Raw genomic sequence first — 118,544 nt, 5'->3', positions numbered from 1 at the left:
ATAGCCTATGGGTAATATTATAGAGTAAGTAAACTTAGTAAACAGTTCAATTGTTATAATATTGATCTGTGATCTTTTAGATGTTTAAAGTTTTATCATCAAAACATATTATTCAAATCTGTTCCGTAAGACTGTCATGGGGAAGAGTAATAGACTGTTGAATTAATTTCGCTACATGCCTTATTATAATAGCTATTTGCAGTCTTACAGAGACGATTAATGGTAACGACTAACGAGTATAATTTATTCAAATGGATATTTTTTTTTCGTTCGCACGTATATGAGTGCAGTGCATACATGAAATAGCGCAAAGCTATAATAATGCTAATGTGTACTATTATCATTATTACACTTTAAAATAGCCGCGTTCATGTGTTTTCCCTCCCACCATATGACTTTTATTATAATATAGTTCGCGATATGGGTACAGCCGAGTTCAAATAAACGGCGTTCGATCGTAACTACAATAATAATAAATAAGATTTTGAACGTGGCCCATAAAAATGGTTAACAGAATAATAATAATAATAATAACTATTTCGTACAGTAATAAGGTGCCTATATATAATATATGTATACAATTTTAATATAGTTAAAATATCTCTATCCTCTATTTACAAATCATCTTTATTATAACCAGTTTACACGATTCAATGACTTATAATATTATAATATGTATTGTATTATGTGCGGTCGATTCGACATATTTTTTCTTGACCAAATCGCTTAATCGCTCTCAATTTCCACGTAATTTTACCACACTTGCTGTGAGCGCCGTGCAAATCGAATATTAATAATAGGCCTACATAGGTACGACAGTATTATTGTATAATATAAATTATATTAATATTATACAGTATAATTTATCAAGTACGGTCACTCCCGTTGTTTTTTTTTTTTTAGTGATAATAAACTTTCATTGGTTCAATAATCATAGCAGTAAACCAAGTCATAATAAAATATAGCAATATATAGATGTTTATGTTTAATTATATAATATACAAATATCGAAATTATTATCAACACTATAATAATTAATAATAATATAATGTGAATATAATAAAAATACGATATTTGTATTCAAGAATATTCTATCTTATTAAATTGCAGTCCACATTCTATGATAATGATACGATCATGATAATTATTAAGAGTATTATGATAATATAATTTATTATTATAAGTAGGTATAACGTAATTTTATTATTTGCTTAGTTGTATTATCTTTTATACAGTAAAATTCAACAAAACAATAATAAGACAATATTATTATTTTTTAATATGCGGTTAGACTCCTGCTTTAGTTGAGTACTGTGGGCGCAAGAGCATATCTTTGCACCTGCTGCATAATGCCAGGGGATGCAAGCGATATACCGTAGTGCGCGTACAGAATGAAGCAGTCACCGTGGATACTCGTTTTCAAATAGTTCGGTCGTGATGGTCACCGATGAATGATACGAAACGCAAATCGGTGCAAGTTATTTATTTTTCGTTCGCATAAGCTTACTATACAATAACACGATTCGACCGGCTCTATATAGGTACCGTATACGTATATAAATAAATTATATGTGTAACATTGTAACCGATTTATAACACTGTACGGGACATCTTTTGAAATCCGAATTAAACGTCGGTTTATGCGCGCGATGTATATATGTATTATGTATATATAATATACTTGCCAACGTAGGAGTGTGCCATTGTACGAGCCTTAAAAAGTATGTCCATTGTTAAGTCAATACTGCCAGTGGGTCGTCGCGGCTACGGCGGCTATATTATGTGCGTTCGCGATTCCGCCGCGAAACGTTCACCTCAATGAACTCGTTTGGCGTCCAATATTACAAACGTATTATATTATTATATTATTCTATTATTATTATCATTATTATTAGTATTAGTATTACCATCATCGTCATATACGACCGCGTGTGTACTGTGTATGTATCATATTAATATTATACGAGCGTGCACGTCGAATAAATGCGTGGGTAGAACAATTATTATACTTTTAGACTTGACCTTTTATCTATTTTTGATGTTTTTTAACATGACCCTGTATATTAAATATATAAAATATGTATAAGCACACCGGCACATCGGAGGGTGAGCACTGAATGTGGCTTAGCCCCATAGGCGGAGCTTGATAAATCTAGTTGGGAGGCTCAAGTCCCAGATTACTTAATGAAAAAAAATATTAATAACTTCCTATTTAGTAAGAAATAATCTTGTATATACGTATTGTAAAAACAATAATATAAAAATCAGCCAGTGTTTATTGTGTGACAACTAATTATATTTTAATACAAATGTGAATAACAAATAAACTAAAATGTATTAATGTATTGCATAGTATTGCAATATTACTACAGAATACAAATACAAAAATAAACATTAAAATAAATCCTATGTAGAAGAAATAACTATAACTTGTAGGTTAAAATAAAAATTACTGTTGTTATGCCCTTTAAATAGTATATTTGTGAATAAGATACAAAATTGTAGGTACATAACTAGGGTATATATTTGAGGGCTAATCAGAAATTTAAGGGGGCTTAGCCCAAAAGTCCTCTCCTAGCACCGCCTATGCTTAGCATTTGCCACTCGATACGCGAATTAAACATCTTAAAATCAGTTTTCGGTTAAATGATTTATTTTTTGTTAGCCATTAATAAACTTTGGTCATAACATCAAATTTTAACCAGCTTAAGATTGAAAAAGACCTTCAAAAGTTGAAATTAATATTACAATATAAAATATTCAAAAAGCCTTTTAACATGGTCTGTATATAATCTATTAGGAATTATGATATTTAAAAACTATAATAAATGAGACTTAAGCCCTTTCAAAAATAAATTAAAATGTATATTGGAATCACAGTATATATAATATATATAAATATTATAATAATATAGCCGAATGTAAAATACAATGTTACAAAAATATAAAATAGATGTAATATTGAATTTAATATGCTTGGACCGTTTTTACAAATTATATAAATGTTGATAAATTTACATCAATTAATAAAATTTCCAAATTATCATATCCTCCTTATCTTCCTAACACATTATTATAGACTTATTATTCTCAGTACAAAAATTATATTTAAAAAAATTCTTTAACATTTCTAGAAAAATCATCTGCTAAAAAATGTATAGTATAAAGTGTGGTTCTTTTTAAAAAAAACTAAAGTTTGTTATCGCCACGTACTACCTATATAGTCATAATATGATATTTTAGTAATTAGTATACCTAAAAATTCCAAAAATCACAATTTGAACGAATGCATTATTATTTAAAAAAAAAAGAAGGGATGAACATGCTTAGTTAACTACAAATCACTGTGTGAAACTAATCCGATCCATAGGCGATTGTCATTCATTGTCGTATAAATTTTATAATTTGATGATGTAATTTTCAATATACTGATATTTTTTTGTATTTTTATCGTATCATGTATATCTAAATTATATATAAATAATTTTATTACAATTTATAGTCAGTAATAACCAGAGTATGGATTTTGAAGCAATAAAAAACACTTAAAGAAAAGAATAGCACTTAAAATAAAGTAATAAAGCAATAAAAATCTTCCAAAAAAGCTTAAAAAAAGTATTAAATTTAAATCATTAGCTTATAAAATTATTAAAAATATGTGTTTTAATAAAATAGATATTTATTCTCTAGCTTACTATACCTTCTTCCATAGATAATCTGTAAATTAAATTTATTATGCTTATGACAATTAAAAAAAAAAAATAAATTACAATTTTTTTTTAGTTTCAAACAAAAATTAATAATAACCTTTTAAATACGTTTATTCAAAACATAGTTCAAAAATAAATTACTTTAATAAAAAAAGTACCAGAAAAAACCCAAAAATAAAAATAAAACAAAATAAAATTTTATGTATTTGATTTTAATTAGTCTATTAAATTAAATCGAATTTATAGCTCACATAGCTTCGTTTCAGAGCAATAGAATAAAAAGCAAATGCCGTCAAAATCAGTACTCTAATAACGATTAATAATTTACCTAATATGAATATTAGTTTTTTGTTATTTTTTTCTATTGAATATATTGAATACTGAATTATTTTGGAGTTCGTCTTCAAATAACTATAACAAAACAAAACAAAAAAAAAATCCAAAAACCATTAAGCATTAAGCATTAAAATGTTATTAAAACGTCTAGACATACCATAAAATACTTAACTAATATCTTTATAATATCACTAGTCGTTCATCGATTCTAAAAGTGGAATTTTTGGGAATATTATATTATTACCGTGTTAATGTGATTATCAGAATATGTGATTAAGACATATGAAGTTGTATTTTTTGTTTGTTATTCTTTATTGTCGAATGTTACATTATGTTGGAATTTGTCTTCAAAAAAGAATTTAAAAACAAAAAAAAATCCTAAAACAATTAAGCATTAAAATGTTATTAAAACATCTAGAATTCTAGACATTCCAAAAAAATACTTAACTAATATCTTTATATCAGTCGTCGTCCATCTATTCTAAAAGTGGAATTTTGGGTATAATTTATTATTATTGTAATAATGTGGTTATCAGAATACTGAATATGGTATGGGGACATGCAGAGTTGTTTTTTGTAGTTAGTATTTTTTGTTATTTCTATAGTATTATTTAGAAATTTGTCTTCAGATAAGAGATAACTATATTTTACAAAAAATAAAAAAATATTCAATCATTATTTTATGCTATTTTTTGAGCGTATACTATTAACGTGTAATAAACCAAAAATCATAATCATATATGAATTCTGCATTCCCATAAATTGTTATAAATATAAACAACGATCGGAGTATTTTAAAATATTCATAATTTTGCTCCAAAAATTGAAATATTATTGAAAGCGTACGCAGAGATCTCAGATAATATAATTAATAATTTTTATAACCAGTCATGTTACTCTAATATTAAAAACAATAGAGTAGTAGAATTTTTCCCAGAAGACTCAAGGGACAATGGCAAGAGATCTTATAAATTAAATACACAAATACCTAAATAATTTGTAAATTTACGCCGAAGTGCCTTCATTGATTGGTTCTTTCGGTCTTTCCTCAAGTAAGAGTGACCACCAACCACATTATAATATAATTTAAGAAAAAACATCCATTATGTTTATTGTACTTTTTTTAGATATAGATTATAAGTTCTAAATAAAAAATATATACGAAAAAAATTTATTGGACCCCCAGTAAGCAAAATTTACATTATTGTGTGTCCACAAGAATTTATAATCTGTAAAAGACATCTGCAATACACGAAATTTGCGATCGGTAAGATTTTTGGATTTAATTTTTCCAAACTTTATTGTATTGGCAGTTAATGTTATTAAATATGGTTGGACGCCTGCAAGTTGGCAAACGTTTAAATATATTATTTTGATAGTTTGCAAAATCTTAACCTTTGAAATTGGCTGGGTGGCTTCTTTTGCAAAGAGCACATCTGGCTGAATAATACAAAACAGTAATATGTAATTTATGTATTTTAAAATAAAACTAATATTAGACTTTTGAGTTTATTGATAATTTAAACATTTATTCAATCTGATAGAAAAATATTTTAAAACAAATATGATTTTATCTGGGTTTTTTCTCATTAGATAGTTGAATATTTTCAATGTCATTTGTTTACTTTTATTGTTATCAGACAAATTGTTTAGAATTTTTCGTTTAATTTTAATAAGTGCAAAACAACATAATATGAAGGTAGCTGATTTTTAATCGTAAGTCACTACAAGTTTTATTATTTTGGCGAATGTCAAAAATGTTTTTATTTATATTATTATGGCCAAAAAATATAAATACTTAGTATGTTGATTTATTTATTAACATATTGTGTTAACTGTACACTGTGTGACATATATAATGTTTTTAGAGACAATTTTGAATATAGAGAGGTTTGTTAACTATACCGCTTGGTGAATGGTTGTCACTCAATCAAAAACATGTATATATTTAAAATTTAAAATTCTAATTTTTAAGTGTTTAACTTTGGTTGGAATTAATAAAATAATATTTCATTATTCAGTTCAGCGCACTGAGATTTATAGTTGTAGGTTATATAACCTGTCATTACAGATTTAAGCTTGCTCATGAACATAATATAAAGTATAGGACCCATGGACCCGTGCATAATGGGTCACTTAATATATAAAATATTCATTTATTTATCAATATTCTATTATTATGTCATTCAAAAGATAAAATTCTTATGCACTAAAAAATATTTCTTGAGAAACTTAATTTATAAAAATACAATAATAAAACATTCTTTTTAAAGTTTGAATATTTTTGTCTCGTTTGTTAACATTGGGATATATGTAAAATAAATAAAGATAAAAATCATTACGTAATTGTTTTCGAATATCAACAATTTTTTTTATATTCCAGCTTATACTTATAAATTTGTAAATACTTAAACAATGTTATGAATAACATTTTTTGTTTTCATCATATTTAATATGTTGTTAAACATAATATTTCATAATAATATTATTAAAAATAAAAAAATTACAATGCTTTATACTATAAAGTTTATAGAAAGTTTTAGTACAGAGCGCGTTTTTTGTTATCGAGTATAGATATACTTATAAAATACTTCAAATCTCTAAAAAGAAAAATGTTGCATGTATGTATTTATAGTGTTTTTAAACACGTAATAACAACTTATGATGAATCTTATTTTACATTTTTAAGTCTTAGATATTAATATTGGAAATTGTTAACTTTTTTAACTGTAAAATAATTTGTATATTTCAGTGATTTTTACGAATATTGTCAAAATTTAAATTTTAAACGCTTATAAAAAATGTGTGCTTAATGTATTTTTATATTATTATAGTAACAACCAGGGACGGACTTAAAATTATTCCGCCCCAAGGCATTATAAAATTATTATATTATATAAATAAAAGTAAAAATATAGTATATACTGAAAAGTTGTGGCGTCCTCGAAAGATGTTGCGCCCAAGACACGTGCCTAGGTTGCTTATGCGTAAATCTGCCCCCGGTAATAACTTATCAGAACCTTAAATTAAACTTAAGAACTATTAACTCGAAAGATACATTTTTATCATGATTCATAGAAAAAAAACGAAATAAGGATAAAATGTAAAATGTCTATAATATATTACTCTACAACTATATAAGCTGACGTCAGATACACTGAATTGCTGAATAACTATTCACTTGTAGACTTGTATAAATAAAATTTAAAAAACATGGTTTTTTTTTATACTATCAATATTGTTAGTGTAAAATTTTTATAAGAATACATTTTAAAATTAATTTCATTTACCATAATGAAATATTCTAAAGAATATAAATTCATGGTCATATTACCAACTCTGGAGGAAATCGCTTGTTCCATCTTACGATAGGCGTACCCAAGCACGTTCCCCTATCATTATGATTTATAATAAATTCTATTCAATAAAATGTGTTGTTTGATCTCCACATCACCATTTGGTGTTTACATTCATATCTATACAATATACATATATATATATATATACAGTTTTATCCAATTTTAACACCCAAAAGTACATAAGTATATGGACGAACAATTACTTTCTCGTTGTCATCAAATTTAAAGGGTTCAAAATCAAAACAGGGTTAATTATTATGATCATAAAATAAAACAACGATTTTTACAGCCGTATAGATAATAATGATATGATTTTTTAATTTAATATTTGAGGTCAAAATGTAGAAGTATCAATAATAATTATTTTAAATTGGTTTAACGATTAATTACACTATATACCGAGGGAGATTGGTAATTTATATTTCTCCCTATGGCCATAGAATAGAAGTAAGGTCCCGGAGGTAGTTTCAGATTAATTTTGTATACCCACAGAAGTGAGTTTATACGGGTGCTTCTGCTTGGAGCGCACTGGCAATATATATCATATATATTAAGCTTTATACACACTTGTATATATTGTTTTGAATGGTACAAAAAAGTTTGATGGCGGTAAAACAATTTGTCTCTTCTCGTTTCACTACTAACCTCACATTGTATATTCCTTTTTAGGCTTTTCGTAGTATTAATAGGACCTATATATATATGTAAACACTATATAACAGGAAACTTGTGCGCAAATGGTCGTTCCGGCCGTAGTTTGATTTTCACGGTAGATCGAATGATGCCTCACAGATAAGTGTACCATTTTGTACTTGCATACCCTTATTAATATTTACTTGGGGTGTATTGTGTCTAAATATATATAGGCGTATTGACCTCGGAGATTACTATTGCATCGTTAATTGAGATGTAGTTTATACCTATATAGTATGTAACTAGATGCATTCACGTGTGATTTCACTATGTCAGTGGTGTTTGATACACTCATAGATATATACAGTCGATCAGTCGTGCGCAGACTAAAAAAACTGTAGGTAATGCTTAAAAATTAAACCGAACTACCATTGCAGTCAGCAGACTCAACAACTATCAATAACGAATTTAAATCATTTTGGTAATTTAGATAACATAAATTCTATGAGCCAAAATCGTTATTTATTGTTCGAAAATAAAAATTAAAATACCTAGGTCGAAAATGCTTGAGATTTGATATTCTGATTCTCTTGTGATTATTACGCTACTATTATATACAATAAATCTCACACCCATATAGTGAAATCGCTTAATGAAATGTATTAATTTAGTGGAAATAATATGTATACACTAAAATACGAGTATATGGATATTTGTTTGCACCTTTTTGTGAAGGGGATAAAATTAATTACATTAATGAATAATGTATATTGCAATTTTGTGTAATACGCTTATCATATCATTTAATTTAAATATTATTTTTATCATAAAATGTATTGTAATATTTTATAAATTAACTATTTAAACATGTTAATTAATATTATTATTTATTACTATACAATATTATTATCATTATATGTTAATATTTAATAATAACTTTGTAAATAAGGTATTTATTTAATTATTCCAGTAATTTTATAGTATAAATACTATTTTTTTTTTTTTTTTTTTTTTTTTTATTAAAATCATCATAACTTACAATAATGTAATTTTTAAACAAAAAAAAAAAAAAATGTTTACATGATTATCTATCTCTTTTAAGTTAAAAGCTTGTGTTAGAGATAGAGAGTAACAGAACTTAATTAAAATTAATGTGCATATAAAACAAATTAACAACAAAAAATGAGAAACAAGAATATACAAATAACAAACAAATAAAACACAGCAATAGAAACTAAAATTAAAATATTTTTAACTTATTAAAGAGAACAACCAATTATAAACTAATTTTTTAGCATTATTTTGTGGAAGCTGAATATTTTTTTTATACAGACATGGCATAGCGTTGAAAAACACAGGACCTAATTAATTTACAAAAGATTTGCACGGGTAATCAATAGGTATATCAAACCGTCTATTTTCCCTTTTGTCTACAATAACTTGACCGTCAAGTCCTTAACTGAAGTTTTTAAATGTAAACAGAATGGCAAATTTTTTATATAGAAGTTTAACAGGTAAGACACCCAATTCTCTGTAATTATGCGAGGTAGAACCAGATAAAGAATATTTATTTAGGCAAATTCTAACTATATTATTCTGGTTTTTTTGTAGTTGATTTAAAAAACAATCAGCCGATCCTCTCCAAACTAGTAACCCATATTGAAGTATTGATTGGTATAAAGCAAAATAAGCCACACGTTTTGTGTGTTTTGGTACTAAATCCCTTAATATGTAGAATTTAACCGACGTAATTTTCCCACTAAGTTATGTATGTGTAAATTCCAACGTAAATTTTTATCAAAAATGATTTATCTAAATAACGCGTACTAGAAACTTCTTTAATCGTTAAACAACTATTTAAATCAGTACATTTCATACCGTCAATACACCTATGTATTTTAATATTATTAAGTGTTAGGAAACTTTTATAAATTGAAAAAGACATGAACGTTGTTTTATTTTCATTAAGCGTCAGATTTCTGTCACATAGGATTTAGTATATATTTTTTGATCCAATAGTCGCTTTGTGATGAACTCCGTTCCAAGTTTTATCGGAAAAAAGCAAGCAGGTATCGTCAGCGTAAAAGACTATCAACCCATCAATAATTAAATCACTTACTGCGTTAATATATAGTAAAAATAAAATTGGACTTAGAACGCTTCCTTGAGGTACTCCATATTCAACTAAATCAACCTGACCTGTAATGTCATTGATCCTGACCATTTTGTTTCCTGTTCGACAAGTAGCTTTTAAACCAATTAAAGCTATGAATGGTAATACCAAAGTTCGGAAAAATTTGAAATAAAATGTTGTGGTTAACAGTATCAAATGCCTTTGTTAGGTCCAGGAACACGGAAGTTACTTTATTACTGTTATCTAATTGTCTATAAATAAACTGAGTTGTATGATATAAAGCATCTTCGGTACCTATACCTGGTCTGAAACCATATTGATTTTTCGATAAGAGTTTATTTGATTCTAAAAACGAAATTAATCTTTTTTTAATAATTTTTTCAAATATTTTCGCAAAATTATTAAGTAAGGATATAAGCCTATAATTATTGACATTTTTTTTATCTCCAGCTTTGTGAACAGGTCTAATAACTATAAATAACCCTTATTATTTTTATTTTTCAGGAAAATATTGTTTTATATGTGTAATAATGTACCAATTTCTTTGATAAATTATAGTAGGTATATTAATTTTATTCGCTCCATTATTAAATTAAGGTCATTATATCTTATATTAATGGTTTTGTTTTAGTTTTGTATCGTATTTTCTTAACTAATTAGCTTTATATTTTAAAAATCATCGCATATGTTTTAATATTGTTAGATTCATATTTCTGAAATATTTTTTACGACTGTAACGGCAATGTCTAATGATTATTAGTAAATTGCTCAAATTCTTAATGTCCGTTGCCGGCTGGGAGTCTAGAAGTTATTATCATGTCGCGTACTCGCGTGATTAGGTTTCATACATATTGTTCGCATAAGATACAAATAATGTATGAAAAAATCTCTGTCCTAAACTCTCATACACTATGTTATTAAGTAGGAGATACACTAGCTGCATAAGTCATCGCTTAACCTCATTGTCGCTCAATCTTGTTCTGTTTCGTATTACACGCGTTAATATAATATCATAACAAGCCTCATAAATCCACTGAATTGTTTCTTATTATCTTCGAGCTGTAATTACGTTCTGGTACGTATTTTTATATGTATAAATAACTATTTTGCTGCGGAATTACAGCTTGTCCGCGACTATGCGTTTTTTAAGATTTAATTTTTTTTACGTCCAATTATAGTATTCGAAACGACCTAGTAAAACAGAAATATAATAATAATTACAACCCAACACAGGTTTTATACCAGCCTTTATGTACTTGCAATTCTTCTTAGCAAATGGTTTTTTTCCCCATTTATTTTTAATCTGCAGAGACCTTTGTAGACTTTTATATACGTGTATAGTGAATAAATACTCACAACTTCACGGGCGCGAGTGTGCTTAGTTTTGACAGCCAAATATAAAATAAAAAATAATTACATTCAAGAGTTCGGACAAAAAACCAAATTAGTTCGTGATTTAGAATTTTTTAGTTTAATTCAGAACAGCTGAATATAGTATTATAATGAGTTTCATTTATATATGTATACAAAGTATATTATTGTATCTATGTATTATAATATGTATTTGAACTTTGAACGATTTCTTATATTTTCGCGCGTGGTCCTAATCAGTTAAGTTATAACCAATCATAGACTTAACTATAGATTTAAAACCTACTTAATTTAATTTGACGATGGAAATAACTAGGAATCATAATAATTATAATCATTATTATTACGTATTATTGAAACATAGATACACTTCGTCATTTCTCATTTTTAATCAAGATATAAACTGTAATCATATATTCATATCGTGTAACTATATATAGTCAATTTTACATACATTTTTAATATGTTTTTTACTTAGAACAATAATATTATATTTATTGAGATTTGGAAAGAAATATAGTCTTTTCTTAATAACTTTAAAGTTTCACTAATTATAAAAGTTATGATATTTCAAAATGTTGCGTAAAATAATTAAATATGCATTTGTTTTTGTACTCTTTGTCAGTTGAATAAAAAACATTTGAATTTGATAAAAGCTCATTTCAATTCTATAATTTCTACATCATATAAATAAAATAAATATTCATATTTCAATGAGTTAGTTTTTTTAGTTATAATATAAGAAATAAGTTAAAAATGCCCCATGCATCATGCATGTTTGTAGTTACAACATGAAATACTTATAACACATTTGTAGCTTGGAAAGCATCAAATAAGATATTCCATAAAAAAAGATACTGCAAATGCATTGAAATTCAAGCCTTATAGTAATTAAACATTTTTCAAAAATGAACAAAGTATGTCAAAAATGTATAATACAAGAAGTATTAGGTATAACAGTACATAATAATAATTTATAGTTGATACGCTTTTGTCAGAACTATTATGATATTTATACACGCGACTAAAAATAATTGACTATGCATATTATATATACATATTATGTACGTACATTTATTACGCCTAGGTCTCAGGAATATAATAGAAAAGATACCTACCCACTATATTTTTCCCGGGTCTTCAATCGTTTAGTAATGAGTGTGTGTGCCACGTGGACACTGCAGGCTAGTAACGGGAAATATGATCATTTTTTGATCATTTGAAACACTAAGTAGATACTAGCAAAAATTTTTTTCTTTTATCAAGACAATTATATACCTATAATCTGTGAACAACAAAATACGATAAGAATAATATTGATTATAAATATAATTATAAATATAATAGTATTTATAATCAATGGTAATAACTAATAAGTATAAAAAAATCAAAACTTAACGAATAAAAATAGGCGACATTTAATAATAAAGGATGGTTATTATAGAAAAAAATAATTAATCAAACATTAATTATTTATTAATGTAGAAAGAAAAACTTAGTAAATTTTTAACTTTCGTGTATCGTGTTATTACTTGCTTATTGTTTTTTTTTTTTAAAGTACGACATAATATTATTCAAAGCTTTTGATAATATTATATATTTTAAATAGTGGAAACATTCACACTCTTGCCCGATTTGGAATTGAAACCTAACTTGAATGATCGGATTGTATGTGTATAGTGTAAATAGATATATACAAATAAATTCTCTGTACCACGATATAGCGTATGGTTCATAAACTTAAAACTGAAATAATTAACGTCAATATGTGACTTTTGGTAATAATAAAAACAGCGTGCGCGTGCATAACTTTATAATTTTAAAACTGTTCAGCTTAATTGGTTAATTGAATAATTGTCTGAATCGAAATGTTATTCGATTAACTCAATTAGATATAAACGTTTTGTATAATTATGCATACATAACATATTCATATGTATATAATGATATAATATAACACGAATAGCCAATAGGTATATTATAATATACACAGAGTGAGTATATCGTGTATGTGCAGATATCACGATTTAAAATTGTAAACGATTATCAATTTTATCAATATAATAATTATTATAATATTAATCATTGGAAATCGGCGTCCATTATACGCTTTGATATTTACTCACGAATACCGTAAAAAAGCAGGCTATCTATAAGTGATAACGTTCTTCGCAATTCTCATTTGGCTTTCTGTAGATTTGACACGCGATCCCCCCAAAGACCACAGACCGTGTACACCCAAACAATCTGACGCTGACCAAACGTAAAGCTAAGTGCTGGTAATCGGCAGTAAAAGTGACGACCGTATAAACATGTACTATGCACACACGCGTGCACCGCACAGTCTTTGTGTCGTACCTGCCTTATGTATATCTACCAATGTTCTATACACAAATACAATATATACTATTATTATTAAATTGGACCGTCAGCTGGTCGTTGTGTTGACCTAGAAATCAAAAACGGTATACCGTCCGCTCCTCCACTCGCCACTCTCTGGTCACCGTCGAACGGGTTTGAATGCCTGCGCGGCGCGGTCGTGCCGCGGCCTAGTAATGACGGTTCCCGGAATCGATTTTTGGAAATCATTTTTCTCGCTTGGAATAAAAAACATAAAAAAAAAAAAAAAATGGAAAATATGCGTCGGCCGGAAAACAAAACGGAAAGGCCGCGGCCAAAATATTATACTATACGTCATGTCGACGGATATTCATTAAATCGATGCTAAATCGCGTCGTTGTGTCCGCGTGACTATACCTCCGACGATACACGATGAGTGAGACATGAAAAAAAATTGGAAAAAATCGAAACAAAATATAAGACGTCCGAGAGTAGCACAATGGTTCGTGACGCGATCGCGTGTGAGGTTGTTCACCTTTCACCCTGGACGGGCACACGATGTTGACCCAGTCAGACGTCCCCACTCTCTCCTTTGTACGTACGCCACACAGTCAACTTCTCGTATTCCTTTATGCCGCGTGTATAGTAGTAATAGATAATAGTAATGGTAGTAGTAGTAGTAGTAGTATTAGTAGTAGTAATATTGCAAGGTGATATTTATGCTGGTATATGGGTACGTAATAATAATAATAGATATTAAATCAATCGAATGCAATTCAGAAACAAAGAATAGCGTAGGTATGCAATGGTTTACAAGGGGCACGGGGTGATTTATTAAATTAACGCATCCAAATCATTTAAAAACACTTAATATTATCCAGAATCCATTGAATGTGTTTAAAATGTATTCTATTATTATTTTAATGTTTAAAAATTTACCTATTGTTTCATAGTATTATATGCTACTTAAAAATTGTCTCTTCCAATACGGAACTGCTCCGTGTTTAATCGACGAAACGAACGTGACTATGACGGCCGCTGAGACGAACAAACCATAGTATAATCTCTTATGATGAAGGTTTTGGTTTCAATGGTAAACGGAACTACAACGGAACAGTTGCGTGTTTGTCCGATGATGCGGGCGCAAAGATCGATTGACAACGAAGTAATGAATGAAGTTATGATTAGTAATATGTCTTTTTAATTTCACATATAAAAACCGTCGCTACAACCTCGAGTAAAGTTTATTGAAATACAATATGTGTTAGATGTATTCGTCTTATAGTTATGCTTTAAAAGTCAAAAGCCAAAGTGGTTGGAAAATGTACGAAAATTAACCTTAGAGTCGTGGAAATATATCGCGTTAAATAAACGATGTTAAAAGTTATAATAGTTCACTTCATATTGAATAATAGTAAAATACACATGTGGCTTTCAACTCATACATTTTATTTTTCGCAAAAAATAAACCAATTTGACATTTATTTATTTAATCAGGTAACCATTTAAAAAAAAATTATTTTAATTAAATTAATTATACATAATATCTAAATAACGTTTTATACTAATAATTATTGTGTAATTGAGAAACTAAGTATATTACACCGCAAAATGGGAAAAGGACGCGCTAGATCAAAGTAATATAGTAATATCAAGCGATTGCGCTTATATAGGTAGATATTAGGTAATAGTCGTATATAATATATAATTTAATAGTCAGTCGTGATGTTCACGGTATACCACCGATGCCACTCGTGTTAGCTATACCTATATATTATATAGATAGGTATGTTTACGCACAACGCGCTCATCAGTGCCCGGATCTACGACGATAATATACCGTGTAAAAAAAATAATATTGCGTAAATCGACGCTGTGCGGGGTCGAGTAAAAGTGTATGCCCCGCATAATCATAATATTCCAACTAATACTTGTAACTTATAAGTTATAACATGAGGATATGCAATATATAAGAGGACGATTCACTCGCACAGCAAATTCGTTATGACAAATTTTAGAAGCTGGACATTTCTTTTATTTCCATTCTCACCACTATATAGATCAGCGTGAGTGGACTATTCAATATAATAATTCCCACTATTGCAGTTGAAAGAAGGGACAATTTTAGCGGTGTTAGTTGTATGTAATATATATTTGTACTTCTATTATTTAGTTTATCGAAAATGTTGAGTGGGTGGGGAAGTGTATTAGTCACGAGTCAACGCTTTTGGTTAAAGGTCTGCTTTATATTAAACATATCTAAAGTCTAGAGTTACTGGCAAAGTTGAAAAAATCTACATTGTTCGAGATTATTCATAACAATCATAACTTAACTTAACCAAATAAATATGGCAAACTATAATAAAACGAGCAATGAATTAAACCAAGTAAAATAAAGTTTGATTACCTGTTTGAAACCTATCATACAAAATATTATTATTGTTTTACCTTTAATTGTATTTTTATATGAACCACAATTATATATTAAAATATTGATTTATTATTTATTCATACATGAGCCATTTTATTGTTACAACACAATTTTTTTTTTTTTTCTAAATAGTAATATACGAGTAGAATGTAGATATTATATTTTTCGTTAAACGTATTTTCCGTATTATGATTTAACTATTTGTGCCAAATGGCCGATTTTAAAATTTATCCGTAACATATTGTAATATTTAACACTGCAGGTTAGGGTGTATTTTAATTTGAAAATTTATAAATAATAATACATTTGTAACTTATAAATATACAACAATAAAGTTTTCTTTTCGATCTCCAATCAAATGTATCGATATTATTCCTCTAAACTTTCTAATACACAATTGTCTATATCATTTTATACAAATTCTGTAACTTCTTTATGACTTGTCAGGTTTTATTCTTTACAATTTATATACAACATATGAATGTTATGATGCTTTTTTTATCACGTGTTAATATAATGAGGAGAGTTATCATTGTTAAGGCTTTTGGAAATTGTAAGTATGTTGACATCCGTTGCAATGATATGTGTTAAAATTGCTAAGACTACTTAAGTTGAATACGGCAAATATTAAATAATATTAAATATTTTAATAAATATTTAAAAATAATTTTTTCTTTGTAATATCTAAAAATATGGTATTCTCAATGATTAGAATCATTAGAATATAGACGAGTACTTATAATTTAACGAATATAATTTTCTGTCACGAACTTCCGTTTTTTTATTATACTGCAGTCATTAAGACTTCTATAGTTATTTATACTTGTTAATAACTAACGAAATATGTTCAAAATAAAATTTATTACTGGCCCAATTGACAATATTAATAATAAATATTTTTTTGATAATAATTTTATATTTTCACCTAATTTTTTTTCTTACGGAATTAGCGTCCGAAATGAGTACGATTGAAAACTTAAGCCTTAAGGACAAGCCGGCAGTGGCCTACGACATGACTTGAATATATATTATGTACATAATATATCATTTTTCTACGTGTATTCGCGTGGGAATCGCGTTTCGGTTTTTCGTTTTACGATGATTTGGTCTAATTTTTCGTCCGTATGATTGTATGTATATATTATTATTATTATATGCTATCGAGGAGACGCCGCCGAGTTCGCTGGCGTTACTAATTTCCGGTTCTCGTAAAATCACCGTAGGTACTACGTGTATATATATATACATAATGTTATAGTGTTGCGATGTGTTTTTTCCTCTCCATATTATTACAAGCAGCGACGATCGTTTCAATATATTTTTTTGTTACTCGAATTTATTCTCAAAAAAAAAAAAAATCACAAGCACATACATATAATAGGTTCTACAGATGGGTATTTTATAAATCTGTTATAATATGTATTTAAACTTATGAACATCATATTATGTATTATTAATTATTTTCAGTGCGCGCTTTGGCGATAATTATTGGTACCCATATAATAATAATACGTTATACCATATCATAGAAGACTTGAAAACGTGACACTTATGTATTGCTAAACCAGTTGAGTGCCGAAAAAATGGAAAACGTATTCGCCTAAAATAACGATTGGTATATTATTCGTTACGTTAACAGACATGTACATTTATTAAGTACTCACATCAGTATTTTGTGTAATGTAAGGAAATCATTCTCTTGTTTATTATTGCTAGGTGTTTTTTATTCAACATATAACCATGAGAATTTGATATCGCGGTTTTACAAATGAATTATATACACCACGTAATGAGTCTACGCAGTGTCTAACGAGTAACGATTAACTTATTATTAATTATAATATATATTATATTTAATATACATTACACAATTACACGTAATATTATAATGTAATGCTATCGGTTATTCAGAAGTTATTTAGTGGCACAATAATTTCTACGATTTATTACAAAATAATTGAATTCCACAATATATTATACACAATAAAAATCATTTTTACACACGACCACTGAGTTAAATTTTAATAATTTGTTTGGATTTTGAATGTTTAATTTATCTAGAATAAATCTGTGTAGGACGTAGGTATCAAATCAAGTTTTTCAAAGAAATAAAATATATTATCGATTGGTTTATTTCTAAAATATCACGTTAGACTATACATTAGACATACTATTACATACACTGCAAAAAATAATAAAAATATAATTATTAGAAAAAAATATGTATATAATATTTTATGATATTTAATGGAAGAGATTTACTATATAAAATATGGTTGTGAATAATGACTTTATATGTATTAAGTGTCTATAACTAATATATATTAATTTGCATTTGCCCTACTTATAAATTCGTTAAATACATATGAGACATATTCATTCTTCGTTCCCGTTTCCCATTGGCGATTGGCCAATAATTGCATAGTTGTAACTCGAACATTATAACTCTATGCTTATGTGTTTCATATACAATAATATAACCATCGTATAAATAATATATTTGAATTTAAAAACTCTTTAAGGACGTTCGAAATGTTTGAATGAATTGTTTTTTCTTTGTTTAACAAATCTTGTGAACTTACCCATTAGATTTTTAGTAAGCCAAACGTATACCCCACACCTAATTATTGTCTATTTGAAAAACTATCAGCTGTTTAGGACATACCTACCTATTATACACGACAGTTAACTGTTTGCATTATATCGAGTACTAAAATAATATAATACATATTACATATATTATGTGTCCAGCAGAACAAATATAATATTGTTTTATACTCGTGTGTATATGAACAGTGACAACTGACGATAATTCGTATCTTGTGTAGTCGCATGCAACAAACCGTAACATGATACATGTTTTAATCGCAACTATATCACTGCTATTTCACCTCGATTATACGACTTATAAGACTTGTAAGTGTGCAAGAAAAAACGGCGACGGCAGCGATGCGAATGTGCTCGCGTACAGACGTATAGTGTACGACTGTAGGCTAATACAACGGGAACCCTATTGTATATACATATATATACCTGAAACTATAAATTAAAAATGTATGATATCATTCAAAATACTTAAAAATGATAGTGATAAGAAAATGTAGTTTTGTAATGAATTAAAATTATACAAAAAAAAATATTTCAAAAACATCATTAGAGTTGTTTGAAATAATGTTTTACGTTAAATGGATCTCCCGTATACAGTGTAATTGTTGATTCCTATTAAAGATGATACATAACGCGAAATATGTTTGTCCAATAACCAACTTTGAATTAAAATAGAGTTAAAAATACTCATTTTTTGGCGAATTTCAAATTGTTAACTCTTTTATTGTGCACATTCGCAATACATTACGGATTTTTAACACCAATTAATTTGAATAGATTTATTTTTTTTTTATCTCTTACGACCATGGAACCATTGCTCTAAAATCAATATTGATTAAATTACAACGAAGAAAGTTTTAATTTAAACGATTTAATTTTTGAAATTTTAAATAATAGTGCTACAATTTTCAGCGTTTCTGTGAGTTTCAAATGTTCCAATCCTGCAATGTCACCGGACAAAAATATTTCGCGTTACCTTTAACAGGAAACACACTGTATAATTTATTATGTATATGATGTACAGTTTATTGTGTGTTGTGGGTTTCTTCGACGGCAATGGCAGCGGCTGCCGTGGGTGTGGGTTCGATGTCCCGTTATGCTTTTATCCCGCCGTGACTGTGCACCATCGTCAGTGGCGGCGAAATTGTCTGCCGGCGGGCCACGCGCATCGTCAACGTCGTGTTATTTTGCGTATTTTTTTCTTCGTATATACACCTGTGGTCCCGCGAGCTGATTATATTAGTTATTATTATTTCATTGTGATATGATCGAAGCACCGCCAATTCTGACGATCCTGCAGCAGCAGCATCGATTCAATGTACTTATAATCTGCATGCACAGGTGTACGGTACTATACGACGTACCGTGCAGGTATTTATATTATATTATTATGTGACCGAACGGATTTCGCTCTTGGCACCCTCTTGTTGTCAGTAAATTATACGCGCCACTTAAACGTGTCATCGTAATAATCACTATAATATATTGCGATTTGCAGCGGTCCAATGTTACAGACGAGCGTATATTTTGTCGCGAGGCTTGGAAATAGTATATATTTATTATATTAAATGTTAACAGTTTTGTCTCATCGCACATAGAATTATTGGTTAGCTATCAGCTATTATTCAACTCTACTACCCTTCTCATACACACAGTGCCTCTCACCTAACACACTATTTGGTTTTAACTCATATTGTTGTACCCATACCTATTTATGTATAATATAATATGGACACATAATATATTATACATTATAGTCTCGTTGGTCTATATATAATATATAGGTACATTTAGAATGAGGCCCCAAAGTTCCAGCGCGTTATATTATTATAATAGATACACCTATGTCCGCCTGTACACTTCTGCGATGCTTAGCGAGGCGGTTATATGGGGTGGGGGGATTATGATGCGGTACGAGTATGGTCCGACGGAGTAAGTTGGTGATTCCACATTTTCACGTCCCGGACCCTATAGTCACAATAAACACGCAATTATCTGACTTGTCATCCCGCACCAAGTTTAATTGTAAAACTTTACACTTTACCGGCTCGACATACTATACGCATTGACTGTGATGTGTTTCATATTAATACTGAATCTCTTTCTATATGTATGCAAAATGCAATACATACTCTCCGATCTTCATATTTATACATAAATAAAATTGCAATGAGAAAATAAAAAAACAACTGCGGTAAAAATTGATTTTTGTAAATATCCAGTGTTATAAATATATTAAATATGTACTACAATCTATATTATAAATATTTTTTTTTTTTTTTAATAATAAAAATCGTTTAAGAAAATTAGTATAACTTATTGTTAAATGGATCACTTTGTATTACATTTTTATACAAAGATATATTTATACCTAACGTATAGTTGTAGTATCTATGATGAGAAACAAGCGAGAAAAAAATACGCCCAATGTGTTAATACAATTTTATAGTGGAAACACTCGTGAACAATGAGAAAAAACAAATTCGCATTATTATATTTTATCATAATATTATATCTATTATGCAGCAAAGTAATTTTTTTCTCAATGTTTTTGAAAGACTTCCTTGTCATGGTTTGAAAGTTATTTGCGGTTTTGTTGTTTTTATCAAATTCCAATCACTTTTCTTCAGAATATTATTATTATTACACAGATTACAGGAAGGTACCTATTATATATTATTATATTATGTAAACATTTTATTTGGCGATAATTTTACCGTATATTATTGTACACACTTCAATACTAAATTTAATTACGAATGACGAAATAAATATGTACTACACTCAAACCTCGGATTAGCGGATAGTCTCGATCACCGAAATTTTATCTGCTATCAAAGGTATCAATTATACAGAGGGGGTACAATTTTGAAATTTATAAAGTGTAAATGTGTACAAGGAAAATATATGTGTTAGGTTAAATTAAATTATAATATTATTATTCATATTTTAATAATATTATATTTAATATTTAACAATATATATAAATAAATACGAATATAAAAAAGAAATGCATATACCATTTATGTATAAAAACAATTTAATTTGGTGTAAAAAACAATTGTTTTTGAATGAGTTCGTTATCATTATACTAGTGTTAGTGTGTTTATCTGTCATCAGTTTCGTCATTATTTTTATATTAAGATTACAATATGTGTCCGCTATTTGGAGGTTTTCCTATTCAAACATAGTAAAAATATCCTTGTTTCCAAAAAAACCACGTCCGTTATTGGAAGATATATGTTTGGCAGATTTGACTGTATACATTATGTAGGTAAGTTTTCCAAAAGAATGCCTCGCAAGTTTCTATTAAATAAGTATTGCTTGTAAATTAAATGTCATAGACACTAGACAGACCTCTTTTTCAAGAGATATTCACTGATATTTTTATAGCGTTTTTTTATGTTACAAATATAGAAATATTAAACTTTAAACAAATAAAAAATTACTTAACACCCAGTGAAAGTATAATAAGTATTTATTATTATTTTTTTTTAAATATAAAAGTGTCAATACTTTACAATACTGCACAATTAATGTCTGTGCATTTTAATTACTGAGAAATTACTTGTTTTAATTTTGAATTAAGTCTATCAATATTTTAAAAATAATTATTCACCAAAATAATTGAAGATAAAAAAGGGTGGTTCTCATTTGATAAATAAAAATGTGTACCACCACAGGGCACTACTTAATTTGAATTGGAAAAAATTGGGGTGGGAATAAGTAGTAAACACTCTATATAATATAGTTTATTATGCACATTGCATATATATTATATACACACATTGTATAGGTACACGCATTATTATAGTAAAATAAATGTATGTACTATTTAGTATAGTATGTATTTTCACTTCGTTGGGGAATTATGAACTAGTGAACTATGAACTATCAAGCGTAATATAGCCGTCGTTCTTAAATACTGAATAGAAGTTTTATGTGGCAAATTAAACGAGGAGAATGTATTATCTGAAAAGTTTTAAGTTTGGTCAAGACTGCCCTGCAGTGTAAGTACAGACGATAGCAACTACAGCGTTATACACTTATACTTTAGAATGCGATAATTGTCGTCACGTCAGTAACTTTGAATGCGAATCATTAACTATAGTGGGAAACTATATTTAACTATAACGTTCCTGACTGCCGTGGTTTATTATGTGGATCTAGAAACTCTACAATCATCGTAATAAACGCTTAGTGAGATCGAATTCCTCGGAGTAATTCCTTTTAAATTTTCAACACAACAATTATATTCTATAGCGTTTAACATTTATCGCCTAATAGTTTTTATAAACAATTTTAAATCATTTTTTTTAAACTGTAGGTAAAAATAATGTATAAATAGTGCAGTTGATGAAAAATGAATGTATCAGTCAACGTTCCGGAGTCAAATTTGAGAGGGGAGGGGGTGAGGCGCCTTGTCAAAAACTTACAAAAACAAATCAACTAATTTTAAATGATATACCTAATCTTAACATCTATCTTTGATTTTAGCTTAGCAAAAATATCTAAAATATTAATTTCATAATTATCGTCTATAAAATTATATTTATAAACTTATTTTTATTATAGGTACACCCTTAGTCCTGGTGGTAAGGATGTGGGGCCCGATTCCCTCTAAAGTAATAACTAATAACTGTCATTGTAATCGCGCAGTAAATATTATTAATGCTTTAGACTTCATTTTGTACAATATGCATTATGTATATATACTATATATTATATTTTATAACTTTAATAACTTTGTAATAAGTCTTTGTATTGGCTTATAGTTTTTTTAGTACTTTTAAACCATAAATGGTAAATGTGTAGTGTCTAAGTATCTTAATGACATATGTGCGATATACATAAAAGTAGTCACATTAAAAATACATTATTTTTAATTACGAAAGGAATAATATAATTGTTTGCTTTTTTTTAATATACAATTTCATAATACTTCATACAAAATAAAGATTTTTGGATAGTTAATTTCGTATTGTTAAAGGTTCTAAATATAATAATTAAAATATTTTGCAAATACTAAATAAATAAACAATGATGTTTATTTTTTTTCTATAAACTGTACGTTATACGTACTTGATAAAAATATACCCCAATTCTTTTGCATCGTTTGCTAACAATATTTATTACTTATTTATACCTACATATATTATCAGTTTATCGGTTATTATTTTGTGTAAAAACAAATGCATGGGAATGGAAAACTAAAAACTAACTGTACTTATATAATATAACATAGTTAAGATATTTATTTATTTTAGTTTTATTCTCATAAGTATGTTTTTACATCTATATTTAAGTTTCAAAAAAAAAAAATATATATATATAAATATTATAATAAAAAAAAAGATTTATGGTTGAAATTGTTAATTTTTTATCAATATTTTTTTCACATTTTTTGCCAGAATAGATTATACACATTACACTATATAGATATTAAATATTGAACAATTTAATTTTAAACACAACAAAGGACTATTATTTAATAATATATGAACAATGAACATGGATAATTTATAACATATTCATCACAACTCACTAGTACCTACCATATTATCTATATAATATTAATTAATTTTATGTCTGATTATTATGTTCTTTTTTCTTCCTGTTGACCAGTTCTATTATTAAGAGATGACGGCTAGGGAACACCTCTGTGATTTAATCTGTTTTACTAATTTATTTTTTGCAGCATAATGAAAATATTAATTCTCAGAATACACGTTTCACCGTGTGCAATTTTAGCTATTGCCTATTACATCGCATTATTATAATTTGGTATGCATAGTTCATATTTTATACCCACCGGCCACCGACTTGCTGCTGCATATCTCGGTATTTGTCATTTGGCTAACCGCAATCAGTGGAATGACCAATTCCAACGTCTGTTTGTAACAGCTAGTTGTTGACTTGTGCTGTAGGTTAAATTTGAGTGTCATTAGTTATTACTTATTAGTTATTACCTACTAGTTTATTAGAATACATTGATCGGCAGCAGGTGAACATTTTTATATGGTCTTAACTGACTCAAGTCACGTCCACGTCGGTTTATAATACAATATTATAAAATATTTAAATAGTATTATAGGTATGTTACCGATTATACAGGTCTACGGTATACCTAAGTTAACTAAACTCTATTGACCAGCGATTCTCAATAATCTTTTTATATAATTATATCTTTATATCCGAAACCCCCTTGCTGCATGTCTAAGAATTTTGAAAATTTCCCTTACCATTCAAAAATCTTATATACTCTCATTTTTTGTTTTGCTTATCATAAAATGTATCTATACTTATGTTATTATAATATTATGTAGATATTAACTATTTCTAGTTGAAAAGCTTTAGTTAGGAGTTAATAAATAATTATGAAAACATCAGCAATCATTACACAAAATGTGAAATATAATATTTTATTTTTTTATATTAGTTATTTTATTATTTTGATGATGGTTATGATTTAAATTCATCAACGATAATTCTTATGTTATTTAAAATTAACAATAGGACGTTAATATTGCGGGATCTGTAACGGTAACCTTCAGTCTAAAATCATTCAAGTGATTATCATAGGTACATGCATTTTAATAATAATTTAAATTTTTTCTTAAACCGTGATTTTCTTTGTCTATCAGCTACTTGTGCGTTACGGCTTTCAGCGTTGAGAACCACTGCTACAGACTATTTACTATAATAATACGATAAACAAAAATATTGTGAAAGTAATGTTTCTATGCTATCAATGGCTATACAAATAAACTACATATTATCTACATACCAAATAACAACTGGAATATTACTCAAAATACCTGGAAAATGATTTTAAAAAAAAATACGAAACTGTTTTTAATTTCAATCTAGATAGACAACGGTTTTATAAAACTATCATATTTTGAACTTTATTTTTAAACAATTATTGTAATATTAATTCGTTAGTACTCAAAGTCCAATTAATACGCAAAAATTTATTTTTGTTTATTTCTTACATCAATAAAATTACAATTGTTATTTGTTAGTCATTAAAAGAAAAAGAAAAATTATAAAGTTATAATAGCTGTTTGTAAAATTGAAATATTTTGAGATAAAGTATAGTAGTAGACAGTAGTGCTCTTGTTACTTAATGGAGGATTTAAAATTACTTTTCATGATGGATGAAAATATTATTATATTTAACAATATACTTTGAAAGGGTTATCCGATTTAATAAAAACGAGTAAATTTTCTGTTCTATGAAAGTATACAAAGAATAAAGTATAGTAAATTATTTTACATAATTCTTCAAGATAATAATAATATACTTTTTGCATCGTATAGATATTAGAAATAAATAGAAATATTAAAAAGGACCATGAATCTATATAATTCATATGACCGCAACATGCGCAATATGCGTACATTATCGTAATTTATAATTAAAAACAATTAGCTACTTTATATTCTATTACATCTTATTATTTTTATCTTTGATACCTTTCTATTTGATATTTTGTTGTACATCTTGTTAATCATTATCGATAGAGTAATTAGCCAATATGTATATTCAAATACTCAATCAAAAATAACAATGTTGATGGGAGGTTATATAGGTTTATGGTTTTTACTCATTTTGTCGTTGTAATTTTTAGGTAGATACACATATATTTAAATATTTAATTATTCTAAAATAAATTTTTTCATTATTAAAAATTAAAGAATGTAAAATTTATAATAAAATATACGCAATGGAAAAATCTTTGTAAACTACAAAGTTTTTATAGTGATACATGTATAATTATGCTTGTTAAAAACTAATTTTCAACTATATTTTCGATGCGTTATTGCGTTAAAAATAATGATATTGATGATAATATGATTGTATAAACTTTTAAGTATTGTTGTATTTCATATGAATCATATCGATATCACATATTTTATTATACTCTTCATATATTTATTTTACTGAAAATTGAGATTGTATGTAAATGGATTCAAAATAATTGACTTTCTTGGCGATTCAAAAAGGAATTAATTTTATTTGTACTTATATTATTATCAAATAATATCGGTCGTCAGACACTATTCATTGTTTAGATAGTTTTTTGAATTCTCTAACATTTATACTTCAATGTTAATTTAGCCTCATTAAAAAAATTAGTAATTACAAGAAATATAATTAAGTACTATAATTCTAATTTTTAGTTACTATAAATTAATATTTTTAAAATAAAATTCAAATAATAAACTTATCATATGTATGCATGTCTGTATTATATAGGACTATCAAACTATTTGCTTTTACATTATGCTTATATATACTAATCATACTAAGATTAATTTTGAGCGGAATTATTCTGTCTAAATATTTATTTAATTATAAACATATTGTTATAATATTATATTTCCTACGCAATATATAAATATATTCTATGAGTGAATTTACGCAGTACAAACTTAAATGAATATATTTAAAAGATTTTTCAATTAATTTATACAACTAATATAGAATAAAAAATGTGAATATTATTAAGATAAATCATTTGAAATTCAAATTTTTAATTTATAAAATGTATCATAATAAATTGCATGTATTTTGGTGATTGTTAAGAAATAGAAGTGGATAGGTCATGAATCTTGATAATCAGCTAAATGGATTAAAGCATAAAAAAATAGATCGTTACCATAGTGTACTAATGGATTTGAAGTAATACATGGTTTAACAATTTATATAAAAACAGGTTTGTCACAGCATGTAATATTATCAGTTTTCATATAGATTTTAAAAGTTGCTTGCGCATCAGTTTTTACTTGGCAGTAATTTATTTATGAGTAGTTATAGTGTATAATATCTCTAGAGGAAATCATTTTTTGATAAATAATACTCTATGCTCTATTATTTATCTTTGTTTTCTGTAATGTGTTTATTGTTTATTTGTTTATGCTTAGATATAATGTTCAAAATTACTACTTAATATAAATTTAACGTTAAATATGTTGACTACCTAGTAAATAATATTGCATAAATAATATACGATTTCTAGTCTCAGAATTTATTTTTGTTATATTCATACATTATATTATTAAATAAATAAAAAAACAATAACAATTCAATCACGTGTTAAAAAATACAATTGTACGGCTATACTTGCTCTTGCCTGCAGTATGTAATTTACATTATTCTATATCTACGTTGACTATATTATGGATATTATCATGTTGTGTTTGAATACCTATTTAAAAAATATATATTAGTGTTTATTTTTTAATATATACTTAACCAATTAAAATTTTTTAAAAGGAATAATATACCATTAAAATGTTAAGTACGTATAACACCGTAAGAAGAAAATATCTTTAACTATAAAGCAAAAGATAAATGGTCTGGCTAATGAGGGAGTAACTACCAAACTTAAAACTTTAAAAACTTCCAAGGATAAAAAAAATAAAAACTGGTAAAATGTACCACTTTTTCATTGAGATGTATATTTGAGATTTAACATTTATACGGGGATTTTTATTCGTGTCTTTTTCGCTGAAGAAATATTTTAATACGTTTTTTTTATTAAAAATTTGATATTAAAGTTTTGATAAAATTAATCGTATTTATATGTATTAAACTCTTAAATGATAAATTGACACGTAAATAAATGGTTCGATTTACTTATTATTAATTTGTGAAAAAATGTGTTGGGATTTTTCTATGATTTATTTATATAGGTTTATCTTTACAAGACATTTAGGAAAATTCAACGACTTTACGTCTCTACAATATACATTATACATTTCTATACATTAATAATGACCCTAAATTGTTTTAAAACATAGGTCTTAGTTTTTTTTCAGCATAATATTCAATATAAGTGCAAGTAGTTGCACTGCACCATATAATTACAATGTAACGTATACCATTATTTTTGATTTACTTGGGTTTTTAGTAATAGCAACAGTGCCATGTTTGTCAGACCTCCCTACAACACACACACACACACACATATATATATATATAGTATTATATAATAGATAATAGAATACTAGGTGTCTAGGTAGTAGATATATATGTAGTTGATTATGATGTTGATACTGATCATTGATACAGCCGTTTAAGGTATAGAAAACTGTGTTTTATTAAATATAAACTTTTTTATGATGTTTGTTATGATGGTAATAATATATAATATATATATATATATATGTATATATGTATATTATGATAATAATATAGTTGTATACTAATACACACTTTAAATGTTTTTGTATTAGTCAGTGTGTTAGTGTATGTACTAACCTATAAGGAGCGTATCCACTAAAAGTCATTTTAACCCTCTAAAAATTAAAATGATTCGACACAGCTAGGACGGGTAATAGCAATACCGAACAATCGACGCCGAATTTATCAGACCTCTGCACTATGCCATTACGATTATCACGGCGTAGTTGTCCGTTATATAATGAAATATGTATTCAAATATTTATATATCTGAATAGCAACATAATATCAGTACATAAATAAGACTCAGAGCCGTAACAAACTCATTTGACGCTTGAAGCAAGTTTGAGTATATGCGCCCCCCTTTCGTCGAAAAAATCTTATTTTGAAAATGTTAAACTATTATATATTTGTTTATTAGAGAAGTACTCAACTAGTAATTTTTTTAAAACTCATTTTAATTGACACATAAAAAATAAATCTCATAATAATTTATACTCTTTTTGTGCAAACGACGTTTGAAATTTATTTTTTTACTTATCTAATATGCCTTTTCAGCAGTCTTGTAAAAAAGTATTAAAAATACTTTTAAAATACTTATAAAATAATGTATTAAACGAATACGAATACTCACAAAGTATTTTTTTAAATTTTTACAAATCTAAATACCTAAACCCTACCTATCTAATACTGTAAATTTTAAACATTTTACAATCAATTCTCTGGAGATTTTTAAAGATAATAGTATGTTGGCCCAAAACAGTTAAAATATGTTCTTTTATAAAGGAAATTTTTATCTAAACTTTTTTTTTAATATTTAACATTTTATTATTTATTTTTATAAGAAATTGATAAAACTGATTAATTTATAATATTTAAATACAAGTATTAAGTTTAAAAATATTTCTAAAATGTAATCAGAATAGTTAAAAATACTTTAAAAAGTTGTATTTGGAATAACATAAAAATATTTCAAAATGTATTTAAATACTAGTTTCCAAACATCTGTATTTAAATACTTTACAAGACTGCTCTTAAAGTCTTAAGTGTTTTGTGCCTGGATATAACTCTGGGTTACTCAAACAAAATAAAATAAATAAACAGCAGGGAATAAAACTGCAGAAGACGTGAGTTTTAAGTAAGAATAAATGCTAAAATGCATTATGTGCCATACAAACTTTAGTATGTTATTAGAGCCTTCATCGGGAGTTAGTGCTCCCGGTGACAGTTACAAATAGTGTAATTGAATAGTTAAATATTTTTTTTTAAGTAAGACATTTTTAAATGCTCTTTGAATACTATAAATCGGTAGAATAATATTTTAATTTAAACAATTTATCAAAGTTTAGCGCCCCATTTCATTGGCGCCCGAGGCAAATGCCTCAGTCGCCTCATCCTTGCTACGGCCCTGAAATAAGATATTGATTATTAGGTACGGTCAGATTTTGGTTTCATGTGCACAATACGATCAATAGGCTCGTATCTTATTTATAAAATAAATATATTTATAATTTTTATGTAAGTACTTATTTTAAATAAGTGGTTCTGAAACTTTTACCGGATTTGACTTGCAGATCTTGCGAAGAAAAATAATCCTTAGTTTTTATATAATATAAATTAATCGATTTTTAAATATTATTTTGTAACGATGTAGATATTATACTGTACAGGCATTATATTAAGTATAATAAAATAGTATATATAAATATTAAAATACACGTCATTGAGTAAAGACTCAATATTAGAAGGTTATTGGTTGTATGAGTATATTATATATTTTATTTTCCGTGTAGGGAAATATTCTTGTTTTTCTTATTTATTGATAGGTATAATAATAAGAAATTGGTCACTTGCTAACTAAAGGGCCAAATAACCTTTTCTTAGAAAAGTAATTTAATTACGAAGAATTCTAGGAATTTAAAATGTAGAGGTGTTTTACATTTTTATGTATTGTGTTACCATTTTGAGGTATTTTGTAAACTTAATTGCAATTTTTTTATTTAAATTATTAGTTATTACATAAAATATATTTTGTTTGCTCCAATTTTATCAATTATCGTCCATTTAGTATGTATTTAATTTATTTATAAATGTATATTTGGTGTGTTTTTGTGTATCAGTCGACAACGGTTACATGTTTACATCTTATCGAAGTTGCATGCTCCTAAGTTCGAAAGCATCTTATCGTCTTTTGCAGTTAATTTTTTTTTTTGTTAACTGTTTTATTTATTTATATTTTTTGCATCACAATTCACAATCACTATACAATTATTGTAGGTATATTAGGGATGTTAACAATACATAAGTTTACATAAGTAGGTATATGTATACTTTATAAAAGTTTATTAAACGATGTATCTATTGTCTATAGTAAATAGTTCTATCTATGTATTTTTGTATTGACACTATCGATGTTCAGTTATCACAAATAAATCAATAAACGTCTGTTTTGTTGTGCACGCGTCTTATAATTTTTACTATGTCCTTTTCGGCCATTTCAACACGAAATTTAACAAGCTTAACTATAAAATCTTATCTTAAAATCGCTCGTCCTGTAACCCCGAATTTCTAACTAAAAAAATAATATTAACCGTCGTTCGCGCAAAGTCGTTTGGCAAAAAATACGACAGCAATAACCGACGGGCGACGACGTTTGGCACTCGAAAAAACGTGGGATTATTTTTCTGTACTCGAGTGCCCAACCTGCGACCTGTACATATACCACCCCTCATCGTCGCTCTTAAGAATTATTATTATATTTTACCTGCAACGCGGTCGCGTTGGCGCCCGGCGGGTGGCTGGACGTTCTGCGGCGGTGTAGAATGCGTATACGCGGCGCCGTTTGCACCGGCCGGGGCTGGAGGAAAACGAAACACACGATCGCCCGCCGTCCCCTATCCACATACCCACCCGAAGACGAACCAGTTGTCGTCCGAGACCGTGTGTTGATAGCAGTGTACCTGTACGGGAAAAATAACTTACCTACGGCAAACGCGTACCCACACTCGTGAATCGAGATGATAATAAACGATCCGGCCGGGACGTCATCGCGTCGCCGTCCAAAGACGTCCGAAGCAGTCGTCCGTCCGTCCGTCGGTCGTCGCGCGCACTCGGCCGCAGTGTGCGTGCGTGCAACCCGTGCCGGAGTCGTGTGCGTGCGTGCGTGCGTGCGTGCGCGTACGGGGGAGAGAGCAGCGGCGGCGGCGGCGGCCGGCTCATTCCAGAGGCGGCAAACGCAGTCAACAAGTAGGTAGTGCCGCGCGACGTGTCCGCCGACCGGTAGTTCATACTGTTTATAGTAGTGACTTGTACGCGCGCGCGCGACCACGACGTGTGTTTCACGTTTCGTCGTCCGACCATCGTTTATTTGTGCGTCGTGTTAATAAAAATAATAATAATAATAATAATAATCGTAGTACGAAATCCGTCATAGACGCGCATTATACTCTCCCTCGTGTAAGTATAGTGTGCTGTAGCAGTACTCCGACACGCGACGATCGGAATCATAATAGTATAAATAAAACCGCCTTCGCGATTGTCGTTCGTTTTCGGTCCGTTTCCTCAGATTTTTGCCGTTTGCGCGCGTGTGCCTGTGCGCGACCGTTCGCCTATTATCCCGCCGCCGACGCGGGTTTTCCCGGGAACGTGCGGCCCGCTGTAATGTTCTGAACCGGCCGCGCCCGCACCACTTTGAACGCGCGCGCGGGGCGATGGTGACCCGACGAACGCCGGGCACGGTGGCGGCAGTGGTGACGTTGCGCTCGGCGCACGTCTTGGCCGCCACCGCGGCGGTACTCCTGTTGGCGGCCGCGGGATACGGTCGAGACGCTGGTGAGTTCGAAAACTATTTCTTAAATCAAAATTTAATATTATTATCGGATACCTGATTACTTTTTATTATCATTGTATAAATGATAAGTGTCAAGTCCGTAAACTTAGATACGGCGAAACGATTCCCTGGAACCCATGTAAACATCGCTAGTGGAAATGAAATAGATAGGACTAAAGGTAACCAGAGAAACGGATTGTACCGTGGCCCGTGTCGTGTAGGTACGTCGTCGTTATAATAGATATTTGTATGTCTGCGGTGTGAATAATAAACGCGCGTGAGTTTGTCGTCGAACGCCGTGGAGGGATCTGCTGATTCTGATACAATTACATCAATCAACCGCCCGCGGGGTCTCTTATATTATACTACTACAACACTGTTATATTATATTATATTATGAGGAGACGGGTTTTTTTTTTATTTTTTATTATTATTTATTATTATTACTATCATCGTAACTGTGGTCCTGCCACCGCCACCTACTCCATGGATCGTTTACTACGCGGTCGCCGGCCGGCCAACGATTTGAATACGTACCTACCTATATCCCGACAACAATGTAACGCGTTACGACTGTGATATTATCTGTGTATTGTGTACCTAACGGAAATCCCGCCGGCGGCACTTAAGTTAGTATACGACGTATATGATCCACTGAAATACTGGATTTACCGATTTGTTTTTTTGGTGTTATGCTTATACCATAACACTTCGTGTATGGATTACGTTTGAGACTTGAGACGCAGGGTTTTTAGTATAGAAAACTCAGACAGAAATACATTGTTTCAGAACATTTTTAATAGGTAAGGTGATAAAAAAGGCAGTAACAGGTAAACAGGATGATCTTTAAAAAATTCATCAGGTCGCGTGAATTTATTATATGTATTTAACTGATATAAATTTTTTAAACTTGCTTTATTATTCAGTTTTTGGAAGGAACAAATCTACGTACAAGGTTAGAGTTTACCTATGTTTGACTGAAAACGAATAGTTTGAATACCCCCTGTGACCACTTCTATAACCCCCCTATGGTAGGTCGTCCGGTTGTATATTGTGTATGAGTGCATGTCGATCGTCGGTGCTGGTTGCGCAGGTGTACGGTTTGTGTATTATAATAATATGAATATGAAAAAAAATTGCAATGCTACTCTGCGATAATTGATAGGTATAAGTGCCTCGATAAACTCGTTATTCGTTGATACGGGATACTCACCGTCACCGATTGAACTTCGAAGTTCACCGATGATTATCTCTTATATAAATTACCTAATATGTAGACATTATAATAATATTATTTCTTTACAGTTATTTGCGAGTTTGTTTAGGTTTTCAGTAATGATTTATTACTTATAATATAATAGTCTTCTATTCAATTTATCGTCGGTATTTATATGTCACAACAACGTCACGAACTAATGTAATGAATTTAGAAACACAATGATTTAACAAAAGAATATTCTGGTTGTATGTTAGATGAGTTTGATAAATATGGAATAATATAATAACTGTTAACTATATGTTTTAGTTGAAAATATTACGCTGCAACTTATAATCACAATTGTTTATTATATATTTTAATTTTTAATTATTTAGTAATTATTAAATATAGTATAAATATACGATGCTTAAAGCAACCGTTATAAAAATTAAACACCTAACACTTAAAATAAAAACAAATTATCTTGTTTTTGGAGTACAATATTAATTTCTACATAATGTATTTAAATATATTTATACCTTTATGTATTAAGTTGTACTATAAACATAAACAGCTTTTTCAAATAGTTATATGTTTTTTTGATTTTGCGAACGTGGGTTATTACTTATTTCACGTTAAGCGACCGATTATCATATTTATTTTGATCGATCTTAAAACTGCGGGCTGTTAACATGTTACAAAACTATAATAATGAGTAAATTAAAGAGTTTAAATGTTTTGCGATTTGTTGCTACAAGCTTTAGTAGATAACACTATACACAAACCAATTTTTTTTTATAAAATCACAAAAATTAAATGTTATCATAAAAATCACTGACAAAGGGTTTTGGAAGAGGTGGATTACAGATAAAAAAGTTGGATACCAGAAGTTTCAGCAACTAAAAACATTTTTACGAACATACTTTCTCACGTACAAATAGCATTGTGTGATTATCTTTTAAGTAGGTATGTTAAGACCATATTATTTGCTGACTATTATGTTATTACACCGGTATCGCAGGTTTTCTACTTTATAGTATTGTGCAAATACCTAATTTAGTTATTTACTTTTCGCTCGTTATTATACCATTCAATGTTTTTTCACAATAGAATGAAAATTAAATAATGAATTTCGTTTTAATTGTTCATTTGTTGCTTGTCTTTCTCTATATTTTTTTTACCATTATTATTTTCGGGCTGACCGTTGACTCGAAATCGACTTGCGAATACTCGTGAAAATTGATCGAGTATCAAATTTTGTTTGAAATCTATTTTAAATTGAATGTAGACGATAATGAAATTATTTTTAAATGTTGCATGCATTTGTACGAATGTTATTATGTTATTTTAACATTGCGATGCAATGAACAAAATAATATACGCAGGATGATCGAACCTACATACATGATTCATAATCTTGGATATAATGCACTATATAGTCCAGAGGTCACCAATTAATATTTTTGAAGGGCCACATAAGGAATCATACAATTTTTCGCGGGTCATCAAAATTTCAAGTACATATTTACATTATTTAAAAACCAATAATATTTAACATAAATAATAATTTACAATAATTTATAACACATATAATTTGGTCGTAATAGTGTTATTTATCCTTTGTCTGCGGGCCGGATAAAATGTGTTCACACTGTACCGTGACCGTCTGGAATCATCAGTTTTCCGTATATACTCTACCCGTGATTACGAGGAGAGAAGATCATATCATAGTGTAGTGCTGTAGCGAATGATGACGATGCCTCCCTACCCTTATAACGCTTATTGTATTTCGGTTCACCCCCATAAAGATACTACCTCGTACTGTTAACGAGTGAGCGATGTACACAATGATAATTAATATATGATTCTTTGGGCCCGGCTCGAAAACAACGTGGATTTAAATGACGATTAAAAAACCGGTCACTACCGTTACGTGAGTACTGGTCGTCAATATTATACTGGTTTTAGGTACAATGAATAGTGGAACGAAAGAAAAAACAATACACAATAATTTTACGAGGAAAACGGTAGTTTTTTTTTTTAAATTTAATTCATAGTTTCTGCTTATTACACTTGGTATAGTTTTACATCCTAATTCTGAGCAAACAGGTATATTCTAAATATAATAGTCGTTCGTCGCAGTAACGCGTTATATCAACGACGAATATTATAATAACACGTACACGATCTTATTTACCTACACCGTTATAAAATATTAACGTAATTGACTACTTAAATACAATACGTATTTTTCAGTAATAAACTACAGAGTATAGATTAATAGATTAAACCATCTCTGCGAATTACCAAATTTTTTTCAAGTTTGTGTGATTTCAAAAAGGGGTATGATAAAAATGATTTTAATATTACACCCACGTGTATTAGGTCGTTTAACTGTAATATTAAGTATACACATAGAAAATTATTTTAATTTGACCGTAAACTATTGTTATAATATTAATCGATGTGTTATAAATTTCGGATTTAGAAAGCGGATATTTTTATATTAATATGTTGATAATAATTATGCCTTTGTTTTTCTTCCGTAAATTATATTCATATAGTTTTCTAAGTGTTAAACGCCTCTGCACGGTTGACATGTCAAGTGTTTCAATGTATTAAAGTTGGCGTGTTACCAAAAAAACCCGCTGTAATACGGTTGTTTGTAGAAAAATAAACGTGGTGCTGATAACGAAAACCTATCTAATCAGTCTCGATGGCCTATGCAATTGGATTTCTTTCTCGGAACGGGTTCCCGGGACAACCGGTTTTTCGCTAGCCAATATAATAACGCCACCACCGCACACACATCCGACGCGCTTTTTCCTCGCGAGTCTTATACTCTTGTTGCGCATATGCGCGCGCACACTCGTATTGCGTATTCCGTATTCGAAAAAACACATTGTACTTACGGCACGAAAAAACCATGACATTTTTTTTCTACGAAACTATCAGACTTCACGTCACAGAAAGGGCAAGGTAAACCGGCTATTTATGTATTATTTTTTCCATTGTGACGCCCCGGCGTTGATTTCGTTAGGTTTTTTTTCTTCAACAATATCAAATGTATTACTTCACGTACTAACGACAACAATAATGCACGACGCGACGAGCAGGGATGTGTATGTGGGGGTGTTCGAACAGCAGGTCGTAAACAACATAATATATGTTACGTTTATTATACGGAGCGTATCGCGAGGATTTGACATTTTCTTATGTAATTTGTACTGTTTGTAGGTACGTTAAATTTTCGTTATGCACCACCTTGTACACTGTTGACTCATTCACACACACACGCACACTGGTGTTAACCCGACGAAGTTTACGGATTACTTTTTTTTTAGGTATAGTTTACGCTTCTTTTAAAGAAGGTTCTTATCGTAACAATTTTACTGGTATCTAAACAACGAAGGACGTCGGTTACTATTGTAATGTGGGCGGCTTTCGCAGCGTAGCAAACGTTGTGACAGATCACAGTTTTTCTCGTACAGCCTGGTACAGTGTTAACTAAATATTTAATTCACTTTCTGTAAACTTATTCGCTTATTTTTGGTTGTCGTCGAAAAGATACACCACGATATTTCAGTATATTGATAATATATGGCAGCACCTATGGGTTTGCGCAATTCCGATCGGTGGCGAGGAAATCTTGCTTGATATATTGTCTGATTAATGGTAATTTTTTCAAAGGTAAATCTGCGACGTATGAACGAAAAACAAATTGTTTATTATGCGTCACGTACAACGACAATGTCATCCATAATATTATAATATATTTGAATAAAACAATATTTCTAAACAACCGCAAAGTCTGTTTCAAACTTATAACCGTATAATAGGTATAAGTATTTGAAATAACATTTTATACTTACACTATATTCTTGTCATAGTCTTGACTATGACATTCGTAAAAAATTATTTTATGCTTCTACTACGCATAGGTAGTAACAATGGGTGTTATCTATATAGTTAATTTTACAGACTAGGTACTTGTATTATGACGTATAAATGTCCGTTAAATGTTCGGAGGGGTTTATTGCGAGAAACGATTTCGTATTTTTCTATACTTTGTACGACTATTATAATACATTTATTCCGATATGAGTATTCACATACAGACGTTATTTTTTGTCGGTAAGAAATCGAAGAATACGATTTTTTCCTTACAGTTCCGTGTGACGATAACGTGTGATAGATACCATTTGGGTATTATATGTTATATGTACAACAACTGCAACAAACGGAAATATATATAAACAGTCGACCATGAGATCTGTTATTATACGTTTATCATATTCGCGTACGCTACTATACTTTGGGGAATATTGAACTTGAACATATAAGATTTATAGATAATATAGGTAATAAAATCGCAACATAAATATATGTATGGTGTCCCTCTGCGTGATATTTTAATGTTGCTTTAATAATGTGTATGAATCGGATTGCGCAATATTGCGCTTATTGTATTATCGTTATTTGCAATAATTATGAAAAAACGTCGCGACAAGTGTAAGTACTATTATTATTCGAATCAAACACATATAGGACAAGATTGGCCATATATTACATTTTTTGAGACGAATGATGCCAGCGTGCGTTTGCAAGTATTATTTATACATACCCTATGGCATTTGCGGTATGCACGTGTATAAAGCACGCATATTATTTGAATCAACACAATAATAGACCAACGAATTTCATCCGAATGAAATAATATTAAGACGTCGCTTATAGTTTTTTTTATAACAGATTTTATACCTTAATGGTAGATAATAGTGTTTGTTGACATGTCGGTTTCTAAGCGACAGACTTAACTTTTTATTGATCGATTGATCACCTCTACGCCCTTACACATACCACCTGCAACGGATATAATATAGTATGCAAAAAATGTACAACGATTAAAATATTATTTATTTTCTTCGTCGGTACCTTCATTGTCGAATTGAGAGTAAGACAACAATGGATGTTTTATCCGCCCACTAAAATGTCTAGTGGTAATATACCTTCCTATTATGTTATTAAACATCACGTGGTCTGCGAAACAATCGACTAACGAAATATATTTAATATTCATCGCACGTTGTATCCGGTTATTTTAAAAGGTTTTGAGCAAACATTTATTTACACCAATTTCTTGATTCGCTGAGTATTGTATTTATGTATGACTGTATGAGATGAACTCGAATATATTAGTTATTAATTAGATATTTAATGCACCTTATTTATTTGTATTCTCTCTGACATTCCTCATCATTAGGTTTAATATGTTAATAAATATTATGTAACTACTTACCAAAACGAGTTAAAATAAATTGTGGTAATTCATAAATTAACGATTTTTTATATTTCAAGGTGATCTTGTTTCTCGCGCAGATTCAATAAAATAACATAACGTTAACAACAAAAAATTCTTCTTTTTTTTTTCATTTTTATGCAGGTTTTTAAAATTCAATCACGATACAGTAATAGATTTTTACCCGTTGACGACGTAATAAATTTTCATTTCATAGAGATGAATTGCGGTCATTTTTCTATCGGTATCGCCGGGTATCGCATTACTTATTGTTGCGAATACAGAAATGATACGGACAAGTGCAGTCACGGTCAACGAAAATATGGCCGGCGAGAAATATAGTGAAGAGAGAAGGAAAAAGGAAAATAAATCTAACCCATACATATCATTAATAAATATCCTATAATCTAAATTATGTATGTATGGCCCATTAATGCACATGGTAAATTATATATGCTTAGCTATAGATTAAAGTAAATACATGAGTTATTACGATATATTGTCTCGACTAATTGAATATCTATTGATTACAATTTACATGAAATACTAATTAAAATCGACCAAGAATTCATAGTAACTATTTATCTGCGTGTCATTATTTCTCAATTAAAAGACCTGTAATCCTTATTATTTTTGTATTTAATGAAAGTTTTTAAATTTATATTTAAAGAATAAAAATAACTTACTAAACCGACAACATGTATAGATGGATAATTAGCATATTAAATAGATAAGAATACAAAATAAAAATAAAATAGCTTCTAGGTAACTAATTAAATGTATTTAAATAATATTATCGTACGTTTATTGATAGATGTTTATAGTTTAAAAAAAAAAATAAAAAAAATATTAAATCGAATAATTTATTAAATAAGTAATTATATGTTTATATATTTTTAAAATCTTTAAATTTGAATTAAAATGAATTCAAGAATTTTTGATGAGATGATCCTCAGAAATAGCGTCGGATATACGTAGAAATTGATACACTTTGCATCAACTACTACGAGTAAGTGATTAGTATTCTTAATTTTGTTTTCAAACACTCTTACATTCTTACATTGATCAAATAGTTTGTTTGTTGGAACTTAAATTTAATAATTGATAATTTGTAACCAGTTCATTTTTAAATATTTTTACACCTATAGGTTTAATTTTGGACTTTATTTAGTAGTAATATACTAATATTATATACCACGGTATATAGTTCGTTTTTATAATAACGTATTGAAAGAGCTTTTATAGATGTCTATTGAGAAGTAATAATAGTTTTAAAATTGTCCGTTAAAATGTGGCCCTTTCGTACCCAATAGTACCTCTAGTGTAAAAAAAAAAATGTGTATCTACAACACCTATATTAGTGATGCTTTACATACCTCTATAGTCTATACACTAAGCGCGATATTACTCGTCAATTTTTATTTTCTGTAAACCATAAACTGTTGTTTAAAATATCGAGTGATGTTAACCTGAGTGTTGTTGTTATTGAAAAATGACACTCGGACATTTATTTATTTCCTATGCCGTAGACGCGACACTGTATGTGATAATAATCAACCGATGACACACTTACGGTGGCGTCGGGTTTACAAAACAATTCAATTTTACTATTCGACATATGAAGTATACAAGAAGAGAAGTCTGCAAGTGTGTCACACGGACTAAATTATTATTGTTATTATTATTACTATCATATATAAAATAATATCATTATACTGTGGTGATGGTGACGTCTGATATATGCTTGAAATAATACAAATGTCAATGTAAACATACATTTTTAGGATATTAAAAAAAAAAGTTAATGAGCCTATTTTATGAATTGAAAATTACAATGAGATTACATTTAGGTTTTTTATTATTATATTTTTATCTGAGTGGTCGTTGTTGTTGTAATAAAAAACTATTTCAAATTTATACCTATTCAATTTTTTTCGCTATTGTTATCAGGGTAGGAATATAGTGTTTTTACTATTTTATTTTCGAAACCGTTGTACAATCGGATATCCGGTCGGTCGGTTCGTATGTTCGATGTGTGTCAGTAGCGACCGTGAAAATCGGACTTGTCCACAACGCACGCGGACCACCGGGGAAGGGGTGACCTAGTTATTGGCCATGAAGAGATCACCAAAGCTTAACGATAAATACAATTACACATTTATAAATACATAATATTGTAGATGTTCATAATGCAATAGTATACAGGTATTATTAGGTATGTATAGTTTATTAGTATATACACAAGTATAATATGTTAAATTTAATATTAACACCTTAATATGTACCTTATATTTTGCATATTTATTTTAAATTATATTTTACTGGCAATGTGTTTTAACCTACTTTTAAACAAATTCATCTAATATATTTCGGTTTTGAATAATGATTTTAAAAAATACATCAAAATAGTAGCTTTGTCAGCTTTGCTTTTTTTTCTAAACACACATCACTACATAAGTTTAAAACTCACGTAGTGTCGATTTAAACAACAAAGTAAGCAATTAATCCTATGTCTTATCCAGAATAAAGCTTAAATATTTAGTGATAACATGAGGCAGTTAATCAAAACAATCTTAAGTAGTTAAGTAGTAATTGTATTTACACCTATATGTAAAATGTACCTATTGTACCTAATAAGTACAAATATATTTTTTAAATAGAAATTATTATTAAAAAATAAATTGTTGTTTTTATAAAACATTTTTATATTTTTATTTTTCTCTCATTTTAATCAGGGTGTTATCAATTACAGTACCTAACCATTAAAATAACACTAAATTTAGACAATATACTAATATTTAATAACAGCTATAATATATGCTTAAATATTATTACATTTATGTATTTTTATTTTTAAATTTAAATTGAATAATTATTTTTATTTATCCAGTAAAATGTTTCGATTAGAATTGCAGTGGGAGTAATTAATAATACTTAACATACCACGTGGTTTAAGTAACTTATATTCAATTATTTATTTTTTATTAATTATATTTCATCGATATTTTTAATTAGTTTTAATTACTTAATTAGATTTCACAGTAGACAAATAATATGATACTTTTATAACATAAATTAAGTAATAATTTAAACTGTAACTATATAGTATATATTTATAACTTTTTAAGCATGATAAATAACTATAGTTACATGAAAAATACTATTAAAACTATGGGCTATATCCATAAAATAAATAATATAACAAAAATATATTTTTTTTTATAAACTTATAACTCGTTTCAAAGTTAGAAATGTTGAAAAAGTTCTTTGAGGGAATAGAGATAATTATGTTATTGTTATCTTTAAGTTTTATAATAGATAAATATTCTATTATAATAAAATATTGACTATTTATAGTTCATTCACTCTTCCCTATAATATTAAAGCTGTTTGTAATAACAAAACTAAACTTCAACTGTTGAACGTAGATTTGTAAATGTTAAAATTTTATAACACTCTAAAAGTGTGAATGTAATATTGTTACGATATAAAAATAATTCAAAATTAATGATAATATAATTGTTTTGTATAATTTTTATAAAAATTACAAATTTACTTTCTATATCAGATACCCCGGTATATCTAGTATTATAACGAAGGTATTTAATGCTCAGAAGTGACTGAATATTTTAATTTATTGTGTCAAAAGTATTCTGAAGGTACCTATATTATTTTTGAATATTTGAAAAAAGGTTACTATTGTATTTGGTACAGTTTTTCGTTTCAAAATAGCTTCTACAAATATTTTAATATTAATTAAAGTCTGCAGAACAGAAAATAATCCCTAAATGTTCCACTGCAGCGTAATATAATACTATACTAATATAGTTAAAATTCTAATCAGTGTATGATGTATTGCACATTATTGTTTTTACACACAGCGTAGAAAGTATCAATTTAAATAATATTTTCTATTTTATAATAAGTGAAGAATAACATAAAAGATTATATATTTTTTCTTGAAAATTATACGATGAGGTTTATGACCAAAACAAATAACATTTGTATTTATTATTGTCTTACTTGAGTACTATTATTTTGGTATACAAACTATATTATTCACTTACTATGAACACAGTAAAAAAAATACAAATCACAAGTATTATGAGATTCAATTTTGTTTGGTCATAGTATATGTGATTGATTGTGTGATGTGTCATCATTTTAACTATTCGTCCGGCTTCTTTTTGTACACATACACACACACACACACACACACATATTACATAAAAACCTATTAAATTATTATGTTTTGTGCTGTACAGAATGCAGATTACGGTACATATCCTATTTTATATTCATGTACTTGTATCTATAATCTTTTGTGCATGGTTTTGCGTTGTTTTTCTCGTTTAATTTTTTAACGGTGACCTCCTCACAAAGTTAATTGTTATTAGTTGATACTGCGAAAAATGTCAATGATGAATTGTAATTTGATTAATTATTTACAAGAAATCATTTAAATAATCAATTACACAAGGTAGTTGTTTTACATTTAAGTACGATTTTGTTTTTTTTTTTTTTTTTATAATTTTTGCTTAATCAGTAATCAATAGTCATACACATTTTTTACAAGCTATAGGTTATAGAACAAAAATTACAAAAATAAATAAAAGTATTTAAGAATAATTATTGATAGATTATACGTGTATTTAGATCCACTTTTAAAACATCATCATAATGTGATTGAATTTTGTTTTATTTATTTTTAATTGTGCTAGGATTGAATAACTGTTTATAATTATATATTTATATGCCCATATGATAATCACATTTATGATGTATTTTGGCTAAATTATATACTTAATATGAGGTAAGTTTCCTTAAATAATTTAATATGTGTTGTATATCTAGACAGATTTGTAAAATTGTTAAACATCTGTACTAAAAAATATGTTTTTATTTTACAATCTTATTGATTTTTGTATTATACAGATAAACGAAAATTACAAAATTAATCATAAGTTTAATTTCGAACAATATGTACGATGAATATCATCGTATTAAAAAATGATGTGAATTAACTGTTTCACACGTAAGTGCGAATTTTTAATACTGTTACTAAAAAAAGTGAGCGGATTTTTTTTTACCAAGTATATATTTTTTGGGGGATAGGTGTACCTACTATTAAATCTATACGATGAGAGTTTACTCGCTTCAGTGTGAATTTTAATAGCAATTGGACAAAGAATGGTTGAGTCGTTTATTTTTCGCATTTGTTCTATAAATTATAATACAACTTATTAGGTTTTGAGGAAAAAACATAATTATGTGTGAAAAAAAAGCAAACCGAAAGATTTCGAAAGTCATTATTTTGTCTGGAGAACGGTGTTCCTAGACCACGTATGTAGTATAATATTCTGTTATAAAACGCTTCGAATTATGAACTCCAAAAATGTGTTATAATAATTGACATTGATTCGATTACACGTCGTACCAACCAGTATGCACGCTGGCTGATTAAATCTCGGCGTAATGACTGCAGTGTATATAGCTGATATTATTGTTTAGTAGGTATACTATATTAATGTGTGTACGCGATGAGGAGTTAAACGAGAAAGTAACTTTAACTAATACAATGGTGTTAATTCTACACATGGTACGATGTTCGACGGCGACACCGACTGTGTAAGTGAGTTATAAGCTCGTTGTATAATAATATTATATTATAGACGTAATATACAGGTGTATGATCGTGTAACGCCATATCGTAGCGCACGAAACACCGTCGTAATTTCGTCCCTTTTTTAATTGAACTAGGTACATATTATTATTATTATTGTATTATACTGAAATTGAATTCCCCGCCGGGGAACCGTTTCCAATTAATTATGCGATAAAAAGTCTGTATAATTATTCGGGTTGGTGAACCCTTTTCGGATAGTGTGCGATCGCCGCGTCAAGGTCGAAACCGCGGGGTACACGCATCGCATACTTTCGTACATCGTACGCAGCTAGCTAGTGCGTATATTGTGTACATTGTGCGTACGCACATAATAGACGCGAGTCGACGGCTTCTTTGTACGATTATTATTATTAATAATATATAAAATACACCTGTGTGTGTATGTGTGTGTGCATGCGTATGTAGACGATGACGTAGACAACACACAGACTCAGACATACATACACCACCGTTATCGGCAGACCCTTCTTCGATAGATTATGAGATTGCCTTTGACTGAAGAATGCGCGTAAGCAATTTATTTATACACATACATATGTAGTAATAATAATAATAGTAATAAAAAAAAATCATACACATAATAAATGAAAAAAAATCTAATATTAATTCGTGGATACACGGTGAATCACCTATAATAATATGCTGAGTCTGCATTGCTCACTCTCTTTTCTTTACTCTCATAATGCATTTATTCAAATTTTGATTTTTTGGAATTTTTTATTTATGATAAATTATTCAAGATATTTTCAATTACTTAAATTTGTCTACTAGTTAAGTAGTGTTTTGTGACAATAATATAAAGTTTTGTTTAAAAAATTCTAACATTGAAAATCACTAATTTTTCTGTAAGTTATTTTAAAATAATATTAAATAGTTGGTTTTGGAAATAAAATTAGTAGTTTCCGAGTTATTAAACATTATGTAGTAAAGATAATAGTTCATGATAATGGGTTTAAATATATTATAACAATTATTATTGTAGTAATTATTATTAATATATATATATATATATATATTAATATTTTATAATTTTTAAAAACTTTCTGAGCTTAGTGAGTTATTAGTTGAATATTTATAGGCACATTATTTTTATATTTTTAAAATTCATTATCTATGAACTTTATAGTATTATTATACTTCATTTTAATTACTCTGTAACAAATAGCTTAAATTTTGATTTAGATATAGGTATTACAATAATTTTCAAAAATATTATTTTTTTAACAATAAAAAAAAGGAATGTTCTTATTTGAAAACAGAAGTTTTTATCGCTATATGTCATAAAATGGTACAGCAAACGAAGTATTTAAAAACATGGTCTTTCATTATACTTGAAAATTCCAAAAATCAGAATAAGAGTAAATACATTATTAAAAAAAAATAAGGGGTGTGTGAACATAGTTCGTGAATCACCTTATATACACGTATTTACAACATATCACGTCGATTTTATATTCACGGTGTCTGGTCGTGTGTGTATAACATAAATCATTACAGTATTGTTGGATATTCGATTTATTACAATTATCGAGTTTGATGATATACTTAGTGTATAGTATATTATATTATATATGGACATGTCGAGTCCTAGGGTTTAATACAATATTACTATATTATGTTATATTTATTACGATTGTCATTGAATATTTATCGATTACCCACATAATACTATTTGGGCCATTCCGTGATGTTGGTAACGATATCCCCAGATCCCTTTCAATTGATGATCGATCGCTGTCGCGATGCTGTAGTGGCTTGTCGCCAAGTAGGAGACGTTCAAAGAATTGTTCGTATCGTGACTTGGTGGAAAGCGAGTAGAAAGGAAAAACATCAGATAACCCGGCAATAATCGAATTAGTTATATCGTCGGTCGTACTGTAAACGAGAATCATGACAAATCTGTAACAGATCGTCGCCAAGTTTCCGTATCGGTAAATTCTTTTAAGCTTGTTAATATATATATATATATATATATGTGTGTGTGTGTGTATTAACAAGACGTTGGCCACGTGCCCCATCGTAGTGACAATTTTTTTAACGCTAACTGTTTTACATCACGACTGTGGCATTTTGTTGCATCGTATAATAAATTATTATCTGTGCGATTATTGCGTTTTGTGTATAGGTATATAGCTTAGAATAATATAATAAAGGCATTGGTCCGTAACAATGTAACACGCACATTCTACATCGAACTCGTGTACAATCACTTTGTTTCTCATTATAAGTATACGGATTTGTTTGAAGACTTTAGAATGAACCGATTTCGCAGTGTATCAGTATTGTGTTAGAGTATTATATAAAATAAAATAACTACGTCATAAAAATAATTGTGCGTTTCCGTTAGCAAAGGTTATTTTTATAATAGTCGTTCTATTTGCGCACAATGTATATTATATATAAATATTGCAATTTAAGAAAAAAATGCTTGCGGTCTTCAATACAATAATCATTATTTTGATTGCGCAATATTGGATCAGCCTAGTATGTCATTCGCCATGGCCGTGGATAGGAAGTTATATTGGCCGGAAGAATGTATTTTAAATGTATCAACTTTAAGTGAAACGAAAATACCTTTCAACTTCTGCGGTACTCGCGTATTTTTGTCAGACATTTTCGTCCGAGCGACGAGATTATGATGGTTCCGTTGTGTGTTATACGTCAATTATTATTTTCGGTAGCACTTCCCGCACGCGTATTTAACATAATATTATAACATCCACAATATATGTGACAGCTTATTCTTCGTAACAATAATAATCATATTAATAACACGGCGACCTATAAATGTTAACAACCGCTGGACCGATGGTGTGTGCGTATCACTTAACTCTATAAAAAGAAGTGTCTAAACTAATTCTTCCGGCCAATTTGATGGTCATCGCTCGTGTGCGAAAGCCCCCAGGTCTTATAATAATAATAACGTACTATGTATGTATATAATAATAATAATAATAATCGTTGATGCCCTCCTGTGGCTGGAAAAAATACACTTCATTTGAACGGCCGTGTCACTTCGTCTCGGGTCGTTGTTAAAATATTATTATTATTGAATTATTTTTCTTCATTACTGCCAGTCCACGGTACTTGGGAAAAAAAAGTCATATTTCGACTATTGTCTAGGTAACCTAAGTGAGTCCAAGTTGCATAGGCGCAAATAGCGTTTGAGATTTGGGGGGGGGCTGAAGCCTTAGCTACTGAATGAAGCATTGAAGCATTTATACAGGTAATTAACACCTAAACAATTTTTTAGTACAACATATAGGTATATCGTATATTGCTTACTTAATTACAATATTGACAGAAAATAAAACTTTCTAAACACTTTTTTTAAATGTGCTATTTCATCTAGTTATAATAGTTTTCAAAATTATATTTATAATATATAATATATATTATACATTTATACACCACATAACTTTTAGGAAAACGTATTATAGCCAAATATCAATATGAGCTGCAACAGTAGACTCCGTAATAATAATGCTTATTATTCTTAGTTTTTGGTAGGTGTTATGGTTTATGGCTACAAGTCTAAAATGTACAATAATAATAAAAATAATACCACGATAAATAAAATTTGTTCATTTACATAATCTTAAAAATACGAACACGAATTTTGCATCATAAACTATAATAATACTGATAAAGCTTAAAAAAAAATTAGGAAATGTTTGAGGGGGCTATTGAAGTGTTTGGGAGGCTTAGCCCCTAAAGCCCCCCCCATTTGCGCCTATGCTAAGTTGGACAGTTCAACATGCTTTGGGTGCAACCAAAACTAGGAACTATTTACGTTTGATTACTTTACAGCATTATAAAGTAAAAATGCTTTAGAAATATATTTTTATTACCTATAATAAACTATTATGTACTATTTTATGTATGATACATTTATTCGATAGTAATTAGTTTGTGAATTTCTTTATGATTATTTTTTTTAATTATTAAAATTAACATTATAACAGAACTATTGTAATTAAAGCATAATATTATACAATTATATTTGTACAATAATATATTTATAGCTATTTATTTTTAACATTTAAAAAACCTGTTGTGAAATATTCAAATGTCCTATAGTTTCTTTAGTCTTGCTCATATTTTGTTGGTCACAACTAGGTTTAACTGGGAAATAAGTTCGAGTTTTGTCCAAAATTTTCTGAGGTTTACCAGGTTTCGAGTTTTGTTTGAAACATATAATTATTATATAATATTATGTCGTCAGCGTAACGTTTATAAAGCTCAAATGTATCTTTTTTTTCAACCTGTCTGTGGTTTGCTAGGCGTTATCGTCACCATCGTCATCATCGTCTTAACTAAAAGCCAAAATGTCGCTGATCCGTGACGATTAAGACGCCCCTTCAAAACGACAAAACTTGAGGTGGAAATTCATAATTTCGGTTTAAACACGTGTTGTACAAAATGAGAGTATAAATTATAATTCAAATATATTGTCGCAATCATCGTTTTATGTAATACCTATTGATCTTTTTTGTCATTAAATTGTTTTGGGGGAAATGTATTTAAAAAAACAATCATGCTGAAATAATTATATGCGAATTATAATTCGTGACACATTATATAAAAACCATTGCGACCCAAAAATTAGATTCGTGATTTGAGATTAGAATATAAATACTGATATATAGTGGTTAATGTGTAATGGTACCCTGGTATTCTTATATCATATATATAACTATGTAGTCTAATTAATATAATTTATTAGTTTGAATTTCGAATAAATTAGCTATTGGTTGATAGTGTTGATACATCTTTAAATTAATTTATAGAAAAATACTTTATGAATTCAGATTAAGTTTTACACAGTTTTTTAATTCATAATTTAACTGGGTTATACTTTATAATTGTATACAAGTATTGAGTTGTATTTGTACAATATTATGTTGGGTTAGAAGTTAAAAAGTGAATATATTTTCGGATCAATAGTGAGTTATAGTCTGTAAATTATAGTTTATATAATTGAAAATATAACTATATAATGATAAAAATAAACTCATAAAAAATACATTTTTACGAGTACATTATTAGATTTTATATGTTTCGTGATAGTATTTTATGCACACACATAGATATAAGAAATTAAAATTAATTTTATTAAAGTAGAAGCATTAATAATTAGAAGTGAGTGGTTAACCTTTGACTATCAAAATTTGTATAGTTCATGTCAATTATTCTGTTTTTTCCAATCATATTGAAGTGAATGAGTTATTATGATGACACGTAAACATGTAATTCTGTTCGAATTTATATATTATTTTAAAACAAGTGCTATTTTACCTTTGTCAATTAACTGAAAACAGATAATATAATAATCATTATTAATTAATATAACCTAAGTTCTTAACGAGGAGTATTTCTTAATAGTTGGCAAATATTTATAATACCATTATGTTGTAATGTATTATAGCTGAAAGTAATGCGTAACTAGATAATAGTTAACAAATGTATACAATTTCTGATTATTTTCGAAAATTATTTGTTACAGGAACGTCCATCTTGCTTATTTTGTAGCTTTGTCTATTAGACTGAAAATTCATGAATTATATTGGTATTTCATATTTCAGTTTTCAACTACAATTGTTTGTAATATAAAATAGGATAATTTTCAGAATAGATGTTAATTTTGATGTATATGTATATGTATTTGATTATTGTTAAATTTATAGAAATATGTATGTATAGGCAAAATTTTAAAATGTAATTTTGTAAAACTAACATTAAAATCTTTCTATTTTTCATAATACCTATGTATATATTATATTATTCGTACCTCCATCATTTTGGCAGAAATTCTATTAAATCATTTAAATATTTTAACAGTCCTAAAATTCAATAGAAAAGTAAGATTTCAAATTGACCATAATATACATTATATTGTAGAATTTTAGGCTCTCGTAAAAAAAGATATTTGGATTACAATCCCGGTATATTGAATACCAGTGTGTCGATTTTTATTTTATTTAAAAAATTAAAATTATGTCCAAACTTAATATTTATTTTGGGCCAAAAGCTCTAAAATCAATAGTTCTTATTAAGATTAGATTTCATATTGAATTAATTTAGAATAACTTAAATATTTATAAAATAATTTATTTCTTAATTGAAAAAATTCTGATAAAATGATTTTGAAGTTAATTTTTAGTTTGTATTGTTTTTCATTAATTCTGTTATAGTTGTGTGGCTAAGATTTTGTTTATATTGATTTTTACATAAACAAATTTCTAATAAAATGATTTTTATCGATCTGCTCTGCAGTATGTGTATACAGATACAAGCGTAATTTGAGGTGGAAAAGAAGGGGCATTTGCCTACTAAAATCTTGTTTAAAAGGTTTTGCTAAAAAATAATTTTGCTTTCTTGTTTAAGCTCTAACCAATTGAATATTATAACATCTATACTATAATATCATAAAACTGAAGAGTTTGTTTTTTTTTATTTGAACGTGCTAATTTCTTGAACTGTCTGTAGGATTTAATAAACTATTTTTGTATTTGATAGTCTAATTCTTGAGTAAGGTGATATAGGCTATTAACATCATATTACGAACTTTATAAATCAAGTAAAAAAATAAAAGGTTGTAAAGAATGCTAAGCGAAATTGGAGTAATTGTTTATACCAAGTATAATGTATAAACTATACCATACGAAAACAAAACTAAATATATTGTGTATGCTGAAGTACCTATACTCTAAATTATTTATAAATAATCAGATTTCTTTTAAATTAAACAGTGAGTGTAATCTAAGAGAATATATTCTTTAAAAGTGATACGAGTATTGTTTTATATTTTTTTTTCATAGACATTTTATAAAATAAATTAATACCTATGAATTATAATGGAAGTAATTAAACGCAGTTCGTGTGATGAGATGTGCGAAATTTAATTTTTGTGTTGAAAATAAAATAAAAATCTAAGTTAAACTTAAATCTTTTTATTTTTTAAGTTTTGAACATCTTAACACTAAGTATTGAATTATGAATTGACCAACATTTGAATTATATAAGGTGCAGATTTTTTACGAGTAGTCGGGCAGTGTGACACATAGAGATAGCTAGTATGATTGTGTATCCGCGGAAACAGGGTACACTTTATCACTTATTACTCTATAAATATTTTTTATTTCTGTTTGTGGGACGTTAAACTAGACTAATAGATCATGCATTTTCATGATTTATGTATCATATGGTGTTTAGAATAAAAAATATGTACAACAAAAAAAAAAAAATTCAAATTTAATAAGATTTTTTAAAAATTATACCTATCTCTAAATTCGTCAATTTTGGGTTTAGAATACATGTTGATGGATCAAAATTACTTAAAGAAATTGATTAGTTCGAAAATGATATTCAAAATAAGGATTAAAATTTAAAAAAATGAAGTTGTGTTGCGTATGCGCAAAATACAGGTGTTAAAAAAAATGTAAACATAGGCATTTATGGTTCATTAGTCTAGTTTAACATCCCTTAAACAGAATTAAAAAACAGATAGTGATAGTATACCCTATTTCCGCAGACACATAGTATACATGTATATTATATATATATAATATATATATTTTAAAGCATTATGCTCTTAAATATTATTTTTCTGTGTGCATTTTATGTATAATTATTAATTTGTCATTAAAAATACACACACACACACACACACACACTAGCTGTTGTATATAATGCTATTACATGTAATGAACAGTGTCGATTTAGGGTTTAGTCTATTTTGCTCCCCATTCTCCAAAATAAGAATAAATTACCTCAAGTTAAGTCATTGTAGTGTATAATATATGCGTGGTTGTGGTTCATAATAGAGGAACACTTTTTTTTCTTTGCTGGCATTCATATTTTATATTATCGGCGTTGTTTGGAGTGTATTTTGAGGTATCTGATCAAATAACAATAATCCAGAGATTAATGTTAACGGGAATAAATTATACCAAAACTTAAAACTGCAAATAATTATAATTTTACCATTATAGGGATGGTCTATGTGTATTCGTAGTAATTACACTATCAAAAAACTACAGAAGGTTGTATACTATAAACCGTAATCGACCACAGCGACTACCGGTTGTTACAATATTATGGGTTAGGTCGTTAGAAGGTATGTACCTAATATGCATCCAACTCGGTAATAAATAATAATTTAATAAATTACTACGTCAACGATGATGATAATATAATACTAATAATATACTAATATAGAATGCCTATACGAGCGAAATGTACAATATCGATGAAAGAAAGTGGCTCATTAACGAGGGTATTATTATTTTAATAACTGCAGGACGCGTTTTTTGTACACGTATATTATGTATATATTACACATACAGCGTATTTTAACGTGAATATTTCCGTCAACACTTTTTTTCAAAACAATGTTTTTTTTTTTAAATACCTAGGTATGATTTTGAATTATCATTGCATTATGAAAAAATAATCGTTATAGTAACTTTTGGTATAGTAAAGTTTTTGTTTTATTTGAGTACAAAATTAATTTCATTAAATATGTTGGATTTTGTGTTCCTTAGGTTGAATATAATTTATTTAAACATTTAAATGTCAAATTATTCGTTATTGTCACATATTGTATATAATATTAAGTTGGGTATATATGTACAAATATGGTGTAATCGATGTGACATTCTATAAATAATATTATGTATGTCAATTGCCATAGTATTTGTTTATTATATATTATACATAATAATATTATTATAATATATTGTATTATTTTACATATTTTACCTATTTTACGGCGAACGAAAAATTATGATAAGTACCTGTATGATTATATAATATAGTTTCACGTGAGGTCTCCGAGGCAGCTATGGCCAGTGCCAGTGCCCAAGTGATGCTGCTCTGCCTGCAGGACGACTTACTATACGTGCGTTGCACTTGCGTCAATAACGATGAACCAAGGACGTCTGTTATCGATCCATGTACGACGAATTTATACGTCGTATACATAATATTATAATAATATTATACACCGTATATAGATGCAATTATCGAGTGTGCAAAGCACATACACACACGCGCTCGCGCGAAATGGCGTATTAATGATTTTATTTTTCTTATAGTCACGCGGATGTTTTCTTTTTTCCTACATCTTATTATTATTTCTCGTCTCTTGCCGCGCAATGGCGTCGTCGGTTTACGATGACAATGCGAATTTCGGACGTTTTTACGTACATGCCTACCTACCTATACCTGTTGCTGGACGACTAATCTCACCGGGCAATTATTCACGTTGTTGAACACACGTCGTGTTCATCGTCACACACAACGACGATGCATCCGTGCAGGAATATGACCTCGTCATTATTATAATATTTATAAGCTTTTATGATGTGTCTTATATATATTATGGCACACGAGCGATAAAATTGCCGTCGTATACGAGTCTGCATAGTCTGCAATACCTTCGTATCGTTGAATTTCCGCCCGGAAAGGTCGATCTCGTACTAAATATATTGTGTTAGTATCGGGTATCACTATGTATGAACCCTTTGTTACCGCATCGACACTCACACGCTCCTGTGAGACATCACCGGATCCGCACGTCGCCAACCACCCTCTATGTAGGGTCAACGTCACGCGAGATTCAATTAGTTATCGTCGTACAACAACAACAATAATATGTGTAACAATAATGTCGAGGAGTGGACTACCTATAGTATGGGGTATATTATATTATTATTAAAATATTATCGATCTATAGGATCCTGTAGGTGCCTGTCGAGATATTATATTGTATAGCCGACGAGGACGCGCGTCATGCGTGCGGCGGACGTCCCGCGGCGACGGCGCGATAGTTTGTTTACATAGTGCGCGAGTCCTTGACGAGAGATCGATGTGCGTGGCGTCCAAAATGATTTCGATCGACCCTCATAGTATTGTATCGGCGTCGTTGTGACGGGACCGGTCTAACGTTGAACTATATAAAATGACTGACGGTCATATAGTCAAAGAGCGGTCGTCGGCATAACTAGTAACCGCCAGGACTATAGCTTGGGGCCGGGGGGGTGGGAGGGTTAAAAGAAATAGCATTATTGTTTTTTTTTCAAAAATATATTTTGCGATAGCACTGGCTGAATTATTATTTGTTTTAGAATTTAAACTCAGTGGCAAAACTTAAGTCAAACGATCAAGAACTAAAAGCATCGCTATCATTTTATATAATTTGTATATTTACGGTTTGCTGTTGAAGCAATCGTTGCTCGCCTATCATGTGCATTATAATTTTTGATGTTTGGAACTAGGGGGGCACATGTCTATTATATTGTTGGACCAATCTATAATCAAAATGTCTAGTTTCGCCTATATGCTCGCGATAATATCACCGTCGTGTATATAATAGGAGGAGCGTGCACGCTACATGAACAGAATTACGAAACATGCGGAATTCATAATGCCGTGTCTATTACGTGTCTATGATGGCTAATTGAAGAACGTAAATACGCAATTGCGTACCAAATCGTAACTATAACGTAGGTAGGAATACATATATATATATATATATATACAATACATACACCCGAATAGACGTGGATTCCACATTATAATTTAATATTGTATTTTAGGCGCTGTATAGTTCTTCCGCACCTTTTCGTTTTTCCACTACGCAGTTTTATTATTATTAAACCCTCGGGCGCAACGTTGGTCGATTCGTTTCGATGTGTTACTAATTACTATATAATCTCGTGAAGAAAATCACCTGTGCGCCCTGCGCGTCTGGTGCATTCGATACTCGACGCACAGTATAAGAGTGCATAATATTATATACTATGAAACACGAATAAATAATATAGTTATATAGAATTGCTATTATATACTTGTACCTAATTCCGATACCTGCAACGGACTTTGTGTTCGCAGTTAATTGTATATTACTTAACAATAATTTAACAACAATATTTAATACGTATAAAAATAATATGATAATATGTGTATAAATAATATGTGGCTAGCTGGTACGGCGTTGTTACGATCGTGCCCCGAAAACGTTTTTGTGCAAATCGCTTGAACACAACAATTATTATCGTATATAGACACATTCGCCCGGTATTTTCGCTCTGAAAATATAATATATTAATATATTAGTCTGGAACAGACTGAGTCTCGCGTGACTGACGTGTGCATTGCATATCAAAGTACCGTACCGTTTATTGTGGCAAACTGTTGCAGCGGGATTATAAAACACGATCGTGCGCGTATACTCTCATAAAATGACTATAGAAATATTTTTGTGTTCGTTGTCGGTATTCACAGGTCGGTTCATCACAATTGTTATTTTTTTCGCGACTTTCAACGCACACTTTTATCTCCTGCAGGCCTATTATACATGTATGATTCGAAATTAGAAATCTTCTGTTATTTTAGGCTTCAACTGCCGTTCGCACACGGCGATTTCCACGAGTTACCAACACCTGTGAGAGAACGGGAGTGAAAAAAAAATCGACTGTAATACCGTATCACGACCAATTATTAATATCCAGTGCTTTTCGTTATTTGCCGACCTGGAGCGCTACCTAATACGCTCGTTCGAAAATCAATAATAATCTATGCGTTGCGATTGCGTCACATCAATAATGATCATTAGGGGGAAAGCACTATAAATAAGTTAGTATAGCTATTATAGGTATATTGTAAAATATATTTTGGTTTTGTATATTTTAAAGCGAAAATAGGCGACGCTTAGTCGGCGGCATCACGTGTAACAATAATACAATAATATAATGTATTATAATAATGACTTGGAAACGCGTATTGTAAATGTATGTATTATATAGGTATGTAATATCTGTGGTTTTACGCATGTGTTTTACGTTGAAATAAATGCAGTTGGACCGCAAAACCCACGGCAAACGTTAAACATGTTATCATGTACATACGTGGACCAGAAAATGTATATATTTAAGTTGATGGGTTTTGACCAAGAGAAATTTGATTTTTCAGACAATCGTTTATCTTTATGATGTATTATCAGCTATATATGTTTTAAACCGAGAGCGAATCGTGAAATTTGATACGACTTCTCGATATAATATGTAGGCACATGATGCGATTGTTGCGCATAGAATTTATACTGTTGCTGTTGATCTTCGTTTTTCAACATTTTTATATCCGAGTACACACCTACATGTTTTTTTTAAAATACTATTATTAGGTACTATAATGATTATGTTTTAAATACTTAAATCAGACAACAGTCGGTATATTGTTTTGAATGAATGAAGATTTGACGTTTTGAATTTTATGTTGGTAACTTTAAGTTATAAATCATTTTATTCATTCAAGTATTTATGTATATCTTTATTTTTATTAGTTTATGTATGTATATCAGAAAGTAATAAGTAGGAAAGTATATTTTCACACAGGTATGTAGATACAAATAAAAGGTTTAAAGGACTGTATAGAGCTTGTGTAGACAATGCCAATATTTAATATTAATAAACATTTTATTTTTTTTAACAAGCGAGATTTCTTTTTTGTATTATCTTTATGAGCTTTTCGTGTACCACAGGTTGAGAAATGCTTCAGAATCTGTAGATCATCGCGGTAAGTCGTTAACGTCGTCATCTGTTGATAGTTGCTCACGAGTGTGTATATGTATAATAATAATAATAATAATAGTATAATATCATATACTATATTATATAATATTAATAATATAGTATCTCGGCCGCTGGCGTTAAAGTCACCGTGGTGTGTTGATGATCGATTTCGTTGAGCAGCAAACGTACGTTAATTAAAAACTTGGCTTACCAGGTCGTAGAGATAATAGATTTTAAGGTATGTATAGGTACCGACTGTTATTATATCGATTATTATTATGCTGTAGTATTGTCAGCGGAAAAACGAAAACCCTACTTTGTGTTAAGTCTTGACTCTTTTTTTTTTTTGTACCGATGTTGACTTATTACTCGGCACTCTACAATAGAATATGTTATTATAAAGTAATAAACTGATGAGATGTCACGCCATTTTTTCTCGACAAACTATTACAGTAAAATAAAATCAGAGTTCTGTATTTCACTGCATTTGATTTTAGTAGAGTACGAATTCCCAGAATACAATACTTAATGTTATTATGAATATATTGGTAGGTATTTTAGTTAATGAATATATCATATTGAAATATTGTATTAGTTAAACAATTATTAAAAATTAAAATTAAGTATTAAAGAATCATTAAATTAAAAATCTAAGCTATTTAAATTTTTTTCGGTGATTTTTATTCCTATTACCACTTTGATCATTCTGTGTCAAAGTTCAAAACTTCAAAATAATTTTTTCATCAAAATAACACGAATAAAGTTCGTTGCTGATTATTCTTGATGTGACCACTATAATTTATATTATACCTAGATTTAAATCTCGGTAGTTAGTATATAATTCACGTACGCGTACGCGAGATAACCGAATTTACTGCTGTGTCCTCTCGAGGTTTTCTTTACCGTTAGACTCGTCGGATTTTTGGTTTATTTATTATTATAATATTAATATAGTGGCATAAAAAACGGAAACCATTTACGTCATCGCACACTTGTCGTACCCTACATATTATTATAATATAATAATAATGCACTAATATTATTATTTTAAATACGATTTGTATCTATCATATTATATCGTTATGTTTACATCGGCGGCTTTGCGGTGCAGCTTAACTCCGCAATCGCTATTCATTATATTATAATAATAATATGACGTGTGTCGTCGTCACGAGCCGAGTATGTTCACAAGCACAGAGTGATTTTCAGATTTAAAATAGTTAATGGTCTTGTTGTTTTTCAAAAATCCTCATAGCATGATGCAAGGGCCAGTGATAACAATCGCAGCCGTCCGGGTTCACGGTACCTATACGCACTTTACACTACCCGCGTTAATGGCGTTTTAACGATAAACAGACGTATAAAGATATTATTGTATATTATCATATATACGTGCTTATATAGGCTTGTATGATCGTGTGCGTACACGAGTCGGCGGCAGCGCAGCGCCGTGTACCCGAGTCGTAGTCCCCCCTTCATGTAGTGTTGTTCTCCCTGCCGGGTATGAAACCAGTTAGAGGTCGACTCCGCGCAGATGGGTGTGACCCGGGGAACCGGGTGAACGAACTCCGGGCCGCTCTTGGGTTGGATGCAGGTCATATGTGTGTGTGTGTGTGTGCGTGTGTGTGTGTGTGTTTATGCATGTCTTTCACAAGAAAAGAAATCAAAAGTACAGCAAAAACGGACGAGAAATGTCACATTGACATTGTGAATCGGTAGATGGTATAGAATTTGGGATAACCTGACGGTGTCTGATGTATAGATTTTTAATCCTTTTATTACTTATTTTTTTAAATATTTAAATTTTCGATAATTTTTGTCAATGTATTTTTTTTTACTAACGAGTCGTGTTATTATGAATAAAATCGCAATAACGTTATAATACGTACTATTTTATGTGTGGGGACATCAGCGTCGTCCTTCGATATCCACGCGGCGCACTATTTCGATGCAAAGTGCGCGCGCAAGCTCACGTGTGCGTGCGCTACGTTTCCTGCAATTACTATGTTTGATGACCCTTCAACGACGTTAATGCACTCAGTAGAGCTGTTTTTCGTTCGTTCGTCGACAATTGCAAACTGTTCGCATTCCGATATGATGTATAGATTAGATTTTTATTGGTGATATTCTACCATTACTGCACTGCAGTTATGTTATTGTTGTCATTATTTAGTCGATGATAATGTTGACATGAATGAGAGAACTTTACCTACATGAGTCGTCCGATCAGTAGTTCACATAACTTTTTATCGATACACGTCATGTTGGTGATTATGGAATGTAGTAATTTATTATTTTACCCCGAATGATAGTTGAAAACGAATTCGAGTTCTGTGAAAGTAGTGTATAATGATGTTATAGATGGACATTTTTCTCCCCAAAATGAGTAATTCATCACCATATATCGTATATCTATACCTATCGTACGTTTACAATTTATATGCGGTTATTTGTGGACTGTATAATTTCTATTGATTATTATAACTACCGAAAATTGTTGGGATATCTATTTATCTTTTACTTGTTAACCTCGTGCACTTCGTTGCCTATTAAAGTTATGCCTTTTATGTGATTCAAACGTTGTTGAATTCGTTGTTAAATACTCGTCATTCGCAGACGACACGGCGTTCTTTTTTATAGCTGTCCTCGTCCACTTCGTTGCCCTTAAAGTGATAGGTCATATTAATATGTATTTATTTTTGTAAAAATGTTTTGTATCTTATGATATGATGCGAGTCGTATGCGTTTATGACGCGAGCTGCAGTTTAGCCACTCCTGGTATACAACCTTCCTCAAGTATCATACATACTTTTTCACTTTAGCAGCTCTATATTCTATTATTATTATTATTATAAGTAGCTATAATCTAGAAAAAAATTTCCTACAATTAAATTATTCTTAATGAACGTAGAAGTATGTAAATGATTATACTTTATACACTATAAATTATAATACACAATAATTATATTAATATCACTAAAATTGTTCTTTTTTTTTTTTTAACAACCACGCACAGCTGTAATCGAATATTAATGTTTTAATAAAATTTTATACAATTTAACGATGTTTTTAACCAGTGGAGGTCAACTATTTAGTTTTTTCATCTGGCTCGTGTATCTGTTTTTTCATTTTTGGGACTATAAATTTGTGATGTTTTTTAAATGTATCATTTTCTCGATTTCATCAATGCACAACATGCGAATGTGTATACTACATATTATATTATATATTTATTTGTTAAATAATAAACCTATGGTGAGGAGTATAATAGTGTAATATAAAATTATAAAGGTATACACATAATATCATATGAATAAGAACATAATAATATACGAATTACATAATTTATATCAATTAATTATATCCTTAATAAATAGTGTTGTTTATATTTTAGAATACAATGTTTTAATTTTGACCTACTATATATATATGTAAAAACATCATTATAATTTAAACCGTTACATAAGGAGGTTAACGTTTGATACACGAGGCTACATAGAATATATTTTCTTTCGCAAATTACGAACATCGGACATTCAGTACATTATAAAATATTTTTCGCAATTAATTTGAACTGTCACCAATTTAAGTTTATACTCAAAAATACATCAATAAAATTGTGTTTAGATTTCAATGAATTCATATTGCATTGACGTTTAACTTCAGAAATCAGTCTGACTAGTCAAATTAGTTTTATGCGTTACCTATGTATGCTATATATTATGACAGACGCATCTCATTGCTAACGATAATTTCTTTGATATCATTATAATATCCGTGTAATAATAAGTAGGAGTATAAAATAACGTGAGAAACCGAAGTTCTATAATTACCTATTAACCATTCGAACCAATTTAAATAAAATGATAAATATCACATCGTGTTTTAGGTGTTCCGTGAATCTGCAGCGATTCGAAATGATCGTTTCACTAGAAGTGGTGTAGTGCATTATAATATACAGTGAATATATATTATATTATTCTTGAGATTTTCTGTAAATTTAATCATTGCCGTCAAATGTTTTTATAATGTACATGTTTTATATTATATTTTTACGTCCATTAGTCAGTCCACAAGTCGTATGCCTAATGATTTGAGCCTAATGGCCTATAATGTTCGGTTAATACATTCTCTACCGCATGCGTGAAATCGGTGACATTGATATTTCGAAACGAAACGTATTTTACTTTAATAATAAATAGGTATATCTGCATCAATGTTTTAACATTTTATGTTATAAAACGATATTTAATAATATCGTGTTCAATCTTGAAATAGAAAACATACTTGCAAAATTTGCTAGTTGAATGTTGAGTAATGTGGTCTGTTAAAAGAAAAAAAATACTATTAATAATATCAGTTCGAAAATGACATCACGTTCGGAAAATGCACTATCCAGGTCGTTAGAAAAGAAGACGAAAAAACGTCAATTATTATGGTTATATATATTCGACGAGTATAGGTGATTATATATCTATATATGCGTTATGGATTTGTTTTTTATACCGTGTTTAGTATATTAGGTACACATTATACACCTATCGGGTTTTCTCTTTTGCAAAGACGAAAATAGTGTTTGTGAAAACCATTATAATCGAATTTTTTTTTGGACACTTTTTTGCGTTTTTCCATCATTATTGCATTACACGTGCAATTTCTTAAGTTAACCTATATCGTTATTACACGTATGTGTGTGTATATATATGTATGTATATAGTAGCACGGATACGCGGACTGGAAAAAATTACGAATCGTTACATTGTTGTGGTAAATTTGCTTTCACTTCGGATGACACCGAAGAGAGGTGAATGTTGTGCGTTCTTTTTTCTTTTTCGTTTTATATTATTGTAAAACCGCGACGGTCGCGCGGGAAGAGTACCTTCAACCTTCGTCACTCGTCACGATTACATACGTGTTGTATCTTGAATGTGTGTGTGTGTGTGTGTGTGTGTGTGAGTATGCAAATATTATAAGATCATTTTGATGGGTATTTCCGACAGAGAAAACACACGAAGAGGGGTGTTTGGATGACAAGGAGTATGAGTAGAGACTAGTAAGAGAAGAAGGAGAACATGTTTTTTATTTTGTTTATAAGATATGCGAGATGCCGAAAGATACTACGAACACTATTGTATTTGGTGATTGATTAATCGTATCATATTGTCTATAAGACTCATTGTTTGTGCTCGAGAGGTTTTCAGCTGTCCTGATGTTGTAGGTACACGAATTTATTCGTCGATCATATTAGGTATATGTATAATATTATGTACGCTTATATAAAATAATTGTACGTTCATCAATTGCAGAAACACCAGTTTAAATGTTTTTAATTTTGATACTTCCTCTTAACCATAGTAACCATACCTTTAATAACTGCACTGTGAACTATTAAAATTTTTTCAATTTTGTTGGAATAATTTAAAACATTCAAAATGTATTTATACAGTTGTGTAATTTTATCGAAAAGTAATAAAATAACTGCAAACATAAACATTTTAAATCGCTAAACGAAATGACGTAGGTAGTACTATATAGAATTACGTACATTTATTTGTATTATCAAATTTCTGTTTATCTTTGTTATATTTTTTGTTATATTCAACCGTTCAAATCGTGCTTGGTCGGTTGGAAATTAATCTGTTATCATCACTTTAGTGATGTTATATTATTTTTAACTTGTATTGTGTTCGCTGTTTTTATAATATAATATCATATTTTTTTTATAAAAAAAATTATAGAATAATGGGGTACCTATCTGTCATTGTTTTTCGTGATACTCAATACAGTTATTATTGATTTTCATTATTATATTATCAATTAATTTTTTATCATAATAATAAAATGATATTATATTATATTTTTAGTTTATAAGTCTAAAGTGTGTATTGTGTATTGTTATCTTAATAATTGGTTGTATTTTTTTATGAGAATAATGATAAAAACGATCCGCATGAGACTTAAACTAAGGTTGAGTAATATTTCTTACTTAATGCTTCTTCTTAGATGGTATTTTTCTTCATCGAGCGTAAATACGTAATAATTACGCATTTATTGGAATATTGGCATATTGCATATGGTTAATTATGCATTAATCGTATTAAATATCATCGTTATCATATTATATAAGTGCTAATTTAAAATATGCTCAAATAACCCGACTTTAATTTAATTTTTTTATATGGCTGTATAGTGTTATTATTAACATCTTGAATTCTGTATAATTTGTATGTCACGTAAGCATAATATAACTTGATATCATGACTGTGTAAGCGATGTCATGTGTGCATCCCGTGATCATCAGGTATATAATATCATATTAGAATAATGTAATAATTTCTCGTACAGTCGGAAAAAATAAAGTTATAAGCGCTGTTAATCTGTTGTTGTATCGTTTTGTATACAAGGTCAAAACATTTTTAACGCAAGGCCAATTATTAGATAAATAATAATTATAATAAAAAATTGAACGAATTGAAATTTTAAAAAAATATTCAAAATTTAAAATAACACCTATGATGTTTAGCTATACGGGCACATAGAACATTTAGAACCATATATTTGCCAATAGTTTATTCGTTCGTGACAAACTGTAGTTTTCATTATTTTCAATAATATATTTTAATAAATACAATGTTATATGTACATAGACATACTATCAAATATATTTATACAGCACAAGGTGATCAGGGTTGACAATATTATTTATAGGTACATACAGTCCATTCTAAATGGAAATACATTTTACGATACCCTTTATCACGACAAGGTCGTGTGTGATAAATTAAGACTTGTAAAATAATTGTATTATTATATAATTTTTTTTTTTTTTTGATTAAGATTAAAATAATATTTCAACATTATTATACGCGTATACTATTATGTTAGCTTTAATAAATTGCTAGTGTATAGGTACGAGAGATAAATAAAATAATTAGTTACAGTGGCTTGATAGATGATATATAGAACATAATGTTATTATTGTTGATGTTTATGAGATAATAATGTTTTATTTTTTTAATCACCATATTCGTTTGGGATTCTATTTTGCACGATGACAGTATGACACAGAGTTTTACGTTGTAACTTAATAATAATAGGTATGTTAAATTATATTTCATATACGTCATAAATAATATTTTATTGATATTTTATGTACTAATACTTCTTAATGTTAAAAATATCTCAATAAATATTTTTTGGAAAAGTCTAAACACTGGCACTATACACAATATATAGATTTACTCATTATTATAGATGTTGTGAATTTACATTTCATATTCGTTTCTGAAATTTTGAAATGCAATAATCCCATAATTCAACCTTAAAATTTGTATCTTATAATATATTATACATAAATTGATAATTCATACGGTCAGAACCTTAGAAAGCTTATAAAATATAAACCAAATTAAACTCTTATACTATCTATTGTAAAAACAGTATTGTTACATACTGCATAATCTATAGGGCATAGATAATGCTTACGTATAAATTATAATATATAAAAAATAGAACTTGCAAAATTGTATTAAATATTTTTTTCTGACTACAATATGCAATATACAAAATAAATGAGTGTGTTGTTATAGTGTCATAAAAAATTATAAAAGTATTAGACCGAAAATGTATTTGAAACTTATACTTATGCATAGGCGCGACACGATGACGTATGTTATTGATTACTTACAAATTACTTAGGTACGTCATAGGTACTTGTCCAGTTGTCCCCACGGTGTATAATGTATATTCGTTAAAGTCACTTATAAAGCGCGTTGATCACCAACTTGTATCTCGTATACTGTGTATTGAATACGCTGGTAACAAAATGTTGGTGTGCAAGTTTTTTTGAGGCCCAACTTTGTGTCGAAATGGTCTTGTATTTAGAGTTATCTTATAGTTAGAACCTGACATTACTATCGCGTGAATGCTTGTAACGATGAGTGTGCGTATGTTATACGGTAGTTGAAGGATAGACGAGACTTCTCGTAAACCGATTTCAATGATCTCTCATAGATTAATGTACAGCTTTAAGTAGACCACGGTGACGATTCATACACTTAAGCATGGTAATTAATATTATGTTTGCCCGTACACACAGGTACTTAGTACGATGTATGGTATTTGACGTATGTATTGTGCTTACACTCCGGTAGCGTGTTCGTGTCAAAGGCTGCATTAAAATTTCATATTTGTAGGGTAGGTACGTATTTAATTTACGCGCGTCAGTGACTATGGTGACGCAGAGATAACATCATATTTGTGTTAATGCTTTTTATAATTAATTTCCTGTTACTATACGTATTGATTTATCAATTAGTATTATAGGTTCCTGCTATAAGAAACAATGTCAGTATATAGTGCTAAAACCTTTAAAAGAGTAACGGAATAAGCGTTGTTGTATTTATAAAGGTGCAGGAATAATATATAAGAGGAGCTAACCAAAAGTTTTATATTGTGATAAATCCTAAGAATAATATTTTATAAAGTTTGAAATAGTCTTACCCCATACCCCCGAATAAATAAATAAAGTAGTGAATTTTCGATCTATTATAATATTGTGTTGCTTATTTGCTATTAGATTGTAAACTATATACTATTATATATAAAGTAAATTATGTCGGAGAAAATCTTCGTAGACGACTTCACACAACGGCCGTGTAGCTCGAAAATGGTATATACTTTTATTGTTACACACACTGCGACACCGTGAAAACGTTATTTTGTTGTTCCTGTAGCACAAACGTATTGAGGTGTATATATTTATATATATAAAGACACATGGGTATATGAAATATTATTATATTATTAGAATTTAGAATATATTATACATTTAAATATTATATTATAACTTTTGCGAACTCGCTCTATAATGTATATACCTACACATTATACATTTACGTATGTAAGAGTATATTACATATTTTGTGTGTGTTCGATTTTCCAGTGTCATTACGATGGATTGAGCTAGAACACTTAATATAGTTTTTTTACAACAGGGTGTCGAATTCTGATAAGAAAAAAAAAGTAATTTAAGAAGTATATTATATCGCGGTCGTCACTATTCTCGGTTGGTGTATATCTATATATAATATCTGTTCTACAAACCACAAGAAAGATACATGTATAGAGTCTCATATTATTGTGTGTATATATATATATTAAATGTGCATATAACAATTATATTATTATTTGAATTACGTATAGGTACTATGTATAATAATATATGTACAATATATGCACACACACACACATATATATATTTATTAATTATTCGTATTTATAATAGGTACTATACGATCGCGAAAGAATGATTGATACAATAATGATACGTCTGCAGTGCATTAAAAAAGTATAGTACATATGTATTATATATATATATATATATATATACATATGTAATATAGACTTGCAGCTTATATTTTTCTCATTCGTATATTATAGTCTTATATAATAGATTCTGATTTTTATACGTATTGAATATTAATACTCTCCTCATTTTTTCCTGATGGAAAATATCACTTGGTAATAGTTCAAATTTGTTGTTAATGAAAGCTGTTTTTCTTTCGTATTTTAGCTTAGAAATAATTGAAGTAAATTATTATAACTGCAGTTGAAATTTTGATTTATCTATAATTATTACTTACTATGATACTTTTTGTGATAAAAAATAGAGAACAGAAATATTCCTAGGTCAATTATAATATAATATTAATGTACCTATCTGTATTTTAATTTTCTTATAACTCCAAGATGAGTCATGCGTTAATGCGTTATATTATCATATACAATTTGTAATCGAACTTTTCGCCTATACGATCCGCAATAATATTTTAATGGTGTGGGTTAATTTGCAAACGACCTGATTTCGCGATGTCCGTAAAATGCGGGCCAATATAACAATAACACAGTACAAATAATTAAATATAATAATATACACTCATGAAACAATTTTTTTTTTTATTGATGTCCAATTACAGTAAAAAAATCGTACTTTTTTCCCCTTCAAACAATACTAGCGCACGCACCACACATAACGGTGGCGGTGACTATCGTCCCATATAAAAATTATATTTGTATATATGTATTATGTTTATATACATGCTTATAGAGTTATAGGTATAATGTATATAAATATGCTTATTGTGACTGTGTCCGCTGCCGCTGCTGTGTTTCAGTCGATTCCATTGGTTCGTAAACCTGCGAAAATTGCCCACTGCAAATACAGAATATATTATTTTTTATTGTCAACCGTTAAAGAAAATACAAGGAATTTTTATTTATTTTTTTTAAATTTTTAGAACTGCAAGTACTGATATCATCATAGACAATTTTTAAAATGAAATATAAAATAAATTATATATTTTCAAATATTTAAGAAATTTATATTTTTATAAATTCTTTGTATTGTATTTTCTACCTGGTTCACAGTAAAAGAATTTATTGTATCATATTACTTTTATAATTATTATTTACATGTGTTATAAAATATGGGATATTGATAGGTATGCGTAGATTTTGGTTTAAGATACACATATAGGTATATACATAATCAATATATGTAATATGTGATAAATTCCTGACCTTTCTTAACCTGCTCAAAACTTTTACTGTCGTCTTATTCGGGTGAAGATATTTAGTTTTGTATTAATTAGTAATTGATAGAAAAAATATATTTTAATATTTTATACCACTTAATATTAATTTAATAATATGCTTCTGAACTTAGGTATCATTTTATTTAATAATCAGTACTTATTATACAAATTACATTATATTACATACTTCAAAACTGTTAAACTATAATAGTTATTAAAGTATAAATATTAAATACGATACTATTACATAATTTCATTTTCGTGTACAAATGCCGATTGACATTTTTAATTTATTTTTTGACTTTTAACCCCTTACAGATGAAAATGATTAAACCTGAGATTTACAAATTTTTATTTCATATTTTAAATTTATAAATTACTTTATTTCTTACAGTTTTGTTAATTGTAAAACTTAATTGTTCTTAAGGCCTACACCAAAAATCCAAAGCCAAACTTAAATTATGTTTTTCAATGTGTAATTCCAAGTGATGGTCTGCAATGGATTACAAATAATACAAATAATTATACAATATTCGTGCCGTGTCCATAAGTCTATGGACGACTATACTTTTATTACAACTGTTAGTCGCACTGCACTAACTATACGTATACCTACTCCCGAGAATGTATCTACTCAAAATTATAAGTCACGTTACGTTGTTACGCTTATGTTTATATTGTTTTACTACATCGACGCATATCCATTCTTAAACGGCATAATATAAAGATCATGTACATAATCGCACCCTAACATTTAATTTATTGTATAATATTGAATAATAAAAACAAAAAAATAAAAATGTGTATCTATCTCTCGGGTACGGGCGTAAGTGATACGTGTCTGGTTCGATTATTATTGTTATCATTATCCGTGTATGACGACGACTACCACCGGCTCCAATGGCGATGGCGGGAGATATTACCTACGTGTTGTACATACATAATAATATATATATATATATTATAACTTATAAGCAGACGAACCATTGATATATTTTATTACTTACCTGTAGTAAATGTATATTATACCGTATAGCCATTATTAGGTACACATATTATAATAATACCTATATGTATACGTTTCTGGCGTCCGTTCGTCCGAAAGGTGTGCTCGAAACACAATGGTCTCTTGTACAATATAATTTATATACATATATATATTGTGTATTATATCGTGGTGTGTCGTTTATTGTAGACCCGGTACAGGAGTGCCTAAAGTGTGCATACCTGTGTCGGACGGCGGAAGATTTTCGTTTTTAGGCGTTTAAATTTTAAATTTTACGACTGTGTGTATTAATCATTTTGTTTCCGTTTTTGTGTTTTAGTAGCCGCCGAAACGACGACTGGTACTCCGGCGACGACGACATGCGGCCCGGGCATGTTTCGGTGCTCGGACGGCAAGTGCATACCTTCCGACTTGCTGTGCAACATGCAAAAAGACTGCGACCGAGGAGAGGACGAGTTTCAGAGTTGCCGTGAGTGATAATTATAATAATAATAACAATCAATAGAGTATAGTAGATTCATAATTTTTTTCATTCATTTTTCCACTTTCGACGAATACGTAAACTTTTAATCATGTAGGCAGAGCGGACCTTTGATTTTATTTTTCTAGATGCTTTAGTCAGTTTGTAGGTACTTCTTTGTTTTTCTGTACAGAATGACAGGTTGTAAAAACCTTTTAACCTAGTAAATAGTTATTTTTTAAATAATAGCCATTTTACGGTTAGGTAGTTGTTTTAGTTTCATGGTTATAATGTCGGTGACACATAATGTATAATAATACAAGCACACCGACCCCGCGTGCCGCGTCGGTTTTCACATGCTGTGTATTATATACAGAGTGGTCAGTGACGGAGAAAAAACAAATAATAATGTCGTATCCTGTTTGATTTTCCATTAGCTCCACCCGAGTGCGAACCCACGCTGTTGCCGTGCCGTCAATATCATTGGAACAAGACGTACTGTTACCCGCCGCATTACCGGTGCGACGTTACCGTAGACTGTGTGGACGGTTCTGACGAGGCTGATTGCAGTGAGTATATTATATACCTATCACTTAACCCAAACTCTACCTGTATATGCCTAACTATATTACGTATAGGTACATACTGATAATTTGAAACAGAAAGTAGGCATGTGAATATAAATATCGAGTTCTAATTTGTAGTATATACGAGTATATTTCCGGTCATAGTTTGCGCATCATCGACATGTTGACATTGTTCGTTTGACAATAGAAGGATATTAAAAATATTGAAAAGATGGTGCTTTAGTAAGTTTTAGGTAGTACATCACTTATTAAAAGAACTTTTAACAGGTACTAAATTTATATATGATAATACAAATAATATAATACCATGTACCCAATACCTATATAACATTTTAATTTAAAATATATTGGCTTATTCACAAATTTTAAATAATATTTATAGTTATGACTTATAATCCATAATATTATATTATATACTACGATAAAAATCTGTAGGTTGGCCATGGTTACGAGTCCTTTGCACTTCAGTTATTTAATTTGGTCGTACATATTTTTAAACATAAATACCTAGGTATTGAATATTTGCAAATGTAATATTACGACCGTCAAATTTTCAGTTACCTACCTAAAAGTCAATAAACAACTGATTTTTGGCATTCCTAATCAATGTTGTAAGTAAATGAATCATAATGGGTCTAAGCGTGATTATTAATGAAGGGGACCCAAATTTAAGTTTTTTTTTCATCTATCCTTGTTAACAATATTTAGAATCAATTAACTATTTATTAGCAGAAGATAGTATAATTTATTTTTATATCGTATTAATATACTTTTTTTTTTTTTAATTAAATAATTATATAGTAGCAACTTAGTGTTTAGTTTTCATTTTTTGGATTCCTTTTCTCTTACAGTACTATTATTAAATATGCTGACGTGCAAATTATAATATACGATAATTAAGACGTAAAGTAGACGGGAGCTTCGCAAACGTTGCGTATAACCCAAAATTGGAACAATTGCAACAGTGTTATAAAATTGGTCAAAATGAACAATAGTGATGCACAAACAATGTACGGCCATATATATGTATTATATAAATGAATCGATTCGTCCGCAGTGTTTAAAACTGCATTACAGCAGGCTACGCACGTTTAAACACTTGTTTATATCTGAATGCGGCCGTCAGCGGTTTAAACGAATTGTGATTTTAGAAAAATCCGACGATGTATAGCATTATTTTTTTTTCCACTTTATCTCTCGCGTCATTCTCCAATATTATTCGAGTGCCCGTCTACACCGCGTATTATTGTATATTGTAGTGGTTTTCTGGGAGAAAAAAATATTATATTATATCGAAGTAGTACCTCGCACGCGCATTCCTTGCATACGATCTGTTTACAAATTAGACTGTTTGATAATTATAGTGTTTAAGTAGGTTTATATACTTGCAATGTTATCATCATGTGTGACTGGTGTAATAATTTCGTCGTACTGAAAAAACAGAATGATCTTCCGCGATGAGTTTTTTTTTACCATTAAAACGCCGATTTGAACTCCGTGACTTGCGAATGTACGGAGACTGCAGAGAGGGGGGTATATTATATTAAACGACCTATAATAACAAATAACGTGCTCTCAGAGAGTTTTTAAAGATTCCAATCTAAAATTCGATTATATTGTGTGCTGCGCGCATATTATAAGTAATAACTTTATATACACATTTTCGAAATAAAAAGAAACGGGTAACCATCAAACGGGGCTTAATCGTTTCATCACATCTGTGGTACCAAACATTTTGCGGAAACAGGACGAAACCGTCGGCAATGATTCGACGTCGTTTACATTTTAACATCGTGTGTTGAAACTCACGCAAAACCTCTTATCAGTCGTGTATCGTGAAGTGTTTTGATGTTTGATCTCTCCCGTGTTGCTGTCTTGTCAATTATGGCTGGAATTTTCTTTTTCACGTCGTACCCGCGTCGATCTCGGGCTGTCGTGATTTATCTCTAAAAACACATTGTTATACAACACGGTATATTATATTGTTATGATGTACATTATGTGCAATTTATTGCTTAGCGTACCGAAAATGTCAGACTGAAGACTTCCGGTGTGAGGTGAACGGTCCGGGCAGTGGTCCATGTCTGCCCAAGACCAAGCGGTGCGACGGTTACTTCGATTGCCGCAACCACAAGGACGAGGAAAACTGCGGGCCGTCCATGAACATGTCGTGTCCACTAGACAAATTCCGGTGTCTAAACGGACAGAAGTGCATCGATCCTAAACTGAAATGCGATCATCAAAACAATTGCGGCGATAACAGCGACGAAGAAAACTGCAGTGAGTATTATATATACATATAAACGCGATGATATGCAGGTGGTAGACGTAATCGTTCATCCGTTTTCGCGATTTTTCTATTGGTTTCACTTAAACGTTTGATTTACCATAAAGATTTCGCGGCTTGCCACGTCGGCCAGTTTCGGTGCGGCAACGGACTTTGCATTCCGCTCAACTATCAGTGCGATGGGTACGCTGACTGTCACGATGGCACAGATGAGTTGAATTGCACTGCGCTAGCTTGTCCGGGTAAATATCTATGTCCCCAGGGCGGACCGAACAAACGGCCCAAGTGCATAAACAAGTCACAACTGTGTGACGGGCATAAAGACTGCGATGATAACGCCGACGAAGAGGCAGCGTGCTGTAAGTGTTAACAAATAAATGAATTATTTTTCCTTTTCATTCTATTTTATATTTACGTGTCTTATTTACAGCGACGCTCAGTTGTCCGGCTCTAGGCTGCGAATACAAGTGTCAGGCCTCACCCACCGGTGGCTCGTGTTATTGTTCGGAAGGAAGAAAAATTGCAAATGATTCGAAAACCTGTATAGGTTAGTATATATATTTATATACCTAGTGACCGAGTCGTGAAGTATGACGTACAAGTGACTAATTACTTTGCCGATTACGGCGAAGGCGGTTAACGACAATAAATAAACTATAATTTCATTACTTTTGACCTTTTTTATAGCACAACTTATTTCTTGTTAGTACACCTAACTTCGCATAAAATAATCTTTCACAAAACGTAAAAATATTTACTTTGTGCGGTGTTTAAATTTTAAATTCCTACATTCTATAAAGTCATTGATAATAAAATATCGTAATTTTACAAATAAGTATATTAAATTTGTCTTACCCAATAATTCAAATAAAATATATTCCGTTTTCTTTATCGGATTTTTACGAGTTCAACGTGATAGCGTTATATCATTTATGTTTTAAAATACCGTATAATTACGATACCTAATTATAAAATTTACTTTAAAAAAAAATAGTAACTTTATAGATGATTTTTCATCGACATACGGTGACGCGTGTCCCGAATCCGTATGACTCATATGATGTGATTTTCGACGATGTGTGTGTGTGTGTAATATTATGATCTATTATACTTTCAGATCGTGACGAGTGTTCTGAATGGGGATTCTGCGAGCAGATGTGCAAGAACACGGAAGGATCGTATACATGTAGCTGTTATCCCGGATACACACTGATGGAACGGAAAAAATGCGTGGTCAACAATCGGACGCAACCGTTCCAGGTATACTTCGCCCAGGACAGAAATATCATGAAAATGGATTCCAAGTACCAAAACCAAGTGGTGGTGGCCAACGCCACGTCGGCCAGCGGCATGGACTACCATTACGCGTTGAACGCGTTGTACTGGTCTGACGTTAAGCTGAAGAAGATCAAGTCGACGAGACTGCTGGACGTGGACAAGTTCGTGCGGGACGGCAACAACTTGCTGTCCGAGATCACGTTACCTGGAATGTGGGAACCCATTTCGGTAGCGGTGGACTGGATTGGTAACAAGCTGTATGTGGTGGACGGCGTGGGCCAGAAGGTGGACGTATTCGAGCTGAACGGCCGGTGGCACGCGATCGTGCTGAGCAGCAACTTGACCAACCCGTCGGACATCGCGCTCGACCCCACACAGGGGTACATGTTCATAGCGGACGGCAACCAGCTGATCCGTGCCAACATGGACGGAGGCGACACTAAAGCCATAGTCACCGACGCCGTGTACAAGGCGTCCGGCGTTTCGGCTGACATACTCGACAAGCGGTTGTACTGGTGTGACTCGCTGCTTGATTACATCGAAACGGTCGACTATGACGGAAACGACCGACACCTCATACTCAGAGGACCACAGGTGCCATCGCCTTCCCGACTGGCGGTGTTCGAAAATCGCGTATACTGGTCGGACGGCACTAAGCAAGGCATACTGAGCGTCAACAAGTACGACCCAACCAGCGTTTCGTCCGTTTACAAGAATCGCGACATAAAGGACCCGAAATCGGTGAAAATCGTCCATTCGCTCGTCCAGAGAGATGGTAAGTGATACGCACAAAATTTGCATCCTATATATAGTATAGGTATATTGAATAACCGCGGGAGACCTCTCCCTTTATTACACATTAAAACATATTACCACAAATCGACAAATATTTCATAACTTATTAATTATTTTACTTATATTACAACTAAAAGCCTGCGTAAGTTTTAGAAATCAGCACGTACGTGAAGTTGACACCCTTACATTATCCTATAGGTACTAAATTAGTGTTATTTTTTTTGAAACTAATTTGCAACAATTTGTTACGTAAATAAAATATTTGAAATACATTTTTTTTTTGCTGTTATAACAAACATGACATTGGGGCGCTGATTGTAGTCGTACCCCGACTTTTTTTAATCAATTCGTGAAATTTTATATACATTGAGGTAATACTGTCATTTGTTTTTAATCAATGAAACAGTTTAGTTAGTTATAAGTTAGTAGGTGTTAACGAACTATAATGCTTTAAAATATAATATTTATTATCGGTGTTTTGTGTTCACAGTGCCGTCACCTTGCAGCAAGAACAACGCTGGTTGTCAACACATGTGTATAGTTACTAGGGGCAGCGATGGTTTGCTAGCACACAGATGCGCCTGTAACATGGGATATCAACTTGCGCAAGATATGCATAACTGCGTTTGTGAGTATATAATATATTTACAAACATTCGATAGTGATTCATGTGTTTGTTGAATATTAACGGTTATGTGTAATTGATGTTCTTCGTTTTTTATTTTAGTGGTCGACGAGTTTTTGTTGTACTCTCAACAAAGGTTTATCAAAGGCAAAGTCTTGAATAAAGTTTCGCAAGGGTTTGCTGATGCCATACTACCAGTGTCCTCGAGGAGAGCGAGGTTCGTGGGTCTAGATTTTGATGCTCGTGACAATTACATTTATTATTCTGACGTTCTTCAGGACGTTATATACAGGATACATAGAAACGGGACAGGTAAGAGTTTACACACCTTTTCACGCTTAACGTTGTCGTTACGCAATAAACACGTTTTAGTGAAAACACCATTGTGTACTAGCTTATAACCATGAAATATTTGCAGGCAGAGAAATTGTATTAGCGTCTCAGAACGAGGGCGTGGAAGGTCTTGCCGTCGATTGGGTGGCCAAGAATCTGTACTATATCGACAGTAGAAAAGGTACATTGAACGTGTTAAGTACTCGAAACGTGACCAACAAAAGAGTGCTATTGAAGAATATGAAAAGACCTAGAGCAATCGTTGTTCACCCTAACAAGGGGTAAGTTGTTATAAGAAAAAATATAATAATTTATGACTGATACTGTGATTTAAAGTTTTTTCGGTTACTCACTACTCAGTACTAAGCAATGTAATTCAGGTCCTGTGAAAATTACGTTTTTTTATTTTTACATACATAATAGCAGTTAGGATGCCGTTTTCTCGAAAATAATTATTTTAAATTATGATTTATACCGTTTGCAAAAATTGTTTATTTCAATTATGTATATTCATAATGATTTTAATATTAATTTTAATTATATATAATTACCATATAGTGTGCTTAATTGTGTTTAAAATCTAAAATGTATTATTTTAAATTGTTATATAACGATCATGACTGGGTTTTTGTTATTGTATAATATTTAACGACTACTTATGTTATAATATTATGGTTAATGAATTCTAGGTACATATTCTTTTCCGAATGGGACCGGCCGGCCAACATTAGCCGTGCGTACACAGACGGTTCGAATCTGATCGTGTTCCGTAACATCACACTGGGATGGCCAAACGGTTTGGCCGTAGATTTCGCAACGGACCGATTGTATTGGTGCGACGCACTGCTGGATCATGTCCAGCATTCGAATTTGGATGGAACAGACGTGCGGACCATCAACTCCACGCTAATACGACATCCGTTTTCAATAGTCACACATTATGGTATGCTTTTCTGCGATTTATTCGGTTTTGATAGGCCGTTTTAGTTTCCTAATACCCCCCCTCTCCCATTCGATGATTCTCAGTATCGATTAAAATGTTTGTTTTTTGATTTTAATTTTATAATACGCAATCATTACATTACAATATACATAATATATATTTATATTATATGTTAAGTTGGTTATAAAGTTAAAAATTAAATTAACTTTTTAAGTTAACTTATACTAGTCATTACTACTTACTAGTATCACAACTTGTTGTCATCGATTAAAGTATGTGTTGTCTTTGTCTTACAGATGTATAGTGTATAGCAAATTTTTATTACACAGTTCCAATTTTGTGCATTGCTTAAATTTTAATAGTAAAGCAAACGAGCCTATTATTAAATTAAAAATGATAAAACATTTCTCGATTAAAATGCCGTAAAAACTCACTATAAAACGCTTATATTATTCTTGCTTTTTAGATTGATAATAGCGATCAGTTATGACTTTATAAATAAAGCTCACTATACAAAATGAGAGCTTATTATTAGAACAAAAATTCACTGTTTTGTAATCAACCCTTACTCCTCTCCCCCCGTCTTTATAAGTGCCGACCCCCGCATAGTTGATTCGCAAGTTGTGCGGCTGCTGTAGTTGGTGTTTGCGCAGTGGGCTCCATTGGCTTTATGGTTTTCTTGTGTAGATTGGATGTACATCACCGATTGGCGGCTGGACGCCATAATCAAGATACACAAGCTAACCGGCGTCGTGGCCAACATCGAAGTCCGGGAGCCGCAGAACAACCGGCTGTACGGCGTGAAAATTTACAGCGAACACGAACAGCTCGTCGACTACTCGCACCCGTGTTCGGTCACGTCGGACTATGGCGGTTGCCAGAAGCTTTGTTTCGCGGTGCCGTCCAACAAGTCGTCGACGTCGTCGCTACAGGCACACTGTGGCTGTCCTTATGGCGAGAAGGTCGACTCGGACGGCAAGACGTGCGTGGCCGATCCGAACGCCGAACCGCCCGTGACGGCTTGCCCGAACACGTGGGACTTCACGTGCAACAATATGCGGTGCATACCAAAGGCCTGGGTGTGCGATGGCGACGACGATTGTCTCGACAACTCTGACGAGGAACAAAACTGCACCAGTGAGTATATTATAATATTTGCTGATTATTGACTTAGTGCGGCATAGGTGCTAATCGTTTATAGTATGTACAGTATTAATAAATCACCAATTGACAAAGCTGAGTAAGTTGGTCGCATAATTGTTTAACTAATCAACGTGAAATTACATTAAAATAAGAAACAATAAAGTCAGAATATATGTTAAGTTTTGATATTTTTAAATTTCTAATTTAATATAATAACTTAAATTGGAAGTTAATTTTTTATTAGTAAAAAAAATAAATTTAATAAAATATTATTAAAATTATATTAATATTTTTTAATTTAATATAGATATTACGTTCAATTATTAGTTATTATTCAACTCAAATTAATGGCAATAACTGATAATTTTTCTAAGTTTTTCAATTATTAATCTTAATTCCTCACAGATAATCAATATTTTCCGTTTTTCCCAAACGAAAAAAAGTTTATTTACATGTTAGGTATAAATTGTTCTTTACACATTTTCATTATCGTTTTTCAGAACCTACATGCGCTCCGGGTGAATGGCAGTGCGGTTCCGGCCGTTGCGTACCGGGAACGTTCCGGTGTGACGGCGAGAACGACTGCGGCGATTACAGCGATGAAACAGGGTGCACGAACGTCACTTGCTCTTCAACTCAATTCTTATGTGATAATGGTCGCTGCGTACCGGCTACATGGAAATGTGACTCCGAAAACGACTGTGGGGACGGTTCCGACGAAGGCGATTTTTGTGCAGAAAAAACGTGTGCCTATTTCCAAGTAGGTGTAACGCCGACCCATCGCTCGCGATCGATGACAATCTTCAATAACAGTAATAATAGTAGGAAATTCGTCATTTGTTTTCAGTTTACTTGTCCGAGGTCTGGTCACTGTATTCCGCAGACGTGGGTGTGCGACGGCGACAACGACTGTTTCGACAATCAAGACGAAGAAGGTTGTCCACCAATTACGTGTTCACCGACACAGTTCAAATGTGCTGATCTCAGGCAGTGCATACAGGAGACGTACAAGTGCGACGGAATATTGGACTGCAACGATGGCAGTGATGAACTCGGTTGTCGTAAGTGCTATTATCGTTAAATATTGTTCATTAGTCATTACGCTACACGTGATTGCCACAGTAGTTTAGTTGAGTTGAATACATTTAGAGAAATGTCATATATAGCGATAGAATTTTTTAAAAAATAATTATTTAAACATTTTTATGAAATGAATTTACTCACTTATGATAATGATAAAGTTATGCACTTAAAATATGAGTAGATACATAATTTTTCATTTATTTTTTTTGTTTAAATATATTTTTTAGCAGTAAAAATGCTCAATTGCTTATATACTTGATACGTAACATGTAATTGTGATGTGTGTATATTGAAACAAAACTACAAATAAATTATATAAATACAAATTTATTTTTGTATTTAATTTAGCTACATTGGCTCCTAATCAGTGTGACACCGAAAAACAATTTCGCTGCGAAAAGTCGGGAATATGTATACCAAAAACATGGTACTGTGACGGAACCGCTGACTGCGACGATGATTCAGATGAACCGAAAACTTGTGGACAAGTTTCTTGCCAGTCGAACTATTTTAAATGTAACAATTCACAATGTATTTTCAAGGCATATATCTGTGATGGCAGAGATGATTGCGGTGATGGATCTGATGAAGATTATAGACTTGCTTGCGGAGCACCACCATTCAAGTTAGTATATTTGAAATTGTCCACTCAATATGAATTAAAATTTTTACTTTGAAATATATTATTTTTGTAGATGCATGTCAGGTGAATGGCAATGTCCTAATACAACAAATCGGTGTGTTAATATAACAAATGTATGTGACGGAATACCTCATTGTCCAAATGGTGCCGATGAAGGACCTAATTGTGATCTTCCTGAATGTGACAAAGAGGGCAGTTATTGCTCAAACGGATGTAAACAAACACCAGTAGTAAGTTAGTTTAGATTGAATGGCTAATAAAATGTTGTACTGACTTCTAGTTTTTATTAAAATAACAAAAATTATAGGGACCACTGTGCACATGTCCTCACGGTGAAGTCTTAAATACTACATATGAATGTATGGATCTCAACGAGTGTGATCCACCGGGTCTTTGCTCACAACATTGTACAAACACCAAAGGAAGTTATTTCTGTTCCTGTGCGTCTGGCTATATTTTAGAGTCTGATAAACATACATGCAAAGCTTTAAGTAAGACGAGACCTTATTTGTAATTATAATTAAATATTTCAGTTTTATATATTTTTTTAATGTTAATTTTTATTTTATGTTTTTTTTTTAGATCACAGCGCAGCATTTTTAATAATTTCTAATCGGCATTCTATATTGGTTGCTGATCTCAAGGAACAAGGTCTAGAACGAGTCCCCATCATAGTAGAAAATGTTGTAGCGACTGCATCAAACATGTATACTGGAACTATATTCTGGTCAGATATGAAACTTAAAAAAATATCCAGGCTGGACAAAAGCAGCGAGCCTAAAGATGTTAGTAATATATATATATATATATGTATATATTTAATTGTAAATTATAGTATTCCTATGGATTTTTCTAACAAGAAATTTGAGACATTATTAGTAGAGAAATATTTATGTGTTAGAGTAATAGAGTTAATAAACTTAATGTGATAAAAAATAAGTTGTTTCTATAATTAATAAAAAAACAAAATATTATTCAAATTTAGTTTCAAATATTAGATTGGAAGAATTTAATTGGCTTTTGAAGATCACTTTACTTTGATACTCATAATCTTCTAATATATATAAAAAATATATTTTGACAATTTATAGACATTTCATAATAATTTTTGCAGTATACTTCATATTTTTCACATTTATAATAAATTATAATCTAATTAAAAAGTATTTATAAAAAAATATTTATATAATATTGAATGTTTTTTTTTTTTTTGATATGTTGTTTAGATAATTACATCAGGATTAGATTTAGTTGAAGGCTTAGCCTATGATTGGATTGGAGGACACATTTATTGGTTAGATTCTCGACTTAATACTGTTGAAGTGGCTAATGAAAATGGAACTAATCGTATTATTTTGCTGAAAGAAAATATTACTCAACCGAGAGGAATGGTGTTAGATCCAAGTCCAGGGTAAGTTATTTAAACTTAATAAGTCAGTGAGATAAAATTATCATAACACTATGCATTTTTAGAGCTCGATGGCTGTTTTGGACTGATTGGGGAGAAAATCCAAGAATTGAACGTGTTGGTATGGATGGCTCAAACCGTTCCGTTATTATTAGTTCAAAGATTTATTGGCCTAATGGCTTAACCTTGGACATTGTTAATGAACGAGTATATTTTGCTGATTCTAAACTTGACTTCATAGACTTCTGTTATTATAACGGAACTGGTCGTCAACAAGTTATCGCTGGAAGTCATTATCTACTACATCCTCATTCGCTTACTTTATTTGAAGATACACTTTACTGGACTGATAGGCAGTTGAATAGGGTAACATACATTATTAATGAGATAATTTTGTAATGTTAATTTTCTATACATTTTTTATTTTACTCGTAGGTATTATCTGCTCATAAATTTAAAGGAAAAAATCAAACGGTTGTTTCTCATTTAATTTCACAACCTTTAAGTATTCATGTACATCATCCGTCTTTACAACCAATTACACCAAATCCATGTGAAAATGCTACATGCGAACAACTCTGTTTGTTATCACCTTCATCGCCCAATGGTTATACATGTAAATGTAAACCAGGATACAGAGTAGATAATGGCAAATGCAATGAAAGTAATAAACATATGAAAATTGTATTTTTTTTTAAACTGTCTAATAATAATTTTTTTCCTAGACGAATCTCCGTTTTTATTAGTCATGCGAGGTTACCAGATAATCGACGTCAGTTTAACCCCTGGAGATAAAACTACTGGACATATTGTTCCAATTGTTGGTATCGAAGGAGGTACACAAGTTGATTACGATACCGAAACTAAATCATTATTTTGGGTAGAAGGATTAAAAGTGAATGAAGAAGATGAAAGTATTAATAGTGTCAATGTATGTAATTATTATTTTTTTAATAGAATTTTATTTTTAATAACAATTTTTAATTAATATTTATATGAATGTTTAGTGTACACTAATGATGTCTCCATATCACGGAGGAAACAAATCATCTTTGTTAGGCGAACTGACTGGTTTTGTTGGTGCCCCATATGTTATAGCTTTTGACTGGAATGGTAGAAACTTGTATATTGGAAATAGAGAGTCATCCAGCTTAGAAGTAGTTAAAGTAGATGGTATAAATAAATACAGAATGGTATTATTATCAAACAACGGAAAGGACATATCTGTGGCAACGCCAACCGGCATTGTTTTGGATCCCAGCGAAGGGTAAGTGTTGTCAAATGTTTTTTTTATTATACATTATACCCAATACTTAACTAAATTTTTATATTTTTACAGAAAACTCTATTGGGCCGACCAAGGAGGTTTTGGTGTACCTCCTAAGATAGGTAAAATCAATATGGATGGATCTAATCCTCAAGTGTTAATTAATGACGGTCATACACCTGAAGCAATTGCGATTGATCTAGAACAGAAAAATATTTATTACAGTACACAATATCCTAGCAATGTAAATTATATCACCATATTTATAATCACAAAATATAGGTTGGTTTCTTAAAAAATAATTTAAAATTTTTTTCTCGCCAGATAAAAGTCATGAGTGTGAGTGGTATGAATCATAGAACATTAATGAGTGACTATAATAGTATCGCTTTCCCAAAATCAATGGGAATCTACGATCGGTATCTTTATTTCATAGACTCTAGATATGATCATCTTGTAAGAGTCAATGCTGAAGATGGTTCTGGGATGGAAAAAATTTTAGATAACGATCCAGATCTTAAATCATTAAAAGTGTTTTCAAAAAAAACCAGTGAGTTTCCATAATATTTTTTTTGTTTAAATGGGGTAAAACTATATAATAAATTAATAAATAATTTTTTTAGATGTAAATCATCCATGTGCTGTTACAAAGAATGGAGGATGTCAACAGTTTTGTATTCCGAGCGAAAATGGTAACAGAGTTTGCGCTTGCTCTGTGGGATACAAGAAAGAATTTGATATAAAGTGTACACCGCATTCTTCATTCGCGGTCGTTTCTCAAGTAGATTTGGTTAGAGGATACGGTCTTACTGATACACTTGATGCCATTGTTCCAATATCAGGTCCAGGTAAATAATATATGTGATACTGTAATATGTTTAAAGTCAGTACCCTAACTCTAATTATTGAACATACTTTCATATTAATATAGCGTATTATTTATATTGTGTTCTCTAAAAATTATCTTCTAATTGACCTATATTAAAAATATTTCATAGGACATCATATCTTACATGTGGACGTCCACGTGTCCCAAAACTGGATATATTGGGTGGAGTTCAACCGTGGTATATGGAACGGTATTTACAGAATACGACCAAATGGTACCGAGCTTCAGCACGTAATTAAAGATGGCATCGGTTCTAATGGTATACGAGGTCTGACGATCGATTGGATTGCGGGAAACATGTATTTCACGAACGTGTTCCCACACGAAAATTACGTAGAAGTGTGTTGGCTAGACGGTTCAATGCGCAAAGTTCTCGTGAAGACAACAACGGACGCGCCGAAAGAACTGGCGGTGAACCCAATTAAACGATTGTTATATTGGATTGATTATGGCCAGTATCCAAAAATTGGGAAAGCATATTTGGACGGATCTAATTGGATGCCAATCGTGACCACCGGAATAAGTCAGCCTAGAGATTTAACTGTTGATATGATCACTCACGACGTGTACTGGGTGGATGCTAGATTAGATTTAATTCAGAAAGTATCGTCCAGCGGAGGTGAAAGACAAGTGAGTCCTTTAAACCATTTTCTTATCCAAGGTGTATTTATTAAATACGTTTATTACACGTATAAATATTATTAACATTTTTTTTTTTTTTTTAGATTGTGCGACGAAATATTCCAAATCCGATGGGTATCGCCATACATTTAAGCGATATGTATTGGGTGGATAGAAATTTGAAGACTGTATTTAAGGCTTCCAAACTCCCAGGAAACAACTCTATGCCCATTCCGATTAGAACTGGACTTCCTAGATTGCGTGATATAGCTATATTTGACGTTAACACTCAACCTCCGGACGAGTCTAACTCTTGCTCACGATTTGGTAATGGGGGATGCGATCAATTGTGTTTCTCGTTTCCGCCTTCATATTCGATAAATAAATTCTTATTCCGCTGTGACTGTGCTACTGGAATTATAGCAGCAGGCACGGGCACCAAATGCGACACTGTATCCGAATACTTAGTATTTGCTACAAGGACTGAGATTCGATCGGCAAGTTTGGACCCTCTATCGACCACATTGCCATTTAAACCAGTAGTACGTATTTCATTTGGCTTATGGTTATATAGTTATAATTTGAATTGATAATTTATATTTGTAATTTCTAAAGGGTAATCTATCAAATGTGGTTGGTCTTGACTTTGACTATGCGGACAACAAATTATTCTTCACTCAAATAAGACCAATGTCCCAGATATCTTCTGTGTCAAGTAATTCGCCCAGTAACAGTCAAATAAAGATGATATTAGGCCGGCGAATCAATCCAGAAGGAATTTCGTACGATTGGACTCAGAAAAAAATATACTGGACGGATTCATCCAATAATTCTATTTATGCTATGAATATAGATGGCACTGAAGTGGTGATGATTGCTAGAGTTGAAAGACCTAGAGCAATCGTGGTTGATCCGTGCAATGGGTAAGTAAAAATGATTATAATTGTTAAAGTTCTTGTTTTTGTTTATTAAAAATCATTGTTTTATTTAGAACATTGTATTTCACCGATTGGGGTCGTTTCGGTACTGCTGGAAAGATTTTCAGAACCACAATGGCAGGATCTCTGAAAAAAGCCATAATTGATAAAGACTTGTCACAGCCTAGTGGTTTGACGATTGATTTTGATGACCAAATGTTGTACTGGTCTGATGCCGTAAGAGAAAAAATAGAAAGATCTTCACTGGACGGCGGTAATCGTGAAGTATTGATAACTGCAACTATCTATCCGTTTGCGTTGACCGTCCACGGAAATTATATATATTGGACAGACCTTCAGTTAAGAGGTGTTTATAGAGCGGAAAAACACACCGGTGCTAACATGATAGAAATAATCAAGAGGTTGGACGATTCGCCTAGAGATATAGCTATATACTCTAAAGACAGGCAAAAGTGTTCGGTAAATCCTTGCTCGATTAGTAACGGTGGGTGCACTCAGAGCTGCCATCCCGGACCAAACTCTACAGCTGAATGCAAGTGTGACGATAATTCGAAACTCGTAAATGAAGGCCGTATGTGCGTTAATAAGAACATCACTTGTGACAGTAACAAGTTCCATTGTCGTAATGGCAAGTGTATATCGCGCATGTGGTCTTGTGACGGCGACGATGACTGCGGCGATAACAGTGACGAAGACGTTAAATACTGCGGTACGTAAAGTTTTTATACATGATTTTATAAAATTCTAGCAGTGTTTAATATGTAATTTAATAGTAAAATTAATAATATTTATACAATCATCACTTATAATCAATAGTTATCTTAGTTTATCTTTTTATTATACTGTAGAAAAAAAATGTTAATTGTAATAAAACTATTTGTATTTTTATAGCATATCATTCGTGTAGTACCAACGAGTTCCGATGTGCCAACGGTCGGTGTATATTTAAAACTTGGAAATGTGATCATGAAAATGACTGTAAAGACGGATCTGATGAAGTTGGATGTGTTTATCCACCATGCGCAGACGGGGAATTTACTTGTGCTAACTCCAGATGTATTGCCATGTCACAAGTAAGTTTGTAATCACTTAAGAAATAAAATAATAATTGTTGTTTACAAATATATTATTTAAATTAAAACTATATATTAATTTCATGATTTTTATTTATAAATTATTTGTTTCTAATACAATGGAAATAAACATATAACTTACCTACTCTCGACATTTAAATAAGTGAATATAATTATTAAATTGATGAATAAAAGTTATAAAGTAGCGTTATACTTAATATTTTTTCTACTGAATGGAAAAACGTAAAATCACGTATATGTTCTTAAAATAATGATTAAAATAAAAAAATCTATGATATATCAACGAGGTTGCCATGATAATGTAACTATATTATTCATTAGTTTCTTGAGGCAGTCTAGATACTGTAATGCAAAACTATATTAATTTATAAATTAATTTCATTTTTTTTTACTGTTTGGTCGCCATGGTATCTGTTGCACGAAATCAGTCAGAAAATAAATGTTATATCCAGTTCAAAACTATAAATTATATTAAAATTATAATCCATTTTAAAATAACAGAAAGAACCTTGAAAATAAATTGCAATATCTTTTATGTTGTGCAATATCACAATTTATCTATAAAAAAATAAAAAATAAAATGTAAAATATAAAAAGAGTGACGCGTAACAACGGAGGTGAGGACGGAAAAGCGAACGGTACGTTACGGTCGGGAGTATAAACAAAAAACTGAAACACCGATGACGACCAAATACGCCGTTCGGCGATTCGACAATCGGTGACCAAGTACTGTGGAACATAGAGTTGCTACATGATTGGTGATATCAATGAACGCATAATATGCATTTTAGATATTGAAAGTATATATTATATAGGTATATATTTTACCACCGTAGAATATTTATATGCTTTATCTGTATTTTTTTTATATTTTCTGTTTGTTGTTTTTCTATTTTTTTTTTTTTTTTTTTTAATCTTGTTTATATGATTTTTATTTTATAGCTATAGACACGATAAATCGATAATACTCGGTTAAGGCTATTTAAAGTTTCGTTAATTGCAAATTTTTGAACCATACAATTTATATCAAACCATATCAATGTAATTTTTTTAATTTTCAGGTGTGCAATGGTGTTAACGACTGTAAGGACAACTCGACTTCGGATGAGACCCATGACCGGTGCCCCAAGAATATAACGTGTCCAGCCAACCATCTGAAGTGTGAGAAGACGAACATATGCGTAGAACCATATTGGTTATGCGACGGTGACAACGACTGTGGTGACAATAGTGACGAGGACTCGGTGCATTGTTCTCAGAGGACCTGTCCAACGAACAGCTTCCGGTGTCCAAATCACAGGTGTATACCAGCCACATGGTATTGTGACGGAGACGATGATTGTGGTGATGGGTCAGATGAACCACCAGAGTACTGCAAGTCGGAGGGCCGTACATGTTTCGGTGACCTATTTACGTGCGACAACGGCAATTGTATACCTAGGATTTACATTTGTGACGGCGACAACGATTGTTTAGATAATTCCGACGAAGACATTAGACACCAGTGCAGTGAGTATAATTATTGCATTTGTATAGTATTTACCAAATGACTGTATTTATGAGGAATGGGAGGGAGGCGAAAGAAAACTGTTAACCCGGGTAGTTATTTTAAAAAAAAATTATAACTTCATCGGTATATTTCTTACATTATTATTATTATATTTAATCCAATAGTAGTATTAAACATTAAATGGGATATTAACTCCATCATCAATTATGATAATGATTCATTAAGCATTTTTTGAGTTACGATCAAAGTAAAATATTTCAATTATTTAATTGCCATTATAATTTAAATTTAAAAGTTCATTATATTATAAAAATTGTTTTTTAAATTTAATAGATTGTTTTTTGTATAATTGATAGTTATTTTTTGTTCTTGAACGGAACATTTTTAAATACAGCCATTATATACAATACTGTAAAACTTATAGGTCCACTGTTCTAACTATACATAGTTAGGCTTCGTCGGATTAGTAGTAATTAGGTAATAGGTTTGTCCTGCATAGGTTTGGATATTGTGTAATATTGTGATGGTTAATATTTTGTATGGTTTTTATATTATTAAAAAAAAACAACATTTGCTTAGTTATTCGTCAAAACAGGGACGTTCTCATAAAAACTAAATTCAATCAGTACAGATCAATTCACTAATTAAATTTCATGATAAATTGAAATACCTACTCGATTGTTCTTTAAAAGTGTACATAAAAATATCAAAAATTAAAAAGTCATTCAGTCTCCACGCGTTATGATATTAATTATACTTTTTCTCCGCAGACAACCGTAAATGTGACGAGTCGACTGAATTCACGTGTCTGGCGAACAAGGCGTGGAACCGGGCACAGTGCATACCGAAAAAGTGGCTTTGCGACGGCGACCCGGACTGCGTTGACGGTGCGGACGAGAACGCGTCGTTGCTCAACTGTACGACGGTAGCCAACTGCAGTGCAGATCAGTTCACGTGCGGCAACGGGCGATGCATCAACCGTGGCTGGGTGTGCGACCACGACAACGACTGCGGTGACGGTACGGATGAAGGAAAAGACTGCCACGCGCATTACAAGACGTGCTCACCGCGCGAGTTTGCGTGCCAGAACTTCAAGTGCATTCGGAACACGTATAGATGCGACGGCGAAGACGATTGTGGCGACAATTCGGACGAGTTTGGATGTCCGGCGGGTGGTAGAAATGGGTCGGCGTCCGCGTGCGCTACTGACCAGTTCCGGTGTACCAGCGGGCAGTGCATTAATGCCACGTTGGTGTGCAACAAAGTTTCGGACTGCGCGGACGACAGCGACGAGCCAGCCCATTGCAACGTGGACGAATGCGCCAGGGTCGAACTCAACCAATGCGCTCATCGGTGCATCGACACCCCTACCGGGTTCACTTGCGAATGTAATGAGGGATACAAGTCAGTCTATAATTTATATATGTAGTGTTATAGACCTATTTATTAATTTTTTTATAAATTCGAGTAACAGTAACATAATATAATAGATACGCTTGAAAAACTTATTTTAGACAAAAATAATATCTTTAAATCTATATGATAATTATCGACCTTCATTATTTTTTTAATAAGGAACGATAATATTATGAATATGAATGTGTAATACACAGCTTAAAATGTTTATTATTAATTGGATCATAACTAGGGTATACATATTTAACACATAAAAATCTGGCCCAAAGTTTTTATATAAGTATTCTATATGATTATTCGATCACTTTTATAAAAAATACGAATTATGTATACTACAAACCCCTACTTTTATGCGTCATGAGATTTTCAGTATTTTAAACGTTTCGATGTGTTTTATTTGTCTTAGGCTTATGGAAGATGGTAAAGCGTGTGAAGATATTAATGAGTGTGTGGAAGTGCCCGGGGCGTGTTCACAGTATTGCCTGAATACTCCAGGATCATTTTACTGTAAATGCGACGAAACTTACTACGATCGGACGTCTGACGAACGGACGTGCAAGCGGCGTGACAGAAACAAACCATGGCTAATATTTACCAACAAGTATTACGTGCGAAACATGTCGTTGGACGCGTCTGAATACTCGCTTAACCATCAAGACCTGTTGAACGTGGTCGCATTGGATTTTGATTACGCGGAAGAAAAGTTGTATTTCTGCGACGTGAGTGCAAAAACCATTTACAGGACGAAAGTGGGAAGCACAGAACGCGAGAAGATCATTAGACACGATAGTCACGGTCTAGAAGGCATTGCCGTGGATTGGGTTGGCAGAAAATTGTATTGGCTAGACCGACACAGCAAACATCTAGAGGTGGCCGAGCTGAACGGTACTAATAGGAGAACACTCAAAGCAGGCATTCAAGACCCGAGAGCAATAGCCGTGCATCCGGGAACTGGTTACTTGTACTTTACAAGTTGGCATCTTCAGGTACGCTATAAACATGACTTTTTTTTAAAATTTTATTAAAATATACATAATATTATGTTTAATAATTACTCATGGTGTTAACTGTTAGTTGACTAATGTAATCTCCTAGTAAATTTTCGAAAAAAAAATCGTATTTATTTACAACACTACTTATTCCATTAAAAAATATCGTTACCATTAATTTATTAACTATTTATTTATTCAACGAATAAAAAAAATATTAAATACGTAAATAACATAAAAAGTATAAGAAGTATAAGAAGTATAGAATTATAAAGTAATATTATACAGATACCTACCATTTATTTAAAAGAAAATAATTATAGCCAGGTAATGAACATATATATATATATTATATATATACTCGTATATATAATTTCTATAATTTTAAATTTCTCTGATCGAATTAATGTATTGAGTATTTGTTCTTTATTTACAGGCTTATATAGGAAAAATTGGCATGGACGGAAGCAACTTTTCACAAATATTGACACACGAGAACGACATTGCTTGGCCAAACGCCCTAACTATCGATTATTTCACGGAACGCATTTATTGGGCTGATGCTCATTTAGACTACATAGCTTCGGCTGATCTGGAAGGTAGACACAAACACATTGTACTTTCTGGTGAACGTGTGCCACACGTGTTCGCGCTCACGTTATTCGACGACGAGTTATTCTGGACGGATTGGAACTTGAAAGCTATCGTAAAATCGAACAAGTTTACAGGTGAGTGATATAATAACAACTTATACTCATCCCGTTTTTATTTAATGATACTTAAAGATCATAATTAAATTTAAAAAGTACTTAAAGTACTTCTTTACAATATTTGAGTATGTATTACGTATAATATGGTTAGTCAAAATTGTATTTATTAAGTGTATTAATATACTTAATGTACATTTAAAAAATATTCTTAACAATATTGGTGGACTCCTATCTATCTGAAATCAGCTAAGTGTGACTAACATATTAAAAATTTGTCTTTCCAGGACACGATTTTAGAGTACTCAGGAACACCACACATCGGCCGTACGATTTGCACGTCTATCACAATTTACGACAAATTCCGTTTGCCAATCCTTGTGGCGGCGACAACGGTGGCTGTTCACACCTGTGTCTCTTGCGTCCCGTGCCCGGCGTGGATACGTCTCCTGACGGTTATCTGGATGCCAAGAGTCCGGTATCGTTTACATGTGCTTGTCCCAATCAATTCTATCTGGACCCTCGCGATAACAAGACCTGCATATCTAACTGCACCGTTGGTCAGCACGAATGCAAAGAGAACGACCAAAAGTGCATTCCATGGTTTTGGAAGTACGTTAAAACCAATAGATTTTTTTTTTTTATTCAACCATTGTGTTTAAAATTGAGACCAATATTTATATAAATTACGTTTCAGATGCGATGGTGAGAGAGACTGTGCCGACGGAACGGACGAGATCCAAAGTCAGTGCCCCACGAGATATTGCCGCGGAGGAGCATTCCAGTGCGCCAATCGAAACTGTACGCCGTCGGCCACAATTTGCGATGGCGTTGACGATTGCGGGGACGGATCAGACGAGAAAAACTGCGAATTACCATGCCCAAGCATTGAGTTTAAATGCAAATCAAACGGAAGGTGTATATTGGATTCGTGGAAGTGTGACGGTGAACCTGATTGTAAAGACGGTAGCGACGAAGATCCAGCGATGTGCCGTAAGTGCTTTTAGTTGGTTCGCTCGTAGAGTTTTTATAAACTATTTGGTTTAAGTTCCCGGTTTCGCTGTTTTTACAATTAAATTAAATGTTGAACAGTTTATTATAGTGAACAATTCTTATATTCATATGAATATGTTTTTGAGCTGGATAAAAATTTTAATTTTTCCTTACTGTGATGGATTTTTGTAAGATTTTTTCTGACCGATTTCGTTTTACAGCTGTACCAGTTTACTTAGGTTGCCTTAGCAACTAATGCATAAAATAATTACGTTACTATAATAACCTCGTAGATATATTTAAAAAAATGATATGATTTACCTTTTCAATTTTTTTCCGGAGGGCTATATGAATCAGGAAAATATGCAGAAGGAAAAAAAATCTGGGATTGGTATTTTCATGGAACGGTATATCAATAAAATGGTATAGTAGAGAAATTGTGTTTGCGAGGATTATTATATTTGTGGAATGATATTTTTTTAAACAGTCAAAGTTTTCCTTATACAAAGAAAATATAAATCAGTAAATTAAAACACGGAACCGTATTTTTCAGGAATGGTATAAATTAGGAAAATACCGCTCAGGACTGTATAAATCGGGATGACATTTTTGAGTATATTATACACGTGGATCCGTATTAATCTAAAACCGTATTAATCGAGAAAATAAAGCATAGGACTGGATGGGATAGGACAGTTATTTTTAGGAAAATATTCGCGAGGAATAGTATTAAAATGAAATATTATTTTATAAGAAAAATACGGATGTCCCCGTCGCCACTCGCTCGCTGCGCTCACTCGGACAAAAAAAATGAAAATATCCCTCGACTAGCTATACAACACCACCTCAAGTGGATCACTGGGTAACCACAGTATAACCATGCATATTACCCTACCACTTTTATCATTTTTCGGACAAGTGTTTATCACTTAATAATTCCATATAAATAAATAAGTTTTAATTATATTTTAATCTCATTTTGCGTTTTCTTAGAAAATAATATTTCTTTTAATACTATTCCTCGTGAATATTTTCCTATAAATAACTGTCCTGTCCCACCTGTCCTATGATTTACTTTCTCGATTTATACAATTTTAGATTAATACGGATCCATGCGTATAATATACTCAAAAATGTCGTACCGTTTTATACAGTCCTGAGCGATATTTTCCTAATTTATACCATTCCTGAAAAATACGGTTCCGTGTTTTTAATTTACTGTTTTATATTTTCTTGAGATAAGACTGTTTAGAAAAATATCGTTCCAAGAATATATTAATCGTTGAAAATATCATTCCTTTATTAAACCATTCTTTTGAAATATCTTTCCCTACAAGAAATCTAGTCCGGATTATTATTTTCTTGAAAAATACGGTTTCATATGAAAATTTTCCTCGTTTATATGCGGCCTTCTAAATAGTATATAATTAAAACTTAAAAGTGTATTTATGATTCATTTTTTTTTTATGAAGTTTAAAAAATATCAAGTAACATGTTAAGTTATATTCTTGATTATGATGTTATTTTTATTTATTCTCTAATTTAGTGATTTCTTTATATATTAATTTTATAACTAAAAACAAAATATTTTTATAAAAACTCAGATCTATTAATATTAATTTTTTTTTTAATATTTAATTTAATTAAATTTTAAAATTTAAATGAGTGGAGTAGTAAATTACACATTTTTCTGGGTATATCTTGCTACGGATACTTTACTCGGCTCACTTTAACTTTTAAAAGTTTATATATTGGAGTTGACAAATGCCTTATTTAATTAATAAATCAAACAATAACAATTTATTGTGTAAACACAACATTTAATAATATTATTTGAATTTTTTTTACTTGTAGATAATAGAGAATGTGACCCAAAATCAGAATTCTCGTGTAAGAACGGTCGATGTATACCGAAATTGTGGGTTTGCGATTTTGACAACGACTGTGGTGACGACTCTGATGAACCGGCTTACATGTGCAGACAAAGAAACTGTACGACTGGATGGCAGAGATGTCCGGGAAAAACCAATTACAGGTGTATACCGAAGTGGTTGTTCTGTGATGGCAAGGATGATTGCCGTGACGGTTCGGACGAACTTCCGGAGAACTGTCCGAAGTGCCAAGCTGCCACGGACTTCCAGTGTAAGAACAACAGGTGTATACCAAAGAGATGGCTGTGTGATTTCGAGAACGATTGCGGTGATAATTCAGACGAGTCGGAAGACCTGTGCAAAGGACTATATCGACAGTGTTCGGAGTCTGAATTCCAGTGTTCCAACGGAAAATGTATACCAGGTCAGTGGAGGTGTGACCATGACGATGATTGCGGAGACAACTCGGACGAACTCAACTGTGGTGGTTTCCAATGCAAAAATGGCACATTCCAGTGTAAGAGTGGTCACTGCATTGCGTCTTACTTCCGGTGCGATGGCGACAGGGACTGTCGGGACTTCAGTGATGAGATAGGTTGTCCGCCCAGGTATCCTGATGGCCGGTACTGTCCTAAGAATAAGTTCGAGTGTAAGACCACCAAGTTGTGCGTTTTCAATTCTGAGATCTGTGATGGGGAAGACGATTGCGGTGACGGCTCCGATGAAGCGTCTGAACTCTGTTGTAAGTAACGTTTGATTTTATAACAACAATATATAATATTAATATTATAATTCGTGAGTACTTATCGCCAGTAATATATTTTACTATATTTTTTTACAGCCAATATGAGTTGTACCCTCGATAACCGTTTCTCTTGTGACAACAAACACTGCATTCCGATGTACCAGCGTTGTGACGGCGTAGACAATTGCGGAGACGGTTCTGACGAAAACGACCTGAGTGTGTGTGGTATGATGCACAACATCAGACAGTGTGATCATTACACAGAATTCACGTGTGCCAATCGTGAATGTGTCAACAAGTCAAAACTCTGTAATCTTCAGTACGACTGCGAAGATCTGTCGGACGAAAAAGGATGCCGTAAGTTAATTCATTCGATACGATTGTGACTGGTTTTGTGACACGGTTAGCGTTTTCTCGTTTCAGACTATTCTGGCACGTGCTTAGAATCTACTAAAGGTGGTTGTGAACACTACTGCTTGAACGTTACGTCAGGAAAAGGATTCAGCTGTGCTTGTTACGCTGGATACGAGATCGGAGAAAATAGCAAAAAATGTGAAGGTAAGTTTAAACAGCAATTATGTATCGTAAAAAAGAATCTTTGCGTTTCTACGTCAAGTTGTATAAATGACTCAATACCGTTATAGATTTGAACGAATGTGAGTTGGGACTTCACCATTGTTCCCAAGACTGTACGAACATAAATGGATCTTTCATTTGTTCGTGTCGCGATGGTTTTGTATTGAGCGATTTGTTTAGTGGCGTATGCAAGGCCGTGGATCCGAAGTTGACTATAGTATACACTAATGGTCCTGAATTGCGTGGATACGAAGCCAACGAGAAGAAACATTTGTCGATTCTCAGCAATGAAAAACGTATACGAGCTATTGATTTTGATCCGAAAACTGAAATACTTTATTGGGCCGATTCGTACGACCATTCAATAAAACGTTCATATATGGTGGACGCCAAGAGTGGAGAAGTCAAAGTGGGATACCCGCAAGATCTGGATATCAAAGGACCGTCCAAGCCTGTGGCAGTCGCCATAGACTGGATGGGCGACAATCTCTATTGGGCTGAGGTCGACCTATCAAAGGAGGATAAACCAGCCGGCCGAATAATGGTTGCTAAACAAGATGGAAGATACAAAAGGTCGATTATTAGCAGCGGTATGTACATATATGAAGGATAGATCTATAAAGTTATTTAAACAAAATGTAGTTATATTATACAACTAAACGTCTGCTTGTTTTTTGTAGGATTGGACACTCCTTCCTCTTTGGTCTTGGATCCTGAAATGGGTAAAATGTTCTGGGCGGACGTAGGAGAAACCCCAAAAATTGAAATGTCTTGGATGGATGGATCTAGAAAAACGCCATTAGTCACCACCAGACTGCACTATCCAACAGGACTGACTGTTGATACGGCTATGGATCATTCTTTGTATTGGGTGGATACCAAACTTAATGTCATCGAGTCAATTAAATACGATCAAAAGAACAGAGTTGTCGTGATACGCGGAGGTGAGTGTCGATATAGTTGTAATGTATGTTAAAACTTGTTAGTTATTTATTATGTGAATCGTTTTATATACAGAACACCTGCATCACCCTATATCGCTGGATCTGTTTGAAAACCAACTGTATTGGCTATCTAGAGAAACCGGCGAGTTGATGAAACAAGATAAGTTTGGTCGTGGAGTCCCAGTTACCATTGCCAAAGATTTGGTGAATCCTACCGGTGTTAAAGGTTGGTTGCTCTCAAAATAATGTTTTTATTTCTTTAAATCAATTAATTCATAAAATTATCCATTTACTTTAGTTTATCACAGACAAAGGTATAATTATACAATGCCAAACATGTGCCAATCGGCCGGATGTTCACATCTATGTCTATTGGTACCTGCTGGTGTATATTGTGCATGTCCAGACCATACTCACGTACAGCAAGGTGTCAGTGAAAAAATTTGCGACGCTGGTAATTATAATTGATATATTATAAACCTATACGACTATACAAACATGATATAGATAGTAAATAAATTGTAAAAATAAAATTATGCTTAATTAACTACAGCCGAAGAACCACCGAAATCAGCACCACGAATTTGTCGTTGTCAAAATGGTGGTATTTGCAGTGAAGACTCACCGGATGGTGAACTCAATTGTTTATGTCCACCTGACTTTAGCGGTCGCGTTTGTGACATCACTTCGAAACGGATCAGACGACAGGGTATTTTCAGTTCCATGCTTATCATTCCACTAACAGGGTTATTGTTGCTATTAATCGCTGGTGCGATTTTCATTTTCATCCGCAAGAGACCATTGTATGTATTATCTATTTTGAGTTATAAATAACGATAAACAACTAATCATGTTCATTTTTTCATTACAGTGGTAAGGGAGCAGTACTTGGAAGCTTGACCAACTCTCAGAGCGTGTCCTTTAGACAAGGAACGAATGTCGAGTTTGGTCCCAACGCATTCAACAACGGTCCAGGAGGAGGGGTAAATGAGAAAACTAAGAAAGAAGCTAAAATTGTTTTTGGTATTAACGCTATTTTTATATATTTACAGGAGCCATTGGACGTGGAGTACAACATGACAGACATAAGTGGCAAGAACCGTGACTTCAGCAACCCGATGTACGATGCTCTCGGCAATATGGAATCTGATGCCGGTAGTGGTATATACGAGGTGCCTTTAGACGTTACCAAGACCAAGGGTCTTGTACAAGAGCCTGCTTCAGCCATACTAGCACCGTCCAGTATTATACAGAAAGCATCGCCCCAAATACAGAGGAGACACAGAGAATTAGAACCGGCCACAACGGACACGGGAAAAGACACTCAGATGTTAGTTGAAGAGACCGACGACTAAGAATATAATATTTTATGATTTGACAGACGCAATATAATTTCTCTTCCCTCTCCCCGGATGGAAGAACCTATCTGGTGCGTGTATTAATTTATTCAACTTTGAATCCCCTAAAATAATACGAGTGTTAAAAGTATTGTTTTGATAAGTTTATATTATTATTATTATTTTTATTATTATTATATATATTTTTTTTTGTAAAATATTTTCATGTTTGCCAGTGTTTAACATCGTCTTTGTTTTACTTCTAGTTTTTGTTTTACTAGTAGCGACTGACCAATACCATGGTGTAAGTGTATAATAATAATAAAAAAAAAACATGAGCATTATTTTTGTTTACACCATGACCAAAACGCGTTAATCGTTTGAACTTGTGATATCGATTATATATCATACTTTAAAGAATAATATTTTTGTTAAGTGTATTATAATATTTAAATTACTATATATTTTTGTTTATGTACATTTTTTTAATTACTACTAGTGACAACATGTGTAATTTAACAGCAAAAATAAGACAATAAAATTTATGAAATTTGTTGATATTTCTAAAATAGTTCTTTATTAAAAGAAAAAATAATTCTAAGACATTATAAAACAAATAAAATTTTCACGAATGGTGGTAATGGACATACAATAATATTATGGTAACAATAAAAATAAAAATTAATAAAAATACACATCAATCGACCTCCAATTTTCTGAATGATCCGGTTAGTTCTTTTTGCATATCGTCGAATTCACTAATTATTTTCCCTTTTCCGTTGATGTTGATTTTCATGTCGTCTAGAGCCATTAACATTTCACGTTTGGCACGGAGTTTCTTCTTTAGTTCGACTGTAATAAAAAAAAATGATTACAAAACATATAAGCAACAGCGATACATTTATTAACATGATATATTAATGTATAGTATGTTATCAGCATTGCAATTTCAATCGAACTATTTTTTAAATATATTATCAAACACATTTTAATATTGTGTCCGTTGAATTTATAAAATCGAGAAAATAAAATTTTTAATCGTCTCTGCACAGATTTTTTTATGTAAAACGTTACAAACCTATCATTGTGGCCAAAGGTATTTCACCACCGTACTCTTTCGGTAGGTATTTGGGATCGATGAATTTCTGTATGTCTTTTTGACCGCTGTAGAACTGAAAATAACGATACACGTGCATAATTAGTAACAGTATTTTATACAGTAATTAAATTTAGGGGTGATATTATAATTAGTAATCACGTTATGTTAATTAAAAAAAAAAACATTAATAACATTATTTAAATTTGTATTTTGATAATAGTATATTTTCCATGACGTTAAAGGGGAAGAGGGTACAGCCCCTTACCACCTAATGCGTGTCTAGTGTGTCTACGGCCCTGATTAGTAATTAAATCGTGACAATTTCAGATTGAAAATACTATCGAATATATAAGTGTAGGTACTCGTAATAAATTTAGTTATGTTTACCTTTACTCGGCTCTTAAGTTTGGAGTTTAAAAATGAAACCGTGGCCGTGAAAAACTTGTCCGCGAAATTAGGGACGTTTATGAAGTACGTGGACTTGTGTCTCATCGGTGTCGAACTCTAAACGAACAAAAAAAAAAAAAAATAATGAACCGATTTAAATGTGTTCGGTGTTAGTCTATTCGCTGCTATCATTAAATACTATGAAAATTTAATAAACGCGTACTTGCAAACACCGTATGATGCGTTTTAGGTCTGAAAACGACCACAGCGTCATGTGTCCCATCAGCAATCCAGACTCGTCGTTGACATAACTGTACCCTGTGAGAGAAAGTAATCTGTGTTAATATAAATATTTATACCGAAAGGATGCCGCAGTTGATCATCTATTCTCAATGTGTGTATACTGACCTTTGATTTGGTTTTCGGGGTCGTCCATAAGACTCTCGCCGATTAGTGCGTGCACGCGGGCCATATCCGCGGATGTGTACTTGTATGGATCGAAACGGCCGGCGCACGAGAACATGACGCACCTGCCAAATTCATCTCGGCCCGGCAAAGGCACCAGGTATCTGTCAATAATAATACATGGTATGCGTTTAATTTACGTTATTACTTGTTGTTCAGAAATCAGGAAGTCGCGATGAGCAAGTTTTCATATTTCATTTTTGTGTATGTGTGTGTGTGTGGGGGGGGGGGGATTTATCGTGACGACGATGTTCTTATACCGTATGGTTAGTGGCTCGAAAGCGAATCGAAGACGCTGCAGTATGTTCCCCCTTTCACCTATATATTAGCGAGTGATTATTTACGTAAAGGAGTCTTTAAATTTTTAGACAGCAGACAATTTAATATTTTATAACAACCTTAAGGGCCAACGTTTACAAAAAAATATATTTTTTATAATAAAATTTCAGCATTTGATTTTAATAACATTGTAACAGGGGTGAGGGAAGTTGACAAACCAAACGTGGAGACACTCACCCGCTGTCCAATATGTCGGATATGATCGGGTCGTCGACGTCCAGTTTGGAGAACCACTGTGGGTACAGTTGTCTGATGACCAGGTACCGTTCCAGCATATCTTGTGCCATGGGAACGCTAAATTTTTTTGTTCTTAAAAATCGCAATAAGAATGGTGCGTCTGGAAAATGAAAAAAAATGAGAAAATTAATAACAGTGTTCCATAAAAGTGTTATCAATTATCAACGATTGCTTTATTCCTGTATTGTGTTCATCGACTGATTCGTAGAACATTATAATGTTACGAATTTTTATAATATATAATGTACATGTATTAACACTTATTCCGACGACCTTTCTCCCACAACACAAATTATATTTTACATTTTTTAATAAGCTACAATATTTGAATACGGCCAACACGAGCTTTCTAAAATATTAAAATAAAATTCATTATTTTTTTAATTATTGTAACAGAACGATACAGGTGATGACTTGTTTACATTTTCAAAATTACCTACAATGTATTATTTTATGTATATATATATTATAATTATATATATATATATATGTTGTTATTAATTATTATATATGAAATCTATTATTTTCATTGTGCTTGAAATAAACTAATAAAAACGAATTCTATAAGTATTTTTACGCATAAATGAACTTATTTCCCTCCCCCCAACAATTTATATAAATAAATTTTAAGTATAATTTTCGATGGACACTTAGTAAAGTTTTCATTAATTTTCATTTAAATTTTTTATGACTATTTTTATTAATAAAACATAATATAGGTAGGTACATTTAATTTTTATCACGTCAAAAACTTGCTAAATTATTTTTAAAATATTAATTGATGATCTCTATATTATAGAGTGTGTTGTCAAATTTTATCATTGTTACCTGTGCGACAGTTAACGATGTCCGGATGCTTCCTGATCCAGTTGCGCATTGCTCGCAACGAGTGTGTCCTGATGATGTCATCCTCGCGCAACTCCTGTTTGGCCACTAACCGCAGACCGTCGGCCAGTGGACATTCTTCCACGGTGTTATCGTCGCTATCGTAGCCTACACCCATTGTGATATGTTCGTGTGTTTATCCTGCGACCGAAAGACTGTAGTTACCAGAAATGGCCGCAGCGCTCGTCCTTATAGGTGTCTATTGTTATAGACCTAAAATTAAATTATGATTTAAAACGTCGGTAAATAAATAAATCATAAATTATAAAAATATAAAACATTTAGAACAAAATATATGAATAGATATTTTGAAAACCGAGTGAAAAATGCATTTCATTTTTAATTCCTTTTATGGAGTTGGAATAAACAAACTATTTCAAATTGATATTTACCTATATCGATTTTGAAATATATTTATTAGAATTTTTTAAACACCTGTCTCATCTCAATGAACGCATTGCAAGTGGAAATAATTGTATTGAAATCATACAATTGATTACGTTTACAGAGTAGTGTGGGAGCCAAGACCCAAATAGTGTGACGCGTAGCCTATTTGATTTCTAATTTCAACTTCTATTCAAAAACAAATGTCTATATATTATAGAGTACTTGTATATTATTCTGGAGACGTTCAAGCAAACGTGAATTTTAATAAATTATGTAAACCATTCCGGCTCCGTAACATGTTGTCGCGGTATACCTAAACAGCTGGTAGCAGCAGCAGCTACTATATAAAGTGTATAAGATTACGCAATGTTAAACGTGTAATACTCGTATAGATACGCGATCGAGTCTACCGGATCGATTTTTGTAGCATTTATATAGAATATAATACATTAATACGCTACCTGCTGCAGACCACCCGGGCGGATGATAATTACGCACCATATATGCCAAATCAGATTTTAAAATGACGCGAGACTCAAAGGATGATAATATTACATCACGAATCGCACAACTCCAAACGGATGACGGTAGATACTTCCGACAACGCCACGGCATTCGATTTAAAGACATGAGAACGCCCAGTGAACTATTTAGGTACTTTGGAGCCATTTTAATAAAAAAAAAAAAGGATTTACAATATATCTAAGGAAGTCGACTACCGGGCGCCGTTAAATTATTATCGACGTATTTCAACGTGACTGATATACTAGAAATATATGTACGCCAATATTTTGGGCGGTAAACAGTGTTGTCGAACACATTTCTGAAACGCGTTATTGGCCTCTAGAACGATGTCTACGTAACGAATAACCAGTATGGAACGTATTTTTCTTTATAAGATCATCGAATTTCCACTGCTTCGCGGTACTGCACCTTACTCGCGTTCGGCACCACAACAGACGTCGATTACAAATCGTGCGTGCCAACGAGAGCTTTCTGGTCTCCGCACTCGACTGTTGAACGGGTAAAAGAGTTTTGCAGACGACATTGTAATGGACACCGGATACAAAACACGACTACACGACGGACGTAATGGTATTATATCCAGAAACGCGTTGGCTCTGGTTCACGGCGCCATAACAGGTATACATTTATACATATATATGTGTGTGTGTGCGCGCGCGTGTATCTATATTATTATACATGGAAGTCAATGCGTTTACACCTATACAATGCACACGCCGACCGCCGCCGCGATTCGCTTCCTTGTCCGGAAGGACTGTCCCATCGTAATACAGCGGTTGCGCAACACACACCGGTTTCGACCACAACCGCAGCGGCGACCGCGTAATAGTTTTTTTATTCGTTTACGATTGTGAAAAACGCGATCAGCCGCTGCCACGGAATAATATCATCGACAACGTCGTGTGCATAATATGTAGGCGACGCGTTATTTCGCGGACACATGTGGTTGCATATTATATATTATAGTATTTATATTATATATATATATATTATACACGCATCGTAATATATAATGATTATTAATAAAAGTCTGTCGTAGCCGATCTCTTTTAATAAAAAATTCAACTTTCATTAACGATATTTTAAAACAAAATACATGTATAGGTTAACATTATTATAAAGTAATACGCGCGTATGGAACAACGGTATGAATATACAATGTATAATATCGCATGTGCAATGTGTGTATGTGTGTATGATACGTTTGCTAATTGCCAATGTGTTGGTCGTTTTTTCAATATTATGGACAATTATAAACATTTGATTTTAGTATTGTACGACACACAATACTACTCTGAAATCTTCGAACACGGTAAAGACGATTTTTTTTTCTTCTATACAAACATTTTGACAATCTATATGACTATAGTATCTTGTTTTTACCGTGTACACCCGTAAACGATAGTCAATATAATGACATAAGTACCATATATATATATATATATATATATATATATAGGTACGCAATTTATTTCGTTAACGGACGTGACATTGCGTATTCGTTACGCGCCTGACGATCTGTCACAGAATTTGAGATGTGAGACCTTCGTCGCCTTCCTGTGTTTTATTGTTGCTCTACAATATATACCGCGAACGTGATTGGCCCCGCGTTCGTCCTTTTGGTCGAAAACTATGATATCATTTATACATAAATGTGTATTCGATGGGATACTGTATATTTCACGGTCGTTCTCAATAAAAGTCTTTCGGTCAACAATATCATCGCCCGCCATATAATGTAATATAATAGACATCATAATATAGTAACACGCGAGTTATTTTAAGTTTGGTGAACACAAGATCGTTAAGTTAGAAATTAATAGTTAACGAATAATACAATTAATCATCCGAGTTTGAAGTAAATACGGAAAAAATATTATTTCAGATTGAAATAAGTTAATCGATCTAATTTTTTTAACTAGTTATCCGCGGAATGCGGGTCTCATAAAAAGATAATTTTATGCCCATCTATGTATAATATTATTTTATCAAGAAACATAAAACATTATAGTTTTAGATTATTCTGGTATTGAAGATCGCGTGTACAATATAATTTATAAATGTATATAAAAACCATTAAAATCAAAAACTTCAAAAATATTTGTAATTTTAACTCGTGGAATTATTTTTAAATTAACAGTAAAATAGCTAAGTTATTTTAACAGTAAATTAACCTAGCTAATACTATTTAGAAAATTAACTTGAAATTTGTTTAACTTTTTAACTAGTTAATGCCTGTCGTTTCATCATAAATATTATTATTAGCGTGTTTTGTTCTATGCAATTATTTACACTATTGCGTGTCGTATCGTGGCGAGGCCAATTCGTCTGTTTTCAGATCGACAGTATGATCGACAAAGCAGAAATCGTCGAAAATCGACATCGGAAAATCTTCAACCGCATCAAATATAATGGAAAGCGCGAAACGAAAAACCTCAGCAAAGACAACGGATAGCGGTCGTCCCAGGTTACGTATCACACAGCGGGTACCATTATCGCTGTTAAAAAAATATTATGGTTACGTCATCGGCACCGTACTTTCACCAGTTCCCCGACGACAATAATATAACGATAATATTATGTAGGTAGGTATCTACTTACCAATAATACGTTCTGCCGATGCGCCCAATGCGAATGGAAAGAAAAAAACCGGAAATGCTCGGATATGAAAAATAATATATAACAATTCAATATGACAAATATTTAAGGAGAAGTGGGGTGAGGCCCCTCAGAATTGTTTGAAGCCACTCCGTTTTTTTTTCAATTCTTGCGTATATGGATATATATACTTAATACATTTTCAATTTTGTTTTTGTTTTTGCTAAAAATTATGTTCGACAATAAACGAAACATGTACAAATTCAATTATATCAACACTCGAATATTGCAGCAATAGGTGGCTTACCGCGACATATCATATCATATCGATATATCATTACAATTGTAGAAAACCAAATATTTCCGTAGCACAAATCGGAAGTTCTCGATACACCGACATTCGAACGAATATAGTCTCGATGATACTAGGACATAATGTAATACTATTATCACACTCAGAATTCGTGTTACCGGACAGCCACCAGAGAGGTTTTCTTTTCCCGGTCGACACACTCGTGTACCGGACGAATTCAGGAAAAGCAAATACGCATGCATGTATCTACACGGCTTACACATAATTTATGGGCGGTAAAAAATACGTCGAAACGAAAGCGACGGTGAACTCTAGAGAGATTGCATAACCGAGTACGTAAAACCGGTTGTTCCGGGCCGGTGGGCGGCGGCGGCACCGGACGCGTCGGAACGCCGAAAACGGACACGCGCTTAGTTAGTCGTCGTGTGATGCAATAATATTGTCCATGCGATAATAACGGCAATAATAATAATAAAAATAATGGCGAGTAAAAAAGCTGTCCGGCGTTGTAATAGAATGTATAAAGGTAAGATCGTTAAAGAGGCACGGCTCGGCGCAGTTTCGCCGACGTCGTGACCACGCGGCTGCAGGGCGAAATAATAATAATTATGTCAAGACTCGTACAAATGCCGTCGGTCCGCCAAGAGTCAAACGGGGACACGACCACGAAGATTTATGAGACGCAACACGGAAACGACCGATTTGATTTGCCCGAGATACGACTCAAACCATGATATATCGCGTGTACCCCGTCAGCACACCGCGATGATATTATACCTCTAACCGTAAACGATAATACGTGCATTCGACGCCGGTACTCGGGCATACCCGTCGAAATTCGTCCAACTAAATATCGCAAACGTCCGAAAGGTTTAAGTCGATTTAAAACAACCTGTACTGCGTGTCTGCATACAATTGCATAATACATAATATAACACAAATCGTACGTCTAATAACTGCGTTTCCGAGTTTATGGATCGCACATTCGTACGCATAACGATTGTGCAGTTGATGTGTATAGACATTGACAGCGATCTCGATGATTGAATACTTTATACAAAATTACAAATCGTATACAGCATCAGGTCGTTAAAGTCTGCCTTGCGAATTTGCGGTACGACGGCGAACTGCAATCCAGACGATTCCGCAATGATGCATTCTTTGTTTCTCGAATCGTTCAAAAACAGCAACTGCATCGAAAACCGATAGTTTTCGGTCTTACCTGCCTATAAAATAATACAACACACGCGTGAATCGAACGGCGAGCGCTCGTATCCCGCCGATAGGCCAACACGCGTACTCGATGCCAGCCAATAACATTAATAACTGTAGCCCGTCTGTCGTAATTTTCCAAATCGGATTTTCGCAATTTTTTTCCGTCGCACCTTAGCACGCGGGAGGAGTGCGCGCGAAACCTATAGCTACACGTCGCGCCAATCAACCGCGTCGAATCGCTGCCGACTTCCCGCCGGCCGTCAAACGCGTGTCGCCCGAAGTTTCGTAATTATTCTGTTCTGCGCGTCACTCATTGTTGTTTGTACAATGATATTATGCGCACAGATGTGTTGGCGATTTGCTTGACGCCATCGTGTCGAAAACCCTATCACTCGCGCCTGCTCCCGTCAGCGGCAACAGCAAAAACCGTACGAGAGGCACTTTGCCTCCGAGCAATACGTTATTGTTATATTGCTATTATTTCTGCGTTCAACTAAATAGTAAATAAGCAGACAGTCGTGTTATAAATATCGTTCTATAACAGTGTATTAGTATTATACATTAAAAGAATAACCGTATAATAATGTAATGTATACCGTATGAAGCTTTTCTATAACGGACGCCTCTAAATAGCGGACGAAATATCAGAAACCGAGGCTAGTAACCCAAACTAACCTAACCGAAAATATAAGTATACCCGTACTCTGTACCGCCTCCCGTGCTACCGTCGATAATCGCGATTCCTTTTGTCGGTTTTTCACCAAGTCTTCGCCCTGGACAATATCACCACAAGACGTATAAATGTATATATATATATATATATATATCGAATATATTATATGTACTGACGCCATCATAAATCGACACGCTGTACTCGCAAACACGCGTTTTTAACATGAAATTTAACTCGCGACTAACGACGACATCACAAATAATTGTATCATACTCATCTAAAAGTTTGAGTTGAGTACATAATTTCACGTAATACATATTTGCATATCTAGCCGTGACGCGTATACGCATTATATAAGCCGGAGTAATGATTTATCAATATATTCTACGGTGCGACAACATCAAACTCTATGATCCCCCCTATTGTAAGAGTGTACCTACATCGATACGCGCATTACAATATAATACGACATTATATCGTGCCACGCACTCTCTGCGGGCGCACCTCAAATATCCCCCGATACGACGGTAATTTGTTCGTTTTTGTCTTAGCCAGCTTTGAACGCGTTGCGATAGCCCGCGGCTGACCCACGCGTAAATAACACAGTACCTACAGACACTACATAATATTATTACCTGCTAATGTTATACGCGCGCGAGTCACTTCAGCATTTCTCTCAAGACATTTACTGGTAGGTGTTGTAATTCGTATAAAAACTAAAAATACGTAAACACTCTCGGCGTGTTTTAAAAATATTGTTATAACGTTGCCCGCAAACGATAAACAACCTTGGGGTCGCGTTTTTCTTTCTCCGCGCACACTTTTACCTCTGGAAGTTGGCTCCGTACAATTCATTATACACACACACATATATAGCGGCGCACTTGCAATAGACGACGGCCTCCACCTCGTTTTCAAACTCATACCATCCATATACATAATAATAATATCACATCGGCTGATCTCTCGCCCACGTCAAACGACCTAAATCTCATTCGCGCGCGGTCCAATCCCAAATCCGAAGGACGGTGTCTTAACGCAGAACTCGATACACACAATAATATTGTACACTTGACGGCGGTCAGTGAACCTATTTTGTGTTCGTGCAGTGGTCGTACTACATACTATAATAATGTTATTAATGTTAATAATATGCCGAATTGAACATTATAACGAAAACGGAAAACGGAAAGTCGCGCAAGAGATATTTTAGTCGTCGGTTAATTATTTTGGATTTGGATTTTGTATTTACCTGCGAGCTCGTAGTGGATGCGGCGACTCCGAACTGGACGGCTGCTGGTCTGGAAGTACTAGAAGAAAACAGACGGACCCGGTCGGCCGAGGATCCTCTCCCTTTCTCCCGGCGGCGCCCGGTCGTTCCCTCCACACAACGCAGTGTCACAATTGCGATATACGTATATATTATATCAATAGGTATACCGACTTAACATAGCACGTACTATGTATTAATGTGTTATATACAATTCCGTCGTTGTTACATGTGATTATCGCACAATATAATATATAATATACCGACACGCTTATATATCTATATGCACGCCGCCTGTAGCTGTATGTAAGACTTAAATGGAGAGTGGGGGCTTAGGAGGGCTTATTCCTCCTCTAACCGATAAAATATTTTAAATGAGTTTTAGAGTTTTGTAATATTTCTATAATAGCAACAACTCGTTATACAATTTAAAATGTATTATTTTGTTTATTTGTGTACGTATACGTGATTCGTAATCCATTCGTATGGAATATATATATACAGAGAGCGGAAGATAACGTCTACAAGTAACATGACTAACAAATATAAATTATGGCCAATGTGATTTTCTTATAATTTTTTAATTTTGTCTCATAACAATAAAGTACGATATACAATAACTACATGATATGTTATTTTTCCACAAAATATATGCTTTGGAATGACTATTATATATTATTAGACGAGTGTGACGAATTTATAATAAGGGCGTTTTTAAAAGATGATCCAGTAAAACGATTATATTGTATGATTTCGGATAACCAGTCAACCAAAAAGTTCGAAAATTTAAAATTTAATTCAATGCGAGCTGTGTTCCGATTAAACTATAATATTATTGTGTGATGTATCATCGTAATATGTGATAAATAATTTTAAAATTATGTACAAATGAGTGAACTAAAATCAAAACGACAAACGCATACTGTGGAAATGTTTAATTTGAATAATTTAAAAAAATATATTATACTCTAATACACGATTTACAAAATTCAAAAATAATTATTTGGATATTTCTTATAAATTATAATATTTACATAATGGCCGTCTGCCGCATCGTGATGCTCGCAATATGGATGCCCAAAAGAACCGGCCAAGGCCGATGGCGATCGTCTCGTCATAGTTGGTCATTTGTTCATAATAATAACAACTATTATGTTGTAGCTACTTACTTTTTGTTTTTATTATTATACGAATAAACCAATCACATTTTCAACTACCCGTCCGTTGTATATGACTGTGCGTTTGAAAACAACCCAAAAACAAAACACATTTTTAAATTATATATAAAAATATGTATATTATATAGGGTGATTATTTTATCATTAAATACTCATTATTTCAAAAAGTGTTGACTTTTTTCAAAATGTTTAATGACATGCTTTCTTAAAACTATATAAAATATTTAATTTTTTTACCCTTAAATTTAATAGTGAAATCACTATAACTTTTGATTTTTAAATGGCAACTTATATTTAAAATTTCATATAATAGTAGGGCTATTTTTTTTACGAATTTTACCGTTAAAATTATTATTTTTCATTTAACCGTTAGTGAGTTAAAGCTGCTCAAAGTTGGGTGGTTTAAGAATTTAGGTGTTCGTCCTACAAGTTATTACGGCTGTGAGGCGTTGGTAATTATTACGGGTACAAAGTTAATCACTGCGTCAATAGTCGAAAACAGTTTATTACACATGATTAAAAGACCGAAAATTGTCCAACCTTGAAAAGTTATATTTTACTAAAAAATTAACGAAAAATAATAATTTGAATGTTAAAATTCACAAAAAAAAATTAGCCCTATTAGCTTTGTACATTTTAAAAATAGATAATCATATGAAAATCAAAAGTTGATAGTGATTTCACTACAAAAGGGTGGAAAAAATAAAAATTTCATACAGTTTGAAAAAGCATGAAACAAAATGTTTTGAAAAAAAAAACGAAAAAACGTTAATACATGACGAAGATGAGTGTTTAATGATCAAAAATATCAGTCTGTGTATATACATGATAATGATAAATATAATAGATAGGTATTATGTATTATGTATATCATATTTCATAATATAGACGTTATTATATTATTATGCAGATGAATTTGAATGCATTACCGTACATCGTAAAAAATTACTATAGTGTCATCGTTAAGCTTAATTGTTTACCAAATTTAAAATATGGTTTACTACAATATAATATATGTGCGTTATTGTGAACGAAAAACAAAAATGTTGATTTTTCAAAACCAAATTATCAGTAATTCCGTTAAAACTGTAATTATTTAAAGTATTATTATTCTGTTTCGGCCAAATTACGTTTAATTTATGCATCGAGTGACGCTCCATTATAGTGGTGTATATTAGAATCGGATATATTATTTGGACTCCAGTCCTATATAAGATATAACGTACCTAAGATGTATCTATTATGTAACTGTTGTGTCAGTACTTTACTTTTAAACGATAATATCAATAAAAGCATAAGACATTGTCTAGATAATATTCTTACCTTTAAATTTGATAGTAGGTAAATTAACTCAAATATTAAAGCTAACGTCACAAAATGTGTTCTGCTGAAAGAAAATTTGCTATGATGTAGGTATAAGTGAGACAGTAAGTCAACACATGCAGGTATAAGTGGTATAACGTCCTCTTAAGTAAAATTAATTATAGTACAAAGTATAACATTCTCTCAGTCAAACTTAATTCGAACATTTATTTTGGTCCTAAAAATTAAAACGTTTGTATTATCATATTATTAATCAATTATTATTTAGATGATTTAGATTAAGTAAAAATATTGTTAGTTAATACTAATAATTTATAAGGAATGAAAAACAATAACTAGTTTTGTTTTTTCAATAATCATAAAAACCAGTGGAAATATAAATAAGAATTGTCACAAGACGTCAACACCTTTATGTCAAAAATATCGTTCAGATTTCGGTGTCGGTTAGACACCGGGCAACAGAAGTCGTCGCATATGCGTATATATTATTTTAATCAAATACTATGACGTATAATAACACATTTCAAACATAATAACATTTTATCGTGTCGCAACACCGTTGCAGCAGTACTAAACTATGATCTGTGTATTTTTTACGTCTACAAATAATAATTAAAAATTACGATAATAATTATACATCCTATTTGTTATAAACAGTATACCTAATATGTGCATTGCAAATAATATTATATTCGTATGTGCGTGAATGAGTACCTAAATTAAAAAAAAGATGTCGGATGACGCAACTATATACTGCTGCACCGGTCGGTTATACGCATAGATATAATGTACACATAATTTTATTAGAAACGGTAGTCGACGCGAAACAATCGCCACTCGCGTAGTGTAATATATACCTACACGGGTAATACATACATATATTATTACAGTCGATGCATAATATAGTAATGGACGTTGTCGTATATTACATAGAAAGGCGACGCGATTCCGGTACGAGATTTGGTGGGTTCATACAGCGGTAGTATGATAAAAAAAAAAAAAAAAATCGTATTATATTATTCGCAAGAACGGAAATCGTGTATTCGTATATTATTAGTATAAAATATTACGACTCGCAGTATTCATACCGTACGCCGACTTGTTTTACGTTCAGAATGATATTAAACGCGGGGACAGCGTCCAAGCTGTCGCAGTGTATTACATAAACGCCATAGTATTGCTTTATACGGCAGGGTGAATATTTTCGTAATTTTTTTTTTTCATTTAAATCAACCGCATTGGTATTTTGGAATTCGAAACTTTCGATTTTTTAAAGATTCCAATAAAATTATATGCAGTGTTATCGTCGTTATAGTTTTGTAATTTTACATACTACAAGTTGGATATAATACAGTCACTATACTCAATTTGGGACGAGATCATTTGAGTCCAATAATCAAATGAGTCAATAAGGCGAATGACCCCCACCCAAATACTAATAATACAACTTGTTTACTCAACAAATATTTATTGCAATTTAAGCTATTATGTAACATTATATTTAAATTAAAATAAAATATTGTAATAACCCGAGTACTCAATTTTTCTACCGTACTCAAATCACGGCGAACAAAATTTGCACATAGGATATTTAAAAATGTAATCACAGGTAATTACGCAGCATCATACACTGAACACGACAACGTCTATTCCTTTATACTATGTCACCGCCTATCGTACTGACGTTTTCGTCTGCTTGATTTATCGCGAAAAGATAATTTGATGTATCTTCACGATAATAACAAAATACCGGTACCATTTTTTATACCGTATAATATATAACACGTTTTTTTCCAATGTATGAACATATTTTCTTTATTTATCTAATTTCCAAATGAAATCCCATTAACCGGCGTGCGAGTCGAATAGACGAATTTTTCGCTGTGTGTTAGTATATGCGTGCAAATCGGGTCCAGCCGTTTTCAGTCTAATTGGCGAATAAGTCAATTAACAACGAGTCCAATAACCGCAGACCGCACTGTATATCCATATTGCATTTAATTGGTGTTATACAGTTTCGGTTGGGAGTCAGTATATGTATTATAAAATATAATACGAGAATTAATCGAAAATCATATTCCTTAATTTTTTTCTAATTGCAGACTGCAGTGAACGTTTTCTGAAAACATAGTAAGTACCTACATACCGTCATAAACTTATAATCCACTAGACGTGTTAAACTGTTAATGGATTGATATTATAATTACTTATCAAATCGTTCGAGCATTTATGGCTAATGTTTAAGTTTACTCGCACGTAAAGAAAATGCCTATGCAAAATATTGTGATGTGTTTATGACAGTTCCATCTTTCGAAAATCACATAGAATAATATTATCATTTTTGCAGATTTGACAGAAATTTTGCGATACCCATCATAGCCATCAATCATCTCTTTCGTAAAAACATATTACACATTTTTTATGTCATTATAATCATAATGTTAACTTCCTTGTATACGTTTTATATGTGTATTACGGTGTACTCAAGATTACACAACGGGTGTACAACAAATGTGAACGAATCTTATACAAATGAGGGTAAATTATGAATAAATTAATGAGTTTGAGGATTATATTTGTACTTTATCAGTACATTTTGATAGAGTTTTGAACTTGTCATATCTATAAGATTTAACACAAAAGACGATGTATGGGTTTTAGCCTATAGAATAAAAATAAACGAGAACGATTTTAACAAAAATTTTAAATATTATCCTTAGAAATAAAAGAAAAGCGTTGAGAGTAATTTGAACCACGTTCGATCGGTGACACCGAACAAAATACATATTTATTTTTATTGATTACATGTCATGTACATTATTTTGCCGATTAACAATAATAACTATAGTGCCATGTTTTAAAATTGTTTATTTTCACGGGTGGAGGTACACCTAAACCAATTAGCTATTATGCGATTATTATAACTAAATCGAATAATACACCAAACTTTGTATCTATTATCGCGAATTTAAATTTATAATATGTAATTTGTATACCTACCATGATAATATCGCTGCACTAAAAATATTATTACACGAAATAGGTTAGGTTAGGTCATTATATATATATTACAATTATGATTATAAGACGTACTGCAAGACGATGTAGTTCCTATTATATATATATATATATATATATATATCGTCTATCGCGGATGGGCGTTATTTTCTCGAACGAATCGCATAGTAAACGCATACAAATTATATTTTAAGTACTTACCTATATAATGTACATGCTATATTACCTATTATTGTATTCGAATAAAATCGTTCATGACCCACGTAACGCAATAGCAAAATATAAATATCTAATTAGACGGATAGTGTGTAAGTGATGTATCGGTAAGTATTTTATACAATGATCATTGATCGCACTCGCCGCATCCTATAACGGATCGTGTCCTTCCGATTTTATTCGAAATATTATTATTATTTACAGTTTTGTCTGGGGATCAAAACATGGATAAGTGCTGCTGGAGAGTTCATGGATACGCGTCCTCACGATAAACACGTTTCCTATCCTCGACACCGTTAAAAAATTTAATAACATTATCGTATCGCATACTAAATATTACCTACCTTTACCTATATAATAGTGTATCTACACACAAAAAAGCGCTGGTATACTTAAAGATAGTAATTATTATAGGTTTTGCATTATACAAACATTTCATTAAATTGCATACACAAAACGTTTGTTGGATCACTATCGGCACGTGCACAATGACACGTTTCAATCAAAAAGTATATAATTAGGACGCATTTCTTTAGACAAAAAAATAATAATTTTTTATGATTATTAATTATGATTATTTTGTTTCACTAACTATAGAAATTCATTATCTACCACACACACAACCTCATCGTATTGACTGAGTATGTTTCAGTATTGAACTGAGCAGATATTTGATTATATAGGTAGTAAAGCTAAGTTAACCTTTATTTTTCAATTGTTAAATAAGTTCAGCTTGAGTAGTTCATTTTTGTTTCATTTTAATTTTAAGTCTATTTTAACTAAACATATACGAATAATGTATAGTACCTACTTATTATATTAATGAACTGAATCTTAAAAAAATATTAATATTTGGTATGAAATTGATCATTGTATAATAGTTTCCAATATTATATACTAACACATTATGATGTGCACAAAACATAGAACTTCTATAAGCATATATAGGTATATCTGTAAAAATTAAATTTGCTAAAAATCATTATACGCGATTGTAAGGTTTACACAAATAACACGAAAAATATTATTGAAAAAATGGCGTTTAATTAAATGAAATCAATATTTCATCATCGTTTAACATATCGTATGGAAAAGCAAAAATAAATAAAAATAGTGTATTAAAACTGTGTGAAATTATTATTGCCAATCAACAATGATGTAATATAATATACCTAGCTAATATTGTATTACGGAGTGTTAATTCTTTGTTTAGACTTTTAAAGTAATACTATACAGAACTGGTAATTTTCTACAGGAATTGTGCGTCGATTCAGAAACATGCGTATATAAAAACCACATAGTTTGACGAATTTCATATTATAATATATTCGGTAAATTTTAATTGATTAGTATAGATGCTACATGCATTATTTAGGCTATTTAGGTATAATCAAACGCAAATTATGAAACTATCAAGACCGGACGAGTAGGATCTGTGGCCGATTAATACATTCAACAGTTGAACAGAATACTTAAAATAAATTACTTATTAGAAGCATTAATGTTGATAACTTGATTACAGGCTTAATTATTATTGATCACGTGTAGAATTATTATCTTAAAGATAATAATAAAGATCTTGTTATATTGAAAGACTTTAACGCTCGCTCGATGTTAAGGGACCTAACATACTTCACTGGTTTGTTAGTCGAATATAGCTTTCATCGTGTATTTATATTGAGATTATATTATTCATATTATCAATTTACACTTTATAGACAATAAATCGCACTCGAATAGCGAGTGTTTATTCGGTTCAAAGGAGAAACTCTGAATCTTATAATTACTATATATTATGCTTTATCGAATATTGAGAATACATAGAATTTACCAAAAAGGCGTTACTTACTTAAAAATCATTTGTTTTACCATTAGACATAACATATTAATGTCAATAAACAATTAATATTATTGAGAGTGAATTTACGTAAAACGTTGCTACATTTAATTGACTTTTAAACTATATTCAGCACTTTGGATTTTTTTAAACTAACAATTTAGTGTAACGAAAAATAATAATAATATTAAATATTATTGCAATAAGTTTTAATAAATGGTTTATCAATCATTATTAAAATATGAGTTAAAAACGTTTTTAGACATAAATTTAATAATTATCATTTTATAAAGAAATTGTTAGGTATAATTATACACAATGGCTTATTATAATAAATAATTTGTAATAAGTTATACCTCTATATATGTATGTGTAAATTTCCAAAACGTTAGCCAACGTCATATTCTAAATATTTTTAAATTGAATAGGTACAAGGTACATTTTGCATCCTAATGTATTATATTTATTTTTAATGTTAACTATTTTGTCTTTGTATTTTTCCTTATTCTATCGTAACTCATTATTAACTCTAAAATACGTACTTTTGACTTTTGTAAACCAAAAAAACACCATAAGCCAATACCTTAGTCATCAAACTTTGTATAAATATTTCGAAGTTGAATTTCGCTAATGAACTAGATTAGTACCAAATATCATCTCCAATATCGTTCGCTAAAAATAGTTAATATGTGTCAATGCCGGGAAAAAATTTACATAAATTGAGTATTTTTGATCGTATTACTAAATTTCCACTCCTAAACGTAGCATTTCAAACATTATAAAATAATATACATACATTTTATTTTAGTTATATACATCGTACAACATAATGTTCCATATTCTCGCTATTGTCGTATAATATAAAGACATGTATAATTATACCTATACTACAGTCTACAATCGTCCCCTTCCTCGTAAAATGGTTGTTCGCTACAAACAACTGTTTTTTACACTTATTCCACTTTTTTTTTCAATAGAAATTAATTTGTTTATCATATTTCCGTACATACACAGCGAGTGTTGTTGCTTCTGGTAATACGTAATAACACGGTCAAAATTATTATCAATCACAATGATGCTTATCGGCAATTTTCGTTCATATAATTTATTATTACACGTTTTGTGTTTTAGTTCGATTGTTCCGAGTCGCATGATGTGCATAATGTTTGATGCTGTATTGTTGTTTTAAAATTATTTATCGTAATTATGTACTTACTTGATTTTTATTGTTGTTGTTGTTTTTTAGGTGCAATTTTAAATATGCCACGTGATTACAAAACAAAGGTATTGCGGTAATATGAAACATAGGTAGGTATACACACTTTAGTAATTGTGAGTACAACGCAAGGAACATCATTATAATAATGTTTCCAAATGTCTTTTTTTTCATTATCATATTATGTGCAATAGTTTGAACATTAGTTCAACATTATTATATTTTATTATTACTAAATCGTCGCATGCATTTATAAACAATGCAAAATTCTCAAAAACAGAAATATTCATTACTTTAAATTTGTCTTTGCCAATTTCACAGCGGTGTTATTGTTAGTTTCTGTTGTATATATATTTTTTTTAGATTTATGGTTTTTTGGTGGTACGTGGATATGTGGATGGGTGAGATGTTACTCTGAACTATTAATTGTTATTACATAAGTATAATTAAATTCTAATCGGAATTACAGTAGGTAAGAATACAAAAATCTACTTTAAAACTGGTTATTGTGCGATTCATTTGCCATCAAAACGTACCTTAAACTTTAAAGTTAAGCTTTTTTATTTCAACTAAATGTTACCAACATTGAAATATAAATATATTATATATAGGTAGACAGTCTCGTTCGTTGATAACAATAACTATTGTTGATGTTTAATATTTAATCATAATCATAAAATATAATAACTGTACTTATACCTATGAACAACATGAACAATAAAACGATTGATCAATATTTTACTCAGTATAAAATAAATGTTATTATTTTTGTTTCCAATTAAAGTATCTACTGCATTTCTCATAATTGTATAATTGTATTTTTAAGAGATTTGTAGGTGGTACTCGGACAAGACCATTCCCAGGACAAAGCAAACTTGTCCTTCGTTTCACGCGATTTTTTCACATATATAATGCTATACACAATGTAGAAAAACTAATTTTAAACTGTATAGTTTTTAGATAATTATATTTAGTTTATTAGTAAATATATAGATATAGTATTTTAAATTAACTATGATTATTATCAATATTTTTCTGAATTTCAACTATTGAATTATATTTGGTGTTCAAAAATTATATTTTGATCATCGCATGGACAGTAACTTTAATAAAATTAAGAGGACGTCATACTTGCATGTGCTGTTGCCCACTTTACTATAATTTGTTCTAAAAATGTTACTGGGTAGTTTTGCAAAGACAACAAGAAGACACAAAACATCATAGACTTCTGTCCAAATAGTAATATGAATATATGAGTTGTTATTCATAAGGTCATGGAACTATGACTGTTTTACACATGACAACGATATCTTATCAGAGAAATTTTATTAACATACATATTATGTTTTTTATATAAAAAGCTTGACATAGATGTATACTATTAAAGTAAAATTATTATATCTAAAATAACATAAATTAACGTTTTTAAAGTTATTAAAAGTATATAGTATTCTCTCAATGGATTAATAGATGAAAATATTAAAATTTACAAACAATTTATAATTTTGAAACGATCAATGATCATGGGTCGCTTTAAAATTAAAATATCAAAAAATCCTACGTAGTGTTCCCACGATATCGTGGATAACTTATATATTTTTTTTTGAGAATATAATGCACAGAACCTATGAGGTACTTGAAGAGGCTTTGATGATAATAAATTGAATTTAAATAACTTTTTGTACTTACTACACTATTCTTAAAAATGTCCATATTCACGATTTATTTAAATTAACTGTTCAATTATTTTATTGTTTTGTTATTACGAGTATATTATTATAAAAGACGTAATAGTAATAATAATGCCACTACATAATAATTGTTGAAGTTTTCACCTCGTCTCGTAGCTAATTGAATTAGTATGACTTCGGTTTCTTCCTCACAAACACTTGAGGATCGTTTATGTAAGACGAATACGGTTCTTATTCTTTTTATTTTCAGTTTATTGTATTTTCATCTGCAGGTCCATCTATATGGCCATGTATCTAGTAATTTAATTGGAGATACAATTGTTGTTCGAAAACCGTGAACCGCGTTTTATTATTGTTTTTCCGAAAGTGTGAAATTGATTGAACGCTCGAAAGAATACTTATTAACATTATTCGTTATCCGAGTCCATAGAATACTAAGATAATTCATTATGCGTTTAAAGTGTGAATTAGATTTTGATACGTACTCGGAAATATAATTTTAACGGTTTTACTTCAATTCCGGTCTTTTCGTAATTCGTCTTCTATTTTTTTTTTTAAACATTAACATTTCATTTTTTGAGTTTTTAGTCAATCCAATAATAATACCAATTATATAATATTTTTCACTGCGTTAAGTACAAGTAAAATATTTTTCCTCATAGTTGGATTATATTTTATTGAAATAGATTGAACTTACTTTTTATCTATTTATTCATACAGGCATACACTATGGTTTGATAATTATTATAAGTTCTATGCGATTTTAAGAGTTTATAAGTTTATGTGTTATTGTTATTTACCCCAATTATTATTTTGGTAGCTAAATTACATACATACATACTATGGAGTATAGTATGACCGAGTTTAAATTAAATTGTCAAAAAAAAAA

General features: G+C 31.1%; 2 protein-coding genes across 3 annotated transcripts; one reads left to right on the top strand and one right to left on the bottom strand.

The window, feature by feature from the left end:
* The first annotated feature begins 32,366 nt into the window (after positions 1 to 32,366).
* On the top strand, positions 32,367 to 97,343 carry LOC113551186 (low-density lipoprotein receptor-related protein 2). Of its 2 annotated transcripts, none has more exons than XM_026953272.1 (47): positions 32,367 to 32,944; positions 69,624 to 69,770; positions 70,199 to 70,330; positions 72,368 to 72,628; positions 72,743 to 72,994; positions 73,066 to 73,182; positions 73,753 to 74,688; positions 75,199 to 75,336; positions 75,436 to 75,645; positions 75,752 to 75,947; positions 76,356 to 76,609; positions 77,297 to 77,746; positions 78,253 to 78,512; positions 78,600 to 78,813; positions 79,184 to 79,460; positions 79,531 to 79,708; positions 79,786 to 79,969; positions 80,061 to 80,263; positions 80,705 to 80,889; positions 80,952 to 81,252; positions 81,322 to 81,550; positions 81,612 to 81,817; positions 81,894 to 82,153; positions 82,226 to 82,397; positions 82,478 to 82,703; positions 82,777 to 83,001; positions 83,152 to 83,672; positions 83,768 to 84,205; positions 84,279 to 84,586; positions 84,655 to 85,310; positions 85,493 to 85,674; positions 86,757 to 87,204; positions 87,976 to 88,609; positions 89,028 to 89,607; positions 90,047 to 90,338; positions 90,605 to 90,929; positions 91,015 to 91,310; positions 93,165 to 93,923; positions 94,023 to 94,283; positions 94,350 to 94,484; positions 94,571 to 95,092; positions 95,183 to 95,446; positions 95,520 to 95,672; positions 95,745 to 95,900; positions 96,000 to 96,249; positions 96,318 to 96,429; positions 96,499 to 96,801. In XM_026953272.1, exons 1-47 carry the CDS (start codon positions 32,824 to 32,826, stop codon positions 96,799 to 96,801), a joined length of 13,929 nt encoding a protein of 4,642 aa, XP_026809073.1. In that variant the 5' UTR covers positions 32,367 to 32,823. The 2 variants fall into 2 exon arrangements, with proteins under 2 accessions (XP_026809073.1, XP_026809072.1); XM_026953271.1 differs by having other exon boundaries at positions 32,824 to 32,944; positions 69,621 to 69,770; positions 96,499 to 97,343.
* A 12-nt stretch (positions 97,344 to 97,355) lies between these two features.
* LOC113551187 (clavesin-1) lies at positions 97,356 to 107,347 on the bottom strand. The gene is made up of 8 exons (XM_026953273.1): positions 107,159 to 107,347; positions 100,139 to 100,408; positions 99,251 to 99,410; positions 98,678 to 98,838; positions 98,493 to 98,587; positions 98,270 to 98,386; positions 97,862 to 97,955; positions 97,356 to 97,635 (listed from the first exon to the last, which is right to left on the bottom strand). The coding sequence occupies exons 2-8, from the start codon at positions 100,311 to 100,313 to the stop codon at positions 97,481 to 97,483; spliced, it is 957 nt and encodes a 318-aa protein (XP_026809074.1). The 5' UTR covers positions 100,314 to 100,408; positions 107,159 to 107,347; the 3' UTR covers positions 97,356 to 97,480.
* Positions 107,348 to 118,544: the final 11,197 nt, after the last annotated feature.

The sequence above is a fragment of the Rhopalosiphum maidis genome, chromosome 2 (genome assembly GCF_003676215.2).
Source record: "Rhopalosiphum maidis isolate BTI-1 chromosome 2, ASM367621v3, whole genome shotgun sequence".
NCBI classification, from domain to species: domain Eukaryota; kingdom Metazoa; phylum Arthropoda; class Insecta; order Hemiptera; family Aphididae; genus Rhopalosiphum; species Rhopalosiphum maidis.
The sequence above is the reverse complement of the archived record's forward strand: the minus strand, read 5'-3'. Positions and strand labels throughout refer to the sequence as shown.

What these genes read in the sequence shown, in the direction of transcription:
- LOC113551186 (XM_026953271.1), top strand. Translation starts at nt 32,824, where the DNA reads ATGGTGACCCGACGAACGCCGGGCACGGTGGCGGCAGTGGTGACGTTG. An exon ending in TTCAATAGTCACACATTATG is followed by an intron (nt 76,610 to 77,296) that starts GTATGCTTTTCT and finishes TTTCTTGTGTAG; the next exon opens with ATTGGATGTACATCACCGAT. An exon ending in CGAGGAACAAAACTGCACCA is followed by an intron (nt 77,747 to 78,252) that starts GTGAGTATATTA and finishes ATCGTTTTTCAG; the next exon opens with AACCTACATGCGCTCCGGGT.
- LOC113551187 (XM_026953273.1), bottom strand. Translation starts at nt 100,313, where the DNA reads ATGGGTGTAGGCTACGATAGCGACGATAACACCGTGGAAGAATGTCCA. An exon ending in CATCGTTAACTGTCGCACAG is followed by an intron (nt 99,411 to 100,138) that starts GTAACAATGATA and finishes TTCATTTTCCAG; the next exon opens with ACGCACCATTCTTATTGCGA. An exon ending in CCCCGAAAACCAAATCAAAG is followed by an intron (nt 98,588 to 98,677) that starts GTCAGTATACAC and finishes TTTCTCTCACAG; the next exon opens with GGTACAGTTATGTCAACGAC.